Here is a 137819-nt window from a genome sequence, read left to right on the forward strand (position 1 = left end):
ACAACAAACAAACCAAAAAAAAAAAAAAAAAAAAAGTCAAAAAAAAAAAAAAAAGAAAAGTTGATGGGGAATTTTATAATGAAGAGAGCAGGCCAAGAGCCCTGAATCCACGGATCAACAAGTAAACATGTTTCAACTAAATGCTATGGGCCTTCAAATGTAACGTAATAATAAGTACACAGCACCATTGCCAATAAGGTATGCTTGACAAAAACATTAGACCCGAATCTAATCAAGCCTCCAGATCTAACTTTCAGTTTACTGGAAGTTAGATCTGGAGGGATAGAAGAACAAGTTTAACTACACCATCAGGCAGCAATCAGCCAAATCTGGGATGTGGGAACCTTTATAAGACAAATGCTCTGGTTTCTTTTACATATAAATAGCATGAGAAAAGAAAAATGGAACGGTTACAGATTAAAGGTACTTGAGACATATCAACCAAATGAAATGTGTGAACCTTATTTCAATCCTGACTGGAACAAACCAGTCGTTAAAAGGAATTTGAACATGAACTAGGTATTAAATGATTTTAGGAAATTTGTATTCATTTTGTTGGATATGGTAGTTATGTTTTAAAAAGCCTTGGGAAGATGTAGGCTGAAATAATTTGGGTGGAAATGATATGAAGTCTGGGATTAGCTTTATGACACTCCAGAGGGAGGGGAAGGTGAGGAGACAGATGAAACAAGATCGGCAAAATGTTAATAATTATTGAAGACGGGTGATAGGTGCAGGTCAATGTATTACATTCGTTCTATTGTTATGTATGTGAAATTTCCATAATAAAAAAGTTTGTTAAGGCTAAAACTAAATAATTCAGAAAATTGAGACAAAGAGAAAATACAGATCAAGAAATAGAAAAGTTCTGAGCTTCTTAGTAGCCAAAGCAAAGAGGGAAACAAGAGTCATGCTAGCCAAGTGTTGAGAAAAGTCTTATGCCTGCAGTCTATTGACCCCCACTCAGCAACGTAAGAATGGGCCCTGAGCCTGGAACACTTCCTAACCAAGAGACAAAGAGCCCACACAGCCTGTGCTGGGTTTACCACCTTGTGTGGGAATATCTTTCCTTGTTTTAGGCGCAATGAGTATTCTTTTTGTCTCTGCTTAAAGCATGTGCGTCAGTCATATGGCATCTGGCCAACCCCACTGCTGCTACATCTATTTTCCGGGAGGGGACAAGCTCCTACCATTATAGCAGCAGAAGGGTGAGCATAGGCAAATTGCCCTATGTTGGCCACTGGGAGAGATCCGCTGGCTGTGAGGCACCAATGCCCAAAACTAAAGCTGATCTTGCTCTGTCTCTTTTCCATGTATAAAGCATTGTTCCACCCAGTACTTAACTGCCTGTTTTCCTTGGCAACTCAGATACCAAGATGCAATGGGTTAGAAGGGGTTAGAGCCTTTCCCTGGGATTGGTAATGGGTGCACAGTACTCTACTCTCTTGGGATTGACAATGGGTGCACAGTACTCTCCTTGACACCAAGAGATTTAGAAAACCAACAAACCAGCATAGTTTCTTGTAGTCAATGAAATTCCGGTGATAGCAAAATTCCCCCCTAATATGGCCTACGAGGTCACCAGTACGTAGGTCAGTCCTCTGTCCTGCTTTGGGCTATAATGAGGGACTTGCAAAGAGCTGGGGCCCACAGGAGGGGAACGAGGTGGAGCTTAGAGGATGGGAGAAAGAGAAATGGGAAAGGCAGGGCATTTTAGTGGAGGGTACAGAGGGAGATAGAGCAGAGAGGCTACTTCATTTTCTTAAAAGAAAAAACATTATACAGAACGTATGTGAACCCAAATAAAGCTGGTCTTTTTGCTCCCTTCTTGCCCCAAAGAAATCAATCCAAATCCAAAAAGCACTGACAGGAAACAAAAGTCTTTACCAAAGTTCCCTGGAGGACACTGCAAAGGGATTACACAGCACACCTCACAGCCAGAGGCCCTTTCGGAAATCCTCCTAAACCTTTTCTTTTCCTTAAAGTTCCACCCTCTGAGAGAAGCTCCCCAAACTTCTCCTTTCTTTCTCTTTTTTCCCCAAATTTCTGACCACTCACTGTCCTTTCACTCCCCTCCCTTCTCTCAGTAGCAGCTTTTCCTGAGTGGGACTGGGAGGAAATTCCTCCAGATCACTCCACTTTTTTGCTTAGGTCTATTCCTCTCCCTCTGTCCTCCTTACAAGGATTCCATAGAAGTCTGGGAAGGGGGAAAATCCATGAATATTTACATGGAAGTATTTCTGCCCTGTTGCATACCGTGTTTCCCCGAAAATAAGACCTAACCAGAGAATAAGCCCTAGCATGATTTTTCAGGATGACATCCCCTGAACAGAAGCCCTAATGCATCTTTTGAAGCAAAAACTAATATAAGACCCGGTCTTATTTTCAGGGAAACACGGTAGAAAATAGATTGGAAGGAAACAGAACCCAATATTAACAGTAAGAGGCCAGCAGAGCTTTGGAATCAGATCAAGTTGGGCCCAGATCCTGGCTCTGCCACTTTCTAGTAGTGTGACCTTGGGCAAACCTCGTTGGAGATATTTCTCCAAACCTCAGATTGCTCTCTGTGAATTACTTAGCATGGTATTGGCATACAAGTATTGTATAGTAAGCATTCCACAAAGTGAGCTTACAAAATAAAGGAGTTATCTGTAGCTGGTAGGGATATGGCGAATTTTATTTTGAATACCTTACCAATATTTGTGTTTCATCTCATCAATATTTTATTAACAAACGTTTACAGTAAGCACATATTTATAATTTAAAATAAAAACACCATAAAGATTATAATAAGCATAGGCATAAACTAAATGTTTATCAGTGGAAGACCAAATGAATTATGGGGTACCCATATTCTAGAATATTATGAACTTGTTAAAAATGAGGTATTTCTATAACATCTGCAGTAGAACAAATTGCACAACGAAATGTGTAGTGTGCCCTTCTTATATGTGTTTTTATATAAGTATGTAAATAAACAGAAAAAGTGCTAGAAGTATACTCAACACCGGAGCTATCTCAGCAGGGAAGATGAGGGTTTTTCCATTCTTTAGATCTATATTTTTGTAAGGTTTAATTAAATAAGACGCATGAATTACTTTTACAGAAAGAAAATTTTTGGGGGGGGGGGCAGGCAAGGAGGGTTTCCCAGGCCCGACAGAACAGAGCATGGCAGAAAGAAAGGACTCCCTAGACTCTCCGCACCTCAGTCCTTCTATCGCTGGGCAGCTTCAGCTTCAGCCAGCTACTCAGCTGAGAGGGAGAGGTTCGCCGCACCCCGTCTTCAGCTATTAAATCCCCCCCACCATGTCCTCTGTTGCAAAGACTGCAACAGAAAGGAGCCAGCTGGGGTTGCTCCCTTCTCCCTCCGTGGGGACCCTCTAACATCTCCGCTAAGGAGAGTAGTTTGCTGGATCCTCGATGGGGTCAGCGGGAAGAGAAGGCCATGGAGCCTGGAGAATTTTCTAGATGGGGTGTATGACACTGGAGACTACCCCTTCCCCCAATCTTGTTGAAACTGAAGAAGAAAGAGGGCTCTGGAAGGACTTCAGGTCCTTGCGGGGGTTCTCAGGGTGGGGCCCGCCCTGCAGCGTGTAGAGGGAGGTAGCCGCTGAGTCCCCAAACACTTGGGGGACAAGCCTGAACAGTTCCTGGAATGTGGGGAAAATGAGCGCGAAGACACACTGGAGGCCCCTATCAGCCGTCTCTACAAAAGCCACCGCCTCCAGATCTAGCCCCCAGATTAAGTCCCAGCATTTCCTGGCTGGTTCCAAGAACCCTGCCCGGAAAGTGGGCGGGGTTCCTGCTGCTTCCTTCCCTCCCCTCTCAGGCCCTACCCGCATTTGGGCCCCACATCCCAGCACAACCCCAGGGAAAGCCCATTCAGATCCCAGGTGTGGCCAGCCCCGTTCTCCCTAAGGGCCACCCCCGGGTGCCAGCCTCAGCCCCGGCAGACCGCTGCCCCGCCCCGCAAGCCTGAGCCTCCCCCCTCCCCATTTCCGCACAGCTCCTGCTCCCGGCACCCCGCGCGCGCCTCGCGTACCTCCTGGGTCCGCGGGATCCCAGACCCACCGCCCCGCCTCCTCTAGGGTCCCGCCCCGGCAAGTGCTCGCGCGTGCTCGGTACGTCTCTCGGGGCCTACAAGGTAACCCCCCTTGCGGGTCAATCCCTGGCCCTATTCTGCCTGGAGGATCCGCTTTCGGACGGTTGGGTGGCTGCGTTCGGAGAAGCTCGGAGAAGATGCAGGCCCGGGGAGGAAGCAGAGGATGGAGAGAGCCCGAGGTCAAGGCAGTGAGAGCCGCAGAGCCCACGTTCACGTCCTTTCCTCTGGGCCGGCGCATTTTGGAGCGAGATGAGATGCTCGGTCTTGGCCCGACGGGCTCGGAGCCTGAGTCTGAGTAGGGGTCGGCCGGGTACCACCAGGTGCAATGCGCTGGACTAGCAGCGAGGCGGGGCGGTCCCAGGAGCGGTTTTTGGGGTGGAGGGCGTCATGTGAGCTGGGTATGTCCAACCTAGGATCGGGAATCTAGGGCCCAGTGGGAGATACTGAGGTGAGCTTCGGTCCAGCAGCTTTCTTGGCCTGATGCCGGTGACCTGTCCTGGGAGGGGTAGGGAGGACCCAACCCATGGAGCGCTGCCTCCCTAGCGCCTCCTAGGTGGGGCACGGGGCTCGGCTGCACATCGCCACCGTGTGGCCTGAAGGAGCAGCGCCTGCCTGGCACCCGGAGCTCCTCGGGGCTGGGGGGGGTACCCTGACAACCACGAACACGCAGCTCTCGGGAAGACCCGCCTTCGAGACCCCACCCCTCCTTAACCTTGTACCAGGACTGGGATTGAGGTTGTCATAGCGATGACAGAGCGGTCGCCGGGCCGTCTCCTGGCCGCTGTGAATCCTGCACAGGACCTCGTGGGACTCCAGTGTGGACACCCAGCATTCGCCCCCATCCTGCTCACAGTAACACGTGGATGAGAATGATCCCTCCCAAAGGCAGCAAGGCCTCTAACAACCAACCAGCTTTAAGCGCCTACTATGTGAAAGCCATACAAAAATGAATAATTAAAATAAGTAGCTCATGTTTGTGGCTCCTCATTCTCGTGAAAATAACAGGTAACATTTAAGGGAGGCTTACTGTATGCTAGATACTTACTGAGTACTTTTAAATTCTCACCACAATCTGCTAAGGGTAGACGGTGTTATTATTCCTCTCTAACAGGAAATTGAGGTTCAAGTAATGTCCAAAGTCACACAGCTAGCTAGCTAAGTATTGAATTTCTAAGCCTTGGCTTTTAAGTTTTTTAAATAGACTTTATGAGCAGAAGGTGCAGAGAATTTCCATATACTCCCTGCCCTTACAGCCTGCCCCACTATCAACATCTCACACCAGAGCGGTGTATTTATTACAATTAATGAACCTACACTGACACATTGTTATCCAAAGTCCAAACTTTACATTTGATAAGCCTTGGCTTATAACCATTGCCAACTTCCTGTCCTAACTTGAAGGTCACTTTCCTGAGGGGCCCAGTTGAATAACTGGGACTTTTGAGGATCCTGTAAAATTTTCAAAGGGGTAGGAAGGGGAGTTGTATATACATACAAAGGCATGGAGGGATTTTCAAGGTACTTGGTGAGTTTGGCTTTAGCAGGAGGCCCCAAATTTTCGTCAATAAATTGAGTATCAACCTCATGAAATCTGTCCTAAATAATGGCCATGAAATTATGGGTTTAATATGCAAGTTTTATTTTTTGAATACCAGTTGAAATAAATATTAAAAATATTTGGTCATATACCACTAAAGTCATCCCTAGAGCCTCCAGTGGTAGTCATGCCCCATTCTGGAAAATACTATCCTAGGGAATTACTGGAGGTGCCTTAGAGTGGTAGGATGAGGCCACTGTTTGTTGAGACAGAGTCATCTATGTCCCAAGTAAGGGGCTTGCTGCTTTTCATAATTTTCTCTGACCCTGGCACCTACCAGCGTATCTGATCTTATCTTTCCTGGTTGGCAACACTTTGGTGGCTCCCTATTCTCTTCTGGATAAAAAGTAAATGTCTTAATATGGCTACAAAATCCTTTGGGATCCTGGAATAGGCCCACTATGGCCCCATCAGGCTGGTGAAGAGAGGAAGAAGGGAGACAGGATCTCCTGGAGGAAGTGACATTGGAGCTGAAATCTAATCGATTTATGGGAGAGAACTAGGTGATGGTGGTGAAGAGCTTTTTCAGGTAGAAGGAAGAGCATGGGCAAAGGTCCTGAGACAGGAAGGAACAATGTATGTGCGAACACCTGAAAGACGCATGAGGAAGAGTCAGGGAGAGGAGTTTGCAGAGGCCAGATCCTGCCTGTAGTCATGGAGACCTCAGGAGCACTGCGATCTCCATGCTGTGCCTATGGGAAGCCATGCAGAGGTTCAGGTGGGTGGATGACTTCTAGTCAATTACTTGAATAACAAAATACTTTTTGAGCACCTACTCCATGTAGAGTGCTGGGGATTTTATAGTAACAAGACTCTCATGGCCCCTGCCATCAGAAAGCATATAGTTTTCTTTTTTAAACAAAAGTTATACACATGGCTTAAAGAAATAACAAGTGTTATAAGGTTTTTCTGTGAAAACAGAAGGTAGCCCACAACTGTCTTCCCCCATTTCCACTTTCCCAGAGACATTTTCAACTCTTTTAGCTGATTACATTTTACATTTTTTCCATTATCTCTAAATAGTATGCTTACTTTGCCACTTCTTGATGTGTCCGTTTTAAACACTATCTCTTGATTTTCTATGGAAGATAAAGTTTTAAATCTCTTTTCCCATCACCTGCCACACGATACACACAATCCTCACCTCCCCAAACTGCCAACATAATTTTGATTAGTTCAGTAGTCATTGTTTATATTATTACATGTAAGCTATGATTATTTTTCCTTTCCTATACAAGCTTTTGTTTTCCCCAGAGTTAATCATCGTCCTGTTTTGTCACTTACTTAATTTTTATGTATTCCACTCTCCACCAGTTCTAAATCTCTTCTCAAGATGTTCGTACAAATCAGGTGTCTCAGGTTGGTGTCTCTAGAAGAAGATGAGATAGAGATGTTTATTCGGGATCAACGCCTGTGAAAGGAAGTGTGCGGAAGCAGAATTGGGCAGAGGGAGAAGTCCAACTGCAATGAGGCCTGGCCAAGCCTCCACCCACCGGGCAGGGGGCTCTGGAGCAAGTATTGCCAGCCAGTCCTGAGCCCAGCTGAAATGACCAGGCCTGTATCCCCTGCCTGACTCAGTCACCCAGTGTGGGCTGTCCCAGGGGAGGATGTGATCTTGGGTGAGGAAGCCCAGCATGTAAGACCAACCCTGAAACAGCTGACAGTGGGAGATGATTTGCTCTCCAAACTCCAGCAACAAGCCTTTCCTTGAAGGGGAGCTCTGGGCAGCACAGCTCCGTGACTACCATGTCATTATCCTGTCAATTCCATCGTCTTGAACAAACTTTTCTTGGAGTCTTCCTTCTGCTCCAGACTGGAGTGTTTGCTTTTTATAGCTGGTGAATAAGTTATTCTGGGTGGGGAAAGATCCAGATTTGGTAGGGTTTGAAGTATGTACCATATGGTGGCCCTTTAAAAAAATACAAAATTAGATATTATTTGGATTGATCAAAGAAATCACAAAATCAATAAGTTCCTGGAGCTTCAAATCCCTTGGAGGCTCAAGACCTTTTCTTCTGAGATCTCATCAGGCAATCTAGCAGAAATGACTTCTGATTGGCTTCTCCTGCCCACCTAAAACTTTCTACAACACCCAGCACTCACAGGGGCCATGGAAATGCAGGAACCTGAAGCTTAGGCTTTAGGAGCTTCTTGGTAAGCCCACCTCTGATCCTGGGGTCTTCACAATCATCCTAGGGATTCCCCTTGCCTAGCTCCTTTGTTGGGTTTCCCTGGAATTGATTTTTTTCTTGATTTATTCTATCCTTTTGGTGAAGCACCTACTCTAGTGTCTTAGGAAAGAGGGTGGGGGAGGTGACATTTTTGAGACCTGGCATGTCTGCAAATGTCTTCATTCTACCTTCACCCTTAATTATTTGGCTGGGTACAGAATATCTGAAAAACCCTTAGAACAATGCCTGGCACAGGAAGTGTTATAAGAGTTTTGCTATAATAAAAAATTCTAGTTGGAGGTTCTTTTAATGTTCTTGAGAAGTCCAAAGTCATCCTGATTCCTGGTACTTTGTATGGAGTCTCGATTCTGCTTTGGAAGCTGTTGGATCTCTGTTCTCCGGGGTTCTGACATTTCACAATGCTGCTCTTGGTACAGGTCAGTTTTCATCCATGGTGCTGAGTACTTGGAGACACCTTTCAATATGGAAACATGTCCTTCAGTGCTGGGAATTCTCTTCAATTTTTAATTGATGACGTCTCTTTGTTTTTTATGTTTTCTCTTTCTGTAATTTTCTATTATTCAGATATTGAATGTCTAGGACCAGCCCTTTAATTTTATTTTTAAACTTGTTCTCTCCTCTTTCCATCTCTTTTTCTCTTTGTTTTACTTTCTGCGAGATTTCCTCAATATTTTTATCAATTAAAGAGCATTTCACTCTAAAGCAGCAGAATATACATTCTTTTCAAGTGCACATGGAACATTTTCCAAGATAGAACATGTTAGATCACAAAACAAGTGTCAATAAATGTAAGATTAAAATCACATTAAGCGTTTTCTCTTACCACAGTGGTATGAAACTAGAAATCAATTACAAAAACAGGAACAACCAAAACAAAAAATCCGAAAAGAACCCCTGAAAAATACACAAACACATGAAGGCTAAATAACACGCTACTAAACAATGACTGGGTTAACAATGAGATCAAAGAGGAAATAAAAAGATACCTTGAGACAAAGGAAAATGAAAACACGACTCAAAATCTATGGAACACAGTGAAAGCAGTTCTGAGAGGGAAATTCATAGCAATACAGACCTACCTCAAGAAACCAGAAAAATCTCAAACAATCTAACTTTACATCTAAGTGAACTGGAAAAACAAGGCAAAACAGCAAACAAAGCCCAAAGTGAGTACAAGGAAGGAAATAATAAACATCAGAGTGGAAATAAGTGAAATAGAGGCTAAAAAAAAAAATCACAAAACGTCAGTGATGCTGGTAGGATTGCAAACTGGTGTAGTCACTATGGAAAACAGTATGGAGTTGCCTCAAAAAACTAAAAATAGAACTACCTTATGACCCAGCAATTCTGGTCCTGGGTATTTTTCCAAAGAAATCCAAAACTCTAATTGGAAAACATATATGCACCTCTATGTTCACTACAGTGCTATTTACAATAGCCACGATATGGAAACTGAAATGCCCATCAATAGATGATTGCATAAAGAAATTGTGGTACATATATACAATGGAGTATTACTTGGTTATATATATAAAAAAAATGAAATCTTACCATTTGTGACAATATGGATGGACCCAGAGAGTATTATGCTAAGGGAAGTCTTAGCTATAAGTCAGAAAGACAAATACCATATGATCTCACTTATATATGGAGTCTAAAAAACAAAATAAACAAAACAGAAATAGCCTCATAGACACAGAGAACAAATTGACAGGTTACTAGATAGGAGGGTGGTGGGGGGCTGGGTAAGAAAGGTGAAGGTATTAAGAAGTATAAACTGGTAGTTACAAAATAGTCATGGGGATGTGAAATACAGTTTGGGGAATATAGTCAATAACACTGTAAAGCCAATGTATAGTGTCAGATGGATACTAGACTTATCAGGGGGATCACTTCATAAATTGTATAACTGTTTAACCACTATACTGTACACCTGAAACTAATATAAAATAATATTGAATGTTGACTATTATTTTAAAAAATGGTCATGGGTATATATAGTACAGCATAGGGAATATAGTCAATAACATTGTAATAACAATATACAGTGTCAGATGGGTAATAGACTTACTGGGGTTACCACTTTGTGGTATATAAATTATATACCTATGTAAATATATATATATATATATTTACTATGTAAATATAAATTATGTTGTTTTGTACATCTGAAACTAATAAAAAGAAAAAAGAAATATAATGCAAGCCATATATATAATTTTAAGATTTTAGTCGCCAAGTTAAAAAAGTAAAAAGAAGCTGATGAAATTTTAATATATTTTAGCATAATGTAATCCAAAATATCATTGCAACGTGCAATAAAAGTTATTAATGAAATATGTTCCATCCTTCTTCTCCTAAGTCTTTGAAATCCACTGTGTATTTCACACCCATAGCACATTTCACCTATAATAATCTTTTTTTTTTTTTTTGAAAAGAACTTTTTTGCTTTTTAACCCCTTTCAGAAATCACCATAAATCTAATTGGACTCGGATCCCCATCCTAACTATCACTGTTGACACATAGTGTTTTTCATATCTCAAGTCCAAAATCATGTTATCTGTTGTAGACAATTTTAGTGGAACAGATTGCAAAGAACCCTAAAAGTGTTAATTCTGCTACATCTGACGTTGACAATATATTTTAAATTTTATAAGTTTCAGGTATACAACAACATATTTTTAAACTATATGTTTCAGGTATAGAGCATAATTAGACATCTGTATACAACACAAAGCGATCACCCTCAAATGTCTAGTTACTCTGCATCACCACACAATGGACCCACTTCACCGCTATCCCCCAACCCCCTTCCCCTCTGGTAACCATCGATCTGTTTCCTGTATCTGTGAGTTACAACAATATCACAAGCAATGTTACAGTAAAACATAGTTCTATAAAACACAAAGTTGTCTTTAACAACTATTTTAATTTTTAAATGTAATTAAAATGAAATAAAATTTAAAATTTAGTTCCTCAGTAGTACCACCCACATTTCAAGGGCTCAGTAGCCACATGTGGTTAGTGGCTATGAGATTGGGACTGCACACTGTGCCCGGCATGAGTTCAGTTCAGTTGTTATTACTGGTCTGGAAGACGTCTGCTTTAGTTGAGTGAAACAAGCAAGTCGCTGAGCACTGTGTACAACATTTCACTTGTGCAAAGACAAACCCCACCCCCAAACTATTTATATGTGTTAAATATGTAACCCGGATGTAAGCAGAAGCCTCCTTGCCTTATGAGAGCTCCGGATCCCAATCCACGAGAGCAGCAGAAAAAGATGAAATGTACAAGATGCCTGCTAAGGAGGGCGGGCTCAGAACAATGGAAGGCCTTTGTGTTCGCTCCATGAAGAGATGGTGAGCTGAACTGCTTGGGTAAAGGAAGGAGAATTTGAATTTCCTGAGTCAGGGAAGGACGGGTGAGGGACAAGATGGTGGAATAAATGGGGCAAAGGGGCAGGGAGCACCACTCGTTGACAGGGGATTGCTGAAAGGACTTTGAGCCTATTACAGAGATGCTGCTTAAAAGTGTTTGCTGCATGGGGCATAATGTGAACCCTTTGTGAAGTGTACTTGTCTGTGTGCGTGAGTTCTAGGGTAGAATCCAGAAAGGCCTGAGCTTCTCACTTGGGTCAGAGAAAAGAGATGGTGAGGGCAGAACAAAGCGCTGGAGACTGAGGAAACTGGGAGACCAGACACAGAAAGGTCCCTTTTCCCCCTACACCTTTCTTGGGACTCAAAGAAACCTGGAGGTAACTTTCAACTTTCCATGGCTCATTGAGGTGGAGGTTTCAGCCCATCTCAGCATCTCAGCTACATCTCAGAGTAAAGGGGCCTCAGAAGACATCTGTGTTTATAAATGCCCAGAAAAAGCCTGAAAGTCTCCACACCCTTGGTGGAGGCTGCCTCTGGGAGGACAGTGGTTTTGGAGAGGTGAAGTGGATTTTCACGTTTGTTGTTTATGTCTGTGTTGCTTGAATTGTTTCAAAAAATATTTTTATAGTGAGCAGGTAATTCTTTTATGTTTAGAAGAAAAAGAAAACATCCCCCTCTACCTCCCTCCCAGACCTCCCAAGGAACACGTGGCTAGTGGAAAATTTAGAATGTACAGGTAGGTAAGTAGGAATAAGAAACAAAAGTCACTGTTAACTCACTACTCAGCTCTCGTTAGTCACTGCTGAAACCCCGAGGAAATGCCCGGCCCCTGGGCTGACTCTCTGTACTGTAGTGCAGGCCCTAATAGGGGCTCACGATTTTGCCCCAGCCCCAGATGAGCCAAAGATCAGAGTGGCCAAAAGGTTGATTTACTGCCAGGAGCTTTGATGGGTCTTGGCGTCTGTGCCTGGAGTGCCCTGGTGGAAAATGGGGCCCTTGCTTTGTCATGGGGTATATCTGGGTATATCTGGGCTCAATGTGGGGGCCGTACTGGGGACATGGGAGCCCCAACTGTGGAATTGAGGACACTGTCTTCTCATGGCACACAGTTTGGCCAACTTACTGTGAGTGAGTTAACCTTCAGTGTTCCTTTTTTTGTAACGTTTTGAGGGTTGCATGAGATGTGTGTCATACATGTAGCACAAAGTGATCTTAAGAAGGAAAGCATTCTAAGAACTAGTCTTTGCTCAGTTAAACTCTCCAGCCCTGGTGAGGGAGGTAAGAGGAGATCAAGATTTTTTTCTGTTAGACGTAGGGCGTGGGAGATGGGGTCCCAAGGACCAGTATTCTGTCTGGTAGGAGCAGAAAGAGTCAGTTACTGGAGACCCTGTCCTGGGGCGGTGGCACCAGAAAGCTGGACACTTCCATAGGTCAGTGGTAGAAAACGGTGATATGGCAGCAGTTGGCAGCTTTAAGGGCTGGGACATATCACTGGCACCAGACCAGTATGGAGGCAATTGTGGATGCTAGTCTCTATTCTGCCCTCCGTGTGGCTACTAGGGACTCAGAAGAGTGTGGAGATTTCTAATGCAGCCTTCAGGCTCAAACTACCCAAGTTCAAGGTTTAGTCACTTACCAATTATGTGATTTGGGGCAAGTTACTTAACTCTGCTGGTGCCTCAATTCTCCCATCTGTAAAATGGGAACCATGATGTTACTAGGTTGCTGTGAAAATTAAGTAATTCAAATAAAGCATTCAGAAGAGTACCCGGCTTCTAGTGAGGGCTCAGGAAGGATGCGAGTTGTTGCTATTTCCTGTCTGCATCATGAGAGTAGCAGGTGATCCTTGGGGTTCTGTTTTAAAAGTCATCAACTATCTAACCCAGACTTTTTAGAAGGCAATTTAACACCAGTTCCTCCTGTTCAGTTCTCCTGCAGCCCTGAATAGTAACAAAGTTCTTGAATAACTAAGAAAAACATTCTCTACCCACTGCAGTTTTGTGGGAAATGAAGGGGATGTGTCACTATGGCCAGTCAATAATGCTTCAACCTTCCAGTCCAGAGCCCAGTCCAGGCTCTGATAGTTTCCATTCACATTTTCAAGCCCAACTCGTTCATTCACACAACAAATGCTCTCAGCCAGTTTGCAGAATAGTTGTGGTCCATACAGTAGGCCGTGGAGCCAGGTTGGCCTAGGCTGGACTCCTGGCTATGCCACTACAGCATATGACCTCAGAAGGCCTCAACCTCTCCAAGACCCAGTTTCTCCACTCCACTCCACTCACGCTACTTGTCAAGGTAGTGTGAGGATAAAATGAAAATCTATTGCATCAGTACTATCTTCAGTTGCAAGTAGCAGATTTTCTGACAAAAACAATAAAGGTATTTGTAGTCACACAACAGCCTAGCCAACTGTCCCCCACCCCGTGTCTTTCCTTAAGGAAAAAGGATTCTGTAAGACTGTGCCTTTCTGGGACTCTGTTCCATCCTTGGTTTACACCTTATGTGTCTCTGTCTGGTCCCCAAAAGATGGTTTGCAGCCAAAGACGGGTAAGATATCTCACGGGAGACACAACCTAAGCCAGGCGGAGCCGAGTGGGGACCCCCAATGAGCTGCCTTAGACAAATATGGGAAGGGGCCTTGCCTCCCCTTGCCCCTGCCTGGGAAAAGCTGTTGCCGGCTCTGGCTTTTCCCTTGCAGCTGTTTGTGAGAGAAGTCATGAGGACAACAAAGATCAGTTCTCTCCACTTATCTCAACGGAGCTGTTACAATATGAGAGACTTGACCCTGAGAAGGTACATACCTTAGGTAAGACATCATGGGACCTTGTGCTTCGGCTGTTGACAAAGGGTGATTGGAATAAACATTTTTCTGCTATGACATATGAGTCTCACAGACCGTGTAAGAAACAATGCTACTTTCTTATAGTTGTATACCTATCAATAAAAACCTTCAGTCGGCCTTATTCTGGGCTCCAGTCCTCTGAGACTGAGAGACCCCTGGCCTTCGGAGAGATTTAACTGCGTTAAGTCTCTGTTTTTCTTTCTTAAAAACTTAACCCAAACCGCCCCTTCTCACACCCTCACTGCTTGTGTTGCGTTAGACGCAACAGGTATTTCATTGTATCACGTATTTGTAGTTCGGTAGCTCTGAAGTTGGCTCAGCAGCTCAGTGCTATCTCAGGCTCCCTTTCTGCTCTGCCATCCTTGACCTTGGTCAAGGTAATTGCTGCAGCTCCAAGCTTCCCATCTTCATACACAACCCCCCAAGCAGGAAGCAAGTGGGGAGAGAACAAGTCTTTCTCTAGAAACTCTTTCCCTCAAGAAATCTCAAACTTGAGCAGGTACAAGAATTACCTGAACAGTTTCTGAAATCATGAGTCCTGGGCCTTCTCCAGAGATTGACTCTGTGGGTCTGGGGCAGGGCTCAAGAACTGTATTGGTGGGCTGGCCCGGTGGCTCAGGCGGTTGGAGCTCCGTTCTCCTAACGTCGAAGGCTGCTGGTTCGATTCCCACATGGGCCAGTGGGCTCTCAACTATGAGGCTGCCGGTTTGACTCCTCAACTCCCTCAAGGGATGGTGGGCTCTGCCCCCTGCAACTAACAACGGCAACTGGACCTGGAGCTGAGCAGCGCCCTCCACAACTAAGATTGAAAGGACAACAACTTGACTTGGAAAAAAGGCTTGGAAATACACACTGTTCCCCAATAAAGTCCCGTTCCCCTTCCCCTCTCCCCCACAAAAAAGAACTGTGTTGCTAACAAGTTCACAGATATGCTGAGGCATTGGCCCCAGAGAAAATTAATGGTGTTTGGACTGGGGTTGTGCCTTACCCTGGTGTTAACTTTGGTCCTTGAGAAAGACAAGGCTGAGGAAAGGATTAAAGTGCTGTTACTTTATTTGGGAGATGCAAGCCCAGGGTGATGAGGGTGAGGAAGAAGGGAAGACGCAAAGCAATGAGATATGTATGATGCATCATGTACAGGCTACTGTTTCCCAAAACGCTAACACAGTGTTCTTTAGCAAGTGTATTTAGTTGGCACAAAAGACTTTTCTGGAAGGGCTGAAAGGAGGAGCCTTGGGGAGAAGGAGGAGGAGGCAATTATCAGTTCAGCTCCCTTCCTTTCCATCTCCTGTTTCCTATTTTTCAACATTTATCTCTGGGGAACTAACATCTCCAGTCCTGAAACATATGAACCAGCCTTTTAGGAAGCCAGATCTCATGGCCCTAGGCGCAGCTTGTCATCTGAGTCTGAAGTGAAGGAGTGACTAGGTACAGGTGGGTCCAAACGAGGGCTCTTGAAGAGGAAGCTGAGGAATCTAAAAGGGAACTCAGCGCTTGTGTCCACTGCAGGTAGTACAGGGTGAATGATGGAACGAGTTGGGTCTAAAACAGATTTTAAAAACTGAGCCAATGGGATTTATTGATGAAGGGATTCTGGAGTGTGAGGGAGAGGTAGCAATTAAGGTTTTGGTGAATGATGGTGCCATTTACTTAGGTGGGGAAAGCTTGAGGGGAAGTTAGGAAAATGAATCAATTTTTGGCCACGTTAGATTGGTGGAGTCTATTAAGCACTCTACATCTGGACCTGAGGAAAGATGTTCTGTCTGGAGATAAGAATTCGAGTCGTTGTCACATAGAAGGTATTTAAAGTCAGAATACTGGTTGTGTTTCAAGTCAGAATACCTAAGAAAAGAGGTTAGTTGAGAAGGGGGATGAGGCAGAAACTTTGACTCTGGCAAGATATGTACCTTTGGTGGCCTGTTTGATAGGTGGTGGGGTCAAAGCCTCCTTGTTGGAGTGAGTTAGGAGAGACTGGGGGGGAGAGGGAGTGGTGATGGAGAATACAGACTTAAGGAGTTTTGCTGTAAAGGGCAGCAGAGAAATGGCGTGATGGTTCCAGAGGGCCAAGGAAGGATGCTTTTAAGGCATGGTGTGTTTGCAGCAAGAGGATGGAATAAAGAAGTGGGTAAGGCAAGAGAAAGGGGACATCTGCACAGGTTTAGTCTTAGAGGAGCCGAGAGGGATGGATCCGGATCACAGGTCAAAAGCTTGGATTTGGAGAAGAGAGGGGTTCCCCCAGAACGGTAGGAGGGGAGGTGGAATGTGTGCACTACATTGCAGGTAGGTAGAGGAGGTGGTGGGAAGATGAGGTATGTAACTATGACGTTTGAGGGGAATCATCAAAGAGGGTGGTGGAGATGGAAAATGAAGATGTGAAATAGATTAACCGGGAGTAAAGGTGAGTATCTTAGGGAAAAGTAACAGTAGTTTGGCAGTGTCGAGGGCCCATCTGAAACGCGGTCATAACTATGAAGTGAATCAGCTTAGCCCAGTGGTGTGTGTTCTCGGCAACGTTCAGATGTTTGGGTACAGGTGCTGGCTAAGTGCCGGGTAAGAGTGATGGAGAGAGAGGGAGCTGAGTGTGGTTTTAGTGCTGGACAATGGAATTTAAGGTAAGAAGGGAAGAGGCTACGGCTATCATATAAAGGCAATAATATAACGTTAACCATTAAACAAAAACACACACCTTTCTAAATATCAAATAGCTAAAGAAAAAAAGAGAGAAAAAATAGACTACATAAGGACTATATATAAAAGATTCAGAATACATGTAAACATAAAACAATACGATGAAATCAAGGCCAGACAGATTCATCATTTTATGCTGTTGTAAAAGGATTGAGGAATCTCTATGATAAATTTCCAGAATATATTAAGTAAATAAGCAAGGTGGAGAAAAATATGGTATACTATCTTTATATAACAAAGGGGGAATATAACATATTTATGTTTAAATTTTTTAAAATGAAAAGATTACATTAAATAAAAAAGGTCACTAACTGGGAAGAGAGGGAATAAGGCAAAGGACAGGAATAGAAACTAAACTTCTCTGAATAGATCTTGTTTTGTAGATTAAATTTGGAACTGCATAAATATTTTACATAATTAACCAAGAAATTCTTAAAAATGGAAAAATACAAGATTAACATAAACGTGTATCCAGTTAGTAGTAAACCAGAGAGAAGCCATACTAAGTTTAAATCAGAGTAAATGGATCGTACAGGCCTAGCAGGAAATACTCCCAAGAACAAAAAGAAATGCAAACAAAACCTTAACCTGCCTTTGTTATTCTGATCCTGTTGTGTAATATGGTTGAAAACAATTGAATACTTGTGATATTCAATTTTATAATTCAGTGTTGGGATTCTGTGTTGAGAAAAAAATACAGATGTGAGACAGAAGAATTAAGAAGTCTCCAAAGTCTTGGATTTGAATATAAAATTATCAATATGTTTTATCTTAAAAAAAGATGTTTTACCTTAGAAAGGAAACGTGTCCCTGTGCACCAAAAAGGCCTAGAAACAATGACCGACACAGCAGGGCATTCTAGAGCCTAGAGTTTGGACTTGCAATGCCATCTACCACTAAGGAACCGGATTTTTGTTTTTTCCTAGAAATAACTGACGCCAGGTCTGTGTGGAGCAGGAAATGTACAAGTCTGGCACATCCTATTATACTAGATAGCAAGGAAGTTACCAAACACTAGTAGTAACTATCAAAAGGGTTGTATCAAAAGGACTCAGGATCCGACATGAAGAGGTCTCCTCCACTGGACAAAAATAAGGACAATTTGAGCATCATCAAATTTAATAACTGCAACAAACTGAAACATGTAAAATATGTTTAATTCAGTGATCATGATACTAAAAACACTAACATACCACCCAGTGGTCACTTTTGGAGGATGTTAGTAAACCAACTCACTTTGAAAACTGGCAAAAGATTTGGGCATTAATCTTTTTTTCCAATATAAATTGTAACTTTGAATAACCAAATAGCAGATGAGTTGAAGTTTCTCTTTAGAGCGTTATTTCAGGTATTATATAAAGAAGACATGGTAGAATTAGAACACCACCATTTTGCAACCTTTGATGAATTAATGGATCTAGGCATTGAGCTTCAATGGCTGCGACACCCCAAGGGACAATCAGACATGATGTATGTCCTGATGAAAGCATACACTGTAAGATTTTGCCACTAAATCTGAATCCAAACACACCTCTAGATCTATTCTTAGTTAACAGAACCCACAAAGGATAAAGAAACCTGTTAAATGACACCAGAGATGTAATAGCAAAATCCAGATGGGGAAACAGAGATGAAGAAGCTGTAAGGCGCAGATTCCAAAACAAATGCCAACCATCTGCATTTTCTAGACCTGATTGGATTCTCAAATAAATTACTTAAAAAGAAAAAATTGCACTTAGACAATTAAACTTGATACCATGAGTATTTCATAATACTAAGGAATCAGTTATTTTTTTGGTATGCTAATGATATTGTAACCGTGTTTTTAAAAAATACAGAGGGTGCCAAAAAAACATGTACACATTTTAAGGAAAAAACTGTTCAAATTACGCTGATGGTAACCACTCTGAGTACCTCCTATAATTGCAGAAGCGTGACTTGTTTTCATCTTTCATTATTGGTATATATTATTCCAATTTTAAGTTTTCCTTTCTTAAAATGTGCATAAATTTTTTTGGTACCGTATATGTACTGCAATATTTATGGATGGAATATGATATCCAGCTATGGTAAGGGGCAGAAGACAGCGGTGTAAACAAGGACAGCCACAAGTTGATAATTGCTGAGGCTTTGTGATAGGTACATGGAAGTTCATTACATTCTACTTGCACACGTATTTGACATTTTCCATGACAAAAAAATTAAAAAAAACTTCTTTCCCAAAGTCATGTCACCATGATTTAGGCACTCACTAGAAATGTGTGATATCAAGATGGCCACGGGGTTTTGAAAATTAATTTGGGGAACATAATCAATGTTGTAAAGATTTTGTAAGGTATCCGATGGACACGTGTTCCATTTGGGAGACCACTTCAGGAATGCTGTAGATGCCTGATCACTGCACTGTATACCGGAAGCTGAGTAATAATGAATGCCAACTATAATTATATATATATATATTTATGTGTATACTTACAAGAAGCGGAGTACAGCATCAGGCAGAGACAGTGGAAATGTATGGCTGTGTGCGATGTCAGAGGGATAGTGGATGGGGGGAGTGGGGGTCCACACAGTATGAGGGATATAAATGATAAACATCTAAGTATTACTTCGTCTTGTGCACCTGAAACTAATAAAAAAAAATGTGTGATGATGATGAGGAGGGAGGTATTTGGGGTAACTTTCAGGTTTGAGGGTTGGAATGGGTGGTGGTGCTCTTTACGCGATCTAGGAAAAAAGAGGTGGATTTGTGAACAAGAGGAGTTCCATTTTGGTCACGCTGTATTTAGGTGCCTGTGGTACATCAAGATGGGGTTACACAGGTTGGTGGAAATGCTGGGCTCAAGAGATGTGGGCAGGAGATGAAAATGCATCACTGGGTGACATCACAGGGAGAAACTGTAGCCAGAGAGATGGCAAAGGGGTGGGAATGATCATTGAGCCAAGAACTAGACAAATGGTGTCTTAGAAACTGGAGGGCCCAGAAAGAGGTCTAGAACAGTTTCAAAAGGAGAGAATGCCTGGACTCCTATCTCACACCATATACCAAATTTAACTCAAAATGCTTCAAGACCTAAATTTAAGAGCTAACGTTATTTAAAACTCTTAAAGACACACATGCAAATCTTTATGACCCTGAGCTAGACAATGGATTTAGATGATACCAAAACACAAAGAGCCAAAAATTAAATTGGACTTCATCAAAATTAAACTGTTGTGCATCAAAGGATACTATAAGTGAAGAAAATCCACAGGATGGGAGAAAATATTTGCAAATCATATTATCTCATAAGAATCTAGTATCCAGAATAAAGAACTCCTAGATAAACCAATTTAAAAATGGGCAAAGATTTTAATACAGTTCTCAAAAACTATATATGAAAATGGCCAATAAGCAATGAAAAGATGTTCAACATCCTGGTCATCAGAGAAGAGCAAAATCAGTACCACAATGAAGTATCACTGCTTACCCACTACAATGACTATAATAAAAGAAACAGAAAAACCTATCTCAATGAGGATATGGAGAAACTGGAACTCTCATACATTGCTGGTGGGAATGTAAAATGGTGTATGTAGCTAGTGTGCAAAGTTGGCAGTTCCTCACAATTTAAACATAGATATCATGACCCAGCAATTCCACTAAGAACTGAAAATATGTCCACACAAAAATTATACATAACTCATTCCTAACAGCCCAAAGGTAGAAATGACCGAAACGTCCATCAATTGATCCATGAATAAAATATGGTACATCCATTATGGTAATGAAATACACGTTATGACGTGGATGAACCCTGAAAACATTGTGCTGAAGTGAGTCATAAGGCTACATATTATGATTCCACTTACATGAAATGTCCAAGAAAAGGCCAAGCTATATAAAGATTAGTAGTTGCCTAGGGCTGGAAGGAGGAACTTGAGAGGGACTAATAAATACGGAGGTGTTTTTGGAGTGATGAAGATACCCTGGAATTAGTGGTGATTGCTGCACAACCTTGCGAATATACTAAAAAGCCACAAAACCGTATGCTTTAAAATGGTGCCTTTTATGATATTGAGCAAATTGTAGCTCAATCTTAAGAAACGTGGGGGCTTATGCTCAGGAGTGTCAACTGCAGCAGTTAAGCCAAGCGAGGTGAGGCCTGGAGAGACCCCAGGATCCAGGTACAGCAGTTAACATCATCCACTTGACAGCACGTTTCCTCTTCAGTCATCTCCAGTAATCCTGGCTGAATTCTAAAGATTCCGTGGTTCCATCCCTCCTGCTACGATTGGTTTAGGAATGGGCAGGTGACCCAGCTCTGCCCAATGAAAGTAGGCTGCTAAGGGGCTTCTAGGAAATAATTAAGGAGAACAAAATGAAATCGGGCTTCTGCCTCTGGACACGTGTATCACACTGAAGCCTGAAGCAGCTGATGTGGTGAGATGGGTGGACAACGTGCTGAGCAACCCACCAAGTTGTAAACACCTGGATCCTTAGAACCACTGCACCTCAGGACTTCAGGTACTAAGTCCTCCTGCTGTTTAAGCCACTTATGTTTTTAAGAGCTCCCAGTATCAATGCAGGTTAATGGTGACTCTTCCTGAGATGGGTTAGAAGGATGGGTTTGAGACAGGGCCAGGGCTAGGGGATCCATTTTTGTATCTTACTATGACCAGACTTAGTTCCAGTCAGGACTGGCACTGAGCATGCTATTCTGATGTCTGAAACGTCCTTACCATCTTTTCCCGGCTGGTTGCTTGGTTTTTAAGCCCAGGTACTATTAATCAGTCAAATTAGTAAACATTTTCCAGGAAAGGAAAAAAATTGAAGCTCACCCTACCCATCCTCATTTCTAGATAACGAAGAAAGGGTTACTACTGAGTTTAACCTTAGCCAGTCACTTGACATCTGAGACTGTTTCTTCATTATAACACGAGGATAACACACAGGACTGACCCCCACATTAAAGGAGCATGCGACCGAGCTCCCAGCATAGCCCACAGCTCAACACCTTTTACTGACTCTGAACTCACATAAATATTGATAAAGTAACCCCAACTGTGGCTTTCTCAAATTTTGCAACTCTGCTCAAATCCCAAACTGCTGTTCCCCTACTCTAGTGGTTCCCACTCTGGAAGATAACACCTCCCCCAAATAAAAATTAATAATCTACAACCTACAACTGTTTCATCAATAATGAAGGCAAATGGCTAGAAATTGCCTAAGTGGACCAATTATACTTTATCCAAAAAGTACCCCCCAAAACACGTGTAAGTCAGAAATTATTTTTGACTAAAGTTGGGGATTTCAATCCTGACTTTGCTACTCATTAGATGTCCACATAACTGCTACTCTTTAGATGTACACATAACCTTGACCAAGTTTCTTCATCTGAGTCTGTTTCCTCATCCATAAAAACGGTGGTAACACCTGCATTACACAATTGTCCCAAGACTGAAAAAAATCAGACATAAAGCAGAAATTTTACCAAGGAAGAGCTTAACTGTTATGACAGCTCTACCTTTCTGACTAAGGGGATAAACAAAGCAATGTAAGGTATTTTTTTGGTAGTCTCCAATTTACTTTATTTCCCTCAAATAGAGGTGACTTGTGAAATTCAAATTGCATCAATTTATTACAAGTCCTATTTCCTAACAGATAACTTCTTGCTATTTCCCTAGAGGAAAGGTGTTCGCTGCAGGGTCTTCAATCTAAAGCAATCAGTGGTCTCCATTAATAGCTTTGTTTTTGGAGCAAGAGCAATTCACCAGCAAGGATAAGAACTTAATTTACAGAAAACTTGCAGGTCTGCTTAAGAGCAGAGGGTCACCTGCCTCACCTTATGGCCAATTGTATATAGACACAGAAGCACTTTCTCTCCTGACACAAGGACTGTAATTGAATCAATTCATTTGCTAATTCTACAGAAGTTTTAAATGTGAACCGGAGAGGCTCTTTTGCCCTCAGCTACCAGGCCAAAACCTCAGCTCTACCAAAAATCTGCATTAAAAAGTCCACTGCAGATAATGCTGCACAACCAAGTACAGAAACCACTTCTCTGCTCCCAGCCTCTCACCACTTAATCCTGGGCTCTTTCCCAACTTCACCTAGCACTGTGTTCTGTTAAGACTAACTGTACACAGAACCTCTACACCTCAAAACAGAATGCATCCTGTCCCTAGAGGCATGGAGAAACTAGGCTCCCCCACTTCTGGGAAAAGATGAGAGGCAGCATTCCAAGCCAAACTGTATCCAGCTTTATTAAAGATACTTTTCATAAACAACCATGGTATTTCAGGCAGGACATGGGCAGACAATCGTTAACAGTATACAACAACTTTCACACTCCCTTCTTCAATGGACTACCAAAATCAGAAAGCCACTATAAAAACCCAATGAAGTCTTCATTTGATGCTCTGAACAGGTAAAGTTTAGAGTGAGGGCTGACATTTCACATTAAGCATGTTGTTTAACAACTTTTCACAAGCCGACCCTGACTTTCAGGAAATGAAATGAAAATGGCAGAATTATCAATCTGTAGGTCCACAATCTAAAAATGGAACTGCTGCTCTTTTGAGGGATGCCATCTCAACGGTGACACTAGAAAGTCCAGATTGCCTGACATACTCATAACCAATTTTTCTGGGTCAGGTCCCAACAGGTCTCTGGGTTTAAGGAAGTCTATGCTTAAAGTGGAGAGGAAGAGGGAGTTAAGGACATAAAAATGAATTTGAGTTTTTCCACACAAGGTGTCTGTGCCAAGGTGGCTAATGTGTGTCAACATCAAGGGATCCCTCCTCCTAAGAACCAAGAGGAAGTCTCTCAAAACTAGAAGGGAAAGGTGTTTTTCCCCATGTCAATCCAGCTTTGGAGACATTCTATTAGTAATATATGTCCTTCCCCAAAAAACAACAATGAAGTGTTCTGTGTGCTAACAACATAGCTTAAAAAAAAAGTAAAACAAAATTCTGCATTTTTATAAAACTTGATAAAAAATAGTATTTCAAACTGTACAGTCACCAGAAGTACACAGTTATCAAAAATGCACACACTTCACTTGGCATCTCCAGCACCTTCAGCTTTCTGTGCCTGAAAGAAAAAGAGACAGATTAATAATGTGATGTGTCGATTTTGAAACTATCTTTGTTCATATTCCATCTATAACTTTGCACCCACGCCAAAGTTCAGGTTTTAGGTACTTTAGACAGTGAGACCCAGTATTTCATTTGAGAATGGCTTTGTAGGTAACTTTGACAAATCACTCTCCCCCGGGACTGTATTGTAAAATCGGGGAAGGAGACCATCAGCATTAGATCTGAGATTATTCCCCGCTTGACAATTCTACCATGGAGCATAAACATGGCACCTAACAAGACAAAGATCATCAACACCACAGTGCCCTTTATCGGATGGCAGAGACCTCAAGAATCCAGGCATTAAGTTTATAGGAGAACCACGTGCAAACTCTGGACTGAAAGGCACACTTAAGAGTGTGCCTTCCTGTGGATGCAGGAAAAAGACTAAGATCCGCTGGGATCAGTAAGTGATGAAATGAGCACACTTCACAAAAAGTGAGATAGCAGTTGTACCTGGTCTGTTTTGGCATCTCCATTTTCTGCAGGGTTATTCCCATCCTTGCCAGCATCAGCTTTCCCCTTTTTCCCTTTGGGTACTTTCTCTCCCTTCTAAAAGAGGGAAGGGAAAAAAAAAGAGCTGTTTCTCCTAACCTCCTATTACGAGGATATGGTCTACAAAGTTCTGCAATGCTATTTATCAAAAGATAAAACACACAAACTATAAACCCTACCCCACTGATAAAACAACTGATCAAAACTAGGCTTAGATGATGTAATACAGAATTGTACACCTGAAATCTATGTAATTTCACTAACAATTGTCACCCCAATAAATTAAAAAAAAGAACAGGCCAAATTATCTGTAATTCTGTGGGTTAGTATGCAAAATTTTTATCTGAGCGTGAACTGGAGAATAAGACAGCTTGAAGCATGGGTGTTTGATACCCAAGTGCAATTTTCTGTAAATGGATGATACATTCTTGATCAAGAAATCAATATACTAGTCTCAGGGATAAGGCAAGCTACAAAACAATTTAGAATACCTATTAATGGAGTCACCATTATGCTGAGAATACTAATGGCCAGTCCTCAGTCTGTGAAAATGACCAATTAGAACGTCATTAGAAGGCCCAGTACTATTAACTTTGTCATATCTCAACTTTGCGTCAATAGTTGCTATACAGCAGGTCTCCTGTCAGCAACACTGGACAGTGCTCAGCCTCATGTGACTCCTAGAAACACTTTAAGTCTCCCAGTCACACTCACCTTTGCAGGGGCCTTTTTAGGCTTGGGCTCTGGCTTTGGAGGAGCAGGTTTCTTTGATTCGGGGAGAGAGAAGAAGAGAACATTGGTATACGGACCAAAGAAAACCCACAAACCAAACCACAGTACCACTGGCATATAAGCTTTCCCTACTTCGTAAAGGTTTGGTGGCTGACTTCTCATAGAATTTTCTATCTTCAGAAACCCACTCAAGAAACACTAAGCACTCTGAAGTATTCCCCTTTGGTTACAAGTCATCAGAATTTCAGAAACAGCAAATCTCAAATGGTTGCAAGTCCACAGTGGAGCGGCTCAATAAAACCAGTCACTGACCATCATTCAAGGGAAGCAGAGGGGATTGTTTTTCAATGCCTCTGTTTCAGGGATAAAAGAGAAAATGTAAAAGCAGACACACTTACAGCAGATAACCTTGCGGATCTTCTCTGTGGCTATTTAAAAAAGAGAGAGAAAGTTAAAAATAGGATAGTTGAACACTTAAGAAAACCCCAAGTTTTGGTGCCAATCTGTTCTAGGCTATAGGAAGCGAAGAGAGCTTACTTAGGCAAATTTAGGACTAAGAGTATGGTAAATTACCACCAAAAGGAGCCCAAGGCTTTGTAAAATTCCAAAAAGATAATAAACAAGACTTACTTCGTCCTTCACCTTGGCTTTATCTCCTTTAGCATCCCCTTCAGCCTATAAAAAAAAACAAACTAAGAACTCTGAAGCTTCCGAGGCAATACTTAATGATTCACTAAGCTTAACAGACTCCTAAGGGAGAAAAACTGAAAGGAAATCTTGCACACAACTCTAGGACACACAAATCGTCAGTATTTAGCATCCCCAGCACCTATGCAAATACCAGAAATGCTTAAAAAGCTGTGGGAGTGCTCATTTGTGTAAGCTTCACGTCCGATCTAGCTCAAAGCGCACAGGGAGGACGGGATGTCTGAGCCCCAGGCCGCCGGGAGTGTTCGCTTAGCGGTCCCGGGAAGCGCGCGCGAAGCCGGGGTGAAGAGCGCGGAACAGCGCAGCTAGCAACCGCGCGGCGGAGACAGGCAGAAGCAGAAGCAACAGCTGCAGCTGGTGCAAACAAACCCCTCTGGAGGCGGGGCCCGAGCGCCGTTACCATGGCAGCCGTCGAGGGCGGGAGACGGGAGGCGCGCGCAGCCCGGGGAACCCGTGGGCGACAGCGGCGCGCACCGGCGCAAGTCTTGTGCGCCGGGGCCGCGGGTTGAGGCGGGTCTACAACGCGAAGCCCCGCCCTGAGAGACGGGCCCCGCCCCCTCACGGCGGCGGTTTTTTGGCGGCAGCGCGTTCCCCCGCCCGCCAACCCCAAGCACCGCCTTCCCGCCCTTTCGGGTTTGAATTGCCCGCCCGCGGGGAGGGGAAGGATGGGGGGGCCTGCCGATGGGGGAGGGGGCGCGGGGCGGGCACGTCGAGCCCGAGGGGAGCAGGATAAACAGCCACCAACATGGCTCCTCCCGCCGCGGCCGCCGCTCCTCCAATATGGCCTCTGGCGCCCGCGGGCAGCCGAGCAGCGCAGTGTTAGCCCGAGGCCGCCTGACACTGTCTCGAGTTCTTGCGCCGGGCGGCTAAACCCGCTCCAGCCCGGCGCCGATTCTCGCGCCCCAGAGCCGGGGAAGCGGCGGCGGCAGCAGCGGTGGTGTCAGCGGTAGTGGCGGCCCAGCGCCTGGGGCCCTCGCGCCACGTACCTTTCTCTTGGGCATGATGGCGACGGCGGCGGAACGTAGACGCTGGACGCGGGGATGCAGCGGCGCGCGAGCTTTAGTCGGTCCGGGGGTCGTTCTCACCTCTTCTTCACACTGCTCGGGCTCCGGGGGGTTTATAAAGTTTTTATAGCGCTGGGAGCCCCGGACCGGTTAGAACCGGATTTCACCTCCCGCCGCCGTTCATTGGCCCAGCTGGGGTCACGTGGGCGGGGTTTAAACTCACCTCCTCTGGAGTGAGGAGGGGGGTATTGGGGGAAGGCGCGCGAGAAGTCGGCGCGCCTGTGGGGGGTGGGGGCGCCGCGGGGGAGGCGTGCGTCTTAGGCAATAAATGGGGTGGGGGGGGCGTTGCAAGTCGGCGGGCTCTGGGTTTCGGCTACCGCCGAGAGCCGGCTTTTGCAAACTACCAACTTCCTTCCACCTTATGCAACCGAGCTGCCCACTTCTCCAAGCGGTGCGACACTTAGGGCCCATCGTGGCCGCTTTCCTTCCTGTTCCCGCTGGGGGCCCCAGAAGAAGGGTTTGCAAGGCCTGGCCGGACCGCCCTTCTCCGCCGGAGGCGGGAGAAAGCGCGCTCTTGGAGGCATAGGCTGCAGTTCCCAGAGCCAAGGCTGACGCTGGAGTGGGAGAGCGGGGAAGCCAGCTTGGCGCAGCCGGACGTGCATCGTTCCAAGCTGCCACTCAGAGGAAGCTTCTCGTGCCCCTCACCTGGAATGCGGTCCACTCGAGGTGGAGTGCGGCTTCGAAGGGGAGACTTGAACGCAGAGGTTACTTTCGGGTGCAGTGGGGCAGGTAGGAGCTGTCCTTTCAGCACCCGTTGTTGCTCCGCTGCCTCCCCAAATGTCAGCGAAGCCCCCCGCCAAAGCTGTAGGGTGGCTCCCTGAGGTCCCTGTATTCCCAGACTTCAGGACCCTGCCAGAGAATGATGGAGAGCGGCTACCAAGAAGGCCTGCCAGCACTCCCCTCCCCCTACGCTCCACACGCTTTGGAGACATCAAGCTCAGCTGCCCCCACGATGCGGCCACCAAGCCTGGGTGCTGTAAACGCAGCTGGCGAAATCCCTCCTTCCACACTGGCAGACTGGCTTCCTTTCACTTGCGCGAGGAAAAGGAAGGTGGAGGAAAGCGTCCAGGGATTTGGAAACAAGTGGAGGAACAGGTGGTGTGATGGTAAAGGGTTTTTCCAATGGCTCCCCTACCCCACAAGCCCCCAATAGCTAGGGATGCTGGAGGTTGCCAGGTACACCTGAGGGACGGTAGACAAATGTAGCAGCAAAACATGTGTTCTTTCATCGCACTGTTAGCAAGTTTTACATCTAAGTATTATTAAATTTCTATTTGACACCCAGGAGAACACAAGAACATGACAAATAACCTTAAATGGGGGCTTGACTCACAGGTGGGAAGGACATTTAAATAGGTCCACCTAGTTTATTGAGGCAAGGGTGGAAGCTGGTTTGTACAAGTCATACCGGTAGAAAGCAACCAGAAGTTCAAATCAACTATTTGCAGCCCCTGTTCCTGGGCACCAGTGGCCTCTCAGCCTCTTCTTCAAACCCCTACAGTGTTCCTGGGGCAGCCCCTCCCCACCCCACCCCACTCTGTACCTTTCCCAGAATACAGGACCTCAGGCAAGAGAGATACCAGCCCCATTAATCACTTCTGAACCCCAATCATATTAGGGAAAACCCAGAACGGAGACAGGACTCAGCCATGCTCACAGGGCAGATTCTTTTGCTGCTTCCAGCCCCTCATTCCCGCCCTAATTGTAGGGCTCTGCATTATAGCCCGTAATTCATGCCTCCCTAATTAAGGCTGTCAACAGCCCCATTGTAAAGCTGGAAAATGTACAGCACCTGCTCTCTTGGAACCCTGTGCCAGGTGTGTGGGGGGCTTGCCAAAGGGTGCATTGATTGGCTTTTCGATCGCAGTGTCTGGCATTTAAGTTTGATTCTGGGAGCAGGGATGATAGCCAAGGGGTCTCTTGTTGCCAGGTATCCAGGCACAGGAAGGTGGTGAGACTAGAATATAGGAAAGTCAGGGGATTAAAGAGTATACTCTTAGCACGTCTTGCAAGACCATGCCTCTCCCCTAGAGGGAATGCTGGGGAGTTTGCAGAAAGTAAAATGGCAAGACTAAACAGAGTAGCCATTGGTTGGTGTTATGGGCTGGTGCTTGCTGCGATGGGGCACCTGAAGCACAGTTGCTCAGGCGGACTGCTCTTCAAAGGCACTAATCCTATCTGCAGTGAGGCTGGCAGGAAGAGAAGGGAAAGGACAGAGCCCTGAACTTGACCCTCTTTTTCCTGCTGGGCAGCCTTGGCCCTCACAAGCTGAGACTCTGCCATGCTGAGAATACATTCTCGGCCTATTTAACAGACCAGGTCAAAAAGCTGAGAGAAGCCTCAAAGATTGAGGAGGTGAGAAGCAGAGTCTGAGATGGTGAGGGCAGGAGGCAGTCAGTTGGGAAGTGCTTGTTTTTGTGCTCTTGGTCCTGATGTGTTCCAGGGAAGGAGGCTTGTGCTGGACTAGATTCACCAGGGCCTACAGGCCTTTCTTTTACCCTGGAGCCATAGAGGGGGCTGGTCTCACTGGGGAGTGAAGCCTGGCCCTGGGCCCTGCAAGAGGAGGAGGAAAGCTTGTGTGGGCTGAGTCGACAATAGGTAATTGGATTGTAATCACTGCCTGGCTTCCTTGCGCCATTGGGGGCGCTGAGCCTTTCACTGAGCAATCAGCACTGCGTGGTGGGAGGGGTAGAGATTCAATAGCAAATCCCAGGTGGAGAGCCAAGGAGGAGGAGCAGCAGATGGGCAAATTTTGTCTCTCCCTCCCCTTCCTTGTCCAAATGACGCTGGCTGCCTATTAGCTATTTACCAGCAGACCCGAGGTGGAGCCAAATCTTTTGTGAAAGTCGAGTGGAAGGCCAAGATGGATGGGTACAGGGCGAGGGTTTTGGGGAGACCTATTCCCCGCTATTCTGTGTTGAAAGACGTGCTGGTGGAAAAAGAAAGTGCATTTAGGAGCACAGGTAGAGGCGGCAAAGGCGGAAGGAGCAGGCAGCAGAAGAGCCGTGGACCCCCTGCTCTCCAAACCTACTGGTGACCAGAGCTGGGTTTAGTGTATTTGTGGAAGACTCTCACCCTTAACCCTCCCCAGGGGCTACTGTCCCAGGCAACCCAGAGGTATCTATGGCCCTCATAAACTGGCCTCTGGGGCTCCCCACCAAGCAAAGGAAACAATTTATCATCTGGAGGGAGGTGCCCTTCATCAAGAAAAAAAAAGGGGAGTGGGGCCCTGTAGGCAGAGGGCAGGGCAAAGTGGCAGGAGGCCAGCCTCACTCAGGCTGATGCAGTGCCCAGATGTGCCAGCCAGTCAGCCCGCTTGAGTTCCAAGGCCTGGAGGAAGCCTTGGACTCGCTCTTCCCGTCGGGCTGAGAGTTTGTGCAAGCGTGTCCGTCGGAGCTGGGCGTCCCCACTGGCCTGGAGCCCCTCCTGCAGCAGCTGCTCTGTCACTGCAGCCTGGTCCCTCTCCAGCTGCTGCCTCTTCCGCTCCTCTGCGTACATATCTCGGGCCTTCTGCTAAAGACAAGTGGGGATCAGGTGAGATCACGTTTAGACGGGGACGGAACTGAGATGGAGGAGGTAGGGGTCTGCCAAGTTAAATGGAACAGTGGGGAGTTTGTACGCAATTTGGAAAGGTTTAGGAGTAGGATGGTGATGGGTGGTGCCTGTGTGCTACAGGCAGGGGGCTGTTCTGGGTGCATCCTGGTTTGTTTTGGGTGGGAGCATCTGTATTTCTTGAAATTCTTCTCAGGTTTGTACTTGGAAGGGAATCAGCAAACGTGGATCTGACTCCTGGTCCCCCCCAACTAGCACTGCGGCTTTGGGTAGATCCTCTCCTAACCTCATTTCTTCATCTGTAAAGTGGGGGTTGTGCCTACCTTGGAGCATGGTTTAAGGATTCGAGATAACATATGTAAAACCCCCTCTAGCATATAAGCAGGCTCTCAAACAAACAATAATTTTAAACATTATTACTGTCTATTCTCTGCTGCAAGGCAAGTCCTATTCCAGCCTGGGGTACATCCGCAGGGTCCTTTCCTTTGGCTTCCCAGCTCACTCTAACGGTGCCATCCTCTCAACTCCCTAAGCTATTTTACAGAGTTGGGCTCCAGACTTGCCTCCCGTTTGGGGCTAGCCTGACTCTTTCAGCAAATGACCCTATTGTGCACCTTCTGAGAAGCAGCTTCAGCACTCTTACGCCACTTCCTGCATTCTGCCTAGTAGAACAGGTATTAGTATCCATAGTCCCCTTTTTCTGTTGGAAAGTAAGCTCCCCAGAGCCCTCAGAGCTCTGACACCAGGTAGGGGATCATACTCCCTGGGAGCACTTCTCATACCCTGTGTGTGTCTCCAGACAAATCATAAACTCCGAGAGGGCAGAGACTGTGGCTTTTCCTCGGGCACTTAGGGTGCCCTGGACATGGGAAATACTCAATTGACTGACTGCGTGATCCGCGGGCAGGGAGGCTGCACCTGGCGACGGGAACATCCCTTTGGAGCAGAACCAAAGCCTTGCTTTGCCTCACCGATGTGCTCTGCTCCTGCAACTTTAACCAGCCGCAAGCCTTTCTTTGCGCCAGAGCTCCTCCGGCCAAACCCATTCTATGTGGGAGAAATGATTTTGCTGCCGAGTTGGGGTCCTATACCCTGATGACTGTTACCACATAATTCCACCTTATATTATGGTATTGGTGTACATGTCTCTGTCCTACTCGGCCTGTAAACACCTGGATTGCTCTGTCTTTAAGGAATATCTTACATGTGCACAAGTACTCGACTCCCGCAATGGAGCTCGGGAGGTACTTTCTATTGGAGACAGACATGGAAGTTCAGAACAGGAAGTGATCCGCTAAGGACACTCAGCAAGGAAAGTTTACTGCATGAATAAAGGTGACCAATGAAACCTCTGGAATATCCCCCTACAGGCATTCAAGGGTACTCTTCTACTATGATAATGAGCACACCCGTGGAGCTATGAAGACTAAAACAGGCTTGGGAAGTTGCTGCTAAGGCTCTCCATCTTGTTGGGAGGGCTTCTTCCTGGCTTCGGTTAGGCGGAACCCTGCGTCCTAGGTACAGGACCTCATTGGGGGCTATGGAGATGCTCAGGATACAGTCTCAGCAACCTATGTGTTTACAGGCTGATTAGGACACAGATCTCTAAACAAAGTCCCTAACAAGGTAGAAGGTGGTCAGGGAGGCAAGAGAAAGGGCCATGCAGCTCAGAGGAGAGAGAAAGTGGCTGGTGAAGGCTGAGGACCAATGAAACCTCATGGACAAGCAATATCTGAGCTGGGCTTTAACCAACACGGAGGATTTGGATAACGGTGGGGTGTATGGTGGGGGGGAGATCAGGAAGTGGGAATAATGGGCAAAGACATATGATGTTGATTGAAGAGCTTGATCAGGCCAGAGTGAGTCCTCCTGGAGCACTAGGACTCGAGAAGTTCCTGTCCACAGGACCCTCTCACCTCTCTAAGCCTAGTTCTTAATCTGCAAAAGGGGTATGACAGTATCCACCTCACTGGGTGATTTGAGGAAAAATGAGAACATGAATGCCTAACCTAGTGCCAGATATTAACAGTTAGCTATTCTTCCATGACCACTGCTTAAGGCTAGGGCTAAATAGGCTAAGTTCTGGCAGGACAGAAAGGATGGGGGCGCCCAGCCAGATGGAGGAAATACAGGGCTGGTTTAAAGTCGCTCCGTGCAGCTCAGGCTTCTTGCAAATGGCAGCCCCAGACTGAGTGCCAGGCAGGTAGGCTGTAGCCACGGCAGAGCCTGGCCCCTCTCCGCCAGCGATCTGCACCTCACTGTTAGGGTGACGGAGTCAGAGAAGACCCTAAAGACCTCTCACTTTAGACAAGGACACCAGAGGCGGAGGCAGGAAGGGACTGGCTAAGTCACACACAGTGTGTTGAAATTCCCTTGGTTTCTCCACTAAGGTGGCTTTTGGAGAAGAGTTAAATATGAAAGCTTACATGAAAACACCTGAGTGCTTAGACCCTCAATATGTAAGCTGCCAACACCACACACCCTACTATTACTAAGAGTCCTAATCAGATGGAGGTGACTCTGCCTCCAGTATCAAGATCTGGCGATCAAAGCTAAGACCGTCAGGGAATAATGCCCAGTCTCTGAGAAACCTTCCCTGGGTTTCCTTGCTAAAAACATTCAAGACTTGTCACTTGGATCCCAGTTCTGTCTCTTATGGTTTGTGTTCCTATTTTTTATTTATTCATGTGCACAAGTGGGGCTAATAATACACTGGGTTGTTGGGAGCATTAAGTGAGATAGTGCATGTAAAATGTTCACAGTGACCGAAACATAGTAAAAACGCTAAGTGATAGCTACTGTCATCATTATTAACGTGCTTATTAGCAAGTCGCTGGTATGTATAACAGGTGCTCAATCAGTGCTCACCTTTTCTTTTATCCCATCCAGTCAGGCCAGCCCTGAAGCGTGCTATGGTTTATCTAGGACCATACCTGATGAATGTTAGTTCTTTAGAACTAACCTGAAGCATGCTATGGTTCATCTGGAACTGCAGGATGGCCTCACAGAGGTTCCAAAACATGTACTCTGGCCACAGGATGGGCTGGAACACCAGGCAGGAGTGGGAAGTCTGGAAAAGGTGAGGAAGAACAGAGTTCAGTTTAGTAACATCCTTGGGCAGGCTTCCAAAGGAGCAGGCCGAGCAAGCCCCAGAAGCGCAGAGATGACACGGCATGAGCATTCTGAGCTGCAGCTGCTGCGGCCAGCCCTGTTGCACTCACTAATAGGGGAGGGGTCATCTGAGGCAGTCAGATCACCTGCCTGGAGCAAGGCAGGGTGAAAAGAAGACTAGAGCAACATTTGCACCGGGATTTTTCTAAGAGCCAATTTTAGGACTATGAAATCACATCTGGATTATGTCATTGGCTCTTGGCCCTTAGAGGTCATCTGGGAGACACGCTGTCTGATAAAAGTCAGCAATGAACAAATGGAAGCTGCTATTGTTATTTGTATATAGCAGAGTATGGCACGGTGGCTAAGAACATAGGCCGTGGGGCCAGACTGCCTCGCTTTGAATTCTGGCTCCACCACTTACCATCTATTTGACCTGAGGAAAATTACTTAACCTCCCTGGGCCTCATTTCCTCAACTGTGAGACTGGGGTAATAAGAATATCTAGTTTTTAAAGTACTATGAAAATCAAGCAAGATGATATACAGAAAGCAGTCAGAGCACAGAGCTGTGTGAACTTTAATAATAACCACTGATGTGAGAATCCCTTTGGGAATATTCTTGACAGCCACTGCTGGATACGTTCAGCAGTGAGGAAGGAATTCAGTACCTCAAGGGGGATAACTTTAGTTGTCGGATAGTTTGTTATGCTAAACCAATGTCACCTTCTCTGGAACTTCTACCAAGGTCTCAGGTCTTTGGAACAAGTTTGTTTCTTCTTCAAAGTGTAATTCTTTCAAATATTTGAAGGTTAGATTAGAGCTGTTACCTGTTCCCAAGGTTGTAATGACTTGTTCACGGTCTTTGCCAACAAATTATAAATTTTAAGACAGTAGGTATTATTTCTGACTCAGTCACTGCCATATTCCCAGCACAAAGCAGATACTCAATGTTTTTTTCCCAAGGGAATAAACTGTCATCATGCTCCCCTTTTCCAAACCACTATCCTTCATTCGTTCCTTATAGGACATCGTGTCCAGGTTGGCCTTTTCTGATAAGTCCGCTAGTTTCCCAAGTGGTCTCTTAAAACTCAATGCCAAGAAGTAAACTATCCAGACATGATCTGACCAGCAGAGTAGGCCACAGAACCATAAGCTGCACATTATCCTTCTTTCAATATAGCCAAAGACTGAAAGTATCTGCAGAAGCTAAATCTTGTTAGTTCACTTTTAAGACTACGGTCCATTAAAATTTCTGGAACTTTATCATGTGAATTGCTTCCAAGCTGAGTCTCTCCCTCCAACTTCTTGAACAAGGACTCTCCCCTGTCATAACATGACCCAGGGGTCAAGTTAACAGATGATAGAGAGTTTTAAGCAAAGACAAATTTATTTAACTATGAGCTTTTGGGAGACTACTTACACTGAACTGAGAGGCAATGGCACCTAAGAATTTGCATATGGTTTATATCCCTTAGGGACTGTACTTGCATAGATGTGGCCCTTTATTCTGAAGGAGAGAGTCTAGTAACTGCAAAGCAATGTTGTAGCCCAGAGGTGCTGGCGTGCTTGGCAGGTTACCAGGGCAGGAGCTTATGCTCAGAGACATAAAGCAGAAGTCCAGTTCCTTGAACAAGGGCCCAGGTGAAGTTTTCATAACAGCTGGATAGCCTTGATTTTTCTTCTAGGAGCTTTAGAAAGCAAGAAGCACACAGGTTCAAAAAGCCAGGGACAGATGAGAAAGAGCAAACATTACCAGGCACAGCCTGGAGACATCTCTCCAGATTTTAGGCTCCCTCCCCCACCAAGTTCTCTGATACCAGCATGGGTGGGAATGGGGATGAGCCTCTCTAATCCATTCTGTGGGTGCAGTAGCAGTTTTCAGCTGACACAAACAGAACGGTGATTGGAAACTACCTACCTGCCAGAGCAGGAAGTCGCTGAGCCTCACTTCCCCGGAAGTCCGTATCAGGATGTCAGGATTAGGAGAATGGCAGGTATAGAGGCACTTATCAAGCAGAGACTCAGAGACATCACTAAGGTGAGCGGGGAAGAGACAAAGATAAGCACACATCTCTTTTTGGATTATTCTCACAGTGAACTTCCTTATATAAAGCTTTCTAGTTTATAAAACACCATCAAATATATCAGTCAACACTACCTGGTACACAGAAGTCCCTCAACAAATGCTTGATAAATTAATGATTTTAATCTTCACAACTACATAAGGTATTTCCATACTCAGTTTATAAATAAGAGCTCAGAGAAGATGATTAGTTTGCCCAAGGTCATTTAGCTGCAGGCCTAAAACCAGATGCACCCACTGGAATGCTGTCCTTCACTTAAGACATCTTGTTTTTAAAATGCATATGCCCTATGACCCTACAATTTGATGAAATATTATGCAACTGTTTTTAATAAAGATAAATCTGAATGCACTGATTGGAAAGATGTCTAAGATCTACTATTAAATGAAAAAAAGCAAGTTTCAGAAAAAACACACATACTCACACATGTAAATTATATGTATACATAAAAAAAGTCTAGAAAGGCACACACCATACTATTACCGTGTTTCCCCCAAAACAAGACCTAACCGGAACATAAGCCCTAGCATGATTTTTCAGGATGACATCCCCTGAACATAAGCCCTAATGCATCTTTTGGAGCAAAAACTAATATAACACCCAGTCTTATTTTCGGGGAAACATAGTAACAGTGATTGTCTCTGGAAGGCTGGATAAGAAGGAAGCAAAGACCATCTCTTTATACTTTATGTACCTCTGTTGTTGTATTTATTATAGAGAACATTTTTAAAACCTTAAATATGAGAAAGAAATAAAAGGCATCCAAATTGGGAATGAAGAAGTTAAATTATCACTCTTTGCAGATGACATGATGCCATATATAGAAAACCCTAAAGACTCCACCAAAAAGCTATTAGAAACAATCAACGAATACAGTAAAGTTGCTGGCGACAAAATCAACGTACAAAAGTCCATTGCATTGCTATATACTAACAATGAAATCTCAGAAAAAGAAATACAAAAAAACAATTCCTTTTGCAATTGCAGCAAAAAGAATAAAATACCTAGGAATAAACTTAACCAAGGATGTGAAGGACCTATATGCTGAAAACTATAAGACAGTTTTGAAATGAACTGAAGAAGACACAAAGAAATGGAAAGACATTCCGTGCTCATGGATTGGAAGAATCAACATAGTTAAAATGGCCATATTACCCAAAGCAATATACAGATTTAACGCAATCCCCATCAAAATCCCAATGGCATTTTTTTAAAGAAATAGAACAAAAAAATCATCAGATTTGTTTGGAACCACGAGAGACCCCGAATAGCCAAAGCAATCTTAAGAAAAAAGAACAATACTGGAGGTATCACACTCCCTGACTTTAGCTTGTACTACAGGGCTACAATAATCAAAACAGCATGGTATTGGCAGAAAAACAGACACATAGACCAATGGAATAGAACTGAGAACCCAGAAATAAAACCACATAAATATGGACAGATAATTTTTGACAAAGAAGCTAAAAACATACAATGGAGGAAAGACAGCCTCTTCAATAAATGGTGCTGGGAGAATTGGATAGCCACGTGCAAAAGAATGAAACTGGACTGCTATCTGTCACCATGTACTAAAATTAATTCAAAATGGATCAAAAACTTAAGCATAAAACCTGACACAATAAACTGCATAGAAGAAAACATAGGTACTAAACTTATGGACCTTGGGTTCAAAGAGCATTTTATGAATTTGACTCCAAAGGCAATGGAAGTAAAAGTTAAAATAAACAAATGGGACTATATGAAACTTAAAAGCTTCTTCACAGCAAAAGAAACCATCGACAAAATAAAGAGGCAACCAACTGAATGGGAGAAGAGTTTTGCAAACAGTTCCTCCGATAAGGGGCTAATATCCAAAATATACAAGGAACTCATGCAACTCAACAACAAAAAAACCCAATTGAAAAATGGGCAGAGGACCTGAAGAGACATTTCTCCAAAGAGGACATACAAATGTCAGAGAAATGTCAGAGAAATGCAAATAAAATGCAAATAAAAACCACAATGAGATATCACCTCACCCCAGTCAGAATGGCTATCATCAACAAGACAAATAGTAACAAGTGTTGGAGAAGCTGTGGAGAAAAAGGAACCCTCATACACTGTTGGTGGGAATGCAGATTGGTGCAGCCGTTACGGAAGGCAGTGTGGAGGTTCCCCAAAAAATTACGAATAGAATTACCATATGACCCAGCAATCCTTCTCCTGGGTATCTACCCAAAAAATCTGAAAACATTTATACATAAAGACACGTGTGCTCCAAAGTTCATTGCAGCTTTGTTTACGGTGGCCAAGACATGGAAACATCCAAAATGTCCTTCGATAGATGAATGGATAAAGAAGTTGTGGTATATATACACAATGGAATACTATTCAGCGGTAAGAAAAGATGATATAGGAACATTTGTGACAACATGGATGGATCTTGAGAGTATAATGCTAAGTGAAATAAGTCAGACAGAAAAAGCAAAGAACCATATGATTTCACTGATATGTGGTATATAAACCAAAAACAACAAGAGAACAAGACAAATGAGAAACAAAAACTCATAGACACAGACAATAGTTCAGTGGTTACCAGAGGGTAAGGGGGGGTGGGGGATGGGAGATGAGGGTAAGGGGGATCAAATATATGGTGATGGAAGGAGAACTGACTTTGGGTGGTGAACACACAATGGGATTTATAGATGATGTAATACAGAATTGTACACCTGAAATCTATGTAATTTTACTAACAACTGACACCCCAATAAATTTTTAAAAATTTATTAAAATACTTTCTGATAATATTAAAAAAATAAAATAAAACCTTAAATTTAAGTCATATGGACCCTGAAACACTGCAAAAGAATCCACATTATTTAGGATTAAAAAAAAAAGGGGTTGGGGGCAGCCAGATGACTCAGTTGGTTAGAGCGCAAGCTCTGAACAACAGGGTTGCTGGTTTGACCCCCACATGGGCCAATGAGCTGTACCCTCCACAACTAGACTAAAGACAACCAGCTGCTGCTGAGCTTCAGGAGGGATGGCCACATGGCTCAGTTGGTTAGAGCATGAGCTCTCAACAAGGTTGCTGGTTCAATTGCCGCATGAGATGGTGAGCTGCGCCCTCCACAACTAGATTGAAAACGACTTGACTTGGAGCTGATGGGTCCTGGAAAAACACACGGTTCCCCAATATTCCACAAACACAAAAAAAAGGCAAAATGATCAGCCCTCAGTTTTGATAAGAACTACTTCCCCAGACAGACACTCAGAAAGGAGATGGTGTAAAACTTTCCTGCCCACGGAGAGAGAATATTGGCAAGGCTGGTGTCTGTTGGTTCCAAGAACACTGTTTACCTGTTCTACCAAGTACACAGAGGCAAATCTGAAATCTCCAAGTGTTGCATTTGAAATCTCCAAGAGTCGTGTCTTGCGAAGGCAAAATTTGCATCTCTAGAAGACAAAATTTCTTGGTGGGAACATTCTTCTGGGACCATAGTCAAAACAGCAGAGAGATCTGGGCTGTGTTCAAAATGAGACTATACTTACTCGCTGTGTTGCATGCTTTTGGGTAAGTTACTCCATCTCTCAGTCATCTTTTTGCAAACCACAGAAGAAGCTTTATTTTCTGTACCATCATATAAGAAACAATATTCACGACTGTGTAATAGGAAGGGCTCTGGTTAAGATTTCCCTGATAACCTGACAGTCTGTCTTGCCGGCATGGTCTTAATTCTCTAAGAAATGTGAAAACCCTATACAATCAACATAATTTCTCAGCTCTCTTATCTTTGAAATGGGCACATTTTGTCCTATCTACTTATAGGTTATTGTGAGGGGCAAATCAAATGAAATAACAAATTTGAATGTACCCTGGGAACTATAAAGTGCTATATAAATAAAGAAGAAGAACAAACATTAGTTCCAGTCCCACCACTTTGCTGTGTGACTTTGGATCCTCACTTAATGTCTCTGAGTTTCAAATGTGCCTGATAAAAGTTTCTTCTACCTACTTCAGGCAGTGGGCAGAATTCTTATCAATATGGAGGTAACTCTAAAAAGAAGATAAAAATACCAAAATGAAAACAGAATATCTGTGCTTTTGCCAACAAAAATCCACCACTAAATGGCATTAGTTGTCTACATAAAGACTTTTAAGAAATAATATCTATTCAATAAAATACCAATTTTCACCTATAAAGTTAGAATGGTTTACATTTTTAAAAAATCTTGGCAAAAATAAGGTAAAATGGATACATCCAGACCCCAATCCTGAGGAAACAATCCAAAATGCCAAGAGTTAAGTTCATAGATTTCATTGTAGCATTATTTATAATAATGAGAAAGTGAAAACAGCTTATATAACCAACAAACAGCAGAACGGTTAAGTAAATTAAAGCAAAATATATTCTATAGCCATTAAAAATAATGATATGAAGAATTGTTAAAAACACGAGACATGGAAAAGTGTTCATATGACAACCTTAAGTGGACAAAGCATGATTCAGGTTGTAAACTGTTCACAGTGTGACTTCTTCTGTTATAAATATTTGTGTCATAATTGGCCTTGTTTAAAAAGATTACCGGCTGAACTCCCAACCATGGCTGATCACTCCTGTTGTCAGCCCCTGCTCTGTCCTGCACATCCATTACTGTGGTACATGCAGCACCATGGACTACTTATTGTGCCCATGAACCAGACTGTGAGCTGCTAAAGGGGAAGCCCCTCCATACATTCATTTCTGTATTCCTGCTCTTCTAGCATTGGACCTTCCTGGGACAGAGAAAGGCTCAATACATGTATGAAAACATGAATGAATTAGTTACTGAAAACAGATCTCAGAAATACATACTGGGGCAGGCCTCGTGGCCCATGCGGTTGGAGCGCCCCTGCTCCTAACACGGAGGTCACCAGTTCGATTCCCACATGGGCCAGTGAGCTGCGCCCTCTACAGCTAAGACTGTAAACAACAGCTCTCCCTGGAGCTGTGCTGCCACTGGCTACCATGTGCCGCCCTGAGCGGCTAGTGGCCAGTGTGAGTGGCCGGCAGCCAGGGGAGCGACCCAGCATGAGCGATCGGCAGCTGGTGAGAGCTGCCATGGGCTGCTGTGAGCAGCTGACCAGCGACTGGTGACCCACTGCGGGGGGAGAAGGGGGGTGGGATGTGCAAGGCTCATAATACCAGCATGGGCCAGGGAGCTGGGTCCTACACAATGAGACTGAGAAACAACGGCTTGAACCAGAGTGGTGGGGAGGTGGGAGGCAGAAGAAGGGGGAAAAGCAAAACAAAACAAAAACATACTGGTTTTCTGAATGTAAAAGCTTATAGGCTAAAAAAAAAGTCTTTGACAAAGTATTTTCAAACAACCTAGAACCCAAACACAGGTAGTAGACACTGCACAACTTAATGGGAAAGATCAACACAATTAATTAAACACACACACACAGGAAGAACTAGAGGAAATGCTTAAAATATAATGAAAATGTGAGCACGGAGTTGCTGAGAGTGGGATCCTGGGAGATTTAAATTTTCATCTTTATACATCCAGTAGTTTGCAAATATTCTGTAATGAACATGTATGACCTTTATAATTATAAAAGTATGTGTGTAGTGGGGGGACGTTTTCTTTTTAAAAGAAGTATGCTTGGAACAATGAAAATGTGCTGGAAATAGTGATGATTATACAACACTGTGAATATACTTTATGCCACTGAATTGTACGCTTAAAAATGGATAAAACAATAAAACTTATGTTATCTGATCATAATTTAAAAAAACACAGAACATCTTCTGGAAGGATATAGGCACAAGTATTCAACAAGATAATGGCTCCTTCCTAATAAACTATTTATTTTAGAGAATGGCCAACCTAAAAGAAAATCAATTTAAAACCTATAATGGAGATATGGCAACAGCCTCTTGAAGGGAGACCTGGCAACAGTGAGTATCAACAAGACAGTGAATGGCCTTGCATCAGGAAAAAGGGAGAATAAGAACGTGTCAGTGTGTTTCCCTGCACCATTTTGGAAAGGTAGACCCTTTCCAGAAGGTACTGGGAATGTGCCTTGTGATAACAACATACAAGTAGTACATTTCTCTAGCATTGAATTAATAAAGAAGATGGTGAAAACCATAGGCTTTGGAGGCAGATGGACCTGAGCTGTTCCACATAGTAACATATGTGAGACTTTGGGCAGGTTAAATAACCTTTTAAAACCTTAGCTGGTCTTATGAGGCGAATAATATTCACTACCTTATGTGAAAATTAAGTGAGAATATGTATGATAAACTCTTAGCCTAGTGCCTGCCTCATAATAAGATTCAATAAATATTAGGTTGTAACTTTTCTTTTTATACTGTTATTGTTCATTTCAACCTTCCTATATGGCAGTCAGTATACTGTAGTGAATGAAAACAAGGCTCTGGAGCCAGGCGGAAATCCTAGCCCCAAGTTCTAAGAACTATGTGAACTTGAACGAGTTCACTTCCCTGTGTTTCAATATTCTCATCTTTAAAATGGGGATAATAATAGTATCTACCAACACTGGGTCTAAGGATGAAATGAAATAATGTACATGGAGTACATTAGCAAAAGCTTGGTAAAGAGTAAATGCCCAGTAAATGTTAGCTATTATTATTATTATTATTAACACTATTGTTTTAAGAGGAAGACAAAGGCCTACAGGGGGTCAAGAGACCTGCTCAAAGTAACTCAGTGAAACAGAGTTTATTAACTATCCTTTAAGCTCAACCTAATCCCTTTTCTATAATTCCAGACTCAAACAATCTAACATTAATATTGTTAGGAAAAACATATACCCTGGAAGAAAGGAAAATGAGGAATTGGATGGTGGTAATGAGAGAAGAGGAACATTCCGGCTACTGGAAGAGTAGAGCCTGACTGTAATTCACTCACTGCCTGTTATAAAGGCAGATTTGTCTTAATTTGAATAATGTAAAGAGCACCACCTGAGGCCCCGATCACCCCAGTCTGAGCTGAACACCAAGTTTCCTGAGCTCGTGGGTTGAGACATCAGCTTCCTTACCCCAGTGACCCTGCCCAGCCCACACCATGTCTGCGTGACTAACTCCACAAAGGCAAGTTACTAAACCATGCAGGGCAGAGAAAAGGGATATGGGAAAACTTGCTGGGCAAGAAGCAGGAAGAAGATAAAGGTCAGTGGTTATTGCAATGTCGTAGAGTATAAAAAGCACGCTGAACTAGGAGTCAAGATGGATCAGAGCTCTAGTTTTAGGCATGAATGCATATTAAATCTGCTTGCTAAATAGCTTTCTCTCTTTCTAGCATAAACATCTGCCCCATAGTATATTTAATATACAGTTGATGGATTCCACGTATAAGGACACTCGCAGGTCAAATCCGTGTTGTTCAAGGCTCAATTGTAGTTTTGATCCGTGGTTAGGAATCCACAGATGTGGAAGGCCGACTGTAGTTACATTCAGATTTTCCACAAGGGTGGTTGGCACAGCTAACCGTCACATTGTTCAAGAGTCAACTGTATTATTTCATTCATACAAAAGACTACATGGGACATTAATCGTGAAGCACAGTAATATAGTGAACAAATATGAAATCACCACCCCCCAAGCCAAGAATTAGAAATTATCAATAACGTGCATCGACTTACCTATCTCATCTTCCTGCCTGGCCCCCATCTGCCCACTTAGCAAGTATCTTAATTTTTTTCCTCAACAGTTACATTTTTAATCCACATTGTAATTGATCTCTCTATAGCATTTGACACTGGGCAGAGGAGAATGAGCCTTAAGGGAAAAAAGAGAAGGAATAACCAGACAGGTCGGACGAAAACCAAGCCAAGAAAAGAGGGAATTTGTTGCTGTGGGTTAGGAGGGGCATAGGCCCTGCTGGGAACATAGATGTCGGTTTACAATGAATGCTTCTCCTCTACCCAGCCGGTAAAACTTCAGTTTCTCAAAATGCCATGCTAGGCCCTCTTTCCTTCTCACTCCAGCCTCCCCTTAGCTTCCTCACTGCCCCTGTGCTTCAGTTACCACCCACACAGATGATCTCCACACTGCCATTTCTGGTCCCCACCTGTCACCTGTCAGATGACATCTATGTTCAACCCCTACCGTGTATGCCAAACCAAATCCCTGACCTTCTTCCTCAACCTGGCTCCCCTCTCAGGGTTCCCTGGCACAGTGAAGGGCACCACCACCTACTGTTTTCTAAGAGAAAAACCCTGCGGTTACCCTTAACACACCCTTTTACGCAGAGTCAGTCCATCAAGTCCTTTTATCTACTTTGCAGCTCTTGATGTAGCGTCTATTCGATCTATTCCACCACCATAATCCAAGTCCCTTCCAGGGACTCGGTACTTGAATTACCACAAGAGCCTTCCAACAGTCTTTCTGCAACCAACAGACTCCTCACACTACTGCCTCTTTCCCCAGTTAGTGCTTATTCTTTCTTAGATCACTTATTTCCTTGGGGGAAGCCTTCCCTACTCGGTCTCTTCCTCTTATTATAAATTCTTGTCATACTATGCACCGATGCCTTTATAGCATTTATCACCATTATAATTTTATACTAATTTGTATAATCTTGATTAACGTCTGTTTCCCTTGCCAGAATTCCACAAGAGCAGGAAATACATAATTTTATTGTTACCACTGTATCCCCTATGTACAGCAATGTGCCTGGCCTTTCGTTGGCACTTAAAAGATACCTGTTGAATGAATGAATGAATAATTGATTGAATGAATGAACTATGTGGCACAGAAAGATCACAGAGCTGTTAGGAGGAGAGGGAGTCATAAAATAGCTTTAAAAATGGTCTCCTTTCCTTCTTATCTAACTCCATTCTCACCAAGCAACTTCTTGCTTTTTAATTTCATTTCCCAGGTAGTTGACTTATACCTGAGAAGGGAATCAGAACAACTCCTGGGCCCCAAGATCCCATGTAATATAGGTAAAGGACAAGAATTCTGGAATCAGACAGTTTTCTATCTGAGTCCCAGCTCTGACACTTACTAGCAGAATAACCTCGAGAAAGTCACTTCTGTGCTGAGCTGTTTTCTTATCTATTAAATGGAGAAAAGACTTGAATCTCTCACACGAGATTAATGATTCAATAAAATACAGAACATAACAAAGTATTGCCTGGATTAGTTTTTGATACTATTATTTTGCATTGCTATTGTTATTTATTAATATTATTACCAAAGGTTACACCAATAATATGAGGTGCTGAGTAGACAGATGGCTTCTAAAGTCTCTTCCAGGTAATAATTAGGACTCCATTAGGTTGCTAATGACGAACAATTTTCTTTTTGAAAAATACATGTGTCTTGCATGAAACTGTAACATGGGAGACCTAAAGGACTATACCCCCAATAAACTGCATTCCTGAAAAACATTCTTGGAAAAACACTGCCAAAGGGCCAGGGGCGTATCATTCTTTGCTCTTAAATGTGGGGAAACACCTCCCTCCCCTCTGCCCTAATCTTTCCACATGCTGCCTGATTTAACTTCTGGCCAAAGTACGTGGCTCAGGAGGGATTGCAGGGTTTGGTGCACACCTGTTTTCCCCGTCAGTTACCATGCTAAACAACTGGGATACCTGGGATCCAGCAGGCCTTGCTCCACTCCCCAGGCCATCTCTCTCACAGCACTGCTGATCTCATAACGGGACGTGTATGCAAAGCAGATGTTTAAGAAACACCTGCGGAGGAAGAACAGAATAATTTACCAAAGGGACTAAGAACGGAATCACTGATTCCAGAGCACCCCTTCCCTGGAAGGACAAACACACACCAAATGTTAACCATGGATACCTCCGAAAGGTCGGATTATGAATTTTTTGTGTTTCCCAAGTTTTCTAGGAATAAACACGCTATTAGTTTTATAATAAGACAAGTACTAAGTGACCTTTATTACCCTCCTAACCCTCTCCCCTTCTACCTCCAACAGCTTTCAGAGGAAGTGAATCCACTGTGATATTAGCACAAGCAAAGGACAACAGGAAGGAAATCTGATGCAAAACAAATCCACTGCCAAACATATATTCCAAAGCCACACGAAATGAAGTTTGTTTTACTGAACTCTGTTCCCCTCTGCATCTGCACAACTCCCAAGGTCATCCTACCCGGGTTAAAGGAACGGGACAGAAAAAGAATTTCTTGAAGGATCTGTCTTCAGAGACAGGAATAAGGCTACATTCCCAGCCTACCCCAATGAAGGAGGAAGAGGATGAGACTCTATGTGTGGGTACACATACATATATAACATGCTGTTGTAGAACCATCTCTGGTCCGCCCTGCCGATGGATGAGGAGGTTTCTGAGCATCCCAAATCACCCCCCATTGCCTCCGTACCAAATGCAGACCAAGGAAGGCAGGGTGTCTCCCTAAACTAGGAGGGAGTCAAAGACTGAGATAGGTCCCCAAGGGGAAATCTAAAAACTTACTGGTTGTAGTTCTTGGTGCCCTGCACAGCTTGTGCGATCAGCTCCTGGATATCCAAGGGCAGCAAATGCAGATCCCCCAGGACCCGGATACATACCCCATGCTTCTCCAGTTTCTCCCTGATTGTGGGAAAGGAGGCGGGGTTGGGACAGAGCACGTGCTGAGCCGGCGAGAGCAGGGTGCTTCGGCGAAACTCAACCACCAGTTGTTCAGGGCTTCCCTGAGTGTCAGGCACTGTTCCACATGTATTATTTCACTGCATCCCCTCAGCAACTCTGACAGGAGTTTACCACATTCCCCATTCTACAGTGGGAAACTGAGGCTCACATGGGATAGTCGGACAGTGTTGCCCAAGGTCATAGAGACATCAAGTGCTGTGTAAGGACAAAAACCCAGGTATTTCTGGTTGGAGAACGCAAACATAACACCGCTGCCTGTGTCCTTGTCGGCAGGCTACATTTTACATATTTTGTGCTACGCCTGTCCCATTTTGACAAGTGAATAAACTCCTCAAGGACAGAAACGGTTTTGAGTGTTACTGGTTACTTTTGTATCTCCTGGCAAAATATGATAATAATAGTGACATCTAACATTAATTATATGTTTACTAAGTGCCAGACAAAGGTCTAAGTGCTTTTCACACATCAACACATTCCATCCTTACACCAGCCTTGGAGGCAGACCCCATTATCGTTGCCCTTTTACAAATGAGAACACCAAGCACGGGGAGCTTGGGTGACTTGCTCATGATCAGACCGCTGGGGAGTGGAAAGCCAGAATTTGAACCTAGAGAGTCTGGTTCCAGAGCCTGTGCTCCTAATCATGACATTATACTGCCTCCATTTAATGACTCCCACGGTGCACAGGGAGCATGAATTCACTGTTACCCAATCAGCTTCTCTCACCTGGAAATGCTATGGAGAAACTGGACGAGTAATGTTTGGAAAATGGGCCTTAATAACAAGAAGTATACTGTAGGGTGGGGTATCGGGAGGTCCTGGAGAACTCCGATCCAGAGCTGAAGACCACATCCACAGCCTATCCACCCTACAACCTTCAACCACATTTCTTCAAAGATTTAATCACCTTTTTGAGAATCCACTGGAGCTACAGCAGACAAATGTATATTCAAATCAAGGCAGACTGTGAATAAGAATACCTAGATTTAAGTCCTCGTGCCACCACTTACCAGCTGAACTTGCATAACCACTTAGCCTCTCTGAGCCTAGTTTCCCTCACCCTGTAAACTGGGCTGATAACCATCTCTGCCATATTATCGGCAATGGCTTGTGATGAATGAGACAAAGAACACGAAAGTGCTGATTCTCAGGCATCAGGCATATGACGTGAGTGAGGTCTATGCCATTGAAGTTGCTGCAAAAGCCCTGGTAAGGAGGCTGGAGACCTGGGTTCCCAAACTGGCTCTGCCACTAGCTGGCTGTGTGACCACGGGCAAGCCTTTCTCTTCTCTTCACTAGGGTTTAGCTCTCCAACCGAAGAAACTGACCTAGGCCAGTAGTTTTTCCAAAATTCTTTTAGCCAAAGAACTCTTTCTTCAAATCAAATTGTAAACAGAAGCCCGATATGTAAAATAGGTAAATGCAAACCAGCACCCTATACCCCATTCCACCTGGGTTCTTGGCACGGCCACTCCTAGAACTCTGGGGTTCTGTGGCACACTGTTGGAAAACCACTGCTAAGGTTTCTCCTTGCTCTGTCCAGGACTTCATAACCAAAGACCGTTTTCTTCATAACCATTTTCTCTACAACTAACTGATCAGAGTAATCTGTCGTATCTCTACTGCTGTGCATTTGGACTTTTCAGGAACTGTAAGATTGCCTTATCTCTCGGAGGCCAGTGTAGTAGACAACAGCTCAGCTCTGGAGTCAGAAAGATCCTGTCTGTCTTTGGCTCTGCCTGTCTGACAGCTGCGTGACCCAGGCTAAACTTCTCCGGTTTTTACTTTCCTCCTCTCTACAATTGGGATAGTAATGTCCTTCTCATAGGATAATGTGAATTATTAAATGAGAATACATGTTCAGGACCTGGCATAAAGTATAAGCAGTTTAAAAAGGTAAGATTCGTGTCAAGTATAGAAGAATCTGAACACCTGAAATGTGCCCCCATGCCTCCATCCCCAGCCCCTTGGGTGTGAACTCTGAGCCACCTGGGCTCTGCTGAGGACCAGGGAGTCATGTCTGCGGCCCAGAATCTCACCATCCTAATATGGACACAGAAAAGCTGGCTACCCTCCCAACCACCCTGACCCCCACAGGGACAAAAATGACATAAGTGTTCTAGCCCAACTCCACTGGGGCTCTACACTCATCTCTTGGTCCTAGTGCGGGAGATGTTGGGCAGACAATGATTGTAATGAAGACTTTCGGGCAGTCCTCGCTGGAGAGGGTTCCACACTTTAAAGCAAACAAACTCCATCAAGCTTCTTCTTTGCCCGAAACTTTCTGGCTCTGCTCCCTATGTTAAGCTTAAACTTAATGACAGCTAAGAATGGTACTGTCCCTTCTCCTTAAAGACCTCTTATCCATCATCCCATTCCCTTCCAAGAGAACATGCAGGAGAGTATATTAACTTTTTAGGGATGAATGCACAGCAGGAAATGAGTTTTTCAATGTTTCTCTCACTCTATTCCCTTGGCCACAGTTTATCGGGCTTGGAGGGTAGAAATTTGATCTAAAGTGGGCTAATGAAAGTGTTTACTCCTTCACTTAAGGCTGCTCTTGTGAAGCACAGAAAGCAGGGCCTCGGAGAGAAGGAAGTGTACAAAGAGGCTCTACCTAATGGATCTCAGTCCTCGTTTTCGTTTTGCTTGAGGCTGGCTGTACTTGCCCTTGAATTCTATGAAATACCTCTACATCCTCAAACAAATGCCTCCTTTGAAAAAAAGAAAAAGAAAAACTAGCTTGACATATTTGCCACTGAAGAGATCTGACTACCATTAAAAGGGTTCAGAGTTCCTTAAATAAGCCTCAGATAAGAGAGCTGAGGGTTAGGGTAAAGCTGGAGGTGGTGCTCTCCCCTCTGATAGCATCTTACTTTTCTTCCAGCAAAAGGCTGAATTTCTGCCGGGCCATATCCATTAGCCCGTCTACTTCACTCTTGGAGCGTTTGAAGTTCTCAATGCTGAACGCGTAGACCGTCACCTCTCGGATGCCCAGGTTCAAACACCAGTGAAGAGTCTGAGAAGGGAGAGACAAGGAGCTAGGGTACAAGGAAGAATGGGAAGGGAATAAGAGATGCCTCGGCCCGGACTCAGTGCTGGAGCTAAGAGACAGACTTTCCTCCTCCCCGAAGCTGGGTAAAGCTAGGATAACACAGCGCTTCTATCAGAATGTGATCCACCACTTGAGAAACCAAAAACTGTAAACTTGAACTTAATGAGTATTACTATGTTGACGCCACTGTAGATTTTTCCATGTACTGGGAAAGACTCTTCACTGAGAGTAAAGACCTAGGTCTAATCCTTGGCTCCACCATACACTTGCTGTGTGACTGTAGGTAAATCATCCAACCTCTCCAGGCCTAAGTCTCCTTATTTGTAAAAAGAGAGCACAATCCAGCCCCGACAAGGTGGCTAAAGGACAATATAAAAACACAAGGTATTATTACTCACAGCATAACTTCATTATTCTGAGAGGCTGATGGGTTATAATAAAAGCAACAATTGTACAGCAGTGTAGCATTTGAGTCTGCAAAGCGTTTTCACATACATTTCAACTGATTTTTTAAACAACCCCTTGAGACTGGCATTGTTTTCATACCTACTTTATCAATGATTAAAACTGAGGCTCAGAGAGTTAAGAAATGTGTCAAAAGTCCACAACTCTACAGTATGAATCCAGTACATGAAGTTCTAGAACAACAAAAACAAATCTATAGTGATAACTCTTCAGCTTTGTTTCTTCCGTTCTGTTTGAATGTCTTCTGCTCCTTACCTTTAACTTCCAGGCCCCCCATCGTAACACTAATGCCTTCACAGACATACACATAAACCAATTCATCGCCACCTTAGGAAAATTACCAGTGAGAGCCTGATACTGAATAGGCTCAGAGCTATATACCATACAGGGCTTGGCTGGCACATCTGTGTTGGAACCCACCACTGACCTCAGTCAATACAGAGGCCAATAACAATAGCTTCAATGTTTTGAGCACTTCCTTTATGCCAGGTCCTGTGCCACGTGCTTTTCATTGTGCATCTTGTTTAATCCTTACATAATGGCCTGGGGTAGAGATTATCGCTATCCCTGTTTTACAGATGAAGAAACTAAGATAACTCGCTGCAGATCACAGAGCCAGGAAGTGGCAGAGCAGGGGTGCCAATGAGTTCTCAGTGATCCCAGAAGCTTCAGCAATTAAGCACCAGGCAAAACTGCCTCTTACTTAGTCACAAAAGAGAAGCTGGGGTCAACAAACCTAAAGACATCCATAGAGTATTGGAGAGAACCCCACAGCCACTGGCTCAAGGCCAAAAATATCACTGCTCTAGCACCAGGCCATGTTCTTGGGCTGGGAAGTTACAGGCCATATTTATACTCTTCTTAAAGTTAGCTTCACAGAGACTGACATAAGCCATTCTTACTGTAGATTTAATGTTTTCCAGTTTGTAATGTAGAAGATGTTCATGACCTTTGATTAGAATGATGTCCCAATTTGTCTGGTCCTTTTCCCAGTTTAAACACTGAAAGATCTGTGTCTTGAGAAACCCTCAGACTCGGGCAAACTAGGAAGGGTCACCCTACCTTTGCTCCAGAAATGTCACTTTGTAGAATTTATTCTAAAATTATACTAGAAATATTCTACTATTTATAATGTCAACAGTGGAGCAACTAAATAAATTGTCAGATCCTGATAAAATGTTCTATAGTCATCAAAACATATAGTTAGAAAGGCTATATGTCAATCTAGAAAACTACTTGCCAAAATATCAAGTAAAAACAAGGTACTTATTTTTATAGATATAAATTTATAAATTTTTTTAGATATAAATTTTATAAACTTTTTACAGATATAAATTTATAAATGCTAAGTCATGTTAGAACATGTTACAAGGAGGGGCAATTTCGTTCTTATTTCTAATATTCAGTGATGAGTCACTGGATGATTCAAATTTTGTTAATGCCAATATAAGACCTATAGCTAGCAGGCAAGCAATAAAACAGACAACTATGAAAAAACACTCTCAAACCACAGCAAACTCAGGGCCTGGTTTTCTAGCTATAATCCAATTCTCCACAGACTGTACACCTTGGGTTCTGCCACCGACACCCACCTCAGCCAGCTTGTTGAAGCCATGTAAGTGGCCCTCCTTCCGATCTACTTGGCACTTCTTAGCGTAGCGACGGTTCCCATCCATTATAAATGCAATGTGTTTGGGCATTGGGCCTGCCTGTGAAGTAAAAAGACAAATGATGAACACATCACATACTTTTCAGCAATCAAGGGAGACATGACTCCCCAAGCTGATAGGCTTGAGATAGATGATAAAAGCTCCAAGGAAGGGAAATGGGTATTTTATGCTTTTAGCTCAATGAATAGGTATTATTATACATTTTTATTTACTCTTATTTTCATGTTTATTAAGCACTTACTACATGCCAAGCACTACACTACGTTTTTTATACCTCACCTTATATGTCTTTTTATCATATAAATCTATAATAGTATTATTTTCATTTTATAGGTGAAAAAAAACTGAGGTGCAGAGAAGCCAACTCATCTGCACAAGTCATACAGCTAAGAGGCAAAGTGGGGATTCAAACAGATCTGTGTGCTTTCGAGTTCATCTTTTAACCTTAGCTTCTTAACCCTCACCTTGGTTTCATTAGTCTCCAACTGGAAGGCCCAGGAAGGATATTAACAAGTGTGGGCAAATGGAAAGGACATCTTCCACCTAATAGAGGCATTCACTCCTCAGCTCTATCTGATTGCTGACTCATAGCAATGGGGCCTAGTGTTGTTGGATCCTCTAATTTTACAAGAGCTGCCAAACATGAGGATTTTTGTAAAAATTTAAATGTCAGGAGCCATTTCAAAGCAAACAAAAGACACTTTGGAGGCCAAACAAAACTTATCCGGCTTAGAGCAACCTTTCGTTGTCTACCACAGCAAAAATTCACCCCTTTTCCCTCACTGGGTGGCTCTTCACAGACTGCTTCCCCTGCACCTCTCTAACATTTTCTACTTTTGTCCCCCACATGTAGGCATTAAAAAATTTTTAAAAAAAATTCCAGTCAAGTTCTGCAGCTTGTTCATCCTAACACATGACTACAGTGGTTCCCTGAGGAGCTATTTCCGTATCCTGGCCTGCCAGAGTACCCTTAGCATCTGTGTGTGAGCGTGTGTAAGACTTACTGACTCATAAATGCACTGCTACCCACTACTTCACAGTCTGTGGCTGAAAAACAAAACCAAATTGAGTGGCTTCAACTCAAACCTGTCATATGCAAAGGATGTGACATTGTTGTGAATCTTAGAGAAAAAGCTGGGGGAAGATTTGGGGGAGTAAGGGGGAGTATAGGAAATAGAGTGACTATAGACCTCAAATGCCTACAAGACAGCTCCAATAATACCAGTAATTAAGAACTGCTAGACAGTGAGCTAAAAGGTTTCTATGTATGTTTAATTTAATCCTCAAAACAACCATTTAAAGTCACACAGTTAATAAATCATAGAATAGGTCTTTGTTCATGTTTATCTGCCCCCAAACCCCAAACTCAGCATTATGCTCTACCACACCAAATTAAGATTAGTTATTCTGGGGGCGGTCTGGTGGCTCAGGCGGTTAGAGCTCCATGCTCCTAACTCCGAAGGCTGCCAGTTCGATTCCCACATGGGCCAGTGGGCTCTCAACCACAAGGTTGCCGGTTCAACTCCTCGAGTCCCGCAAGGGACGGCGGGCAGCGCCCCCTGCAACTAACAACGGCAACTGGACCTGGAGCTGAGCTGCGCCCTCCACAACTGACTTGGAAAAAAGTCCTGGAAGTACACACTGTTCCCAATAAAGTCCTGTTCCCCTTCCCCAATAAAAATTAAAAAAAAAAAAAATTAGTTATTCTATGTAAATCCAGAGGATAGCACTAAGAAAAATAGATCAACATTCCAGGAGACCAAATTTCAGTTCTCTATGAGAAAGATTTAACAGTCTATGCTGCCCAATGCTACTAGGAGGTCCTTGGCTTCCTGAAAAATGTGAGGGTTAGGACGATAATCTACCAAAAATCTAGACCGGGAAGTTACCCTGCATTGCTAAATTCCTCTCAACATCATAGACTACTCTATTTGAATAACAGGTTTTGATACAAGATTACCCAACTGACCAGGTCAACGGGTGCTGTGGGCCACTGCTCACCTTTATGATGTTGGCACAGAACCGCTCCCACAGTGACAGCTTTCCTTCTTTGATCCATGACATAGTTCTTACCCAAACAGAAGATAAACCCAGAATAAGAAGACACAAAACAGGTAAGCCTAGATAAACAAGAAGACAATCAGAAATCACCAGGCCTTGCAAACAGCTACAGCTGACTTGCAGAAATTCACCTGGACTGCGGAGAGCAGCCAGCATTAGAATCCTGAGATACTGGTCTAAATCTCCTATCTTTCACCTCCCAGAGATTATAAATAAGGCAATGGTAACTTTGAGTCTGAGTGCTTTCCTTGGTCCTCAAGGCATGGCGGACTTTGCTCCCATCCCTTGGTGTCTGCATTGACTTTTTCTGAACATCCAAGTCTGCTTCCTGCCACATCATTGTGTCCACACCCCGATGTTTCCCAGCTTCTTCCTTCTCCACCTTCCCCCAGGCCGTTTCCCACTCTGCGCTCCCAGTTACAAACCCCTTCAGCTGTCACTCCCGTTACCTCCTACCTCAGTGGTCTCCCAATTATTTATCCCTTCACTTGTCTTTTCCATTGTTCCCTTTGTCTCTCGCATGGCTGCCTCCCCGCCTAGTTACCTTTCTTTCGTTCACCTCTTGAACGCGGCACTAGCTCCGTTCCGGCCGGCGCCTTCCAAACGCTCCCGTGGATCGACACTTCCTCACGAACTGGCGCTGGAAGAAAACGTCATCCTTGGGCGCCGGGGCACGCCCCTTCCCCGCCCCTTAGTGGGCGTGACCATGTCCTGCTCCTGCGGGCCGGCTGCAATTCGTGATCCTGGGATCTGGGAGGAGAGCGCGCTCACGTGACCGAGTAGGACCGGCGGCCCGGTTCTAGGCCACGTGCAGGGGACCCGGCTGGGAAAGGCGGGGTCGAGACCACCAGGGGAACCGGAGAGGTCGGTAGATACACAGATTGGGAAGCCTCAAGCGAGCTACGTTACCGAGCAAGAATTTGGAGATCCCCAGCTCAGAAATGTAAGGGATTCTCAGCCGCTGGTGGCAGTTTAGCACTGATGAGAAGGCAGCGCCCTGCTCACGGAAGGCCTTGGAAGGCTTTATAGAGCCCTGGTATAAATCTTAATTCCTTTAACTTTTTGCGGTCTTAATGGATTTAATCGTTTGGCATGTTTTTAGCCCTAGTCAATCGCACAGATGCACTATGATGATTTAAGGCACTCAGACTTGAGGATTTGCAGATTCTTAGGATCTACCCAAAGGAACTCCCAAAACAGGGCTGAGGCCAGAAAGAGCTCTGCTCTAAGAATGACTTCTAATTATAAATAACAGAAAGGCCATCAATTAACCCTGATAGAAAAAGCAAGGGCATTAGCTCTGTACCAAACCTTTGTGGGAAACTGTTGCAAGAATTTGAGGCACTGACAAAAAAATTGGGAGTTCAATTTTCTCAAAATTAAAAAGGAGTCAATAGAAAACCTTTACAATTTTCAAAGAAACTTCTTGTAGTTTCTCACTTCGGGTTGCAGTCAGTCACACCAAAGAACCAAGGCAAAGAAGAAATACTTCACTGGGTAACCCCCAACTCATTGTGTCTTTCACTCTTCTAGTTACTTTTACCAGGCTTGTTCAAAGAAAGCCGAGAGATCAGTAACTCACCAATGAATGGTCGTAAGCTTTCCCATGCTTCCTGCTTTGCATCCTGGGAAGCAAGCTTCAGCCTAGCTGGCTTCCATAGTGAGCTTTAAGACTGATAAAAGTCCCTGGAGTGGCTGTATGAAACTTCTTACCCTTGTTTTGCTAATGTTTCTGTGCACTTTGTTTAATAATGGTATGCCACCAAGCAAGTTTTTTTTTACCTTTTTATTAATAAATTCTCCTTCCTTTAGGGGGAGCTATATGTTTAAAAATACAATGTTCGTTAGCAGGCTAGCAAACTTGGGCTCAGATAAAATGTTAATGTGTTTATAGCTGCCAGTGTTTCTCCTCTGGCCTCAATTTCCCCAGTTCTACGTGTTTTCCTCCCTGGGGTGCTGCAGGGGGTTAATTAATTAAGATTTGTAAAGGGCTTTGAGGAGCTGGGGACAAAGTATTAGTGTCTCATGCCCCAAGGCATGGCCCCATCCTTTCATCCCAGCCAGTGGCACAGGCAACCCCATTCTTATGCATGCCAAGCTCCTAATCCCCTCTTGAATGTGGCAGCTTCCAAGGAAAAGGACAAGAGGCCTTAACTAGAAACAAAAATCCACTGTAATGAGGTGCTAAGGACTGAACTTTCAAGATTTATTCCTAACAAAATGGCTGAACAGAAAACTTAATAGTTTTCTGTGACTTCTAAGTCCCAGTCCAAAAAGGTGGGAATTATGGGAGGAGAAAAGCACACTAAATATCTAACAAGGAGATGACAGTTTCAGTATGAATAAGTATTTATTTTATTTTCCCAGGGAAGAGGGGAAGGGAAAGGGTCAGCATGTGTGTTACAAAATGATAACAAATGGAAGTACCCGGCACAGCAAAACCAACGATCAAATAAACAGTCCCCTGTGATGGGGGTTACCAGAGCCCAAGGGGGCTCAGTCTCCTGCAGTTCAGAAATGAGGGGAAGGGATCAGGGAAAGAACAGACAGGTACATGCTTTCCTCCCCTCCCTCCCTCCTTCCCTCCCTCCCCATAAATTCAAGATTTCACACGAAGCTTTGGTTTCTAGCAGTAAACATGGAGTTACATTCGTCCGTCTCCTATTAAACAATCTTGTGGCTACTTTGACATAAGTTTCTTGCACCTGCACAAAAGTTCCTGAGTGACTTGGATATACATTCATCTTCCCTTTCTTGGTCTCCCAACCCCACTTTCAAAATGGAAGGGTCCCCTCATTGCTTCTCTCTACCCTAGGATTAAAGTAGGCTTGATCTATCTAAATATAGCAATCTAAGTGTTTGGCATGAATCGCATATCAAGGAATGGTCTTGACTTGGGAGATTGGGAACAAGGGGTGGAGTATTCTTAGCTTATTCAGGGTTTTTGCACAAATATTTAAGAGTTGGGGAGATACCCCACAAATTAAAAAGTGTACGTGTGGGTATGTGGGCTTTTTTTTGGTGGGGGTGGGGGAGTGGAGGTAGGAGATAGGGTAGGAGTCAAGTTGTTAGGACAGAAGATCTGATCCAACATAGGAAATAGGGGAAGGGGAAACGAAAGGATGGTTAAAGACCCTCCCTGCAAGAGGGATCCCCAAGTTTATGTTTCAGATCCTTTTTGCCTGGTGCAGAACCTTTTGTCAAAGATGCTTTGGCTATTTTTCTCATACAAAAAGAAGTTTGTAAACATAAAACCCCAAAAGAACATGAAGAAAGACCAACACATTATATTTACACAAACTAGGCCACCTAGCAATCACCAAATCAGCTACTCGTGAAGTCCTACAAAACCCAGACAAATACAATAACTAGAGGGGGGCAGCAATTGGGGGAGACAAGAACCCAGGATGATTAGACACACATCACCCAATGCATTCTATTGCATTTGCCCCGTTTCAACACAGACAGGTAGGTTTTCAGAGATCTCACAGCATGTAAACAATACCCCCCCTTTCTCCTTTAGCTACCACTGCTGTAGCAGGGCAGGATGCTGGCCCTGGGCACCAGAAAGAAGCCATCATGTATGGTCTCTCTAGAAGCCGAGGAGGAAAGGCCCAGAATTTTTAAAGTTAAGGAATTTAGTCCTTTCTTTATATATCCATCCCCAGGCAGCTCAAGATGGGTTCAGTTATCGTTCTTAAAACCTATCTTTACTAAATCATATTTTTCACAAAAACACGCAAACACTTTGTTGTGCATGGTAGGCCTAGTCCAATCCAATGAAGGATGGATCTGGTTATATAAAGTGAGTCCCAAACCCTGGGATTAGAGGTCTGGAACAGGAATCCTTCATTATACATATATAGAAAACCCGCACCTATTCTGGGCTTCCCCTCTGCGCCTTTCACCTGGCCCAGCCTCTCCTAACCTCGGCACTGCCTGTTCCTGTTCAGACCAATTTTCAATCTTCCAGTAGAAAATCAAGTCATGGGGCTACTCAGTTAAAACCTAGTCTTCTGCGTTGAAGGGCGGGAGGAGAATGTTCAAGAGGACACCATGGCAGAAAAGCCAGCTCTGGCAAAAATGAGGTAGTTCAATAGGATATACACTCCAAATAGTTGTTCTCCCTGGTGATAAAACAACAAAAAGTATTCCTGCTGTGCAGACCCGGAGCTGCTGCCCACTTATCCCTGAGATTGCTCATGTACCTGAGAACACAGTGCAGGAATGAGGGCCTTAGATTAAAATACACAAAAATACAAAACCAGAATATTTATATTACGAAAAAAAGTTAAAATGCACAAGATACGTCATTCGCACACAGCTAGTGCAGTTGGCATCCTGGAGAAATTGGGACCCAAGGTGCAGTTATCCAAGGGACCAAATAAATAAAGTTGTATTGGCCCAAAAGGGGGTGGGAGTGAGCTTATGAGCAGCAGGTCTGCAGCCATTCCCCCAACACCCCATTTGCCTGTCGTCACAACCCATCACTTGGGACAGTTCTCAACACCCCATCTCAAGAGTGGGTTATGAGACAAGATGTGGAAAAACCTTGCCTTACCCCTGAGAGATGACCCTCCACAGAATGTAGTCGTTGTGGGTTGGGTCCATCAATCTGGTCTCACGCTTAATCTTTTCACTTTGGCATGGGAAATATGACATAGCCTTCTTTAAAAGGAAGGCAACTTCCCTATCCAGGTCACTTGCAAAAGCTGGAGATTCTGGGGGTGGAGACTCAGATAAAGCATGCAGGGAGAGATTTCCCCCAAAGCCCTCACATGCATTTGGATAGAGCATGGTTGGAGTTCCTTTGCCTCACCCTTTCCCCCCTGCCAAGAGGGAAGAGGAGGTGCTGCTGTGAACCCCGGCCTGAGATACATGGCAGTGCCAGCTGCCCTCTACCCACCCTGTCCCCACTTTCTCCATTCTGCCGATTGATGCCTGCTCCTAGAAACTTCCTGATCACAAAAGGATAGCCCCACCCCCACCCCACCCCCACCCACTGTGGCTCAATTCTGGGCCTCTGGGAGCAGGGCAGGGCTATGGATCTCTTCTTCTTCCTCCCGAAAGTAGACTGGCTTTCCTTGTGAGCTGGGGGCCTGCTGGGCTTTCAGCGGACACGAGGCCACCATATGGCTGATGCTCTGGCAGAAGTGGCACTTCTTGGGCTGGGGTGGCAGCTTGCATTCCTTGGCATGGTGGTCTAGACCTCCACAGTTGTAGCACCTAGTACAAAGCAAGATGGTAAAGTTGAGAAAGGAGTTGAGAAGAGATCAGAAGCCTTTCTCTGACTGAGGACACCTGGGCTCTAGATGCTACGTTCCGTTTCACGTCAACGTGGAAATACTGAAATGCCAAGAATGGAAATCACGGACCCCAACTGGGACTGCAATTTGGGGGATAGGTAAGATTCTACCATACCCTTAAAAAACTGTACCTGTCATTCATTAAAAATATGGAAGAAATTAAGGGAGTCAGAGTTTATGATGTGTTCGAGCACAGAGCTAAGATGAAAGAAACCAGCCATTTGGAGACCTGGTGAAAAAGCAACAGGTACAGAGGCATACCCCATCTCATCCCCACAGTTTGCTTTCACATCCCTGGTCTCCCGTAGTTCTAAAAGAATCGTGTGAGGTTAGTGTCACTATTCCTACTTAGCTGGCGTTCGCAGAACAAAATTACTTGTCAAGTAGAAGAGCTAGGTGCCCTCCCCACACACTGCCCTCTCCTGTCTCCCACATCTATAGCACGTACCCCAACCCTCCAGAAGTTGCCAGGGACCTCAGGCTTCATTTTAGCTTTGGCAACCTAGTCCAAGAAATGCAGCAAGATTGGGAGAGCTCTCCCATCCTCAGCCCATACAAGCCGCCTTCCAATCCATACCTGTCTCCCTTTGACCTGCGCTTCTGCATGTTCTTTCCTTTTGGCCGCCGCTCACTCCCAATACAGAACACCCCACCAGGGCCGGTGACGCGGATAGATTCCAGGCCCTTGGCGGACTTCTTAAAGGTGAACTCCACTGCCTCACCCTCCTTCAGGCTCCTGAAGCCCTCCATGTGCAGCTTACTCTGGGGATGGGAAACATGGGAAACTTACTCTGGGGATGGGAAACATCATGTTATCCTCCATCATTATAATACCAAAAAACCCCATCCACGTATCCCTGTAACGTAGGAAGAACAAGTGTGGTAACACTTCCATTTATCATAAAAAAGACTGACTCCAAGAGTCACCACAAGAAATCTACAGAAGAACAAGAAGTCTACATTCTGTTAACAAAGAACAATCATTGTATAAACAAATGCCATTACATTTTCTCTTGTTTAAAGTTCTAAATAAAACAGAACAGAGGGGAAATTCTAACACATTACACTTATAAGAAACCAACAAATGTAAAAATCACAAAATATAAAACCACAGGCCTGTACACTTCAAAAATGCCAAGTTCATGAAAGACAAAGCCTGAAGTAAACAAACTAAACCATTAAACGCATGATCCTGGATGGAATCCTGGAACAGAAAAAAATATTAGGACAGTTACAATGAAATATTTAGAGATAAAGGGACTTGAGATCTGCAATTTATGGTTAAGAGAAAAAGAATAAGTCTATGTGCACAACAAAAAAGAATGACAAAGCAAATGGGACAAAATGTTAAGACGTGATCATTCTGGGTAAGAGTTATATGGGAGTGTTTAATACTTGCAATGTCTTTTCAAGTTTGAAATTATATTTTAAAAAATGTTGCTGAATGTTGAAGGAAAGACAGTATGACACAAGCAGATGGATCAGTAGATTATAAGGGAAAGTCCACTAGAACCAGGTAGATGTGGAGAAATCAATAGGTGAGGAAAATAATTCAATAAATACTATTGAAAAAATTAGTTATCCATTTGGAAATAAAGCCAGAATTCTATACTTTGTATGATATGTACATTCCAGAGGACTTGTCTAAAAAAAAAAGGAAAAAACCCCACCAAAGCTATAAAAGACAGATGATTATTAGACTGATGAAACTACAAAAAGCTACTATACATCAATAAGAAAAAACAATCACAAAACAGAACATAAGTAGGTAATTTGTAGGACAGCATTGACACATGTCCAATCTCACTGGCAAAAAACAACCACCATGCAGCCATTAAAAAGAATGTCAAGTCCCTGCTTTATTCACAGCTAATTGTCACCTAAGTAATGCGTCACACATTTTTGGATGAATTAACAAAAAGGTAGATTTTAATTATTTGAGTTGCAAAAATGACCAGATTACATTATTAGAGGAAAAAAGATTTAGAATGTGTGTAACAATCCCATTAAAACACTGTGTTTGTACCAAAATTTAAAAATATTGACACTTGCAAAGAAGAGGCTAGCAGCCTTCAAAAACAGCTAGTTGAGTGGCAAAACCAGTGTCAGAAGAACCCAGGGTTCCTGATTAGAAGGTCACAGCCCATTCCACCTTGACACTTACTGCACCAACAACATGTTACTGGAGGTGACAGCCCCTCCCAGAACCTACCCAGAATAGACTTCATTAGTTTCCTTCATTATAGTAAAGTATCCGAAGAGCTTGTCAAATGTCAAAAAGGTGGAGTCATCACAGAAAACAGCGTTTAGAGAAGCAAAAGGGATCACTGTGCACATCATCCTGATGCTTGAGGGACCATGAACAAGTAGCATGAGTATTTTAGGCTGGTAAAGACGATTTCAAACTGGGGCTTAGGTGAATCATGCTCTTTAGCCAGATGGGATCCCCAATTCCTCAACCATTTATATTTTTTGTTGTAATTTAGATGATATTGCTTAAGACAAAACTTCCACTGAGATAATTGATTAAGAGCACAGGCTCAGATGCCGGACACATCCTGGTTCATGAAATGCTGGTTCTACCCATCTCCAGCTGCATGACTCTCTGGGTCTCAGATCCTTCAGAGAATGGGCCAATAGCAAGGTAAGGCTCTAACGAAGATTATGCGGGCATGCAAATATCAAGAATATGGGCTCAGTAGATATTTCCTATATTATTTTCTGTAGCGTTTCTCCAGCTTTGGACTATAGAAATAGTCCAAAGGTTGGGGATCCTTTCACTTCTTTTTATTCCCATAGGAACACCCAGGGGGAAACCTCCTTCCCAATGTTGATGTGAGAGCAGGGGTAGGGCATTAAAGAAGGCAATAAAAACACTGCAGAAGGCTGCAAGCCCCCTCCCCCTTCCCTGTTGTGCAGTACCTATCTTGATCTGAAGTTAGATTTGATTTGTCTCTTGCTGAGATGGGACAAGTCAGGAGATAGAGGAGCTGAACCAAGAGCATTCTTGACCCGAGCAATGCCAGCTTTTCCCATTTGCCTAGTGGGCTCTTAGGTTGGGACACCCCCAGATCTAGCTGTGATTTGGCACATAAGTGATTAAGAACAAAGATTTGGAGTCTGAGGGCCTGTTCCCCCCTTTCTGTGCTAACCTTCAAAATGGGAGTAAACACTAATTTTATGGTGGTGCTGTGAGGTTTTATGCACGAAAAGTAATTAACACATAGCCTGCCACACATTAAATCCTCAGTGAGTGGCAATTATCATCAACCTCCTCAGATGGTAACAGTGGGAACCAAGTGTCAAGAGACTCGGAATTTTAACTCTGGTTTTTATCACTAACTAGTGGAAACTCAGAAAAATATCCCCTCTCTGAGATCCAGTTCACTGAGTACAACACTCTCCTTATCTATACCTCATAGGCTTACTGTGAGAACAAGAGGATCATATAAATGGGGAACAGGGTGAAACTGACTAGTCCTCTCAGGTCACCCACTCCATCACTGGAGGATTTGAGGTCTATTTAAGACTTTCAAAGAGTAAAAAAAAAAACAAACACCAAAAACCACAAAACCCTGCAGGCACCTCACCATAACCAGTCAAGATTTAGCCTGGTGGTCTCCAGGGGTGGCTCTCTGCCCCCCACCCCACCCCTTCCTAAAACACATAGTTTGAATTCCTCTCTTATCAGATAGGTAATCAGCATGCAGCCCCACTGAGCCAGCCTTACAGGGCCTGCATCAGAAAGGAGCCAGAAATTCTTGCTACCACCCCCACCCCGCCTCCAACCACACACAAAGCAGGGCCCCGCCCCTCTCCCCATCCCCTCCAAAAAAGAAAAAGCTTTGGGGGGAGGGGCAAGGCTTGAACTCCCCCAATAGAGCCCAGCCCCAGGAAACAAAGAGTTGACACTGGTTGGTTCTGGTGGTCAGATTCCTGGAGTTCCAAAGGCTACAGATTCCCCCAACCCCACCCCCCTTCACCACATTCATCAGTTCCTTCCTTCCTCTTCGGGATGGGGTTATGGTCACCGTGTAAAAAGTGGATAGATGGATAGAGACACCTTTCTTCCCCAGTCAGGCTTGTTAGGTCTCCCAAAGTCACCGCCAGCAGCCATCTTTCCTTCTCTCTGACTTGCCATCCCATGCTTCCAGGGGTGGAACTAAACAGGATTTGATCCCCTCCACTCTGATGCCTTCAGTCAAATCCTTTACAAAGGAACCCGATCTAGGGTTACTTATGCAGATAAATTATTTTAAAGGTGATAGAGGAGGCAGGCCTCCCATCTTCCTTTCCCAATTTGTTCAAGGAAGGAAGACGCAGCCTACCCTACCGTGGGGGGCCCACCGCATAAGAGAAGATGAAATTAAACAGAAAAGTTTCAGAAGGCTTTTTTTTTGGACGGCAGGGAAGGACTTCTGCTCCCTTCATACCTCACCACTGCTTAACCAATCTTCCCCCACATCAAGTACCCCCATTCTAGCATCAACATATGCCTTTTAAAGTTTAGAGATAGAAGAATGTGGAGTAAAAAGCTCACAGGAATCTCAGTTTCCCTCATCTTGCTCTATGAAAAGTTGGATAAACTCTGGTTCTTTGATCATTTGTGAAAGCAGAGGAACAGACTTAATGATAACGAAGTCCCTGCCAGCTCTAAACAGCCCTTTTTTGTTACACCGCTCCTTTCTATATAAGTGGCAGTCACAGGGATCAAAGCTGGGGTTTCCGGCTTTTCTGCAACACCCAGGGCCATTGCAGCTCAAGGCTATCTAGTACATGTCTGTACCCTCAGTTCCAGATGCCCAGCAGTGCACACCTTAGTGGAATAAACTAAGTTCTCTATGATCCAAAATTACTATTATTTACTAATGCTTACTATAAGCTAAGCAGTGTTTTAAGCACTTTACATGTTGTAACACATGTAACTCTTAAGCCAAGCCTGTGAGGTAGGCGTTTTAATGACCCTGATATTACAGCTGAGGTCATGGTGGCAGAAGAGTTAAGCACTTTGCCCAAATTCAGTGACAGGCAGAGTTGGGCTGAACTAGCCTGACTCCAGTCACAGGACAGCTATGCAATGTAACACAAGTCACATAGACATTTTAAAACGTTCTCATAGCTACATTTAAAAAGTGGGGAAAAAAAGGTGAAATTAATTTTAATGACTCAATCCTGAGGTGTCCTGAAAGTAGTGGGTTTTGGTGGGGCTAGGAAACCAACCGGTTCTTCCAGAAGCAGTTTGTTTGACAGAGAGGATGGAGAAAGAGATTTGTCCAAAACCACCCGCTGATGCCTGAGTTTTCCACCAGATGGGGCTGCTCATCAGCCCGACCACACAAAGGCAGTCAGAGGGAGAGTGGAGGGAGCAAGAGAGCAAGGAGCTGCGGGGTTCAGAACTGTGCACACAAGTGTTCATCTAGATTGATCTCCCCAGCTCCTTTGGGTAGACATCTCTGTTCTCAGGAAGATGGAGTTTCAAAGGGACTGAACTCTGATGAGGACCCACCCTGGGATGGGGTGCTTATTTCCCATCCTGCCTCGGCCCACCCACCCAAAGAGTGCAGGAGAGGCTCCTGGAGTTTTAAGCCAGAAACCCTGTTGTTCTAGTGTTTACAAAAGCCATTTACTTGGACTTCGGTTTCCTGTCTGAATTAAATTAACTCCAAGCTGAGATAATTTAAAATTAGTCTGTACTAATTATGTACTATTCTTGAAAATTTTCTCTTCCTCCTCCCCCAGCTCCTTTGACCTCCCAGACTTAACACAGAGCAATTACAATTCATGCCCGCAGGAAGAAGGGAGGGATGGAAGTTTTGCCCAGGGTAGTTTCTCCCCACACCCCCCAAATTACAAAACCCACAGAATTCCACAAGGATGGGGAGAGTTAAAGTTTGATTAGGAATGTACCAGGAACCACCTTACCCTGGGGAAAGTCACCGATTATCACTTATAGGCAAGTAGTAGTTTCACCAAATACAAAGTGTAAGTTTCTCATAGTGAAAGCTTTGCCCAGGATGGTGGCACAGACTTCATTTGGGACATTGTCTAGAAAGCTTGTCTCCTCAGAAAAAAAGGATCCAAGAAGACCCCATAATGCTCAAACTAACCCAGTTATTTCTCTACCAACTTCCTGAAAGTCAAAGTGATTCAGTCAATTTTTTTTTTTTTAAATCTGCTTTTTCCTATTAAGATAAAAATGCATTAACTAATGAATGGCCACCAAATGTGTGGCTTTCAGTCCATCCAGAAAGAGCTGCTACCAGTTAACAATCCCCTCTCCATCTCCAGTCTTTTCCTCTGGAGGAAAACCTCTGCTGGCAAGGATTCCAGTGTTCCCCACACACTCCTCATTCCTCAAGGGCCCCTTTCTTTACCTTCATTCCTTTAGCCCTCCAACTGAGGACTAGAAAACTAACCAGACATTAGTCCCTCTCTTTAAAGAGCTTACAGGTTAGTTAGGGGAGAGGGTAGAACAAGTACATCACTAACGACTAGATGTGAGATAACACCAGCAAGGTTATAAACCAGGGTGGGAAGATCTCTTTACGTTCTCCCCTTCCCGGCCCTACGCGAAAGCCAAGAGTCCTAACCTAGACCCTGCCTGAGGTTGCTCTAGCCACTCGCGCTCATATTGGAAAAAAAAAATAAAATAAAATAAGCAGCTCACGGGGCTTCAGCTGTTTCGACAGTTTCTCAGTATTGAAAGTTTTTTCTCCTAACCCAAACTCAATCCCTTGGTTAAACTATGGCTCCTCTTTTGCCCCCAAGCCTTCTAATTCAGCATTTTAGCCAGAAAACCATTTTTTTTAAATATTTGGGTTCTGAAGAGTGGTGGGAGAAAGCAGGGAGCCTCGTTCTCACTTTCAAATCTTGGAGGTTTGGGAGTTGAGCCACAGTAAACATGAATTAAGTCAAAACTCTTTAAAATCACCATAGAGATTTCAGAGTCTCAGGAAATTGAGACAGTTTAACTCTCTTTCTTTCTCCAGCTTTCCCTGTATAACCGTGCTTTCGCGAGTAGGGTGATTTTGTCTCCCAGGGAGCGTTTGGTTAATGTCCGGAGACATTTTTGGTTGTCACAACTAAAGGATGTCTGTAAAGAGGAATTATCCTGCTCCAAATAGTGCTGAGGGTGAGAAACCTTGATTTAAGGGCTGGCCATCTGCCATTATGACTCTTAAATTCCTCTACACCCAGGGATAGGCAGAGAGTTCAAGATCTGGAAGGCTGAGTGAAAGGATTATTAGAGAAATCCCTTTGCTTCATTTATTTATTTATTTTTACAAGGCTAAGGGTGGGTTTTCTTTCCCACTTATCCACACCTGGGGGCATTAAGTGAGAGGGAGCATAGGAAACAGTAATGAACAGTATTGGGAACCAAATGGGCCCACCTGGGAAGGGAAAAGAAAATGTTAAATTGCTTTCCCCCCTTCCTCTCTTCTTAGAAAGGGGTTCCCTGACCTCCTCCCCTGGCAGTTTTCTAAGGATAATTATCCTTCTCACCACCTGCACACCCCAACTCCAGGGTCCCCACCAGCAGCAGCCAAAGAAGGGGAGATTTTTCTTCTTAAAGAGAAAATATCTTACCCTCTCTCCACTTTGGGAACACTTTCCTCTCCCTGGACAATTTTTAGGGATCATCCTGCATCGACTTAATTCTTCTACTGTAGATTTCCAGAGAGACATTTCCAATTTCTCAAGTGCAGGGACTGGGATCACTTGTCTCACTTAATGCGATGGTAGGGTTTGAGGCGTAACCCACACCCCAGCGTGTGCTACCAAGAGCTAACAGGTAAGGCTCAGTTCATTGTCCTCTGTGGCTGCTGGTCATTAACAAATTCTTGATTCCTTATCCCAGCTCAGCTCCCTCCTGATAACTCAACTGTGGAATTTCCCTGGACATTCCAGAACCTGATGTCCAGATTATCTCCTGACTAACCCATCTGAAACAGCTCGTGGGCTCCACTCCCCAAACCTAAAGGTCCCTGCTTGCTTCTATGTTATCCAGTATTTCCAATTGCTTTCGATTCTAAGGTTAAGTACAGTGAGGCACAGATCAACTTGCTGTTGGGATTTGGTTATCACTGTGGAGGTTTGGAACTAGCCACCCCAAGATGGGGTTCTGTGGTACGTGGATTGTTTCATATAGATAAAGGAAAGTTTAGCTGGGGCCTCAAAAGAACTTCTGCCCCTCCCTTAACTACCTAGAAGAACTTGAAGTAGGGGACTGGCTTATAACAAGAGATTATCAGAGATAACCTCTTTTAATCTACCTTTAGAGCAGGACAATCTTCCATTTACTAAACATCTGCTCTTATATTCCTGCAATGACCCTCTGAAGCCCCCAAAGCACCGTATCTCATCCCTAGCTGAGGATGTCTTATATACCCATGTTCCTTTCTCTCTCTGAACCTCTTGTGTATGTGGCGTATCTGTCTCATGTATGCGGAGTTCCCATACATATGTATGTATTAAACTTGGTTTTTCTCTCTTGCTAATCTAATGTCTACTTGACTATTAGACCAGCCTAAGGAACTCTTGAGGTTCAAGTTTCTTCCCCACATCACCAAGGAACCCCAGGTGATGGGAAGCTTCGTTCCCCTCAGCCCCTCCCTATTTAGCAACCTTAGGAATGGAGGAAAGAAAATGTTGGGTCTGACTCATTCCAACTTTCCCAAAGTTGGGGAAGCTGTCCAGTCCATCTCCAGACCAGGAGAGATTTTAATCTCTGTGATCAAATAAATGGGAGAGGGGGGAGCTGGCCACCCTGCTGAGGAGGGCCATTCAAAACTGGTTCCTGTAATAAAGTGATTTACTAGATCTAAAGAGGCCAATTCCCTTCTTTCTCCCAGAATTACTTCCTGTGGGTTATCATTCACATATGTAAATGAGACAGGAAAGGGGGCAAAGTCACCAGCCAGAACTAGTTGATGGAGGGGGTGAGCCCGGGTGAGCATCCCGCTGCAGACCCTCCTGGCAGATCTTCAAGTAGCCCAGTGACCCCAAGTCCCCCACCCTAACTGTGGGGTGTGCCATCTTCTTGCACAATCTATCTCCCTGGTTTCCCCCACTCTAGGTCCTCACTGAGGGCCCCCAGCCAGTCCACCCAGCATCTCCCTTCACTACCCCTCCCCCTCCAGATACCATCCCTCAGGCTCCAACCCTTAATCCCTACATCCTCCTTTCCCCTCCCCCATGGATCCTAAAGCCAACCTCTCCGAAGTAACCCCTCCTTGCCCGGCCTGGGTGCCAACCTACTTGGCCTGGGATTAGTAATTTTCTTCCTAGGCCCAACCCTAAAACTCCAACAGTGGAGGAAACACAGGCAGTGACTTCCTTTACATGGTTGTTATGAGTGGCTGGTGTCCCAGGACCACCGGGACGCTTCCGAGACATTCAAGAAGGGGTAAGAGGTAAAGGGAGGCCAGGGAAGAGGGAAACCTGAAGTCTTCTGGCTCCTTGTTTGAGGCCAGGAATGTTAGGACAGCAATGAATGGCTGTCTGGGGCCATAAACGGCAAGCTGAGGAGAGTAGGTCCAGAAGCTAACCTCCCTCCACCCCCTGCCTTGCGACACTGAATTTCACCCCCACTGTGCTGCCTTGCTTTAACTGAGAACTTGGTGTTGTGACCTAACTCATTCCCAGCCTGGCCCAGGAATCTAAGGCCTGGGCCCCTTAGGTTTTCCTTCCTGGTAGGAACTGGACAGCAGAAGCCCAGCCAAGTGAGTGCCTGAGATCCGTCCCTTGGAGGAATTTCAAGCCCCCAAATAGATCCTTCAAGGATCTGCCAAACCCACAGAGGCCCCAGGGCTTGAGTTTTGAGTCTCGGGTGATCACCTGGGTGAGGAAACCCTGCTGACCTCAGCTTTACCCTCGTTGGATCCCAGAGAGTTTTCCCTCCCTCTCTCGCCCCCCAGCTCCATTCACGTCACAGAAAGGCGCTGGGCGCTCAGGGCGCTGCTGTGGCCCAGCATGTGCTTCCCTAGCTGGCCTGCTCGCCCTCCCCCCAGCGGCAAGCACAATACAACCTTAGTTTCTGCCACATGGGGTCACCTCCCTGCCCCCTTTCCTAGGGGAAAGAGGTAACAGACACGTGGTAAGTCAGAGGGGTTCCCCGAAGCGGGTGGGAGGTGCTGATCAGCGGCTCTGCCCCACACTCTCCTCCCCTTGGAGTTCACGGGGACCAGAACTGGGGTGCCACCACAAAGATGGGAACGCACAATGAGGGCTCTCGGTCTCCCTCAATCCACCAGCCGAGTCCGTCCGCCCACCCTTGGATGCGCGCGCCAACACCCCCTTCCCCGCCAAAGTTACCAGAATCGATCTCACCTGGTGCACAAAGACATCCACCGGAGGATCGAGTGCGACCCCGGCGCGGGCGGTCATGGACAGGAAGCCGAACCCCATGCGCACGTTGAACCACTTGCAGATGCCGGCACCGTGCAGCAGCTGCGGCTCCTCTGCCGCGCGGGCCGCGTCCTCCGGCGCCTCTTCCGGCGCCTTGGCGCAGCCACCTGGAGATTGGGAGGGCGCTCAGCTGGGGGGTCACGGAATTGGAGGACCCTCTGAGGCCCGGCAGGGAGACCCGAGTGTCCAGCCCGCGGGTGAACACCCAAGAGGCTGCAACTACTAAGCAGCCGGTGATTAAAAGACCTGTCCCGGCTGCCTCCCGCGCTCCCCAAGCTTACACTGAGAGGCCAGTGGTGCCCCGAAAGTTTTGCTCCTCTTCCCACAACACGTTGCCCGGGGACAGACCGCCGGACAGGCCCCTCCTCTTCTCTCCCCCAGCCCTCGTAGCCTTGGTGTGCACGCCGCTGGGACACCAGGGTTCTTTGCTCCACAGATGGCCCCCTGAAGCAGGAGGCCGCACAGACTTGGGGGCCTTCGGCCAGCCTGGGGGACACTTTCCCACCTCCCATTTATGTGGCTCCTGGGCGACCCTGCAGCTTAGGGTGTCCCCAATAAGTCCCGAGCTCGAACCTGCAAACTGCTGGTTTGACACAGAGCCCATGGTAGTCGGCTAAGCCCGCGGCCCTGGCCCCAGGTCGGGTGGCTGCTGGCCCCAGAGAAGTCGGGAGGCAAAGGGGTGGCTCGGAGAAGAGGCTGCTACATCTTCCCCAGCACAATAGCGGTGGGAGGGCCCACGGCTTTTCAAAGGCTCCCAAATTCTAAAAGACAATGACCCAACCCCCCGCGGGCAGCCCCCTCCCCTCGCCTCCCTCTTCTTTCCCCTCCCTTCCCCTCCGGCTCCAGCTCCTGCCCTCCCCCACTACTGCAGTCTCTGACACCTCTGGGGTGTCCCTTCTCAGAACCTTGAGGTTTGACACCCCCTCCCCACGAACACAACTGGAGATGGAGCCCGTCAGCCCTAGAAGTCTTGAGTACCCCTGGATTTGGGATCCTGCACTTTAAGGACTCATTGGGGGTCCCCAAAGCAGCATACAGGTGGGGGGCTTGTGGGGGGGTTAGTTTTAAAACCATGTGACTGCTCCCACACACACTCACACACCACCCCCACCCCCCGCGCAGATAATTATACATTCCAGAGAGTTGGGGGAGGGAGGTGTGAGCCTGGCAGCGCTGGCCAATCAGAGACACAAACCACCTGTCAAGGGAGAAATGGATGATCCCTCCCCCTCCCCCAGCTCTTGAGCGCCCCTCCCCCTCCCTTCCCCTACAGGCCTCGGAGCTGACCCGGCTGCTCCGCGCTGACCCGCTCTCACCCCCCACCCTCGTGTGCTTAGATAGACCTGGAGTTCAGGACACTAGGAAGCCTGCGATGGGAAGCAGGGGGGAGGCTGGAGACTCGGCAGGGCTGATCTCCAGTCCAGACCAAGGCGTTGTCTCTCAAAGTCTGTCTATCTCTAACTGAATGTCTCTGCCTCCCTGAGTTACCGACTGAGTTTTTCTGGACCTCTCAAAGCGCTCCTAATTGACTGTAAAGAATCCTTCCTTCTTTCCTTCCAAATCTGTGTCTAAAATTGACCCCGTGTGGAGCTTTCTGTGAGAGCAGAAGGAACCCAAAGAGGCTTGACGTGTGTTCCTCTCTCCAGCAGCTGTCTTTATCCTGCCCTTATCCCCATCCTGTCCCTATCCGTTTCAGGGAGAGGGGCTAGGTGGGTAGGTGGGTCCAGGCATTTCCTTCAGTGCTCCAGACACTCAGGTTCCCAGACCCTCAGTTTCAGAGTCCCATCCTAAAGTGTGCTTCTCTCCCCGCAGTGGGGTTGGTGAGAGAACTGGAGTCGGGGATCTCCTCATTTTGAGGCGGCCTTCCCTTCTAGGAGATAAAGAGTGTTGGCCAGGGGGGTGGCTAGTGCCCTGGTCGGAGATGGACAATGGCCCGGGGCTCAGTGCACGGCCCTGGCCCTGCCCCTTCACTTCCGGTGCTCAGTTCAAACTGGACAATGCCAGCTCCGGCCAGTTCCCCTCCCCCACTGTTACAACCCATTTAAAGGGACAGAGCCTGCTTTCGGGGGCATCTGCTTGCTCTGAATTCAATCTTCTCCATCAAGTGTGCAGAACGTCTCGTGCTTTTCACTCTGCGCCCTTACGTGTGTATTTGAGAAAGAGAAAGGAGAGGAGTGGGGGTAGGGAAGGGGAAGATGGTGAGGAGAGCTAGGGGCTGTGGAGATTCTCTTTCCTACATGTAGTGCTCTCCAAGAGACTGAAACTTGAGTGTAAGGGACGAGGGACGGGCGATGGGTGATAATAAGAACAACTGTAGTCCTTTGCCACTCAGCCTAAAAAATACTTATCATTAACAAATATCGTTAGTAATCCCCTACTCCCAACTGAGGACCCTAATTTAGGTTTTGCAAGAGTTCTCAGAGAACATCAACCAAAGCCATTTAAATGTGTATAATCCTCATCACCCCCCCCCCCGTTATTAGCACCCTTAAAAATATGTTCACTCCCTGTACTTCTGTTCCTAAGATTCAGGAATGACTGAATTCAAGTGACTGAGGTCTAGCTGAAGAAGCGAGGGGAAAGGATGTTTAGCGCTCTGGTTTCGCTTGATCTGCTCTCAAGTGAGATTTGTTCCCTCCGGCAGGCTTGACCAGCTTCTCTGTCCAGGGTCCTGAGGACTCCGGGAGCTCTGTCCACGGTGCTGAATAAAGGCACGCTCCCCTGGACCCAGCTCTCAGCTTTGACAATGTCTTCTTGGGTTCCCACCTGCAAGTCCTTCCCAAAACACCTGATTCTTCTCAAACCCCCAGTTACCTTGACACACTTGAAACAAATGAAAGGATTCGCTTGAACGCTAAACAGAGGGCATTTCCAGCAATACGTGATTCTATTTGAGCAGCAGAGGGATCTCAAGCCCCCTTCAGAAAAAGGGGTATAACTATGCATGTGGCCATAGACGGTGAGGAAAGAGCACACAGTTTCTGATTCAAAGAAAACCAGAGTCGAAGAGAGACTAATACTGTTTTCAAATTATTTCCCTAATTATTATCATTTTTCATAGGAGCACAGGCATTAAAGTCAGCTTACCCATGTTTGACTATCAGTTCTACTATTTACAGCTTTGTGGCTTGGGGCAACTTCTTTAATCTCTAGATGCCTTAGTTGTCCAATGGAGATAATGAAAATATTTTACTCTCAGAATTATTATGAGGATAAAGGTAGATTCTGTAGGTAAAACTTTTAAAATCATGTCTGACATAGAGTTCCACCTTAATAATGTGAATTATTGCTATTATTATAGTTATTGTGCACTTGCTTGTCTCTATAATCTAGAACCTCTTGGATCATTTGCTTTCTGAGGACTGGGACCATGCATGTGTTATTTCTTTCTGCATTTCCCCCCACATCCTTACCAGTACCTAGTACAGTGCCTGGCTCACAGAGGATACCCGAAAAACATTTTCTGGCTTTAATTGAAACAATAAACATTCTTACAATAGTCATAAAACTTATTCTCCTAGGCTGCCTCTCTCGAGTCTAACAACACAAACTCAGGAGGGGATCAGGTCCCCATAAGGTTGCATGTGTGCAAGGAGGCAGAGGATTCTTTAGGGAGGAAGATATGGCTCCCAACAACTCATTCCCAATGAGTTGTTTCCCTGTGGGAAATGGAGACTCCTGACCAAATCTTACTCTTTGGATCCTTGTCTCAGTGAAAACTTGTTAGGTACCTACTATGATCCAGTCATTAAGCTAGTTCACAAGTTTGGTGGAGGAATTAGATAAATAATATGTATAAATTGTATGATGACCAAAAGTGTACCCCCCAAAATGTACGGAAGAAACAGTCCCTGCCTTCCAAGAGTTACAGTCTAGTTAGGGAGACAAGAACTGATAGAGCTCAGTATCGAAAATTTCTTGTGCATTGGTTTCTGGGAGTAATAAGATCTAGGTAAAAGAGGATAAAAAAGGCTCTTTAGACAAAACAAAGGTGTACTTTGTTTTATGGCCAAGTTCCTCTTGTGTAGGTTCATATCTTTATAAAAGGAAAAGTTGAAAGAGGTCTTAGTAATAATGTTTCTTATCCAACATTTTAAAAATATTTATGGAGTACTTTCTCTGTGGCAGGTATTATTCTAAATGTTGGGAATACATCAATAAACAATACAAAAATCCCACCTTTGTGAAGTTTATACTCTGATAGGTAATAATAACAATTATTATTTATCAAGAATCAGGCACTTTTCTTGTCTTGTTGAAGGCTGTCAGTAACTCTAAGTAATAAGTATTAATGTTGCCACCACGCAGGAGAGGAATCTGAAGCTCAATGAATCAGAATAGCTTGCCTAATGTAGCTCAGCTAATACATGGCAGAGGCAAATTTGAACTCACATATTTGACTCCAAAGCTCACATTGCTTGCACAGTTTTAGTATGTTGCTATCGTCACTGGTGTTATCCTCATTTTACCATTGAGGAACAAGATATGTACAAGCAAAAAGACTATGGGGGGAGATGATATATTCAATGTGGTTATTAAATAGGATCCAAGCTTGTGATTCCTCTTCCCTGGGCCAGAGCTCTAGTCGTTTCTATTGATCACTCTCTTTAAAACTGCTTGACTTTCTAAATCAAAGAGCTGGCTAGAGCCAAAGCAGGTGCTCTTGGGTAATCAGCCACATCCAGTTCCCATTTATAAGTGTTTTGAGAACTCTGTGATGGGGTCCGGGCTGGTTGTTTGGAATTAAAGCCCTGACCGTCTGCTAGCATGAAGGAGGGTGTACATTTGAGAAGAGTATTTTCCACAATGTGTCCCTCAGAATACCATGCATTGATTAATACATCTTACCATTTTTTAAAAGTTTCTATAGTGAAAACTTTTGGAAAATGTTATGCTAATTAGGTTTCCTCTGCAGGACTTTTGAAAGCATTTAGTGTAGTTATATGCTCTCGGATTCATCAGGAAGGGAATACAATGTGTACAGTGTTTCTATTCATTCATCTGTTCATTGACTCAGTCACCTAACAAATATTTATTGGGCATCTATTATGTGTCAAGTGGCACTCTTTGAAACACTGGAAATACATCAGTGAACAAAACAAATAAAATTCCTGCCCTCGTAGAGCTTACATTCTAGAGGAGAGGGACAAACAATAAACAAATAAGTGAAATGTATAACATATATAGTTCCAGCCTAAGAAAGGCACCCAGTTTTACCCTTCAAGGGCAAAATGAGGGAATTGGATCAGTTGTTAGACAAATCTTTCTTCCAGTTCTGATATTCTAAAGTGGTATGATTTGCGTGTGTGTGTGTGTGTGTGTGTGTGTGTGTGTGTGTGTGTGTGTGTGAGAGAGAGAGAGACAGAGAGAGAGACAGAGAGAGAGACAGAGAGAGACAGAGAGAGAGACAGAGAGAGAGACAGAGAGAGACAGAGAGAGAGACAGAGAGAGAGAGAGACCATTCCTAATTACACTGAGAAACAATCTGGTTTTGCCCCATGCTGTCATTTCCATCCCTTTTCAAGGACTAGGGCTTCCTACATCAAGCAGGGTTGTGCACTTCTCACCACTTAGGTCTGTTGAATTGGCAGAAGAAGGATGAACCAAGGGAGTCCCCTTCCTTCTTTCAGTCCTGCTCCCCATGCGGGCCTTGCTTCACAGAGCAAGACGCCAGGCACTTGCTTTCACCAATAATGGCTTCATTACATTGAAAGGAGACGAGAGTGACCTCAGTGAAATAGACTTCTTGACCCCAGCTGACCTCTGACCCTCACCCTGACAGCCTCTAAATCTTTTCCTTCTGACACATCCCCCACAAGGTAGTACAAGCAAGAGGAGGAAATGATGAGCCTGCTATAGCCCATTGTCCAGTGACTGTAACTCACCAGGTGTCCTCTTGCACTGGAACTTGTCATGCCCAACCATAATTTCCCTCATGGCTGCTGATTTTTTCAGTGATCCTCACTGTAACTCTACTCTGACCTGTGGGTCACAACTCATCCAGCTGTCATTCACCTAGTGTCCGTTTGTGTGTGTCCAATGAGTGTCATGTACTATGCAGGCAGGAGGCAGGGTGTCTAACCAAATATTGTCATTTCCCAAATGATGCTTTAAGATAGGTCTTGAACCTACTCTTCTCCAACTGGGCACTTGCTATTTATTGAGAGCTGATTTTATACCAGGCATGCACTAAACACTTTGTGTATATTGTCTTTTTCTGTCCTCAACCATCCTAATACGACCCCCATTTTACTGGAGAGGAAACAGACTTAGTGGAGTTAAGTGATTTGTCTTGGCTCACAAATCACAAAGGATGCGTCTCACATCTAGCTCACTCCAATATTCTTCTTTATATATTTTTTACAGTTAAAGTAATTAATGCATGTGGTTTAAAAATCAATCAGTATTGAAAGAATTATAATGAAAAACAAGTCTCCTGACCACCTCAGCCCCCTGACTCCCATGAGGCAACCACTCTTTGAGTCATTTCTTCTGGAGGATATTTCCATATCTCTAAAACATGTACCTATGTTCCTTGATTTATCAATTTCAAATATTATCTATTGATTTCCTGTTATGGTGGATGAGGACCTAGCTCTCTTACAGGGCCCACCTCCCCCTGCCCCTTCCTCCCAGTACAGTTCAATCACCATTTTCAGCTAAAGTGACAACCAGTGTTCACATTGTCATGATTATAGAAATGTTCACTGCATTGCCAAGTGGTATTCTAGGACAAAATTTCTTATACTGTGTTTTATATTCCTGCCTTTCTCTCTTTCCTGCAATATTTGTCATTGAAGCAGCCTCAAAATTATTTTAAAGGGCTCCATCATATTATCTCTCCCACCAAGCCTTCGCTTTTTCCAGAGCCTCTTTCCTGAGGCTCTCCCTCCTGGTTGCTCCCTGAGCTTGCTTCCCTTACTACAACGGTTAGAGCCACTGTTTCTGGGATCCCAGGTTGGCACTTGAGGAGCATATCCTAAGAAAGGGTGCATGGAGGGAAATTTTCTGGACCTTACAGGTATGAACGTGTTTGTTTTTTTTTACCCTTACTTTATTTTTCTGGTGGTTTGAAAGCCATTCTCTTTGCCATTCTGCCATGCTGACCCCTAGCAAAATGAAGAAAGATACTTGGCTTGCTTTGAGGACATTGACGTCGAGATGCCTTTTCCAAGACTGAGGTTGTGAACACGGAGTTATTAGAAGAAGAAAAATTACGATAGTTCATCCTTTTTAAAGGTTCTCCCTGTGCCAGGCGCTGTGCTGAGTGCTTTACATAAATCATCTCACTCAATCCTCACACCAAACTTATGAGATAGACAGTTATTGTTCCGGTCTTACAGACAAAGCTGAGCACAGAGCGGTTAAGTAACTGGGTGAAGGTCGCAGAGTAAGTGATAAAGTCAGGATTCAAACCCTGGTAGACTGCCTCTGGAATCAGCATGCAGATTCAATGATCTACCCTTCTACCATGAGAAGAGGCTTAGAAGTTAGTATTTTCAGATTTTGTCTTCCTCCTGCCCTATTTTGTAAATGTGAAAATAAGACCTAAAATCCAAGTGACTTGTTCAAATTCCCATAGCTGATTAATAACAAGAACTAGAGACCCAGGTTTCCTAGTATCCCCCTTTCAATTAGGGAAGGGGGATTCCAATTCAGAATTGGCTTCTGAACCTTGGTTTCCTTGTTTATTGGAAAGGACAGACATAAAAGATATATGTTCCATCAGATTGTGTTTGGGACATAATAGAGACACATATAATGCACTATGAAACAATGAAAGCCAACTCATTTTATATGTTATGGAAAGCTTCACAGGGGAGGACCTTATATAGGAGTTTGAAAGCCAGGGAAGGCAAGGTATTCCAGAGGAAAGGAACAGCAGAAATGAAAGCAAGGAGGCTTGAAAGTGAACAGCTTGTTTAAGGAACAGCCACAAAGTTTGGTTCTCACATTGGCAAGTCCTTCATGCCCTGTGGAAACATACAGAGAGACCTATACTCCTTTCATTCAATCTCCAACCACACATTCAAGATTTTGTCAATACTAGAGATAGAATAGCATGGTAAGAAAGTTCTGGGTTCTAGTCCTAGTTCTGTCACTAACTCACTGTGTGACCTTGAGCCAATCTCTTCTTCTCTGGGCTTCAGTTTCCCCATCTATCAAATGGGAGTATAGATTTGTGACCTCTAAAGTCTCCTTCTGCTTGCTGCGTTTGTGATAATTCCAGCGTGAGAATAGTATCCTTGACTCCCCTCTGTTAGAGGAAGGAGGGAAATAACATCTATTGATTTTTACTACGTGCTGGGCATAGCCCCCATCATTATCCAATGAGGGAGGTGTTGTCTCCCTGTTTAACAGAAGAGAAAACTGAAGCTCAGTCTGTTTAACTTCCTCAAATTCTCCCAGCTAGTAACAACAACAAAATAAGAGCTAACATATATGAGTGTTTAGAATGTGCCAGACCCTGTCAGGACCCTACATTAGCTCCTGGACTCCCCCAACAACTTCATGATCTGGAAGTTTTGTCTCCGTTTTCAAGATGAGGACACAGAAGTGTCTGATGCCATGGTCTGTGCGCCCACTTACTAGGCTACAGTGCGTCTCAGTGAGGCATCTGAGACAGCAGCAGACTCCATCTAAGCCCCGCCGGAGTCAAGGCGACCGGAGACTGTCCTTTTCCTCTACTCACCCCTTGGCCGCCGTGGAGGAAGGGCAGCAGAAGGATGCAGGACTCTGTCCCTTGTCTCCTCCAACTTCGCCTAAAATGCAAGCAGCACTTAGAGGCTCTGAGAAGAGATGCCTCCACTGTTATTCTGTTAAAAGAGGGGGAGAGCAAAGAGAGGAGAGACCCAGGATCCTTCATGCCAACATTCTCAGAGTCTAAAAGGACTTTGCAGATCAGCTGTTTCCCTCCCAGACCCCAAGCTTGCTACCCACCATTTTCTAGACTCAGCTTATAAATCCCTAGCAACAGAGAGCTCACTGCTTCTGCTTTGGAAGACGTGCCCATCCCCTGATAGTTGGGATTGTTAAAAAAGTTCTTTTTTTTTTTCTATTGAATTGAAGCAGATCTCTATAGCCTTCACCCATTAGGATGTTTAGAACAAGTCCCCTCCCTCTTCTGCAAAGACCCTACATTAGGGTCAAACTTTCTGCTCAAACCCCAGTCCCACCTTTAGTTGTGTGACCCTGGATAAATTTGTTAGAGGCTCAATGCCTCAATTCTGGTTAATTTCCCACTGTTCCTATGGAAGTTAGCCTAAGGTCAAATTTATCCAGCTTTATGCTCAGTGATCCACTGCCTGTCTTCCATTGTTTGTGGATCGCTCTGTGCAATGCTTTTCCAACCACACAGTGTTTTCCCATGCGTTATCTCACCAGAACGTGGAAAATGGGGTTGCTGGAAAAGGAGGGAGGCAAGATGGCCTGTAGTTATGTCAGTTTTGCAGGTGAGGGAGGTTGCTGGTCACACTATCAGACTTACCTCCAAACTTACATTCCTCACTCCTGCCACCAGGAGCATTCCAGGGCCTCCAAACGCCTTGCTCTCTCTTCCTGGTGTTTTCCCTGCTCACTCCTCTGCCCAAAGCACATTTCTCTCACTTTGCTGATCACTATTCATTTTACAGGCTCCAACATAGATGTCACTTCGTCCAGGAATGTCTTTGCCTCCACCCACTCACTTACCCAACACCCTCTCATGTGTTCATGTGTTCTTCTTTGTTAAACACTAATTTTATTGATTTATTTATAAATTTATTTATCTATTTTTAAGGAGGGTGCAACTCACAGTGGCTCGTGTGGGGATCAAACCGGCAACCCTGCTGCTCCCAGCACCATGCTCTAACCAACTGAGCTAACTGGCCACTCCCTCATGTGCTCTTGTAGTACCCTGCACTTCTATAACAGAGTATTTGCTCCAGTTTATTATATTAGCTTATTTGTCTTTCTCTCCCACTGGCTACTAGAATGTAAACTTCGTGAGCCCAGGGACTATGTCTGTTTTGTTCACTGTGTGCCTAGCACGTAACACAAACCTTAGAAGACAGTAATTGCTTATTCAATTTTTGTTGAATGAATAAATGAATGACTTGCCCAGGATTCCATGGTTAATGATGGCCAAAATTGGAATCCAAGTTTTATTTCTAAGTCTAAGATTTCTTTTCACCATCTTCTGAACCTAAGCTAATTCCTACCCCTAACTCTACTGTCAGCTCCTGTCCCCACTTAATTCCTTAGAATCTTAGATTGTTTATCTGGAAGGAATGTTAGAGCTCGTCTGATTCAACCCTTTCATTTTATAGATAAGAAAACCAAGATCGGCAGAGGGTAAGTGGTTTGCCCAAGGACATACAGCAAACGGGGGCTGTCCTGCCTGACTTCCAGATGGGTGCTTTCCCGCTGAGTTCACCCATGAGTTCCTGGACCCCCAGGGCTTTGTCTTGGGGGTGGGAGTAGTAGTAAATAACTTCATCCAAGCCCCTGCTGTCATGCTCTCTAGCATTCAAAAGTCCAGAGACAGAGTCTATTCTAAGACATCTTCCAGGCAGAAGCTTCAAGCAAGACAGGATGGAGGTGTGTGTGTGTGTGTGTGTGTGTGTGTGTGTGTGTGTGTGAACGGTGGGGGGAAATCATGGGGAATCAAGGACACAGCCATGAAAAGCAAGCTGTGCAGCACAGCCCCACTGTTGTGGGTCCCTCGAGGCTCCCACTGTGGCAATACCACTCCCTCTGCCCCTGAAGCTGACCTTTGGGGCCAGAGATCAATAACCTGGTCTCTGACTTCAGCCCCCTTTAGCCCTCCAGTGACCACAGGCTGCTCAGAAGAGCTAGCAGGACTCAGGGTCATTAAGTAACTGTCACTCTTCCCCAGCCCCACTTGGGGCACTGCTGGGGAAGGGGCCAAGAATGGGAACCATTATGGAGACACACAGGTAAGGCTGATACTCCCCCTCCCCACCAGAAGAGGGGTGACCTGTACGTCTCCTTGACCCCCCACCCTCTTCTTCTTCTTGCCCAAGATTTCCTCTTGACCTCTTTGTCCTCCCACATCCTCAGCACTGAACGCCAACTCTCCTCACTGAACCCCCAACATCCTCTCTCAGCCTCCGTCTCGTTTGCTGGGCCCCATCCCTCCCTCACTGAATCCATATATTTCTCTTAGCCTAATCTCCCTCTATAACCCCTACCACCACCACCACCATTGTGCTGTATAGTCTGGAGACATTTTATGCTTTTTCAGGCAAGGCAGTAGACAGAAATTCCTCATTCACTGTTTTCTTTACGTCTCACCAGGTAACTTCTGATCCCCCATTCTCTTGTCCCCGCAAGAACACATTCACTGTTCTGGCCATAATAGTAGCAAAAGCCTGTTTCAGAAACACACTCACCCCCTACCCTACCAACTTTCATTGCTCCCTACCCACCATTCCTTCCCCACATCCACCCCAATGCCCCAGCCAATCACTTCTGATTGATTGATTAGGGAGGAAGAAGAAAGAGGATCAATGAAAGGATCTGGGCCTATTCTTATTCAAAGATAAAGATCCAGGAGGGAAGGATATTAATTGTGGGGAGGATAGGACGACGGTCACTATGGAGCTGGGGGTAAGGTGGTCTCTAGTACGGGGGAGGATGGATGCAGGGGTCAGACTATGCTCTGAGGGTTGGGAGGGGAGTTGTGGTGGAGCTGATAGAAGTCATAAATCAGTAGGAGTTTGGCATGAGGTCCCCAAGACTACCCCATAGATAAGAAATTCACCACCCCGTTATTATTATTATTCCCAGCTTGAGAGTAGTCCTATATCCAGCAGGGGGCACTCTGTCCCCACATTTCCCCTCTCCTCACCTACCAGACCCAAGTTTCTTTGTTCACTCATTCATTCGAAAACTGTTGGAGCACACTGTGTGCCACGCATTGTGCACCAGATACTGTACCACGGACTGCAAAAATGCAGGCATAGACGACACAGACAGACAGACAAACAAGGTTCCAGACTTTATGGGGCTAACAGGGTAGGATTACAGTGAATAGTAAATAATTATAGTGATTTAAGGGAAAGGGGATCAGACAAAGCCTGCCAGAGAAAATGACTTTTAAACTGAGACTTAACAGATGCCTAAATCTTGACCAGGTGACAATTTGGAAAAGAGGTGAGGATGGGATGTGTAGGGATTGTGTTTCAAGCAGAGGGAACAAAGTGCAAAGACCCTGAGGCAGGAAAGATCTGGGCCCCTTCAGAGGGAAGGAAAGGAGCCTGCCTGTATCTGATTCAGCTTTGGTCAGAGGTTTAACCCTTTCTACTGCGGAACACATATAGCTGGAGCCCTGAAATATTTTTCCAAGCCTCAATTTTCTTGATAATTGCATTTTTTTTGGAGAAGGTGAAGAGAGACAGCCAGCAGGTGTGTTGGGCCTTTCTAGAGTAAGTGGAGGGAGAAATCTGGGGAGGGAGAAATCCTGTTCATCCCCTTCCCTAAATTCAAAACTTTTTGTTCAGAAAGAGCGAACAGAAGTAGATTTACTCCTTCTGTTGAGCTCCAGGATCCCTCCAAAGGTTTTGTGTGGAGCCAAGTCCTGTGCTCACATATTTTTATAAAATGTGCACAAATGAGATATTTTAATCACAGTTGGAAATTTGAAATGTGAAATACTGGCAGCTAGCCTGTTAAAAAGTAGTGTAAAGGTGTGCCAGGCAATTAATTAATACAAATGTTTTATGATGTTTGTGGTATTTTTCAGCTTTTAAAATTTGTAATTTGTTATGTCTTCTTTTCTCATTTTCTCACTTGGGCTATATATACTTTATATTTATAATCTTGTATTCCTATTTTTTAATGATGGCCTCCTAAACTGTAAAATCCCCAGCCCCAATAAGACCTGGATCTGCCCTAGTGGGATTCCAGAGCCCTCTCTACTGGCTTCAGATCTTAACTGGCCCCTGGACCCTTCCTCTCTCTTTGATCAGTCTCTTCTACCCTTGTGGTCCACACCCCCTGGGTGGGTGGCTCATGGGTGATGGGATGCCAAGTAGATTGAGGAGCCCCATGGTTCCTGTGGAGAAGCACTTTGAGGGCTACAGAGAGTTGTCCCCCACCCCCATCCCAGCTCCTCCTGAGCTGGTCCCCAGAAGGGGAACCATCTTGAACTCTCCAAGGTGTTTAGGCTAACATGAGAATGTCTGAATGCTGCTGTCCTTCATTCATTAGTTTATTCCTTCATCACGTTGACCCATCCAGCAGCTCTAAGGGGCCTTGGTGGCTTTGATGTCTATTTCATGAGTGTTAGTCAGAGGCATCTCCACAAACCTGTTCCCAGATAGTGCTACAGACAAGCGTGAGGGGTTGGTCCACTTGACTTGCTTAGGTATTTTGAGATGGTGGGGAGTCAAGAACCATTTGAATGATGTGATTTCTTAGGATAGATTGAGCTTGACAGAGGGGTGTATCCCCATCAGGCAGTAGGTAATACTGATCCCTCAGACCCACATGGAAGAGCCCTGAATATGAACCTTGGAGATCTGGGTTTAAATTCTGCCTCACCACTAATTTAACAGCCTGAGCAAGTACCCTCAGTTCTTTAAATCCTTGTATTCATATTTGTAAAATAAATATTTGTGATAGACCTTCTCTTTCAAATTCTAGATCAAGAATCAATGAGATCATTGATGGTAAAATGTTTTCTTTTTCGCTTTGAGATAATTTCAGATTTGTAGACAAGTTGTAAGAATTCCTATGTACCCTTAACCCAGATGCCCCAAATTTTAAAAATTTACCTCATTTGTTATCATTCTCTTCCTTTCCCCCTCCCTCTGTATATACTCAACTTTTTCAGAGTACATTGCTGATATTATGCTTCTTTATTGCTAAACACTTCAGAATGTGTTTCCTAAAAAATACAGGGATAGTCTCATAATCATAGTACAGTTATCAAAGTCAGGGTGACAAATTACAATCTACAGACCTCATTCGAGTTTTTTCAATTGTCCTACTAAGGTTCTAATAATGTCAGTTTTTTGTCCAGAATTAATCTAATATCTCTCATTCCATTAAATTCTCACATCTCTATCTCCTTAATCTTGAATAGCTCCTTGGTTTTTATCTTTCATGATTGACATTTTTAACAATAATAGGTCAATGGTTTTGTAGAATATCTTTCAATTTGGATTTGTCTGATGTTTCCTCATGATTAGATTCAAAATTTGCATTTTGGGCAGGAATACCACAAAATATAACTTTCTCAGTACATCGTATCAGGAGGTACATAACATTAATTTGTCTCATTACATGTTCAATTTGAATCACTTGGTTGAGGTGTCCGAATTATCCACTGTAAAGTTATTGTTTTTTCTCTCTATAATTAATAAGTATCTTGTAGGGGCATTGAGATGACATAAATATCCTGTTTCTCACGAACTTTCACCCAGTAGTTTTAGCACCCATTGATTAATCCTTGCCTAACTCAATTATTATTTTGATGGCTATTAAATAGCGATTTTCTGATTGCATTATCTTTCTACATTTATTAGAAGAGCTTTCCCTTTTCCATTTGTTTATTCATTTATTTATATCAGCATGGACTCATGGATTCCTCATTTTTCTATGGGCTATAATCCATTACTATCAATTATTTTGATGCTTCAATTGTCCCCAGTTTGGCCAGGGAGAACCCCTTCGAACTAGTTCCTGGGTCCTTGTGTCCTCAACTTTCTTTGAGCACTTGCTTGCTTTCTGGCACTCCAAGCTGTTCCAGACTCATGTATACTTTCATGTCCAATGTCCAAGCACTCATATCAGCCGTCTCTTCAAGGAGCTAAATGTTTTATAAACTGAAAATGATCTGCAGAAGTTGTGTTCCTATTAGTCTCAAGCTTCAAGTTTGTAGACTCTCATATCTCATGTTTGTTGAAAAGACTTTCGTCTTAGAAAGAGCTGAGCTTAAATGGAGAGTCTGCTTTCTGGCTTTGTGACCTTAGGTAATATGAAATGGGAGCAGAAATGCCTACCCTCTCCCTCACCCTTAAGTTTTTGTGAAGGTGTGAACACCAGGAAGGTAAGGACCATTGCATGCTGCTGAATGCAGCATCTCCAGCACCTACCGAAGGCCAGTGCACCATAGAGGTTTCATAACAGTTTTGAAGGAAGGAACCACTTGAGGTGACAGGTGTAAAGTGTTAGCATTGTGCCAAGCACACAGCCCGGGAATAACCACTGTTATTTACTGGTAGTGGTTTGTTTTGTGGACTGTTAGAATTAGAACTAATTGTTAGGAGTGCACTGCTGATAGGTTAGTTAGAGGCCTCTGCCCCTTTCAGAGGAAGAGTGGGTTCCAATTGAACAAAAGTAAACAACTGGCCTAACTGTGCTGGGAAGGAGGCCAAAGACAGGTAGTAGAGTCCAGAAGAAGCTGCAGCTAGAAATCAGCTATCTGCTCTGGAAGGAGCCTGGCGGGGCCTCCACCCTGGGGGGAGGACCATGCAGGGGGCAGACAATAGGCAGGGGGCACTGATAGAGGCAGACTTCTGGGAGAAAAGAAGAAGCTTTGTGCTAGACTCGAGGAGACAAGTGGATGAGGCTACATTTCAGAGACCCCCATGAAACCCCAATCTGATGTCAGACACAGAGTCCACCCTGTGGGGCCTCTCAAGGGGAGAGACCAGGACACAATCATCAAGGAACCTTTAGTCAGATGGGAGAGACACTGATCCTGTTCTTGGAGATTTCATACCCTGACCTTCTCACCACTAACCTTGCCCTCTCCTCCTCATTCTATTCCCTGATCCCCCTTCTCCCAAACTGATTGGACCTTCAGACCCTTGGCTTGTCCCCCATCTGTCCAGGAGGCCTTATGATTTTGCACCAGGCTACATTTCATAAAAGCCCTCTCAAGATAGCAGTGGTATTGTAACAGGTATATAAGATGTCAGAGGGGCAGCAGCTTGGGGGAGGGGGCTATCACTTTGTGAGGGGTGTAAATGTCTAACTATTATGTTGCTTTGTACACCTGAAACTAATAATAATAATAATAATAATGAATTTGGGATACTTAGTAAATGTCATGTATGAAAATGCCAAAAATGATTATTATTATATGTGCTCAGTTTGGCTAATGTCATCTGGTTAAAGGCCTAAAATTAATTTTAAGATATTTATTAAAACAACCTATGATATATAAGTCATTTTACTTGGGCCTGGAAATTGCATAAAACAGTCTGCATTTAAAAACTCACACAGAAGTAGGGGAGATCAACACATAAACATCTACTTAGCATATAATACATCAAATATAGGCAAATGTAAACTATTTTCCAAAACAGCTACCATAATAGATAAACTGAATATTCTAGAAAACCAAAGATACAAAATAATTAAATCTTGTATCAGCAAACTAAATTGAAAAAAGATCCATACAATTCTGAGAGTCAAATATACAGCCAACTCCAAAGACATATTTAATTCATTGTTCAGAATAATGCGGCATGCTTCTTTCCTAACACAACCTTAGCTATTTGTATGATCATAATTTATTGTGATTATACATCTACAGAGAGTATGACTATAACAAAGAAGTCAGCATTTATAAATAAATGACCATCTTATGAAAAAAAAAAAAGCCCCCTCCTTCATTCAGCTTCTGAGGGTTTCCTGGAAACAGGGTGGTGGTGAGAGTCTGCTTCAAAGTGGTCACGGACTCCCCTCAGGGGTTATTTTGGAAGGTGACAAGTCCCCCTGCTTACCACAGCCTCCTCCCCAAGCCTCTCCACCTCCCAGCACCCACAGAGGGAAACCACAAGACCAGAAGATGAACCAATTTGCTCAGGAGAAGCCAGTGGTGGAGGGTGGTGGCAAACAAGGTCCCTGCTTGGCACACCCAAGCGGGCATAAGGTCGGGGGTACAGAACAAGCATTTTGTGGCCACAAAATCAGCCATGTTGCCATAGAATCCTCTGCCCAGGAGTCTGTCTCAAAGGGGGAATTAAATGACAGGTTCCCTGAGACAGGTAAGAGCCCCCTTTCTCTTATACCCATTTTAAGGTGTGGAAACTAAAGAAGTGACTTGAAGAAGCTCCCAGAGCACATTAGTGACAGAATTGTGCAAGAACCCAGATCTCCCAGCTCTGTACTATGTCTTTCCACAATCCTAATTTTCCCTTTCCAGGAATCCATGGAATCTAGAATTTTCCAAAATGTTTCCTGAGACTTCATGAAGTATTCTGAAAACACAATCAAAGCTAGTGATTTTTTTTCTTTTAAAATGTATTGGAAAGCTATATGTATAATAAAAACTAAATGGGGACCGGCCCGGTGGCTCAGGTGGTTAGAGCTCCATGCTCCTAACTCCGAAAGCTGCCAGTTCGATTCCCACATGGGCCAGTGGGCTCTCAACCACAAGGTTGCCAGTTCTGTTTCCCCCAAGAGATGGCGGGCAGTGCCCCCTGCAACTAAGATTGAACACGGCACCTTGAGCTGAGCTGCCCCTGAGCTCCCAGATGGCACAGTTGGTTGGAGCGCGTCCTCTGAACCACAAGGTTGTCGGTTCGACTCCCACAAGGGATGGTGGGCTGCGCACCCTACAACTAGCAATGGCAACTGGACCTGGAGCTGAGCTGCGCCCTCCACAACTAAGACTGAAAGGACAACAACTTGACTTGGAAAAAAGTCCTGGAAGTACACACTGTTCCCCAATAAAGTCCTGTTCCCCTTCCCCAATAAAATCTTTAAAAAAAACCAAAAAACTAAATGCATTTCTACGATTGGTCTTGCTGTGACACACTTATTGCCTTTAATAAATCGTATGCTATATGCACGTGTTGTGTGTGCCCCAACTCTAATGGCTGAAATCCATCACCTCATTCTCTTTGAAGCCACACTTCCCATGGGTTACTCCCAGGCAGTGACTGAGCAGGCAAGAACAGGAAGGCCGGGACATTCTGGGAGGTGATGGGCAGTTTTTGATGGAGGACTCCCCATTGGCTCTGCTAAAACTTTCTTAGAATTGCTTCAGAGTGTAAGACTTTTCCTGCCCAACCTTCATTCCCTCCATGGAGGTTTCACCTGCACCGTGGTTTGCCAGCTCTCCCAGCTTTGTCTGGCTCCTTGCCCATTTCCCCCCACCGAGGTTTCCCCCAATAAATTCCTCCCACATCTAAATCCCCTCTTGACATTTGCTTCTCAGTGGACCTGAACTAACACATCAAGAATTCCTACAAGGTTCATGAACTATTCTCCAATGCATAAATGCATTGTTTCATTTCAACAAATATGTCTTCACTTTCATATTAATGCATTTACCAACTACATATTGAGTTGCGTTTAAGATATTTGATAATTTCACTATTTTGCAACTTGTCTTATAATTTCACTCAATGCTTACTTAGTATTCAAAATAAGAATAAATTGTTGATCATTTCTTGTAGCAATTAGTTTGTGACACCTCTGTTGTTTTGTGAGAGGTGGGAATGTCTCTAATCTGGAGGTCATGACCTTCTGGTGGTGTTCTGCTAACATATTCTCCCCCCCCTTCTTCCGCCCCCCTCCCTCCCACTCCGGTTCAAGCCGTTGTTTCTCAGTCTAGTTGTGTAGGACACAGCTCCCTGGCCCATGTGGTATTATGAGCTTTGCGCTCCCCACTGGCTGAAGCACTGGCTGAAGCAGTCGGTCGCCGGTCGCCGGTTGGCCACTCACAGCAGCTCTCGCGCACGGATACCCAGCTCCAGGAAGAGCTGTTGTTTACAATCTTAGCTGTAGAGGGCACAGCTCATTGGCCCATGTGGGAATCAAAGCGGTGACCCTGGTGTTAGGAGCATGGCGCTCCAACCACCTGAGCCACCAGGCCGGCCCTCCATATTCTTCCTTTATAAGTATTCCACGGGAAATTAGCTTGAAAAGAGCTGGCCTGAACCCATCTTAAATGTGCATACCTTCTTAGTTTCTGCCGCTGCTCAGAGCAATGGCCTTTCAGACAGCTCCTTCTGGCTGAGGACAGAGAAGAACCGGGTATTGCCAGAATCCACAGGGAACAAACAAGTCCTCCAAAGTCTGTGCCTACTTTATCCAGAGAAAAGGACCCTGAGTTTTGTCAGCCACTTCATGCTGACCCCTTTGGTCTCCTTTGATATGTTAAGAGGGACCAAATCTAGAGGTGATGATATTTTTGATCAAGATGAGAATATTTTCAAGTTAACTTAAAAGGTGTTTACTATGAATGGTGTCTCACATTTCTCCTGTACACTTTCCAAAGTGTTTTCACAAGCTTCTTATTTAGTTCTGAAAAATGACTCTGGGATTCTTGGAGCACAGGTTCTGGAGTTAGACCTTGGTTCAAATTCTAGCCTATGTGACCTTGGGCAAATTGTTTAAAATCTCTGAGCTTTATTTCCTTTTCTGTGAAATAGAGATGCTACCTCCTCTGGCAGGATGCAGTGAGATCATGTACATTTGAGTGGTGAGCTGGGCAGAGACAAGGCCTCAGGGGCTGAAGTCAGGGGTCTGGGAAATCACCGAGTCACTAGCGACATGGTGAGCTTGCCTTCCCTGCCACCATCCAGGCAGAAGAAATTCTCCTGCTCTGCTCCCTCCACACTTTCTCTTTTTGTCTCTCAAAACTCTCCACCATCGTCACTTTTTAGGGCTTTTTCTACTCCCACTGGGAGACTTGGGGCAGCCAGAGCAAGTGTGGAGTCTACTGAGGTTCAGACATTCTGGGCTGGTGTAGCTCCCGGAAGCCCCTGTGCAAGGACTGAGGAACCACCCCGGGAGGATGAAATGGTCATGATGCTGAGAGAGAGCCACGAGGTCCAGTTGGTCAGCAAGTTCAATGGTTAGAGTCGAAGGAACTGCTACCATCAGGAGCTCTGACGTGTGGGAGAGCTAGAGGTGTCATTTCTGCTTCTCCACCCTCTGCTGACAAAGTGGGACCCAAGGTATGAGTGGACATTCTTCTCATCACTGAGAGCAGAATGTGGTTTGGGTGTGGTGGGTGTGACTTGCCCCAGGAGGCAGCATCCTTGACTTCCCATGGAGGCAGCTGATGGCATCTCTCAGGTGGCACGTTGGAAAGCCCACAAGCCCAGAACCTCCCCAGAACGAATCCTCCTAACATCTTCCATTCATCCAGCCCTTACTCTGAGCAACGTGCTGTGTTAAGCAGCTTCCAGGCCTAGCCTGCTACAACCTTCATAACAACCCAAGATCTGGATTTGTTACTACTCCTATTCTGTAGCTAAAGAAACTGAAACTAAGGTGTAAGCCAGAGTGGGAGGCAAGGGATTTGAACTCGGTCTGCTTGACTTGGGGGCCTTGGGCTATTAACCAAAATACTTAACTGCCACGGAAGAAATAACTGAGGGAGGTTTCAAGGTTAGATTGAAGTGGAATTTAAGTCATTTCTCTTCATATGCTCTCATTTATTCCCAGGCCTGGTGAATCTGGGTGTTTGTGTTACAGTTGCACTCTGGCTGTGCTACCTGGCATCTGTAAATGTCTGTTGTGCAACAGAGCTACGGAAGCAGGAGAAGCTCTGAGTCAGAACTGTGGGCCTTTCTTATTCCTAAGACCTTTGACTCTGGTGCCCGGAGGAAGCTGTCTGGCCTTGGCAGTGACTCTTGGCCTGGCCTCTGAAGTCTTCCTGGTCCCCAGCATGAACTCAGCGTCTTAGCACCACAGCACCACGCGTGTGGTCTTATATGCCTGGCTCCTTGTAGATGAGCGAAGATGGTAAAAAGCTCAATGGACTTGGCTTCTGATTCCGCTGTGCCGCTTATGGCTGTGTGGCTTCAGACAAGTTGTTTAGCCTTTCTGAGCTCAGTTTCTTATCTGTAAAATAGGAGCAAGTATAGCCACCTGATAGGGTTGTGGTGAGGAATAAATGAGGGAGTAGGTGCCTAGCACTTAACTCACAAACAGAAATCTATTATAATAGACAAGTTCCAATTCTCCTCCTCCTCCTCATTATTACCACTGTTATGTTGGATGCCTTCAGTCTCATGGCTTCTGCAGCCTTCTGAGGAAGATTCTGGGTCCTCTCCCTGGATCTGAAGCCTGAGACCCCCTGCTCAGCTGAGCTCCTGCAGCCCACACTGCCCGTCCTTGGAGGTCCTACAGCAGGCAGGCAGGTTAGAGTTCAGCCTCACAGCTGGGGACCTGAGTTGTCCTCTCAGCAAGGCCACCAATTTGCCAGGGGACCATGGGCAAATCACTTTCCCTCTCTAAAGATCAGTTTCCCCATCAGCAAGCAGAGAGAGTTACATCTGCCTTGCTCATCTTACTGGGCTGTTGTGAAATGAACAGGTCACGAGGACATGAAGATCTCTGTAAGGGTTCATGCCCTACAAGGGGTTATTGTGTCCCTTGAAAGAAGGGCAGGGGATATAGGAACCCAGAGGAGCCAAGCTGTCTCCTGCTTCCACGCCTCTAAATAGAACTCTTCCTCTTCATTGCCGACTTCATTCATTCATTCAACATGTATCGACTGAGCACCTACTACTTACCAGGTAGATTTTTAGGTGCTGGGGATACAAGTAGTAAACGAAACAAAAATCTTTGCCTTCACGGTACTTCCATTTTAATGGAGCAAGTGGCAAAGACACTAAAAGTAAAATGTGCCCATGGCTCATACCAGGCACCACCATCCCCAGGAAACTTTCCCTGACACCTTTGTCCCTACTCTCCCCAGATTAGACACACCCTCTGGCTCCTGTCACCCAGTGATTACACTGGACTGTAATCTCCAACTTGTCTGTTTTATCACAGTCTGTGGGTTCCTTGGGGGCAGGGACCTTGTCTCCTTTGTATCTTTGGCACCAAGCACAGGGCCTGGAACCTGTTTGAGACTCAAGATACATTTGTTCAACAAATGAATGAATGAAATGAAGTGAGTGATTTAGACCAGAGGCTTCCAGTCGTTGACTCATTCATTCCAACAGATTTTGTTAGGCAGCATCCGTGAGACTGTGTGTGAGTGTGGATGGAAGTGAGTGTGGATTAAGAAATAAGGTTTGTCTCTGCCCTGAAGGATGCTATAATCTGAAAGGAAATGGCCGGAGAGGGGTCAGGAGGAGGGAACCACCATCTGTTGAACAGGAGTTAGGCCCGGAGGAAATCCGTTGCATGGATTACCTCTCTTTACCTCTCCAGCAAGGAAGGTATAGCATTTTGGAGGTTCATCTATGTTGTACCATGGATGTTGTCGCATCCTATTTAATGTCTGAGTCATATTCCATTGAATATATATACTACACTTTATTTATCCATTCATCTGTTGATGGACATTGGACTATTTTTACCTTTTGGTTATCATGAATGGTGCTACTATGAACATGCCTGTACATCTACTTGTTTGAACACCTGTTTTCTTTGGGTACTTGCCTAGGAGTGGAATTGCTGGGTCATATGGTCATTCTTTGTTGAACTTTTTGAGGAACCACCAAACCATTTTCTACAGCCGCTGAACCAGTCTGCATTCCCACCAACAATGTATGAGTATTCCAATTTCTCTACATCCTTGCCAACACTTGTTAATTTACTTTTTTTAAAAAAAATTATACCTACCCTAGTCTTTTTCTTTCTTGATGGAATTCTTTGTAGCACAAAAGTTTTTAATTTTAGAAAGTCTAATTTACCTATTTTTTTCTTTTGTTACCCGTGGTTTTAGTGTTGTATCTAAGAAGGCTTTGACAAACCCCAGGTCACAAAGATTTGTTCCTATATTTTCTTTTAAGAGTTTTATGGTTTTAGCTCTTATATTTAGATCTATGAGCCATTTGGAGTTAGTGTTAGATATGGTGTGAGAATTTTGTTTGCATGTGTCTATACAATCTTCTCAGCACCATTTGTTGGTCCTGTATCCTGCAGCCTTGCTGAACTCATTAGTTCCAACAGGTTTTTGTGAATTCCTTGGGATTTTCTATATATATATATATATATATGATCATATCATCTGTGTATAGAAATGGTTTTACTTCTTTTCTAATCTGGATGCCTTTTATTTTGTTTTCTTGCATAATTCTCCTGGCTAGAACCTCTAGGTCATGTTGAACAGAAGTGTTAAGAGTGGATATCCTTGTCTTGTTCCTGATCTAGGAGGGAAAGCAACAAGGTTTTCACCATTAAGTACAATACTAGCCATGTATTTCTGTAGACGCCCTTTGTCAGGATGAGCAAGTTCCCTGGTTGGTTGAGTGTTTTCATCATGAAGGAATGTTGAGTTTTGTTTTCTGCATCTGTTGAGATGATCATGTGATTTTTGTCCTTTATTCCATTGATACAGTGTACTATTAGGTTGGTGCAAAAATAATCGCGGTTTTTGCAATTATTTCTAACTGGTTAAACCGCAATTACTTTTGCACCAACCTAATACGTTAATTGATTTTTGGATATTAAACCACTTCTGGAGTAAATCCCACTTGGTCATGGTGTATCATCCTTCTTTTGTGGTGCTGGATTCTGTTTGCTCATATTATATTGTGCATTTTTGCATCGATATCCTTTTTTTTTTTTTTTTTTTTTTTTAAGGCGAGCATAGCTCACAGTGGCCCATGAGGGGATCGAACCAGCAACCTTGGTGTTATTAGTACCATGCTCTAACCAACTGAGCTAACTACCCACTCCTGCATCTATATTCCTGAGAGATAACAGTCTAGTTCTTGAGGTGTCTTTGGTTTTGGTATCAGGGTAATACTGGCTTCATAGAATGAGTTGGGACGTGTTCCCTCTTCCAGTGTTTGGAAGATTTTGTAAAGAATTGATATTAATTCTTTGTATGTTTGGTAGAATCTCCATCTGGGTTATATATTTTGGAGATAGCTGGGAAATATGGAAAGGGCTGGGCCGCCGAGACCTTGGGCAGAAGCAGCTGACACACACTGATCTGTTCTGATTGACATGCACATTATTTTAAAACATTTGAACCAACTTTGAAAAAATCTACAGATTTCACATAAAAACTCTGATTTTCAAATTCTCTAGAAAAGTGAAAATCTGGCAACACTGCCTCCTAATTATATTGAGTGATGGTGAATGGCCCCTACTCACTGGTTTGCCTCAGTCCCTATTCTTTCCTGTTAACCCTGTCACTAAGCCTGAGTGTCAGGTACCATCTGTATCGTATTTATTCCTGAACCACTTTATGTTAACTGCATGGCCACTGTAGGTGTTTGAGGTGAGGCTACTTAGTTACACGTGCTGAGTGTTTGTTAGCTCATCTATAAAATGTGGTCATTAATGATTCTTACCCTGGGAGATTTTGAGGAAGATTAAGTGAGATGATTGTAAAGAGGTTTGGCATATACAAGGCACTCAATAAATTTACCTGTTGCTTTTTCCTGGCTGCATAGATTCTGTTGCATGCCATACATAATATGTAGCACCAGCACCACAAAAGAAAAATTATACACCATGACCAAGTGGGATTTATACCAGAAGTGGTTTAACATCCAAAAATCAAGGAATGTGATACACTATATCAATAGAATAAAGGACAAAAACCATATGATCATCTCAATAGATGCAGAAAATGCACTTGACCATTTCTCTAATGGTGGACATATCGGTGGACTTCAATTCTTCCCTATTTCACACAAGGCTAAAAAGAACATCCATGTACGTGGTACATAGTATTGTATGGTGGTTAAGAGTATATTATTAGCTCTAGTGGTTTTGAATCCCAGCTGTGTAACCTCTTTTTATCTCTCATCCTCTTGGAATAGTTGAGATGAAAGGATGGGTGGAATGACCTCAGACATCATTTGAAGACATATCTGCAATTTTGTCCACAAAAGGACTGGAAGGTCACAGGTGGGTGTAGGGGAAGATGCAAGAGTCCGGAGGCCCCTTCTGCAAATGTGAGAGCTGGCTCGCCCTATCTCACAATCTCCCCGCCCTAGGGTGTGAAGCCAAAGGTCAAGTTGTTGCATCTGACAGACTGGCAGCTAAGCTGTCCAGGGAGATGAGATAAGTGGGTGTCAGGCAGAGGGAGGGAGGTGTCAACCGCAGAGCAAAGTGAAGCAAGAACCCTGTGGACCAGCCTGAGCTCCCCACACTCAACCCTATCCTGGAAGTCACATCCCACATATAGCTGCTTAACCCTCTGAACAAGTGATGGTCCCAGAGCCCCTCCTGGACTCCTTCCCTGGTGCTCTTCAACAGTATCCATGCAACAGAGCTCTGGGACCCAAGCACTGAGCCACCTAGGAGGGCAGCTCGTGGCCTCTGGTTGGAGGTGGCAGTGGTTATGGATTGGAGAGTTTTTGAGGTTTTCAAAGAGGAAGTAGGGCTTCTGCATGTGGTCCCATTGCCTCTCATTTTCACTGCATGAGACAGCCAGACACTCCTGGCTCTACTTTGCTTTCTGAATCCCTACTCTAAAATAATAAGCACCGATGGTTGCACACCACTTTCTGTTTCATCAACATCCAGCAAAGGCTTTTGATAACTGCACTGTAAATTCCAAGGTCTGGGTCATGTTCCTATGGGCTATATTCCCAGAAACCAGTTCAATGCCTGATATATAGTTGGCAATTGAGAAATATGTGAATGAATAAGTGAATGAATGAATGAATGAATGAATGACAAGTTCTTGACGTGCTTGTAGGGTGACAGATGCTAATCCCACAGCTCACTTCCATAATCCTTAACTTGGGCCTCTGTCCATCTTGATTTTTCTGGGGGTCCTTTGGCCCCTGAAGAGAATCCAGATACTACTCTACCACATTTGTGGCCCTTTTTTACTTTTCATAGGTGCCCCCCCCATCCCATCCAGTAATTCTTCCCTGAGCTCTCCTTCCCCTCTGGGGATATCACAGTTCCAACTTGGACCATGTGATCTTGAGCCAGTTACTTTCCTTCTCTGAGTGTCAGTTTTCTTGCCTATAAAAGAGGAATAACAGCATCCATCTTGCAGGGTTATTGTGCTGAATTAAACAAAGCATGTTGAAGTGTTTTGCAGGGATCCTGGCACGTGGTGGGGGTTGAATGCCAACAGCTATTATTATCGTGGTGTGTAGACTGGGAAAGATGGCACTGGAGGAGAACAGTGGTCTCCCACCCGGGCTTAATGAATAAAGCAATAGATCTGAATGTAGTTCATCTCTCCAAGTGTGCCGCCCAAATTCTGGTCTTCCAAAATGAGCCAGGAACATCCATCACAATTTTAACACTTTTAGGAAGCTGAGTTGCAGATATTAAGTTGGTGTAGAAGTAATTGTGGTTTTGGACCATGAATTTTAAATCATCATAACTAGGTTCAAACACATCTTTATTAATCAAAAAAGGAACCATTACAAGCAACACATTTTTGCCAATGAGAAATAAGTTTGTTTATTCCTGTAGCGTATAACTCTGTGTTTCAGGATTCAATGAACTCATGGAAAGCATTTTCTGCATCCTGCCCGTTGTGGAAGCGTTTTCCCTGCAAAGTTCTCGAGATGCTTGAAGAAGTGGTAGTTGGTTGATGAGAGGTCAGGTGAATACGGCGGATGAGGCAAAATTTCGTAGCCCAATTTGTTCAACTTTTGAAGTGTTGGTTGTGCGACGTGTGGTCGGGCATTGTCGTGGATAAGAGTTGGGCCTTTTCTGTTGATCAATGCCGGCTGCAGGCAATGTAGTTTTCAGTGCATCTCATCGATTTGCTGAGCACACTTCTCAGATGTAATGGTTTTGCCAGGGTTCAGAAAACCATAGTGGATCAGACCGGCAGTAGACCACCAAACAGTAACCATGACCTTTTTTGGTGCAAGTTTGGCTTTGGGAAATGCTTTGTAGCTTCTTTTTGGTCCAACCACTGAGCTGGTCATTGCCAGTTGTCATATAAAATCCACTTTTTGTTGTACGTCACAATCCAATCCAGAAATGGTTCATTGTTGTTGCATAGAATACAAGAAGATGAGGTTTCAAAACGACAATTTTTTTTGATTTGCGGTCAGCTCATGAGGCACCCACTTATCAAGCTTTTTCACCTTTCCAATTTGCTTTAAATTCCAAATGACCGCAGAATGGTCAGCATTGAGTTCTCTGGCAACTTCTCGTGTAGTTTAAGAGGATCAGCTTTGATGGTTGCTCTCAGTTGGTCATTGTCAACTTCCGATGGCCGGCCACTATGCTCCTCATCTTCAAGGCTCTCATCTCCTTTGCAAAACTTTTTGAACCACCACTGCCCTGTACGTTCGTTAGCAGTTCCTGGGGCAAATGCGTTGTTGGTGTTGCGAGTTGCCTCCGCTGCTTTACGACCCATTTTGAACTAAAATTAAAAAATCGCTTGAATTTGCTTTTTGTCTAATATCATTTCCATAGTCTAAAATACATATAAAATAAACAGCAAGTAATAAGTCATTAACAAAAGAACATAAAGCGAGAAATGCACATTAAAATAATGTATAGCATAACCACATTTATTTAAGAATGTATTCCAATATCAAATGGCAAATTTCGATAATGCAAAAACCGTGATTACTTTTGTATCAATCTACTTGTCTACCTAAGCAAAGACCAATGTACAGTATTAACTGTAACCCACATTTGGCAAGTGCTTGGAGCCAGACACCGTTCTAAGAGCTTTACATGAATTATCTTGAGGAATCTTCAAAAGAACCCTGGGAGACAGATTATTATTAGTCCCATTTGATAGATGAGGAAAGAGGTACTCAAAGGTTAAGTGACTTTGCCATAAGGCCACTGAGATGGGATTAAATCCAGCAGAGCTAATATTCTTAACCACTCTGCATATTACCTCTGTGTGTAGGTCCTTTCCATTCTTCTGTAGAACAGGGAAAAATTGGAGTTCACCAAGAGAAGAATGATACATATTATATCCATCCCTGCAACGGAACACTAAATAGTCAGGAAAAAGCAAGAAGCAGATGTGTATGTTCTGGCATGAAATGAAGGCCACAGTAGATTGTTGGATAGTAAAAGCGCAGAGCAGTATGTATCATATAACCCATTTTTGTATAAAAACAAAATTAAAAAGTCCATATACCCATTTGTAGTTTCACAGATAAATGTCTGGAAGGATAAACACCAAACAGTTCACATTCACCACAGGGAAATTGTGAAAGAGAGGAGCTTCCATTTTTTGTCTTTAAATTCTCTGTTGTTTGAAATATTTACCACTAGTATGTATTATTTTGTAATTAACAGAAAGAAGAAAGTCGACCCCTCCAGCTCCTGCCCCCTCCCCCGTCCAGGTGCTGCTTTTTTCAGAGGCCTCCCTAGTGTCTCCCACTCACCCTTGAAGGCTCCTCAACCCTATTTTCCCTCCATGAGCACTTCCCAAGCCCCCTCTGGTCACCAAGGACTTGCCTTGACCTGGGTCTCTCATCTGCATAGGAAACTATGGTCCTACCCCTGGGTGTGTGAGACATGGTGACATCACAGTTAGGCCAGTGACATCACAGTGGAGCTGGAAGCTGACGGGACAGAGGACCTGGCAGGGCCCAGGAGATGGGAGCCAGGAAGGGGTTGGCAGGTAGAGGCTACTTCAGATGGGAACTTGAGAGACAATCCTCAGTTCACCACCTAGGCATTCTTAGCCAGACCTTTCAGGGATGAGAAACCTGGACATCTCCAAGGCCGTTTCTCTTTCTGTTCCTATTTAAGAGGTTGTATAGACTTTTCTGAGAGTTAGGAGCAGAGTGTGATGCCAGGAGGGGGTGGAATTAGCATATGGAAGTCAAAGGTGTGTGTGAATCCTCCTGGGAGATGTGTGTGTGGTGGGTTTCTGTGGATACCCAGCATGACCCTTGACCCCTGTGATTCCATCAAGGCTGTTGGGGTCTGGGAGGCTAGGTTTTGGGGAGTGGAGGTTTGGTGAACCAATATTACAGGGGTACAGTGGAAGAAACTCCTCCATTAATCTGAAGGATATGAGAGGGCAACTGGGAAAGGGGGAAGGCTGAGGAGGGTGTTGGGTCACTGGGAACAGCACGTCAGAAGAGAGAGCAAGAGGGGCAGAAACAAAGCAGTGGGTCGCAGTGGGGGATGGACTGACATTGCCAAGGATCAGTGCAACCTGAGGTTTGGCACTCTTGGCTAGTTGCTGTGTGATTCTGGGTGAGTTGTTTACTCTCTCTGAGCTTCTATTCCTTCATCATGGGGATAATAAAACGAATCACACAAACTTATTGTGAAGATTAAATGAGATAAGGCTTACGAAGCCCCTAGCACAGTGCCAGGCGCATAGTCAGCTATTTGCAAAAGTAGCTATCTACTCCAATCCTTGGAATATTCCAGGCTGAACCCTGTTGCTTTTATTTATGCCCAACCTTCTATAATGCAGGAGTCTTGGTTGTAAGCTATAGCAAGCATTTCAGGAGGATTTAAGGGGAAAAGGAATTCATTTAAAAGATGCTGGGAAAGCTCATAGAAGGTCTGAAAAGATCGCAGAGCCAAGCTTGGAAAATAGGCTGGATCGAGGGAGGCTGGGAGCCCCAGGACCACACACCCCAGGACCAGTCCAGAGAGGACTCTGTAACCCCCTCTGAACCCCTTTCTTTCCTCTGCTGCCCCTGAAGCCGATGCGACATCATTTACAGAGTGGAGTCTCCACTCTGGAGCCTCAGGGCTACTGGCTTCTGCTCCACAGTCTGGATGGGGGCATCTGATTGACCCTGTATATGTTGTGTGCCTGCATCATGTGCTGGGGCAGAGAGGTCAGAATTAAGCATGTAACCATTTTGGCTTTTATAGCAGGAGGTGCTTTCTGCCTCCCTTCAGACTTGTGGGGGGAAATTTCCAAGTACTAGGCATCTAAAAAACCTGACAAATGTCTACACAAGAAACAAAAATGAGTAGACAGTAGTTCTTGAGATACTCATAGCCACATAGGGATCCATTATGTGGGCAAATAATTATGATAGGAAGTGATGGAGGCCAAAGTGGAGGTGAGTACCAGCCAGGGGCTAAGCTGGCAGAGAATCACCTGACCCACAGGGGAGAGTCTGAGATGTGTCTGCGTGTTCCAGGCCACCTGGGTGGCATGGTTGGGGTGGATTTTGATGACTGTGTCACACTGGGTCAGACACTATGTGATGCAGGTATACCAACTGGGTAAAATTTGTGTGAGGCCCCAAAGGGGGCGCACCTTCTTCTGCTCACAAGAGTAATGACATTGCTCCGCCTAAAAAACTGCTTCCTGTCCGATGGGGCCTCCCTGTTGATATCTAGTCATGTCTTACAAGCACTTTACTGTGTCCTTGAATTATCTCTTGCTCTGTTGGGGCTTTAGCATTCTATCTAGATTAGAGAAAGAATTTTCAGGTTAGGAAGATCAGAGATGGGACAGGAGGAGGAAGACATGTTTGCTGTGAGATCAGATTCCTGCTGTCTTCTCTGCCTCACCCCAGATCCTTATATCTTGCCTGCTTCTTATCTCTGCCTGTTCCTGTTCCTGCCATCACCATGACTGTCTTCCCTGTCATCATGACTGCCTGTCTCTGTCTCAGCTGGAACCCCATTCCCAGAAGGACCCAAGCCTTTGAGCTCTCTCTATCACACTCTTGCTCTTGAGTTCTCTGAGAACCAGAGATAGCAACCCCCCACCCCATCTCACCTTCACATATTGAAATTTCAGGGGCCCAACTCATGGTGGTCCAAAAATCAGCACGTTGTCCTATAGAGTTGCCACAGGTAGGTAAAGGCTGGTGGGCGGCTCCCTCTTGTCAGGTCTCATAGGGCCCCCAGTCTGCCCACCCCCTTCTTCCTATTTGTGGCAACTTCAAATGTATCACCTTCCTGTCATCTCTCGCACCCACTGGGGTCTCAGCCACAGGCAGTGCTGCCCTCCTGCCCAGCTCCTTCCTTTCCCAGCCAGAGGGGACTTCTGCAGAGCCAGGTGGAGAACCTCATGCAGGCGGCCTCTCCTTTTGGGGTATTTGTTTTGAGAACTGGGGCAGGGCTGGGAGGAGTTGGGAAAGGGGAAAGAGTCTGGGTTTTGGAGGGTTGAGACACTTGAGCGAGGGTGCTAGGGTCTGAGGGGCACTTAGGGTGGAGGGAAGGGTGGTTACTGAGGTGAAGGGGCAGGCCCTTGGGGCATGTGGCAAGCTGAGGCTGTCCCTGTGCTGGGTGGCCTTCAGTGAAAGATGGCAGAGAGGCCAGGTACTAACTGAGCAGACCCCTGAGCATTTGGGACATCTTCCTATCAGGCCAGCCAGGAGACCTGGGGGACTCTTGTCCCTGGTGAGTGAGCTGAGCCTTGGTAGTGTGGGTGGCAGCACACTGGGACTTCCTTAACTGCCCAGAAAAGCTGTGGCAGGTTCTGCTTGGCGGGCAGTTCCCTGTGGTGGGGAGCCTGTGGCTGGTAGAGTTATGGAGTCATGAGTGCCTCCCTGCACGGAAGGGAGTGGCTTCTCAATTCCCTGTGGCCTTGAGGAGCCTGGAATGTTCCCTCAGATCTCTGAGCTCACTGGGGAGTAACCTCCATGAAGACCTTCGTCTCTCCTCTCTTCCCCAAGGATGGGGATCAGGTAGGCTCTGCTCCTCACCTCTGATTGGCTAGTCTCCATTCAATCCTCTTCCTGCACCTATCAGGAGAGCATCATTGGCTTCTAAATGTCAGCACTGAGGCCTCTGGTTCAAGGTGTAGTGGGAGAGCCAGCCCTAGAAGCCAGACTACTTCAAGGACCTTCATTGCTCACCTGTGACCGACTTGTCTTCCCAGCAGGTAGTGGGGGCATGAAGGGGGAACCCACTCCAGAACTGGATTGTTGCCACAAGACCAAGCCCCTGAGGAGCACAGGGAGCTCCCTGTCCCCCATGCTGGACTTCCAGCCCTGTGAAGGCGACCAGGTAAGGTGGAATCCCAGCCCTATCTTTGAGGCCAGACTGTCTACTGAGGGAGGAAGTGAGGAAAAAAATCTGAAGGGACGTGGATTCCCACCGTCCCCTGGTCCTGAGCACCTCTACCCTAGCACATCATGGGGATGGGCCCTTAAGGTGCCAGAGACCCTCTCCCATGCCCTAGGGGCCAGACTCCTCTGTGGGCCATGAGAAGGGATGGGGCCATGCAGGAGGCTTGGCTGTATGACCATGACTTGGTCTTAGGGCCCATCCTGTGGGGTTTATAGTCTTTGATGAGGATTTTCTCCAAGCTCACCTTGGTTCCGTTCAAAACCCAGTGGATGATCTGAGACATGGTGGACCAGGGTGGTCAGGGAGGGAAGGAGTAAGGAGAATGCTAGGTAAGGAGTTCTAGGGGCAGAGGAAAGACAATCCTGGGCTGGGCACAAATGTCCCTGGGGAAAGATTTTTGGATGACAGAAGATAAAGCCATTTGAGTTACAGACATCATGGGGGTGAGTGAGTCTTAGCTTCTCCTCCTCCTTTTGGAAAACACACCAGGGGTGGATCATCCCAGGCACCCAGCAGTTGAAGCCCCCAGCCCCTTGCCCCCTGCTCTCCAGGTCTTCCCAGCCTGCAGGCCACCTCCAGACCCAGTGGATGTCCATAGCCCATCCTGTGCCAGCTCGCTGTGTCCCTGGCCACTGGCACCTGCCAGATCTGCCCTGCTGCCCTGCCCCCAGGGCCTGGACCTCTACATATGCACCCTGCAGATGGCACCCCCAGGCACAGCTCCACAGGATCTCAGAGAGGACTCCATGAGCACAAGTAAGCCCAGGGCACAGGGCTGCACCTTGGTGGAGGCTGAAGTTGAGGGCACTGTTAGGTTTGGGGATGGGAGGGGCAGAGGACCCATCGTCACTGGTGAGGACAGAGCCTCAGGCACACTTGACTAGCACATTTTCGCCTAAAGTTTGGGCCTAGGAGTACAGGGGTTTTCAAGGTGGTGACACCTGAGCCAGAGAAGGTAAGCGGTGGTTTTCTCAGGTATGGGTGTGGGATCTGGTGTAGGTGGATTGAGAGTGGAGCTTGTCTACCTGTTTGAGCCAGAGGAATCTTTATTATGAGAAAAGAGCATTGACAGAGACTCAGGGAGTTGGGGTGGGGTCCTGGTACTGCCCTGTTATTTCCATGACCTTGGACACATCACTGAGGCCAGTTTCTTCTTCCATAAAAGTAGTCTGGGCTTGTTGCTTAGTAACACACCATTTCCTGGTGCCACTGGGACCTCCTGGAGGGCAGGCACTATGCTGTGTCCTGTATCCCTCACTCTCTGCCCCCGAAAGAGCACAGGGCAAAACAGCTCAGTAAAGTTGGTTGAGTGAATAAATGAGAATCCAAGCAGACAATCTACTCTTTAATACTTTTTTCTTTTTAGTGTTTTACTTTATACCACTCCTGGCTTAGCTTCTACCTCCCTGGCTATTGCACCTCAGTCTCCCTCGCTGAATTCTTCTCTACTTACATCCTAAATATTCACTTGCTGTGGAACTCAGTCCAGAACCTTCTTCACTCTCCTGCCCTCCCCTCCCTTTCCCTCCCATCCCCTTTCTTCACCTTTCTATCCCTTCCCCTCTCCTCCCTGTCTCTCCTCTCCCCTCTCTTCTTCTTTTCCTCCTCTCTTCTCCTGTTCTCTTTATTTAGAGCAGCACTGTTTGACAGAACTTCCTGTGATAACGAAAACGTTCTATACCTGTGGTATCTAATCCCATACCTATGGAGGTTTTTTAATGAGGCTAGTGCCACTGAATTTTTATTGTACTTATTTTCATTTAAATGTACACACATGTGTCAGGTGGCTATCATTTTGGATACAGCAGATCTAGCGTCACCCTCACGTGGTATCATCTGGGCCCCTGACACCCAAACCTCTCCAAGCGCAAACCTCTCTTTTAAACTCCAAACCAGTTCATCCAACTGCCCACCTGACTGTTCCACGTGAATGTCTAACAGGCTTCTTGAATCATTTTCTCTCCCTAAAATTGTTAAGCACTGAGCAAACACTAGCTGCTTTTATTGGCAAATGCAATTGCAAACCAGGAAAGTCCAGAGAGGGGGAAACGCCTTGCCCAGGTCACCCAACAGGCTTGCAGGCTAGAACTCTCTCCCAGTCCCGAGTGGGTCAGGTTAGATGGGGAGTAGAACTTTACCCCAGACTGTGGGGCCGTGACCATCTTTTCTTTCCTGCTCAGAGCACCAGCCACCAGGGCCACATGCCGGCTCCATTGATGACAAGAAACTCATAGCAAAGTACCTTCTGAGCGGGGACAAGATGGGAAGCCAGCTGGAAAGAGTTGGCAAGGGGGCTTCCTGCCCACCCTTCTCTTCTCACAACACTTATTCCCCACCTCCCTGGCAGCATACAAAGAGCCCCAGCCCCTTGGCTTTCTGCTCCTGCCACCTATCGGCTCCGGTCTCCAAAGAACTCCCATTCCACCTCCACCCCCTCTATCCTGCATATCCACTTCTCCTGCCTCCACCTTACCTGTTAGCCTCTGGGGCCCTACCTTCTATCCAATGTCCCCCCCTCTTCGTGCTGCCCCAAGACACCTCCGACCCCACCGGGGCTGTGCCCAGAATGCTGAGTGTCAGCGAGCGTGGGCACCACAGCGCCCTTGGGGAGACCCTGCGTCCTTACCCAGGGGCCTCCCAAACTTCTGGCCAAACCCAACCCTCCCAGGCCTGGAACCCAGGACCTGGAGCTGCAGGGATCTATTCCCCAGGGCTGGAACATCCTGGCAGGGAAGCTCCAGCAAAGCGGGCCCCACCAGCCTCCCGGGTAGGCACTGCAGCCCTGCCTTACCCGCTGAAGAAAGAGAATGGCAAAATCCTGTACGAGTGCAACGTGTGCAGCAAAAGCTTTGGGCAACTCTCCAACCTCAAGGTATCTGCCTCCTGGGCTCCACTGCCCGCTCAGCATCCTTCAATGACCCCCCCCTCCCATCCTGCTTCTAGAATCAAAGACCTTAAAGTCAAAAGGAACTCCTCAGCAGCCTCTAGGCCGTGACCTTGGATGGTTCATTTGGCTCCTCAGTTTCACATCTGTAGAGAGAAGATACAGTAGAAGATGGCTACCAAGGTCCTCTCCACCTAAAAGACTGTCTAGGAGACCATCTCATTTCAGTTAAAAATGAGAAACTTAGGCTCCTAATGGGAAGGGTTTGCCCAATCACTTTGATTTAGTGGTTGCGTTAGGCCTTGATCTCAGTCTCTCAGCATCTAGTGCAGAGCCCATTCCTGAACAACTCGTGTTAAGCCTCCTCGTGTTTATTTGTTTGAAGTTCAGGTGGGGGAACGGGTAGATTTTAGTGAGTCTAGACTACAGACCTGACAAGCAGCCTTTTTCAAGTGGGAGCCCACAAATCAGCGCCAGAGCTGTTGGCGTCCAGCAGGTGGCAACCACGGGTCAGCAAAGACCCGCAGCTTTTGCAAAGACGCGAGCAAGATGGCAAAGTTATGGTGATGGGGGAAGATCCCGTCTCGATCCTCTAGGGCATGAGTTCTTAAACTTTAATAAGCCTCATACTACCAGGAGAGCTAGTAAGCATGCAGATTCCTAGGCCCCAGCCCCAGACATTTTTATTCAGCCCTGCAGGGTGGGGCCTGAGAATCTGCATTTCTAACATGCTCTTAGGTGCCGTTAATGCTGCTGGTCTGCGGCCGCACTTTGAGAAACGCTGCTCAGGATATGTGTGTGTGTGTATGTGTGTGTGTGTGTCTGTGTGTATATACACATATACACACACATATATAATCCCTTGCCTGGTCTGACCACTGCCATCTCCCCTCCTGCAGGGCAGCAGAACGAGTGGGGGTATCCTGGGGAATGGACGAGAGGCCCTGAAGGGGGTAACAGAGAGGCAAGGGGATTGAGAGGTCTTGGTGCCAAAAAGGGGTCCTGTGGAGGTGTAGGTAGAGATTCAGAGAGGATCCCAGGTATTGCTGAGAGCTCTGGGCAACTGGCAGCGTTTTTCCCACACCTGGCTCAGGTCCATCTGCGTGTGCACAGTGGGGAGCGCCCGTACCAGTGTTCCCTGTGCCAGAAGAGCTTCACCCAGTTCGCCCACCTGCAGAAGCACCAGCTGGTGCACACAGGGGAGCGGCCCCATGAGTGCCTGGTGAGCCCCTCCTCCCCCTCCCCTGTACTCTTGCAGGCAGTTTCCAGGCTCCTGGGGGGATGGCACCTATAGTTGTAGTCTCCATTTCCCAATCCTCCTGAGCAGGTGGAGACAGGACAGGAGGGGAGGCAGGTGGAGGAGGATGAAAATGACCCCTCGCAGTCTGGAAGGGTCAGGATGTGACAGTGGAGGTCATTCCTGGGGTCTGGAGGGGGGAATAGAGATGTATGTCTGTGGGGGGAGGATAATAAAATTAAGGGAATCTGGGGAGTGGGGACCCATTACCTTCTTCCCAGCATTGCTGGGAGAATTACTATCATGGTGTGTGCAAAGTATACAAACACTGCGTATAACATCAGTTCAGTGTTAATTCCTTCTCTGAGCCTCACCGTGTCCTTTGAGAGGTCAGAAGGGTGGGGAATCTTTCCCTGTTTTACAGAGGTAGAAATGAAAGCAGCACAGTGGTTATGAGTCTGGACTATGTGGATTCAAATACTCATTCTGCCTCCAACTTGCTGTGTGACCTTCAGCTAGTGGCTTCACTTCTCTGAGCCTCTGCTTTATCACTGTCATATCGGAGGTGTACTGGTACTTAGTTATGCTTCTCCAGGGTCCTGGGGAAGACTATGATAGATCAATTCCCGGCATGTGGCTTCTCCCAGTAAATGCTAATTATGCCTACCGAAGCTGCAGCCGCATTCATAAGTGTTCTATGTGATTATCTCTGTCAGTCCATCATATCCATGAGGTTAGGTATTAATAGTCACATGTTACCAATAAGGAGAACACGGCTCAGAGAGGGGAAGTCACCTATACAAGGTCACACAGAGAATTAAAGAACCAGGATAGTAATCCAGGTCTGCCTGGTTCCAATGTGCCAGACACTGTGAGCCCCAGGGAGGAATCCTGGGAGTGGGGGGAAAGCTTCCAGGCCTGCATGACAGGGAGGCGGGGATGAGGAATGGAGAGGAGGAGCAGAGATCCTGAGCCAGCTGGGTAGGCAGAACTAATGCCTGTGCCCATTTCTATCAGAGGTGCCACAAGCGCTTCAGCAGCTCCAGCAACCTCAAGACCCACCTGCGCCTGCACTCAGGGGCCTTGCCCTTCCAGGGCAGTGCCTGCTCACGTCGCTTCCCCCAGCACATTCGCCTGAAGCTGCACCATCAGCTGCATACTCCAGGGACCTGCAGCCTAGCTCACACCCACCTGCCTCTGACTTCTCTTGCCTGCCTCGCCCAGTGGCACCAGAGGGCACTAGGTCTTGTGGCAGTGCCATCAGAGAAGCAAATGGGCTGGGACGCAGACAAGAGCAAGGTGTCCTCAGCATCCCAGGAAAAGCAAGGGCAGCCAGCCTGAGCTGTGATGTCAGGACTGCCCTGGGGAGAGGGCACGGGCAGAGTAATTAAAGGATTTTCTCTATAGCAAGTTGAGGCCTCCTGAGCTTCAACAATGGAGGTGGAAGTTATCCTGTATTTGCCAGACTTCACACCCCGCTTTGGAGCAGTGCAAAACATAACCAGGAAGAGCCTGTGCTACCCACCCATAGGATGGGTGTCTGCAGCCATCCACTTCTAGCTTGGTTTGGGTTCTGCTCCTTCTTGGGATCAGGCCCTCCCTCTCAGCTCACCAATGGACAGTCCAGCCTTCCAGAACTCTGTAAGCTGCAAACTGTACTGCTAAGCACAGGGCACATTGCCCTGTCAGCTGAACAGATGTTCCAGCACCTGTCCAGATGTCTGTCTGCTGCTTCTCACCATCTTCTTGTCCTAGATCCTAGGAGGCCACAGACCACGTCAACTGGTACTCCCTGCCATGATCTGTACATGCCAGGATCTGTGCCCCCTGTGGGGATAGAGGGGCAGGAACACAGGATATCAGTGTCCATCGTGATCCAGAAGCATGACGTCCTGTGTGCCAGTACCAGTCCACCAGAGAGGGCAAAGGGATAAGGAGGTGCTGGGCTCAGCCAAGGGGTAGAGGCCTTACAAGAAATACAGGCAGGGAAGAACTGGCAAAGAGAGCCTGGGGAACTGGGACCATCCTGATGACCTTTCTTCCTGCAGTCCCAGAGGATCCTCTCAAATGTGCAAGGTGTTCCCCACCCCCATTGGAGAATTGCAGAGGCAGCATCAGGTGGGAAAGGGCACAATACCTGGGAGGGGGTAGGTACAGGTTATATTACAATAAACAGTAGCTATTATTAAATAACAATAGCTGGCCAATTTCCAGCAGGGGGAGTCTTTCGCACCCCTGTGGGTTTCAGAGGGGCTTCCCTACCCGGGTACTGGGCGGGTACTGGGCGAGATTCTGGCTGAGTCGAGATTTGGGCTTTGTAGGCTCTACAGGACTGAGAGGGGATGGGGAAGAAGAGGATAGGGGGAGAGAGAGAGAGGAACTCAAATAGGGAGCCCATCATAGCAGGGCAATGGCACAGTGGGCTTCAGGGCCCATCAGTAATCAAGGTCGGGTTTCCAAGCCCACCCAGTCACCCCTTTGGCCTCTCACTAAATGCCAGCCACTTTGTTAGGCCCCGCCCAGTCGGCAAGCCCACGCCCATTCCCGCCCGTGACCCCGCCCTTGTGTTCCAGCCCCTCCTTCGGGAGGAAGACCCCTTGCTCAGCTCCACCACCTGGCCCCTTTCCTGGTGTCTGCACCTGGTCGGCCCTTGATGCCCCAAGGAGACCTAAAGAAGTAGTGCGGGCAGGGCCGAGGGCAGGGCCTTGGGGAAAGGGGGCTCAGAAGGAGCGGTCCCCCGCTGCGGTCCGGAGTGGGGGGCGGCCCCTGCTGAGCGCACTCACTGCCTCTGGGTCGGTCCTCGGCCCGCAGCCAGTGCGGGCGCGGCCGCTGTTTGCTCAGGGGGACGGGCCGGAGGAGGCGTTTCTCCTCAAATGAGCGGATCCGGGTGGCCCCTGCGTCCCAGAGTTGTGCCGCGACGCCCCGAGCCCGGGGCTTTGCCCTGGACATGGCCGAGCGGTGCGAGGGCCTGGGGACCCGCCTGACCCGCCTGACCCGCCGCCTGGCCAGGCTAGGGGTCCGCAGAGAAAGCAGGGAGAAGCAGACCCCAGAGGAGGCCAGAGCCCGGGATAGGTGAGGGGATGGAGGAGGGCTTCGTGGGGCGCCCCTGGTGCTTAGGGGTGTGTGTGTGTGTGTGTGTGTGTGTGTGTGTGTGTGTGTGTGTAGTGGATGTTCAAATAAGTGTATGAGTATCTCGGAGCATAAAAATATGTGTCGATTTTGGATATGTGAATGTGATACAGGTTTTTATACAGTCCTTGTGCTCTTTTAAAACTTTAGAACAACTTTTGCGATTTCATAAGTTAGGCTCCTGCCTTGCAGACATTGGTTTCCTCTCCTGAGGACACAGTTTAAAGGCAAATGTAGTAGCTCCTTCCGCCTGTGTGGACTTTGATTTTCACATCACAAGCCAGTTTCTCTTTGGTCTTCATGTCCCTTGGTCATGAGTATGACAGGTTCCTGAGCAGTGTTAGGCTGCACTGCATTTGCCCTTAGATGCCGCACATGGTTTTCCCTGCATCCTAGATTGTAACAATCAACTTTATTTGCCACTTGCTTCATATCTTAGCTGGATTATCTCATTTAATCCTAACAGCAGTCCTATGAGACAGGTATTCTGTGATTCAGGCATAAAAATGGAGGTTCAGAGAAGTGAAGTCACCTGCCTAATGTCACAGGGCCGGGAAGTGGTGGAGTTGGGATACAAGCTTAAGCAGTCTGACTCCAGAGCTCACATCCTGAAGGCTTGGGCCGCTCTGTTGCCTTGACAGTCTGCAGGACTGCAAGCCAGGGGGCCAGAGCTCTGTTCTAACCCTAGGTGCCACTGGCCACGTGACCTTGAAAAAATTACTTCTCTCCGAGCCAGTCACTGGTAGCTGATGTTTGAGTGGGAGGAAAAAGGCCATGTGGATGGCCGGGTAGAGTGGCTGGGAGGGGGAATAGTGGAGTACCCCAATAGCTCCCGGGCCCTATATCCGAAAAGAGGGTGGGGTGTTTGTGTGTCTAGGCAGTTACTGGGCAATTTGTTCTGATCTTATCATGACACAACTGTCTTCAGCTCCCTCTGGGAGGAATGGGGGCGTGGTAGGGCAGAGTGAGGGGAGGGGTTTGTACTGCTCTCTCACCCCAAAGAGAGTGGAGGGAAGGGCCTAGCCACCCTATGCCCGGATGCCTGGGTGCCCTGGGGATAGGGATGGGGTGGTGCCCACTCCCTGCCAGTGTCTTGCCTGCCCCTGCTGGAAGACACGCCCTCCCCCTTTACCCCGTCTGGCAGGAATCTGCCCTATAGGCCCAGGTGGCACTGCCCCTCCCTTTCCCCACTTCACATGAGGTGGGGTTGAGATGCAGGTGAGTTGGGTGTGGAGGGCAGGGAAGGGACTGTGAAGGCTACAGTGCCAGCATGATGACACATCCCATGTGTGCACTTGGACTCAGTTCTCACCAGCCGTGGGAAGGGGATTCTGGCACTGAGTCACAGGACTCAGATTCCTGTTGATTTCCTGGGGTGGGGGCAAAGTGCATGGGGGAGGCAGCCAGGGCACTTCCCCATCTTACCCCTGTTAGTGTGGTGATGTCCAATCAGCCTTTGGAGTGTCTTAATTTCAAGGCTCATTAGCTGTGTGACTCCAGGCAAGTTACTTCACCTCTCTGGGTTTCCGTTTTTTTATCTGAAAAACAGAGCACTAATATACAACTTTTAGGATTATTGTGGAGTTTAAAGGCTATCATGTAGGCACAATACCTAGTGCTAACCCTGGAACAGGGAGGGTCTCAGCCGATGGTGAGCTTTTGAATTATTGGGGCACTGTCCTTTTTCTCTATTCTAGCCCTGATACATGCCTAGTCCTCACTTTTGTTCCAAGCCCATCCTGTTTCTTTCTCTGTCTCTGGGGGTACAGCGAATAGTCGGGGGAGGGAACAGAGAGAAGGCTGCTGCATAACACTCCCTTTTCCCCAGGTTTCAGGAACTCACCCTGCCTGTGGGCCTGAGAGAAGTAGGGGGAGGGCAGAGGTCCAGTCTTGGGGTGAAGAGGAGGAGGCTACCTCACTCCCTTCCCCTTGTGCTTCCTTCCCAGACCCTGGGGTGTCCAGAGCTGCCCTGACCTGGCCCAGGACCAGGGCAGCACCAGCAATGAGAGCTTCAAGGTAGGAGAGAATGCAAAGGCAGAAGCCCTGAGAACCCTGACTCATAAGTCAGGCCACTGGGGTTCTCTAGTCCTCCCTCTGCCGCTGATTCACTGGGTGACCCTGGGAAGATCACTCCTCATCTCTGAACCCCAGTTTCCCCATCTGCAAAATGGGAATAATAAAGCCTCTCAAGGCTGCTGTGAGAAATGAGATAATGGATGTAGAACCTCCAACATGGGGCCGAGGTGCTCAGAAAACATCAGCTTCCAATGCTGGGCCTCCAGGGAAGCAAGTAGGGTCACGGCCTGTTCCCAGGACCCCCTTTTCTACACTTTTGGGTTTAGCTTGACCTCCAATTTTTGGCTCATTTTCCCCAATTCCTAGCATTGACTCCTGTGGGACTTAACTTTCTGGCCCCAGTTTTGCCATCTGCAGTGGGGACCTGAGCCATGGATTAAGCAGTACTCGGTAGCCTCCCCTTGGGGAAGCAGAGGATCTCTTCTGGAGTTGGCTCAAGCAGCCATGTGTCTCTCTGTGGTCCTGAATATCATTAATAATTACTAACACTTAATTGAGTACTTGTTATGTGCAGGTGCTCTGCATGGATTATCTCATGCAATCTTTACAGCACTCCCAGAAAGCAGGTAGTGTTATTATCACACCCATTTTACACATGGGGAAACTGAGATGCAAGAGGTATTGCAGCTAGGAAGTAGCAGCGCTGGGATTCAAGCCCGGTTTGCCTCACTCCAAAACCCCACATGAATCACGTTCCCCTCTTATCTCTTGAGGTGTTCAGCCCCTGGAGAATGAGAGGCTGCATCTATTTCATAGAGGAGTAAATTGAGGCATTTGGCATCAAGGGCCTAGGAAGAATTTTGACCCCAGACTTGGCTCCTCGGTTGCTAAGAACATAAGCCCATCCCTGAAAACTGGTGGTGTGGGGAGCAGTGTCCATATGGGTCTGGGATCCTGGGCCCTTTCCCCTCACTCCCACAGCTAGGCTTGGTTGGCTCCAGGGGGAAGACCGCAGACAGAAGTCAGGTTTATCCCATTTTCAGGGGAATCCTCTTCCCTGGCTCCCTCATGTCCCAGGTACATCTCTATGTCCAGGTAACTCCTCCCGGGTGTGTCTGGGAATCCCAGGTGGGAGGGTACTGGGGAGGTGGCTTCAGGCTCTCTGGAAGCCTGGAACAGACAGAGGCCATGAGCACCTGTGGCAGGCATGCCCACGCAGCCCCTAATCCCCAGGGCAGCTGTTTCCAAAGGGCTGGAGACCTGCGGACGCCTGGGAAAGCAGCGGTTGGCTTGAGAGGTGGGCCCTCACACGTGACTTTAGTCATGTCAGTGTCCTCTCTGGGCCTTACTTTCCTCATCTATAGAATGGGAGGGGGTGAGTTAAATGCTGAAGGGTCTTCCCAGAACTCTACCCCTTTGTCCAGCTCTCCTGGCCCTGGCAGCGTCTCCTTAGGCAGCTCTGCTTGATGTCAGAGCTCTGTTCAGCTTCTCCTGTGCCAAAGAGAGCAGTCAAGGGAGGGCAGGGGGAAGATGCTGTCACCAGGCTCTTGCATCTGCTTTCCCTCAGACCCAAGCCCAGAGCTGCTCAGAATGGGACCTTCGGGAAGGGAGCCGTGGTTCCTGGCTTTGGAAGCGACGACGACGACGACACAGCTCGGTGGGACTCACTCAGCCTCTGGGGCGCCTACAGAGACCAGCTGTGGGCAGCGCCTCTGACATGACCAACTATGCCTCTGAGGGGTTGGAGAGCCCAGCACTGGCAGCAGAGTCTGCTGGTGCCAGGCACCCCTCATGCCCGGTGCCAGCTCCTGGACGTTTGGAACAGGAAACCCCAGACAGTGCTTGCCTGCAACCCCCATACATAGCCCGAAAGATCCCTCTGAATCCTAAGCCACATTGCAACCTAGAAAACACGTTGCCCCACCCAGCATCCTTCCCCATGGCAGAGGGGGCAAAGGGCGAGCCTGCCACCCCAGAGCCAGTCCTGCCAGAGCCAGCTCAGATCCTACCTGAGCGTTCCTCTGCCAGGAAGACCCGCTACAACATCACTGTCATCCTGCAAGGGTGTGGGCAGGCACCTGGGGACGAGGGTGAGGAGCCCAAACCGGCCCAACCAGCTCTCCACCCCTTCTGCCCTGAGGAATCCAGGGGCTGGCAGAAAGCTTCCGAAGGGCCCCGCCCCATCACAGGGTACATGACTGAACCGCCCCAGGAGCCCTGGCTAAGAGCGCCCCATCAGGAGAGCACAGCCAAGCGGCAGGAGCTTCAGACCCCCTGGACACCTGGGTTCCCACACAGACGGTGAGTACAGGTCCGTTCTCATGTGGGGAGACGGTGGGAGGAAAACTGGCTGCCCTCTCTGGGGTCTCTGCCTTGTCTCCAGACTTCTTCAACTCTAGGCCCATTCATTCAGCTCCCTGAGCATGAATTGACTCTGCCATCCCCCTCCCACCCAGCTTGCCCTCCTCTCCCTCCCCTTACCCACAGCCTACCTCGTGGAACCCATTGCTGCTCTCTTCCCCTGTCTACTGAAGGAGGTGAAGATCCTCTCATGGAGAGGATGGGGGAGAGGTCCTCTTCTCCTTAGCAATACCCACCACTCCCTGGTTCTGTTTAGGAGACCACAGACCTCGCTCATCTGAGAATAGGCACCCAGCTAAATAAAGTGCTGGGTGTCCTGGGGCAAGTTGTTTAACCTCTCTGAGTCTTGAGTTGAGTAGATTTGGTAGCTGGAGATGAGGTGGTTACAGTATCATGCTTTGAACTCTAGCGTTGGGCTGCCAAAATAGCAGGGATGCTTATTAATAATGCCTCAATTGCAGTAATAATTACCCCATCTCATTCTGTGTCAGCAGCCACAGGAACAGGCGCCAAGATTCCCGAGACTTGGTTTTTATTTGTGTTGAAATGAGTCTCCCAAATCTGCCTGGTAGGCTCAGAGGTGAAAGGGTGGGTCCCTTAAAATTCGCTGACCTCTCTAGGACCACTAGGTAGGGGCACTGGGCCACAAATGGGGCTCTGAAAAGTTCCTAATGGTGGTGGTGGCTGTCATTTATGGTTTGTTTTCTAAACATAATCCTATTTAATGCTCACAAAAGACCCATGGAATAGGACTAATCCTGCTCTGCACCCCACACCCCAATTACAATGAGGAAACTAAGGCTCAGAGAGGTTATACCACTTGCCCAAAGTCAAGGGGCCAGAATTGGAATGCGGGTGCCTGTGCTCTAACCACGTATCTATCCTGCCTCTCACAGAGGCCTTGGTCGTTGGCTCTGTGCACACAGTGGAGGGTTGAGTGTGGTTGCTGTGTGGACTCCAGGGTTTTCTGCGACCGTGTTGAGATGGATTTGGCAGCCTTGTGCTAGCAGAAGCAGCACCAAGGATGCCCAGGCCTCCGGGCAGGAGTCAGGGTACCTGGTCCTGTGGTGAGGAGGAGGGCGATATGGAACCCAGCTGGCTCAGAGACCCGCCTGGGTGCCCTAGCTGGAGGAGAAGGGCTGTAGAGAGAGGGGAGGTGGGGGAGGAGGCAGGCCTCGAGAGGGGGCAGAAGAAGCAGTAGGTTTAGCTGGAGGGAGGGGGGCTGGCTATTCTGGGCCCGGGTGAATAATGACAGACTTGGGCAGGGGGCTAGGACTCACTTAAAGAGGAGGAAGTGGACCTCCAGGGATGTCATCCTTCTGTGTCCCTGGGATTCCTGGACCGGAATTGGAAAATATAGGGAGTGGGAGGCAAGACAGAGATGGGTCTGCACGTAGGAAAGTGTATACATCTCTTGGTGTGTGTCTATGTTCAAGTATAAGTGAATTTCAAGGGGAGGCAGGCTTGGGGCTGTGAATTGACTGTATGCATGTATTGTGAATGTGTGCTTGTGTCATTGCGTCGCTGTATGTGCGACTTGTGTGTCGCTGTGTCTCTGAGTGTTTGTAACTTTGACTCTGTGTGTTTATGTCTGACTGCGTAAGTCCATCTAAGTGTCTGTATGTTTTTGTGCCTGTGCGAACCTGTGGGTCTGTGCTGCTATCGTCCCTGTGTCAGTGTGTGCCTGTATGACGCAGCATGTGTTTTCGGGCCTGTGGGCCTGTGGACTGGTTTGGCCTAGTTTGGGGGTGACTCACTGGTAAGCGGGGAGAATCCAGGACTTGTTGGGTTAGACAAAGCTCTTTCCCACACTCCCCCCGCCCCTTCCTCAGCCTCTCCCTTCCCAGCCCCACACACCTTATTTGGAGGTCACAGGTTACCTTGCCAACAAATCACCTTCTGATTTGGGGCCCTGGAGAAGAGAGGGCTCTGAGAATGGGCACTTCTGCTAGCCTAGGAAAGGCACCTGGGTCATTGGGGTGTGTCTTCAGAGCAAGGACAAAAAGGGGGAGCAATAGGCGGACAGATTCCAGCACATTTGAAGAACATTCTAGCAGTCATGACTGTCCAGGTATTAGACAGGTCAACTGTCAAATGGTGACCTCCCTGTCCCTAGAGGTATGCAGGCAGAAGTGAGTGACCACATGTGTGTGGCATGAGTAACTATCAGGGGTGTTGTCCAGGGATAGGGTTGAGTTGAGAGAGGCACTGAATTCTGATTGTTGGGAGGTAACTGAAAATATCTGATCTGATTATCAACAGCTTCCTTTGAAGCTGCTCTCCTGTTGCTTTGCCAAAGCCTATGGGGTCTTCCAAATGTAGTTCCTGTTTGTATATCTAATTCTTTGACCTCTGGACTCCTCGGATACCACCTTCATGGGAAAGCTGGCTTTGGATGAACCTAACCAGGGCATAGGGCATCACCTAACACAATCAACATTGAATGAATGAATGAGTGAATGAATGAATAAATGACTTAGAACTCAGGCTTTGCCTCTTACTGTTAATGCCCTCAGGGACAGGGAATCTCAGAGAATAGTAGTTATTATTATTGCTATTCAGAAGTGGAGAGGAGACTCAGGGGTGCTCAGTGCAGGGGTGAAGTTCCATGTGGGGGGATTCCCAACAAGGAGGACAGAAGAAAGAAAGGGGACTCCTTAGTGAGGACAGGGGAGAGGGTCGGAGCCTCAGTGAAGGGCTACAGTCCAGGGTCTTGGGTGTTGGATTGTATCCTGCTCTCTGGAATTCTGGCCCAGGGAAAGAATTGGGGCTGCATCTCAGCCCCCCACCTTCCCCATACACAAAGCTTTTCTGGGGCCACTCAGAGATTGTCCTGGGCCAGATCACATATTGTCATAGCCACTGGGTCAGGTCAGGCTACCCTGAACCTCAGCCTTTTCATCTCTGCCCCTCATAAAACCTGAGTCACTGCTGGGGCCACGGGCAGGGTCAAAGTTCTAGATTCCATCGGCTTCTCAGGAGGAAGGAAGACAAAGTAGGGGAGGGCACTTGTGGGCATGGGTCCATTTCTGGCCTTACCTTCCCTTATAGTGGTCTGGGTCTGCCTCGTGAGAAGAGGAATAGACCTGAAGACAGGCTGGGCCTGAGGCTGGGGATGAACAAGATGACCTCTCGGGTCCTTGGGGTCTGAGAATAGGATGGCCCTGGTCAGCGCAGCCTGGAAGTCAGAGTGGGGTCTGGACGGCACCTCCAGAACTGCTGTGGACCTCTTTAAAAGTAAATCTCCAAACCACAGAGTCTCAGTTTACCAGGTAAATACATTAGGGAGTTTGGTATGGTGGTTAAGCACTTAGGGTTGGGGTTTTAGCTTCTGCTACTGTGTGACTCTGGGCAAGTTTCGTAGCCTCTCCGAGCCTTCCTCCCCTCCCCCACCCCATCAGCAAAATGAGAATGTTTGTTTATAATTTATTAATAATTTATTCTTTATGAGGTATCAAATGCATGGGATTCTTTTGAGGATTCCATAGGACAATGAATATAAAGCAGTTAGTGAGGTGTTTGGCACAGAGTAAGCCCTCAACAAATGGCTTTTGTTGTTGTTATTACTATTAAAACAGAGAGATTGACCAGAGTTTCTTAGAGATTTTCTCAGACTTTGTAATTATTATCCCCTATTTAGTAAAGGAAGTAATGGTAACTCAGAGAGATCAAGGAGGGTCCAAAAAGAACTAAAACCCAGGCCCCACCTCCTAAGGAGTGAAGGTGAGATGGCAAGGACCACAGGAATAGCTGGATATGCTCAGAATCTTTGCCTCCGGGATAAGAGGAAAGATGTCTGGACATGGATTCAGATATGCATTCAAACCCCAGCTTGGCGACTTGGCAGATGGATCACCTTGGGCCAGCCACTCTTCTCTGACCCTTGATTTCTTCACCTGTACATGGGGGAAGTAACCATCGAGGAGAAAATTGAGGGAGTACATTCAAGTCCAAAGTGCTGGGAACTAAGAGGCTTCATTCAGACCCGCAGATGCACCCAGACATGCACCTAGGCTCAGTCACACCACCTGCTCACCTGAGCACACCTGCTAGTGTTTGGTCACAATTCTCCAAAGTGATAGCGTGAAGTTTGTGAACCAGCATTTTAGTTTATAAGGCGAGGTTTTGTTCTCTCTCTCTTATTGGATGCTGACAATAACACTATGAAGCACATACTCTTATTATTACAATTTTGTAGCTGGGAACCCTAAAACTTGAAGGGGAGAAGTGCCCTGCCTAAGGTCACCCAGCTAGTAAGTGACCGGGCCAAGGGGAACCCACCTTTGCTTGAGACCAAAGCCCGTCTTCCCTTCCCTTCCCATTTTATAATGGCGGGAACGGGGTCAGAACAGTTGCCTAGCTTTCTGCTTTTCTAGTTTTGGGGCTCCTTGAGCAGAGTCCCAGCCTCATCCGTAGACCAGTGGGTCAGACCGTATACCTTTCTGCTCTCTTCCCTCCCTCTTTTCCCAGGCTCAGACCTGTTTCATGCCTGGAAGGACCCTGGCTGGCATAGGGGATCGCCTGAAAGTGGGGGAAGGGGTGGGAGAGCTGAGAGTATCATGCCCATTTTACAGATGAAGAAACGGGCTCAAAAGGTCAAATGACTTGCCTGAGGTTACCCAGCCTGCCCTTGGAAAGGGTGGTTATTCTGCACTATGGAGCCACCCTCACCACCCCCAACTCTGACTCTCTTCTTTCTGGAACCATCTACAGGGAGCTGGGCCACAGTGAGCCAAGGACACTTCAGGATAGGTTGCTGGAGCCCAACATGGAGGAGGCAGGCGGGCCCCCAGCTAGGGCTGAGGCCCGAGTGGTGAGTGCCAGACTGACATGGCGGCAGCGGCCCCCTGCCCAGGAAGAGATCAGACACCATTTTCATAAGGTATCCCTGGTGTCAGAGGCCCCGATGGAAGCCCCCCAGGAGGAGATATTTGGGTGCCGCCACCATGGAGAGGAAGTCAATGGCTTTGCTGCATGGAAAGAAGAGACTATGAATCACCGAGGTCCCCAGGATGGGGCTGACTCCAACAGCTTCCAGAGCCATGGGCCCATCTTTTCCAAGAAGTACACACTACCATCCAAGGAGAAAAGGCTGGTGAGGAGGCTGAAAGAGGCTGTGGACCAGGTGGATGGCAGCCCCCAAGACCCCAGAACTGAGCCCTCAAGCCTGGGAGCCACAGCCAGGACTGAGTTTTTGGTGCCTCTGCCTGGGCCCCGGGAGCCGAGCCCCCACCCAGGGGTGAGCTTAGAGGAACGGCGGATGACACGCACGGTGCGGACCACTGTGGTGATGGGAGGGCACGTGAACCGACGAGTGAGCAGCTCTGTGACCTTGGGGCCAGCGCTCCCTGGGGAAGCCCTGCCAAGGGGCCGCAGTGCTGTGCGCACGGTCCGGACAGTGGCGGTGGGCCCCAAGGTTGAGGGCTCGCCCAGCCGAAGTCAGGCCCTAGAGCTGCTAAGCAGCCTTATACCTGCTGAGCGAAACCCACCCGCCAACCAGCTTCCCAGGCCCATGGCTGCAGTGCCAACGAGTCCAGGTCTGGACAGGACAGGGGGCACAGCCCTGGGACAGCTGTCTGAGATGGGGACAACAGAACCAAAAGACAGATCTGCCCTGGCCCCTGCAGGCATCCCAGAAGGTGCTCACGCACCTCAGAACCAAGATGTCTCTGCAGCCCAGGCAGACCAAGACCACGGCCGAGCCTGGGATGCCAGGGCCCATGAGATCCCAAGGGTGCAGGAAGCCTCCAGCCCCACCCAGTTCCCTCTCCAGACCCACACCGCCTCTCTGGTCCGAGTCCCCCCCGCTGAGCAGCCTGCAGTGCCCACTCACTCCAGGACCCAGCTCACTCTTGATCTCAGGGCATCTATGGCCCTGCCCTCTGTAGAAAGGGAAGGGCTCACAGATCCCCCTGCTGCCACCATCATGCCCATGGTAAGGAGTGAGGTTGTTACAGTCCCTGAACTACCTCTTTCTCCATCCTCTGCAAGAAGGAAGGCTGACCCCAGCCCAGGAAACCTTCCTACTTCATCTTCCCCAATGAATAAGGTTGCTCAGGACTCTGAAAATGTCCCTACCTTCTCCCTTACCCAGAAAGAGATAGTACAGGCCCCTGGTGTTCCTGCTGACCCATCCCTCACCCAGAAAGAGGGTGTGCAGGGTCCTAGTGATCCTGCTGCCTCATCCCTCAAAACAACCAAGGCTGTCCAGAGCCCAGAAGGAAGACCTGACACCCCCAAAGAGGCTGTCCAGGGCGTTGAAGGCAGCCTTGCCCCTTCCCTTACCAAGGAAGAGTCTGTTCAAGGCCTGACTGCTCCTGCTATCCCACCCCCAAAGAATGATAAGGTTTTCCAGGGTTTTGAAGGGAGCCCCTTCTCATCTCCCACAAAAAAAGAGGTTCTCCAGGGCCCTGGTGCTTCTGCTGGCCCATTTTCCACACAGAAAGTGGTTGTCCAGGACCCGGCTGTTCTCCCTGTTCTCTCCTCCTCAGTGAGCCTGGTGCCTCCCAGCCCAGGAGTCCCCCCTGCCCCAGTGCCGATGGGAACAGAGCCCAGCCTGGAGTCCCAGCTTGTCCCCGACTCCACCAAGGGCAAGGTGCTTCCAGAACCATTGAGGGAGGAGGAGGAGGAGGAGATGGTCCTGGCAGCCGACCTGGAGATTTTCCTGGATACCCTGCGGAGCATGGAGACCCCTGAGATCCTCCGCACTCACCGGCTGCCACGAGCCCCCCGCTCCTCCTACCTGGCCATGTATGCCACGCTGCCCCCCATTGAGGAGGACCAGCCTGGACCATGGGTGCTCGGACCCATTCCCCAGGAGGTTCCTGCACTGGAAGAAAAGGAGGAGGAAGTGGAGGAGGAGCCACCAGAGAACCCCTACCTAAGTGAAGATGAGAAACTCCAGCGCAGGCAGGAGAAAGCCAGTCCCAGCCCCTCCTGGGACTCCCGCCCAGCCAGGCCCCCCCAGGCCGCTTGCTCTCCTATGGAGATGATGAAGAAACATGTCACGGAGGCCAAGGGCTCCCACGCAGAGCCAGAGTGGCAGCCAAGCAACAGGCCCACTTCCCGTCTTGGAGGCAGCCTTCTCTTTGGGGGTCTGGAACCACTGGGCACAAAACTATCCGCTCTGCCACCCCATGGGGCACCAGGGGTCAGGAAGGTGCCAGGACAACTTCCCCTGCTCTGCAGTGAAAGGCCGCTGCCAGAGAAGCCCACATGTGCAGGGCCCCTTGAGGCCTGGGTGAGTGAAGCCTTGGGTGGACAAGGGAGGATACCTGGCCTTACCAGCATTTAGGTGGTGTGAGGACCATGGTACTGGCAGGCAGAATCTCCAGAGGCCAAAGGCTTGGGCCTGAGGTCTGGCTCGGGGGGACCCTGTGCCAGCCTCTTCTCTCGGCCTCATTCTCTCTGCCCCAACAGCAAGGGTTTGCTCTGTGAATTCCAAAGGGCATAGTGGCTCCCATCTCTTGGAAGCTGGGGAAGGGGAGGGAGAGGGACCGAGCTCCTAGGACAGGGTGATGAGGCCCCTGAGGGTTGGGGACAAGTACGGCATCCTCTGTGGGGGTAGAAGCCAATAGGGAGGATGTGGGATGCCATAAATGGCAGGTTGTAGGAGGCAGTAAGGAGATGACCCCACAAGACTTATTACCCCTTCACTTCCAGAGCCCAACATTGAAGACCCAGGGCAAGCTGAACACCAGGCCTGGAAAGGTAGGGAGGTGGGGGCAAGTGTGCAGCAGGAGGTGGGGGCCTGGGGACAGAGCCTAAGGATCCCCTCTGTGCCTTCTCCAGATAATCCTCTTCTCAGAGCCCGGCTGCCAGGGCAGTAGCAGGGAGGTTTGGGACGACATTGCTGATGCTTCCGGCTGGGCCCAAGTGGCCTCCATCAGGGTGGTGCGAGGCTGGTGAGTTCGAAGTGCCTGGGATGGTGGCAGGGCATGGGGCTGGGGGGTGCTGCCTGTGAACCTGGGGCAGTTAGGGCAGTGAGAAGTGCCCAGGCCAACCTGGCAGAAATCCTCTGTTTCCCAGAGACCCAGCCTTGTGGGTATAGCCTCTTCCACCCAGTGACCCAGGGTTTCTGTGCCCACAGCTGGGTGATGTACGGAGAACCAGAGTTCCAGGGCCAGAAGCTGGTCCTGCCTGAAGGAGATGTGGAACTCGGAGCCTCAGGGCCAGGGCGGAGTACCCAGGGCATCGGCTCCCTGAGGAGGGTTGTCCGGGTGAGTGGGCTGGGCTGGGGACGGGGGGGGGGGGGGGGGGGGTGGATGTTGCCTTGTATACGGGGGCCCAGGGCCCTGAGAAGGGAGACAGCCTCAGGCTCCTAGAGTTGGAATCTCTGGGAGAGATCATACGAGGTATGGGGCGAAAGGGGGTTTATTATGAACTAACCTATAGATTCCTGACCTTGGGGCCAACAGTGTTCTGGGGAGTGCTCAGCCTGGCTTGGGGAGGAGAGTGGGGTGGCAGAAGCCAGGCAGAGGCCAAGCCCCAGCTCGGGAAAGCAGCCTGGGGAAGTTTGAGCTGGCACTGGAGATTCAGTTAGAACAGCAGAAACAGTTGGGGGTAGATGTGGGTTCTCGCCCACCCCCAGGGCCCAGGTGCTTAGGCCCACAGTCAGACCCAAGGTACACCTGGCATTTGTTCATTCATTAGCTCAAAGAAGCTTGTTTAATGTCTGCTGTGAGCCAGCCAGCACACCAGGCAATGGGGTGTGAGATGGGGGAGATCTGCTCTCTGCCCTGCAGGACTCAGGGTCAAGCTAGGGTATCAGGATGGGGGTGGCAGCAGGAAGGCTGCAAATAAGATTAGGGATTTATAAACACCCCTCTGGCTGCCAGGAGGAGAAAAGACTGGATGGGGACCCCAGAGGCAGGAAAACCAGGAAGGGCTGTGATTTCCAGCTGAGAGTCACCTCTGAATTTGAGGGAAGGATATGTAGTTTGAAAAGGCATAGTCAATACTATAGTTTCATATCTGTAAAGTGGGGGAAAAACAGCATTGTTTTTATAACAGCCATTTACAAACTACCGAAATTAAGCTTGACAAAACCATCTTGGCCACTAAGGAGAAACAGAAGAGAAAGCAGGGCCTATCAGACATTTTATTTTATTTTTAAAGAAAGGAGGAATAACTCCAAGTCCAGAGCGGTTGCAATCCTCCTGGTAAGAGAGTTTGAAAGATGAGGAGTGTTAATTAGGGCAGTGGCGCAGCCATGTAAAGGAGGAGACAGTTTTCAAAGCCTTTCCCGAAACACACAAATGTTTAATGGACAATTTATTATGAGCTTCTTGCAATAAATTCATCTTCATGTGGGAGGTTACGAGATTCAAGAGAAAAACAAGGGCTTTGAAGTCAGGCGGACCTGGATTCATTTGATTCATTCAGCATTGATTGGGCACCTAGTGTGTTCCAGGCACATGCGAGGTGCTGGTTTGCAACAGTGAACAAAAAACAAACTGCTCTGTTCTTGGCCTTGCTACTTACAGTCTGTGTGCTCTCAGGCAGGCCATTTAACTTCACTGAGCCTCACTTTCCTACTCTGTGAATGGAGTAATAACTCCCACTGGGAGGACTGAGGTGGGAGGGGATATGCCCTTAGCATCATGCCTTACATTCAGTAGGTGCTTCATAAACACCTGACTGATGAAGGAAGGAGTGAATGAAAATGGTCCTAGTAAGGAAGAAACACCCAGAATGTAGAGGACCTGCTGCTTCCTGGGATGAGGTGCAGGTGGAGCCAGCCTGGATAGGGGCAGGAATGGTACATAAAGAAAAGGTCAAAGTTACACTTCAGGAAGCAGCTGTCCATCCCACCCATCCCTCTACCAGGCTGGACCTCAGGCTGCCCGTGAGGCAAGGAGAAAGTCATGGCACTGGCTGGGAACTTTGGTCTCAGATCCCGAACGTCCAGCGCTGGCCCAGCAAGGACTTTTGTCTCGGTTTGTCTGGCTGACCTTGAGAGAACACCCAATCATTCTCCTGGCTTCTGGGGAGATGGCCACAAAGGTTTCCCAGAAGCTCTCCTGGAGGCCTGACTGGACAGACTTGGGAAAGCACGTGTGGGCAGGAGGTAGTATCTGAGCAGTGTTGTTTTACATTTTATGTTCCCATCCCTCTCCCACAGGACTACGTTATCCCAAAGATCAGACTGTACTCTGAGGAGGGTCTCAAGGGGGAGCAAGTGAAGCTAACTGAGGCCTTAAAGGACCCCCAGAGCCTGGAGAGGCCCCTGCAGGTGGCATCTGCTACTGTCTCTGCAGGACTGTGAGTGTGGGCTGTTCTGGAATCCTTTCATTTAATATTTACTGTGCTGGGTGCTGGGGACACAGAAGTGACAGGACACAGTTCCTGGCCTCAAGAAGTCCTCAGTCTACTGGTGGGGACAGGCAAGTAAGCAGACAGTGCCAATCGAGAGTTCTGGAACGGGAGAGCATGGAGCTGTGGGAGCACAGAAAAGCACCAAACCAGCCTGAGGTCAGAGGAGTCTTCCTGCAGGAGGAGACACCTCAGCTGGGATGAATTGGCCCCAGAAGACTCTAAGCTCCTTGATGGCAGGGATTTTGTATGTTTTGTTCACTACTGTATCCCTGATGCCTGAAGCAGGGCCTGGCGCAGGGTAGATGCCCCTAAATATCTGGTAAATGAATGAATGGGGGAAAGAGTATATCTGGCAGGAGAACAACACCCCCAAAGGCCCAGAGGTGCAAGATCTTAAGCTTCAAATGTTCAGTTTGGCCAGAGAAAGCAGCAAGTGGGGAAATGTGAGACCCAGGAAGAAGGCACGGGGACAGACTGAAGGGTCTCTAGTGTAGCTGGGCGGTATTGTGAGGTTAACTGGGAAGTACTGGGGGTGTTAAAGCAGGTATGTGTGCTAGAAAGAATTCTCCAGCTGCTGTGTGAAATCAGAGAAGGCCAGGCCAGAGGAAGGGAGACTGATGGAGTTACTACTGCAAGAGATTATGGGCGCCTGAAATGTTCTCTTGACAGGGGCCTCTCCCCCAAAACATCCTCCCCTCTAAACCTTCCCTTCCCCCTGCCAATCTGTGTCCCTGGGCATCTGGGATACAGCTGCCTCTCTGCCTCTCCCCAGGTGGCTGCTGTACCCCAAACCTTTCTTTGAAGACACTCCCTGCATCCTGGAGCCTGGAGAGTACCCCACCTCAGAGGCTTGGAGTACATCAAACTCCAGCGTGGGCTCCCTGAAACCCTTGAGACTGGTAAGGAGTAAGTGGTCCCAAGTAGCCTTGTCCTACAGTCTGGTGCATGAGGCAGGGCCTGGGAGCTCTTACTTGGAATGGGATTGAAGGAAGGGGAGGATTAGTCCAAGAGGTGGGGGAGAGGGAGGACATGGGGTCAGCCACTTTTAGGGGTCTCAAAATCAAGCAAATCCTAGATAGCCAACCCCAGCTATCTTCCATAACTTCTGGGCCAGTGTCTCAGCTCTGTCTCCTCTGTAGGGCTGTCCAAGAGTGGAGAAGCCAGGGGAGCCCAAGGTAAGAGTCTGGGCTTCTGGGTTAAAGAGGATCTTTGGGTGGAATGTGTGTATGTGTGGCTATGGTAGCCTGAACTGCGAGATGGGAGATGAGGGCCCTGGGGGCCAGACACTGGGACAGGGAGAGTGGAACCCGATGGACTCACTGGGAACTGGCTTTTGATGTGTAAGGACCAGGTCAGAGGTCAGAGAAGAGACAGGAGTTACACAAAGGCATGGGGCTTAGTGAGGGAGTGGAAGGGCTTAGTTCTGGGCTGATGCTGGGCAGAGCCATCCTGGATGGCTGGGTTTGGGTCCAGATCACTCCCCACCAACCCCACCACCCCCTCCCACTAGGCTGTGGTATATGAGGCCCCAGATTTTCAGGGCCTGAGCTGGGAAGTGAGCGGAGACATCTACAACCTTCAGCAGCCAGAGGACAGCCACAGCCCCCACCTGGCCTCCGTGGGGTCCCTGCGAGTTCTTGGGGGCTGGTGAGGACTCAGAACCCTTCCTTCTGCCTTATCCTCCTCGCTGGTCTCTACCCTGGGGGTAGGGAGTGACCTGGCTGCCTAGGGGTGGGAGCAGCTGTCTTACACATCTAGGGGCCTCCTGTGACTGAGTCTGTTTGTTCCCCTCTGTCTTCCCCCAGCTGGGTGGGCTATGAGAAGGAGGGCTTCCGGGGCCACCAGTATCTGCTGGAGGAGGGGGAATATGCTGATTGGTCACATTGGGGAGGCTATGATGAGGCGCTGGCCTCCCTGCGAGTCATCCGGACGGTAAGCAAGGGCAGCTGGGACTCTGGCCACAGCCATACTTCCCCCGGGGCAATTTCTTGAGGGAAGAATTTGTGCTTCATCTCCCTGTTCTCCAGAGTACCTGGAAGTGTTCCCTGAGGTCTAGCCTCTCTTCCTCCTGCTGCTCTTCCCCAGGCCACACTGATGGCCTCACCCCAAAGTCCCCTGGTGGGCTGCTTCCCTGGGGCCTAGTCACTCCCAGGGGTTTCCGTGGGTGGGTGGGAGAGACCTGACTGTCCCCGGGGCGCAGGACTTTGCGGACCCGGCCGTGGTGCTGTTTGAGGCCATGGACTTCGAGGGGCACAGCGTAGAGGTGAGCGAGGCATTGCCGGACGTGGAGCTGGCACGACACGGCCCCCACACGCAGGCTATCCACGTACTCAGCGGCGTGTGAGTGACCTCCGGAGCCAGCGGGCGGGGGTGGGGGGTGGGGGGTGGGGGGTTCCAGCAGAGGTGCCGGCTTCGCCCGCTGACTCGCGCCCCGCCCTTCCGCAGGTGGGTGGCCTATCAGGAGGTGGGCTTCTCCGGGGAACAGTACGTGCTGGAGAAGGGCGTGTACCGCAACTGCTACGACTGGGGTGCGGGCAACAGCACCCTCGCCTCGCTGCAGCCGATCCTGCAGGTGAGTGCTCAACGCAGGAGTGGGGCTTGGATTCTGAGATGCGCCCACCGGAGAGGAGCAGACGAAGGACTCAGCTCGGAGCTCGTGGGGGCGGGGCCCCTGGAAGGGGAGGAGCTAATACGGATCTGAGCTCCGGGAGAATTACGGTTAGGTTCCCGAATATTGAAACCAGAGGAACTGAGGCTAGTGGCTGGTGCACTCCTTAAGTCCCCAAACTTTTGTCCCTCCCTTCAGGTCGGGGAACACAGTCTGCACTTTGTCTCAAAGGTAAGGAGCTGGTGGGAGCCTCTGTCTCCTCTTCCCTCATTTCAAATCTCTCCCTCTCTTCCCCATTCTCTCTGCCTCACTCCATCGCCCTCCTTCTATCTCATCTATTCCCGTCTCTGCGCCCAGATTCAGCTTTTCTCGGGCCCCGACTTCCTGGGAGATCACATCTCATTCGAGGATGACCAGACCTCTTTGCCCGCCTCCTTCCAGCCCCAATCCTGCCGTGTCCACGGCGGCAGGTGAGGACGTCAGGGAGGGGAGGCTGGGAGGTGTGGGGCGTGGGGGTGTGGGAGGCAGGGCACACCTGTTCTTCTGAAGCGCTTAACTCAACTTGAAAATCGGGGCTGCAGGAAGAAGGCCCTTCTTTTCAATGATTTCCTTATTCTGGTTTCCCTGAAAGTAGTTATTCTGTCCCGAATCATTCAATCTTAAAGAAAAATAAAGTTTTAATGGAAAACGTAAAACTTGTAGATAGTATAGTATAAAGAACTCCATATCTCTTATAAGAAAGGACCCCTCCACACACACATAGCCACAAGTTATTATCACAGCTAATAAAATTAACAATAATTTATTAATATTACCTAATACCCAGCCCATGTTCAAATTTCTCCTGTTGTCTCAAAAAATTCCTTTGTAAAATTGGCTTGTTTTTCTCAGGATCCAAACAAGGTCTGCGCACTGTATTTGGTCATTTTGGTCTCTAATGTATTACAAGCCTCCCTCCTCTTCTTTTTGTTTTGATACCATTTATTTGTTGGAGGAAACCCAATAGTTTGCTCTCTGAATTTCCCATCTTTTGTCTTTGGCACTTGCTTCCTACTGGTGTCTTTTAACTTGTTCCTGTGTGCCCCATACTTCCCGTAAACTGATTGTTAGATCTAGAGACTTGAGATTGAGGGTGTTTTGTTTTGTTTTGTTTTGTTGGCAAGACACTATAGATGGTGTTGTGTACTTGCCACTGTGTCCCATCAGGAGGCCTGGGTCTGCTTGCCCCACGTTTAATGATACTAAGATCCCTACATCATAGATTCCCTATTTACCCTCCCTTATGGTTTTAGTATCCATTGATGATAATTGCCTAGATCCATTACTTCTTCAGAAGTTACAAAATGATGATTTTGTAATTTTTGTTATTCCTTCTAATATATTAGCAGGAATACTTCTGTAAAGAAGAATTTCCCTTTTCAACTATTTGTTTACCCTAAATAGTTTATACCAAAAAAAGGCAGTTTGATCTTTCCCAAGGATCATTGTTTGCCTCTTTTTCTTGACCAATATTCAGAATAATTACTGAATTGGTGCCCTAGCAACCTCCAAAGCTGACCAATGAAGATTTTTAAAAATTATTGTTATGAACTCATGGATTTTTATATATTTGAAATGCTTCAATCCATTGTAGTCACTCTTCTTTCATGTGCGCAAATTGTTTCATCTTTGGCAAATGGGAGCCCCTTCAAATTGCCTCCTGGGTCCTTTTGATATGGTCGTAAAAGTTTTTTTTTCTTATAACTTCCTTGTTTTTCTGGTAAAATAAAATGATCCAGGATAATGTTGCATTTTTTTTTGGGGGGGGGGTCCAAATTTGAAATCAGCCAATTCCCAAGGAACTGTTGTTCATTTTTGTTGAAATGTATTTAGAGACCAAAATCTGCATGCTAGGTGTTTCAAAATTATAATACTAATGTTACTACTATCGGTAAAAACCAGTAAATGCTGTTTGAGGTTTCTTGGTGGTTCTTTTTGTCCTCAGGACATTTACCTACATCTCATTGGACACGTACAGTTCAAAATATGTTTTTAAGACATTTAAAATAACGTTTTGTTTTTCTGTGTGGTTATGCCACCAACCTGATATACAGTTAGGTTTATTAATTTTATTTAATTTATTTTAATTTTTAGGGATCTTTTTCACTTTTACTTAATTCTCAATCACATATTTACAATGTAGTCAGCTTGGACTGCTATAATACCATGCACTGGGTGGCTTAAACAACAGGAATTTATTTTCTCACAGTTCTGGAGACTGGACAGTCCAAGATCAAGGTGCTGGCCGATTCAGCTCCCTGGTGAGGGCCCTCTTCCTGGCTGGCAGATGGCTACCTTCTTGCTGTGACCCCACATGGTGGAGAGAGAGCTCCTGTCTCTTCCTCTTCTTACAAGGACACTAATCCCATCATGGGGTGTCTATCCTCATGACCCAATCTAAATTTATTACCTCCCAAAGGACATTAATTGAGGTTAGGGCTTCAATACATGAATTTTGGGGAGACACAAAATTCAGTTCTTAGCAGTTCCAAAGTCAAGTCTTATGAACACCTTTGCCCTTTTTCTTTCCCTCCCCCTGTTGGTGATCTTTTTTTTTCCTTTTTTTAGTGTTTAGTTTATTTTTTCCATTGTTTTTTCCTTTTGAAGATATAAACAAATATGCACTGATATAAATTTACATTTAACTATAGAAACCAAATATATTTTGTTTCCCTCCTCCCTCATTTTCTTACACAAAAAGAAGCATACTACCACCTGGTGAATATATTAAAGACCACTGAATTGTACACTTTAAAAGAGTGAATTATATCTCAATTTTTTAAAAAAGAAGCATACTAAAAATACTATGATACACCTTGTTTTTGTTTTTTACTTAACAATTTGGAGATCACTTAGTAGCTCGTTAAGTATTCCTTTTCATTTCCTTTTACTACTATGTTATACTCCAGATTTTTAGTGTATTCAACCAATCTCCTACTGATGGACATTTGAGCTGTTTCCACTCTGCCATTGCCAACAGTGCCGTCATGAATGGCCTTGTGAATGTGTCATTTCATGTTTTTGAAGGGAGTCCTTGGGATAGATTCCAGGAAATAGAATTGCTAAGTAGTTGTGCATAGAGTTTTGCTTGATATCACCAACTTTCGCTCTACAGGGGCAGTATGATTTCAGTCAGTTCTTTCTTTAGTCTGACCTGAGTCCCTGTTGCTGCAGTGCCTGTTCATCTTTGACCTGCCCTGGACTGGGGGTTCACAATCAAGTCTGCATCCACTCTGTTGTATCTGAGGGGGCCTGGGCAGGCTGAGGACAGGGCAGGCTCAAATATCCACCCACGCACCTCTCCCCCTCTTCCCCTTCCCGCAGCTGGATCCTGTTTGATGAGAAGAACTTTGAGGGGGAGCAGCACATTCTCTCCGAAGGCGAGTTCCCCACTCTCACGGCCATGGGCTGCCTAGCCTCCACGGTCCTGGGCTCTCTCCGGAAGATACCGCTGGTGAGTGCACCTGTCCAGTTCCAGGCAACCCCTGCGGCAGGCGGTGCTGTTGGGGGTATCCTGAGCCTGTTCTCACTGTCGAGTGGGCTATTGGGGCTTGGATCCAGTCTTTCTCAGAACGAACCCAGGTCCCCCTGATCCCAGGGCTTCAAAGCCGGTTCAACTTTCTAGAAATGTATCAAGCACCTGCTAAGATAGGTCCTGGAGATGCTGAAATAAATCAGACACAGCCCCACCTTCAAGGAACCTGTGGTTACATTGACATAAAGACTGCAATGCAGAGGGGTGTGTCCAGATACAGAAGTGACACAGGAACAGGAGAGACTGGCACTCAGAGGTGGGCTGGGAACAGGGCCTGGACTGCTGAGGTGGTGGTTCTGTGCAGGGAGGAATGACATAGAAAGGTGGCTCTGCTGTCGTGTGGAGAACGGATGGGTGGGGGCAAGACAGGGGGTTTGCTGCTACGATAAGCCAGAAGAGATCATGATGTCCTGGACCAGGGAAGAGATGGAGAGAAGTGACATGGGCCATATTAAAGAAGTCTGTGGGACTTAGTGTGACCAGCTCGGTGGGCCAGCAGCAGCAGTATGAGCAGAACGGCTGACTTTTACTGAGCACACACCATGTTCCAGGCAATATTTTAAAGGCCTCCTGTCTACTAAGGCATTTCATTCTTACCACAACCCTATAAGGTTTGTTATTATTACTATCTACCTTTTCCAGATGTGAAAACTGAGGCACAGAGAGGTCATGCGACTTGCTCCAGGTCACACAGCTGGTAACAGGCAAAGCCAGGTTCTCCCTGAGGTAGCCCAGCTCCTGAGTCCAAGCTCTTTATAACTACACACTGAGCTCTGAAGGCAGAGAGACCTGGTTCTGAAGCCCAGTTTTAGAGCCTTGAGCAAGTGGTTTAATCTTCCCCAGCCTCAGTTTCCCCTCTACTAAGCAGGGATAATGATAACACCTACCTCAAAGGGTTGTTGAGAAGTTATAATATAATCAGGTAAAGTGCTTAGCACAGAATCTGGCATGTAGTAAGCCCTGAATATGTAAGAACTGCTATAATTACCAGTATTATTAGTACACTATTAGTATTACTGTTATTCTTAAAAGTGCCATTTACCAGGGAGGAGGTTTGAGGGGCAATGAGGGGCCCAGTCTGGCACATACTGTATCTGAGAATCTGGGGGACACCCAGATGGCAGTGTCCAAGAGTCAGGAGGAAAGAGGGCCTGAAATACACATCTGGGAGTCAGGGAGCTGAGAGTCTGGGGCTGGGGCTCTCATGGGCCTCACTCCCTCTCCATGCTCCCGGCCCGCAGCACTTTTCAGAGCCCTCCATTTTCCTGTATGGATTGGAGTGTTTCGAGGGGAAGGAGATTGAGCTCAACAAGGAGGTGCGGAGCCTGCAAGCTGAGGGCTTCAACAACCATGTGCTGTCCGTGCGGATCCAGGGGGGCACGTGAGTGGATTGTGGGGAGGCACAAGATTAGGGGCTGCTAGTGAGTGAGGGCTGGGTCTCTGGCCCCTTCCCCTTCCCAACTTCCTCTCCCCTCCCAGCTAAGAGGGAGGGAGAAGTGCAGACTGAGGCGGGTCATGGCGCTCAGGGCTTGGACCCCAGCCCAGGGTGGGGTGGGGGGTTCTCCAGAACCCTCTCTGCTCTGCAAACCCCAAATCCACTTTCCAGTCTCCTTCTCCTCCCTTGGGACCCTAACCCCAGGCAGAGGAGTCCCAGCAGGAGAAAAAAGGAGGTGGAGAATGTTCTGACATCTGTGCCTCCTTCTCCACGTGTCTGTCTGTCTTCCTCTCTGTGTTTCTGGCACTTTCTGACCCAGCTGGGTAGTGTGTGAGCACAGCGACTTCCGGGGCCGCCAGTGGCTGGTGGGCAGCTGTGAGATCACCAACTGGCTGACCTACAGTGGGACCCAGAGGGTGGGTTCCCTCTACCCCATCAAGCAGGTGAGTAGCGTGTCAGGTGGAGCGTGTCTGTGCGGGTCTGTCTGGGTATGTATCTGTGTGTTTCCCATGTTTCCCAAACTCAACACATGTGTGCTTTTGTCATAATTTTTGCCACGTCAGCATTCCTCTTGAACCATTACTTAATATTTTTCTCTAAATCAACTCACTTTTTTTTTTATCCTAAGGAATAATATTCATAGAATCATGGGTTTGATGTGGATGTATAATTTTTCCTTAGACAATATAATAATTTAAAAAATAATGTAATACGCTACCATTAAATGTTTAACATATGTTTATCCACGTAGGGCTAAAAATTATCCCATGTACCACCCAGCAGTAGTAAGCACACCTCACTTTAGGAAATGCTGTGTCCATATGTCTGGACATGTGTCTCATTTCTGTACCTGCATGTTAACGTGGGGGCACAGCGTGTGCGTGTGTGTGCGCGTGCACATGTGCCCATCTGAGGCTATTTCTGTGTCTGTGATATCGTTTGTGTCCATGTGTCTCTGTGCTCTGGAGGTCACCTGTGGTTATGTGTGTGTGTGTGTGTGTGTGTGTGTGTGTACATCTGTGAGAGTGTGTTTATGACTACACGTGCCTGTGTTGGTGATGCTTTGCAAGTGTGTGTTTTTGTAGGAGGATATTGTGTGGTCCCTATATTCACAGACTCTTATAACATCAGTGCTAGAAGGTATCTTGGAGATTATCTCCATTCCCCACATTTTACCGATGGGGAAATAAAGGCCCAGAGAAGTGGACAAGGATTTGCTCTGCAATCTTGGGCAAGTACTGTAGCTCCGTGGACCTCAGCTTCCTCATCTTTAAAATGGGGTAATATATATGATGGAGTTGTGTGGCGGACTGAAGATAAACAGTGTATGTAAAGTTCTTAGAACAATGCTTGAGTTCTAAGTCTATGCTTGAGTGGGTCAGCATTCCACAGACGTTAGCTGTGATTCTTATTGCTATTACTACCATCACCACTATCTGACCCCCAGCTGATTTGGCAGAGCCTGGTCTGATGTCTGACCGTGCAGTGTCTGCCTTGCCCTGGTACCTCTTCAGCATGAGTGTGTGTGTGTGCATGCCTGTGTCCCTCCAGGCATCCATCCCTTCAGCCAGCATAAGTGCCTGGCGTAGGATAGGCTGGGGGGACCCGTGCCTCAGTTAGGATGTGTGAGTTTGCGTGGCTGTGAGAATCCATGTGTTGTGTCTGCTACAAACTTCTGTGCAACCTGGTGGACTTTGAGTGCATCTGCCAGTGTGTCCCTCTGCACGTGTCTGTGGGTATCCATGGACATGGAACTGTGTGGATATGGGCATATGCTATGGATGTGCCCTTGGTATTTGTGTGGGAAATAAGGAATGGCTTAAAGCAGGGCTAAGGAAGGTTTAGGGATAGGAAGGAGGGCTCAGGAGCTTGGGATACTGGAGGGTCCAGAGTTGAGGGTGTTGGGGGCCCAGGTGGGAGCATCCTAGCCCAGGGAGCCCTGACTCTCGGCTCCCCCCATTCACCAGCACCGGGCTTATTTCCGCCTCTGGAATGCGGCACTGGGGGGATTCCTGGCAGTGCCAGACCACGTGGAGGACATGAAGGCGGGCCGTGTGGTGGTCTCCGAGCCTGGAGCTGGAGGCAGCTGCATTTGGTACTATGAAGATGGGCTGCTGAAGAACCAGGTACCGGTTCAGGGGCTGGGACAGGGGCACCAGGGCCCCAGGCACACATAGGCCCACCTTAGGGAGTCCCAGCTCAGACAGGAACAGGACCCACCCTTGGGCCAGAGAGACAGAGACACACACAGACACCAGGACTCGGGGAGGTGGAGATTGCACGCTGTGCACCCCTGGGCAATTCAGGCTCTTCTCTGAGCCTCAGTCCCCCATCTGCAAAACAAGAGCATTGAATCAAAGTCTAAGGGACTTCCCAGCTCTGTTATCCCGTGACAGAACTTAGATCTTATTAATAATGATAGATTCACTCCACGAACGTTTCCTGAGTACCTACTATGTGCCAGGACCTGTTCTAGGTGCTGGGAATACAGCGGTGAAGAAGACACGTGACTCCTGCCCTCCTAAAGCTTACATCCTAGTGGGAAGAGGCAGAAACAACTTAAATGAGTAAAATACCTGAGTACCTTAGATGATGAAAAGTGCAAATGTCACTTTCTGAGAAGGTGACATTTGAGGAAGGCAGCTGTGCAGATGTCTGAGGGAAAAGTGTTCCAGGAAGAGGGAACAGCAAGTGTAAAGGCCCTGAGGTGGGAACATGTCTGGCACTTCCCAGGACTAACAAGGCCACATGAATGGCTGGAGTGAAGTGAATGAGGGAAGAAGTAGCAGGAGATGAGATTAGAAAGGTTATGGGGGTGTAGGTCTTTCTAGGCTATTAAAGGGGGTTTGTCTTTTACTTAGGATGAGAGGGAACACTGGCATTGTGCCAGATGCTGCATTAAGCCTTTCACATGAGTACCTCATGTAATCCTTAGCGGGCACGATGGGCAGGTCCTATTTTACTCTCCATTTTCAGGTGAGGAAAGCAGAGCACAGAGAAGTCAAGTAACTGGCTGAAAGTCACATTGCCAATAAGTGTGCTGAGGCTTATCTGATGCTAAAGCCAGTCATGGAAGCCTTCCTGAGGAGCTCATATTTTTCAACCCTTTCATGGTTTCTCACACTGAACCCTCACAACAACCAGCACTTGGGGATTCCCATCCCCAGGAAAACCAAAGCTCAGGATTAAGAGATTTGCCCAGAGTCACAGTCCATAAGAACCCGGATTCAAAACTGGGTGTGTCAAGGGTGGGTTGGGCTTGGTGGAGTCCCTGTGAGGAGGAACAGTGCTTGATGAAATCCTGGGGCCTCAGGTGGCCCCCACCATGAGCCTGCAGGTGATTGGGCCCCCCAGCTCAGGCTCCAAGGTGGTGCTGTGGGCTGAGAGCCGCCTGCCCCGCCAGACGTGGAGCATCAACGAATCAGGCCACATCTGCAACCAGATGTTTGAAGGCAGGATCCTAGATGTGAAAGGTAAGGCAGGGGTGTGTGCTGGAGAAGCAGCCTGAGGGGGCTGAGGGCGGTGGTGCCCCCAGCTCTCTCTGACCATCTCCCCATCTCTTACCCTCTCTCCCAGGTGGCCGGGGCTATGACCGGGACCATGCGGTGCTGTGGGAGCTGGTGGAGGACAGGGCATCCCAGATCTGGACTGTCCATGTGCTTTGATACCCACCCTCCCCAGCCCTGGTGGCTTTCCCTGGGATGAAATGTTTGTATAGGTTTTGTTGTTGTAACATAAGTTGTTTTCTAATATGCCCTCGGTATCCTCATCTCTGCGCACCTTAATATTTGAGGGTGGGGTAAGAATGTATTCCCCTGACATCCCCCTACACTCAGGCTGGCTTCTCTCCCTGCTCCAGTTCTGGCGCTCAGATGTAAGGCCTCCCTCGGCCACCAGAGGGAGCCTTGGGACCAGACGCACTGGCGTGGGTGGTGCTTTTGTTTGTTTTTCGTGCAGTTACCCCAAATGATGAGTTGTGAGAGTCTGCTCTCATCCGGGTCTGGCACTGGATTGTGGGGGCACACACATGAACCAAGCCCCTTGGTCAAGTTCCCCTGGGGGAACTCACAGGTCCAGTGGAGGAGTCCCACGAGTAGGGTGATACACTCAGTGACAGGGTAAGGACAGAAGTGGAAGGATGTGCAGCGGAGGAACCTAAACCATTTAGGGACTCAGAGCAGGCTGCTCACCTGAGCTGTGGAGTATGGGAAGGAGTCAGCCAGGCTAGAGGGTGGCAGACGAAGTGTTCTGGCCGTGCAGACAAGTCCAGGGCTGCAACTTGGAAGTCCCGTGGGATGGAGACACAGTACTGGGCAGGAGAGGTGAGTGGGAGCCACACCCCAAGGGCCTTGCCTACCAGGGCTCCTCTCAATTTCCCTCGACTCTGGTCTCAAGGCCTAAACGTTTAGCCTCAGTCAAAGGAGCCACAACCGGGGATCTGGGTCCCTACCCCAGCTCGGAGAGGGCAGGCCAGAGAAGAGCAGCAGCTCCGCCATATGTCAATCTAGCAGGCACTTCTCAGCCCCTTGGCCGAGGTTCTTAGAAAGAGGCAGAGATGGTCACAGCCACTGTGGCCTTCTCTGGGGCCCCTTTCCCTCTCTGCAGCCCCCAGTGCTACTGTCCCAAACCCAGGAGGGGTAGAGGTGGTTAGGGCAGCTTTGCTCTTCCTGCCTTCCCATGGGTAGGTGGGCAAAAGTGGACAGCTGCCTCTTATCCTGTCAGCCCTCCCCACCCCATGGTTGGAGACATGAGAATGCCTGTGAGGCCGGGAAGCCCAGAGACTAGGAGGGACCTTGTTCTTTCTGAATCTGTCACTCTGAAGACACCCAGATAGTGGGTTGGGGGCTCGCTAAACCTTTGCAACTGGGGTGATTTGGGGTCTGGGTGGAGGCAGCGTTCCACTGGGACCATCATTCCCAAACGCTTAAGGACAGGTGAAGCAAATGAAACTAAAAGGGATGGGGAGGATGGCAGTTTCTGGGCCCTTCTCTGCAAGGGGATCCTAAGGGGAGGGGCCTCAGCATTTGGACTTGGGGGCAGGGAAGCTGGGATGGGAGCTCCCTGACACCAGTTCCTGCTGATGAGGGCACGGGAGGCTCTGAGTGCTGCTGCAAATCTGGCTCTTGGGGCCCAGTGATGTCCAGTGACCACACAGGACGCCATTCCAAGTACAGGACAACTTTATTGACCCCCAGCTGGTTGATGCTAGCCCTTCCACATCACTACCTCCTGTGTTGGCCATTGTCCCCAAGGCACTGCCTGTCAATTCCCACAACTGGTGATTTCTGGCATCAACACTTCCCAAGGATTGTGGTGCTGGGAGGGAGGGTGAGTGGGGTTGGGCTTCTCTTGCTAGTGATAGTGGCAGCTGTCTCAGGGGACAGGGCTAGGGCTGAGGCATGTCACCTCAGCTGAGGTGAAAGAACTGGATGAGGGTGCTGGTCAAGAAGAGAAGGGCACTGCCACTCCCAAGGCTGCTGAGTGCTGGGGCTGCATCCTTCATTATCCTGGTGGTGGGGGTGGTGGTGGTCTTGTTTGCCAAGACTCCGGTTTGTACCTATAAGAGATGGGGAGCAAGCTCAGGGGACTTTTGAATCTCATGTTTGTTGTTTAGAGACACAGTTCCCCTGTCCTCCATACAGTAGTCCTCATTCCTCTGTCCCCTGATCATGACTTCTGATACCAGGTCCTGCGGAGATGATTGGCTGTTTCCTGCCTTGACACAGGCAGGGTCAGGGGCAGTCCCTGGGCCACCACCCACAGACCATTCCTGTTACCTGCTTCAGGCCACCAGCTCCTCCAGCATGTGGAAGATTGGGGAGCCTGTGGCCCCAGCCCTTGACCTTATGAACTAGGCCAGGGGCTTAGCCTCTTTGAGCCTCAGTTTCCTCATCCTGTGAATGGGGAGAAGAATCCATCACAGTTGTTGGGGGCTGGCGAGAAGGTAGCTGGCAAAGTGTGGGTGGGTGGGTGGATAGGTGTGGGGGTGTAATTGCCTCCCTGAGGTAATGGCCAGGTGGTCATCAAACTGTTCTCAACGCTTGATCAAACTGCAACTAAAGCTGCTCGCGATGGAGGAGCTGTTTCTAACGGTGCTCAAGCTTTTCTTGATGCTTGATCAAGCTGTTCCTGATCAAGAACTTGATGACTCCTGGCTCATATGCTGACTAGAGCCCTCCAGGCACAGGCGATACTGCTGAAGTTGCCGCCTGGAACAGCAGTTGGTTTTGAGACTCCAGCTACTTCTGGACTGGGAGATCTCTACCATCTCTATGTGCCCGAACACCCAGGCTTCTCTACCCAGAGGTTCCATGCCAAAACTGGAGCAGGCTCCACTGGAACACTTCCTGGCAGCCTCCCAACAAGACCAGCTCCCCAGGTTCCCTGTGGGTTGTTGCCATTCTCACTCAGAGCTGTCTTTCCAAGCCTCTTAACTCCCCATTATTCCACAGCACCCCTTGGGTCCCTCAGTGTGCTTGCACCCTGTAAATCCTCCTGAGCTTCAGGTACAGGCTTCTGTTCAGGGGCAGTCCTCAAGCTGTCTGACCCCAACCAGAAAGGCTGGAAGGCTGGGAGCCAGGCACCCCAAGTCCTTGGTTCCCCTGCTTAGAGCCTGTCCGCCTGTGTTCCTGTGGGAGAAGACGGTATACAGGAACCTGCATTCCCTCCCTTCCATGCCTAGCATGGCCAGGGAGTCCTAGGTGGTGGTGCCAGTGGCTCGGAGGGGCTGCTCTTACCTGCATCATGACCAGGAGGCTGATGGTGAATAGGAGAAAGAGGAAGTTCTTCATCTTGGGAGGATGTTGGTAGCTGTCTCTGTAGCAGCTTTTGGAAATAAGTGCAGCACTGCCTGCAGGCCCCTTTTGAACCAGGGATGTGGGGTAGGTGGAGAGGAAGGCGGGCCTATGAGGTGCTGCTTCCTTCTACAGATCTCGGGTTTGAGGACACCAGGCCCTAGGTTCTAAGGCCCTGGCTAATGAGGCATTCTGGACTGGGGCTCAGCCAAATCCCAGGGGATGGGAGGTGGGCAAACCAGTGGGGCAGTAAATAGGGCCCTGGGCTTGGAGTTATGCCTACTGGGGATTGAATCTTGGTTTAATCACCTACCAACTCTGAGACCCTGGGCCAGGAGCTGTACCTCTCTCAGCCTTGAACAAAAGAGTTACCA

At 46.8% G+C, this 137819-nt stretch overlaps 5 protein-coding genes across 8 annotated transcripts; 2 read left to right on the forward strand and 3 right to left on the reverse strand.

Moving 5' to 3' along the window:
• Nucleotides 1–23022: 23022 nt before the first annotated feature.
• HMGN2 (high mobility group nucleosomal binding domain 2) lies at nt 23023–27095 on the reverse strand. The gene is made up of 6 exons (XM_081057430.1): nt 26843–27095; nt 25779–25823; nt 25547–25576; nt 25131–25181; nt 24378–24473; nt 23023–23877 (listed from the first exon to the last, which is right to left on the reverse strand). Exons 1-6 carry the CDS (start codon nt 26855–26857, stop codon nt 23842–23844), a joined length of 273 nt encoding a protein of 90 aa, XP_080913556.1. The 5' UTR covers nt 26858–27095; the 3' UTR covers nt 23023–23841.
• A 1050-nt stretch (nt 27096–28145) lies between these two features.
• DHDDS (dehydrodolichyl diphosphate synthase subunit) lies at nt 28146–54210 on the reverse strand. 4 transcript variants are annotated; one of them, XM_081057434.1, is made up of 9 exons: nt 54080–54210; nt 53476–53542; nt 51397–51513; nt 49161–49303; nt 46108–46224; nt 45262–45363; nt 35504–35618; nt 33435–33542; nt 28146–30430 (listed from the first exon to the last, which is right to left on the reverse strand). In XM_081057434.1, exons 2-9 carry the CDS (start codon nt 53536–53538, stop codon nt 30194–30196), a joined length of 1002 nt encoding a protein of 333 aa, XP_080913560.1. In that variant the 5' UTR covers nt 53539–53542; nt 54080–54210; the 3' UTR covers nt 28146–30193. The 4 variants fall into 4 exon arrangements, with proteins under 4 accessions (XP_080913560.1, XP_080913558.1, XP_080913559.1 ...); XM_081057432.1 differs by having other exon boundaries at nt 28146–30433; nt 54080–54171; XM_081057433.1 differs by having other exon boundaries at nt 53476–53594; nt 54080–54171.
• A 4334-nt stretch (nt 54211–58544) lies between these two features.
• Nucleotides 58545–69852, reverse strand: LIN28A (lin-28 homolog A; the record flags this gene model as incomplete). Its single annotated transcript, XM_081054887.1, has 4 exons — nt 58545–58761; nt 59419–59603; nt 69171–69355; nt 69822–69852. 4 exons carry the CDS (start codon nt 69850–69852, stop codon nt 58545–58547), a joined length of 618 nt encoding a protein of 205 aa, XP_080911013.1.
• Nucleotides 69853–100913: 31061 nt separating this feature from the next.
• Nucleotides 100914–106552, forward strand: ZNF683 (zinc finger protein 683; the record flags this gene model as incomplete). Its single annotated transcript, XM_081058063.1, has 5 exons — nt 100914–101027; nt 101642–101846; nt 103271–103962; nt 105068–105196; nt 106229–106552. 5 exons carry the CDS (start codon nt 100914–100916, stop codon nt 106550–106552), a joined length of 1464 nt encoding a protein of 487 aa, XP_080914189.1.
• Nucleotides 106553–108158: 1606 nt separating this feature from the next.
• On the forward strand, nt 108159–134316 carry CRYBG2 (crystallin beta-gamma domain containing 2; the record flags this gene model as incomplete). Its single annotated transcript, XM_081058064.1, has 22 exons — nt 108159–108283; nt 110287–110356; nt 111924–112657; nt 117431–119957; nt 120380–120427; nt 120509–120621; nt 120807–120936; nt 122841–122980; nt 123807–123933; nt 124174–124209; nt 124545–124681; nt 124840–124966; nt 125235–125374; nt 125480–125606; nt 125841–125873; nt 126000–126112; nt 129006–129135; nt 130458–130597; nt 130971–131094; nt 132619–132777; nt 133965–134124; nt 134228–134316. 22 exons carry the CDS (start codon nt 108159–108161, stop codon nt 134314–134316), a joined length of 5529 nt encoding a protein of 1842 aa, XP_080914190.1.
• Nucleotides 134317–137819: the final 3503 nt, after the last annotated feature.

The sequence above is a fragment of the Rhinolophus hipposideros genome (genome assembly GCF_964194185.1).
Source record: "Rhinolophus hipposideros genome assembly, chromosome: 8".
In the NCBI taxonomy this organism is placed as follows: Eukaryota; Metazoa; Chordata; class Mammalia; order Chiroptera; family Rhinolophidae; genus Rhinolophus; species Rhinolophus hipposideros.

Coding starts and splice junctions, on each gene's coding strand:
- HMGN2 (XM_081057430.1), bottom strand. Junction 25,182..25,546: donor GATCCGCAAGGTTATCTGCT/GTAAGTGTGTCT, acceptor CCCGAATCAAAG/AAACCTGCTCCTCCAAAGCC. Junction 24,474..25,130: donor CTAAAAAGGCCCCTGCAAAG/GTGAGTGTGACT, acceptor TCCCTCTTTTAG/AAGGGAGAGAAAGTACCCAA.
- DHDDS (XM_081057432.1), bottom strand. CDS start 53,538: ATGTCATGGATCAAAGAAGGAAAGCTGTCACTGTGGGAGCGGTTCTGT. Junction 51,514..53,475: donor TCTGTGCCAACATCATAAAG/GTGAGCAGTGGC, acceptor TTTACTTCACAG/GCAGGCCCAATGCCCAAACA. Junction 33,543..35,503: donor GCGACTTCCTGCTCTGGCAG/GTAGGTAGTTTC, acceptor CACCTTTTCCAG/ACTTCCCACTCCTGCCTGGT.